Here is a 137672-nt window from a genome sequence, read left to right on the forward strand (position 1 = left end):
GGGGCGGCCCGGGCCGGGCGCGGGGCGGCGGGAGGCGGCGGCGGCGGGCGGGGCCCGGCGCTTCCCGCGGGAGTGCTGCGAGGGGCTGGGCGGCCTGGACTACGGCCAGGTACCGGCGGGCCGGGCGCGGGCGGGAGGGCGGCCCCGGGGAGGGCCCGGCCTGGGGCAGCGAGGGGAGCCCGGGGATGGATCCCCCGCCCCCCCGGTGCCGCCGCAGGGCTCGGCAGATCCGCTGGGAATCGCCCCCGGGTTGTGCCCGCAGGTGCAGCAGGCCTCGGGATGCTCGGTCCCCGGTTCCCCAGGTGCACCCAGCGCCCTCCCTCCCAGCCCGGTTCCACCCCAGCCGGGACGGCACGGTCTGACCGGGAAGCAGGGGCTGCTCTGGCACTGCGCGGGAGGCCCGGGGGTGCTGCCACCGGCTCACCCAGGTGCCCCTGCAGCTCTTGTGGAGGTGCCCGTGCAGCTCTCACGCAGGTATCCATTTATCTCTCACTCAGGTGCCGATACAGCTGTCACCCAAGAGAGAGCTGCTCATGCAGCTCTCATCTAGGTGCCTGTATTGCTGTCCCCCAAGTGCCTGTATGGCTCTCACCCGTGTGCCCGTTTATGTCTCACCAAGGTGCCCATGCAGCTGTCACCTGGGTGCCCGTACAGCTCCCACCCAGCTGCCCATGCTGTTCCCACCCTCCCTGACTTTGGGGCTGTGATCACGCGGGCAGCGCTTGCCACGGTCATTGATCCCCCACCGTGGAGGAGAGGGCAAAGTTGAATGTTCTATGCCTGTTACGTGGCTGTCCCAGCAGCTCGAAGAGACAGCTCATCCCATTAGGGCTCCCCTTTTATCCCGAAAAGCACACGCCGGGCACAGGCCAATCTGCCTCCCCTGGCAGCTGTGAATTTGGTTGTTGAGCAGGAGAAAAGAAGGTGAGTGCAATGTTAACGATGTTGCCTGCCAGGAGTTAGTAGGTCAAGAAGCTTTTGTTCAGCCCGTGCTAGCATACTGTGCTCAGCACCGTACAAAACGAGAGGAAAGAAGCTGTCCTGGTCCCACGGGATTGCAATTGAAGCCGGATTAGACAGTTCGGCCCCAGTGCCAGCAGCTGCTTGTGTTATGCCTTGACAGTGTGAAGGGACGAGGTCTGATGGGGAAGAGCTGCTTGGGAGTGAAGGGAGGGGAGGAGAGGCTGTGGACGATGGGAGTAGGGGGAGACCAGTCTGGATCAGGCCGTGGGGCTGCTCCCATTGTTCTGTGCCAGCACCTGTGTCCCCAGGGCTCAGATGTAGGAGCATGGGGGATCTGGGGCAGTGGTGGTTTAAAGGCAGCTGTGGACCCCCGTGAGGATCCCCCCTTTCCCCAGGGCTGTACGGTCTTTACTCCTGCACTTTGCACTGTGGGCAGTCATGGCTGGGCAGGAGGTGCTTGGAGCGACTGGATGTGCCCTGGGCTAGCACGGGAGCTATTCCCATGGCCTTTTCTCTGGGCTAGGAGAGGTGCTGGGTTTACAGCCCCTTTCCATGGTGACACTGTGGCTCTGGTTTTTTCCAAGAGCATGTGAGGAGCCAGTGGGAATTTATCTCCCGTACGAGTGAGCCGGAACTGATACCTTTTTGAGCCATTCTTGTCCCCTGGCATCTAAAGGACTTGCAAACACAGCTGTGTTGGGGAAGCAAAAACCTTCCATGTCTCAATGTTGTCTTGGTTTTGCTTCAAGTGAGGGAAGGGCTTGGGCTGGGCTATTTTGTTGTTTGCTTTCAAAGGTTTTGACCAAAAGAAAAAAAAAGACACTGGCTGTTTTTCATCCAAATACCAGGGAGAGGGAGTGAGGAGGGAGAAGTAGCATGGCTTACTGCACGTAAAAATGCTGACAATGTCAGGGAGCCGTCTTGGGAAAAATATCTCTCTCTTAAAAGGAGAACATCAAGTTTTAAGAAGTTTTTATTGTTGTCATTAAGACAGGAAATTCTTTTGCAGCTCCTTACAGTGCAAAAAAAAAAAAAAAAAAAACCAACAAAACCCCTTGCAATGGAGGGAGTTTGCATCTCTCTTACTTTATGGGAGACAAGTTTGAAGCTGACACAGTTCATTGCTAGGGAGTTCCGTGCAGACCAGCGTCCCTGGGACTGTCCTCTGTCTCCAGGGACGCTGAGATGCTGTGGAATGGTGCTGCCTGTCCTAAAACACTCATGAGTTGGAAACTGAGGACTGCTGCTCGTCCTCAGAGCAGCAGTGTCACCTCAGTGCCTGTGTCCTTCTGGGCACTGCTGTGAGCGTGGGGCTCCCAGAGAGCCCAGTGCTCCTGAGGTTTGGGGAGACAGCTTGGAGAAGCTGCCATCCTTCTTCTGGGCTTTGCACCCTGACATAGCACTTTGCAAGCTGTGACAACACATTCCTTGGGGCTATTAAAAGGTTCATCTCCCCTTGGGGCAGCTGATGGGTTTGGTTTGAGGTGAAGTGTCCCTGTGGGATCCTGCACTCCATCCCTTCCTCCACAGGTGGATGTGGCAGCCATGGTGCGGCTCTTTGGCTACGTGGATGTGACTGACACTGACTTCATAGTGGCCGTCCTCTCAATCGCCTTCAACCCTCTCTTCTGGAATGTGGTAAGAGCTGCCTGTGTGCCAGCTGCTCCTTTACTTTCAGCCTTCCTTTCCCAGCTTCCTTTGGGAGGAAAAACCTCTTTTGGGAAGTCTGCTGGGCTGAGTGGGGGGAACTGTGCTCAGTTAGCCTTTAGGAGTGGGTGAGCAGGGAGCTGTGCTGCAGCTCCTGGGGCTGGGAATTACCCTGAGGGCTGTCACATAGGACGTGAAGGTGGGAACCAGCACAGGATACAGAAAGAATTGGGTGCTGAGCTTGGGAGAGGGAGCAGAGCAATCAAACCCATCCTTCAGCCACGTGTCCCACCCAGCAGCCAGGCACTGCTCACTACTGGGACTGAGCATGAATGGCATTAATCCCCATCAGGGTGGCTGCACTGGATATGTTGCCTGCTGCTTCTCCTTGAAATATGTTGGCAGCTGTTTGTGTGGATGGCAGGAAGCAAAAACAGTCAGCCAAAAGTTGGCCTGAAAAAACTGGTCCTCCATCATGCTGCAAAGCCTGACAGAGAGCTGCAGGGTTGGCAGCAAGCCAGCCCTAGGAGCCAGGATACCTGTGCATGGGTGATGTTTGCTATGGCTGTGGGTGCCACAGTGCTTTGGGAGCCAAGGCTGGAGCAACCTCCACTGCCTGTTACTGCTGTGGTTTGCTGCCTCCTTAAGAAACCAGCAGAAATCATTGCTGGCCCAGTTTTGGAGCATTCCAGAGCCCATGTGACAAGCAGGAAGCCCAAGTTGGCTGCAGGACGAGGTGACTCCCACCCTGCAGCACCCTCAGCAGCACAGCTGAGGTGTGGGTGAAATGTCCCTGCGGGCACTCCTGGGAATGGGATGCCATCTCAGCCATGATTCCCAAATCTGCCCGCCAAACCTCCCTGCAGGGATTCTCTCCCTGGAGAATACTCTTCAAAGAGGCCTTATTTTTTCAGAGGGGGAGAACTCCTCTCTCTCTGAGTGCGGGGGCTCTTGAGATTGTCTCACGCTGGGCTTTGGAAAAGCGAGGCTCTGCTGGCTGTGAGTCACTTTGGAAACCTCTGTCGGAGCTCTTTGTTGCAGCCTCCCTAATTTTTCATGCAACTCGTTATTAAAAAGTCTCACGGTGTCTGAAATGCGAGCTGGAATATGCCACATTATTTCGACTGCGGAGTCATCATTTAGCATAAAGAATCAATGAACAAGAAGATTCAGGATGTGGTCTCTTGGGGGAGAGGCTGGCTCCAGCGAGAAACTGCATGAAAGGCAAAGAAAAAAGTACTTTATTAGCATCTGCTGCTATGCCTGGGACTCGTGGGACGCCTGCAGCTTGGGAAATAGCGTTGCTTTTTGGATCAGGAGTTTGGCTGCTGTTAAAGGACGGGGAAAGCTGATGTAAGAGCAGGAAGTTTGTTGCTGTGTGCTGCTGTTGTCCCCTGGCAGGGACTGGGGAGCGGCGCCGTTGGCAGCAGGTGGCACTCCAAGCCAGACGTGCAGGGCTGCGCCTGGGAGCAGGAGGTTTGAGTAAGCAGCCTGAGCTGGGTATTGGGGAAAGCTCTGAGCGTGGTATTCCGTGTTTTCCCGGCTGGAATGGGCCGGGTGGATCTTGCAGTCCGTATGCCTCCGTCCTCGCTCTGCCCAGGCCCCCAAGCATCTCCCTGGTGTTTTCAGTCCTGGTGTGTGGCTCACACCAGGCAATGCTGGAAGGCTCTTGCAGGGGGCCTGTGGGCCCTGCAGCCCTATGCAAGCCCCCACTGTTGGATACATTTCAGCAAGAGTGGCCCTGGCTATCCTTGGATTTTTCCTGACCTGGTTCCTTTACCTCCTCCCCATCCTTTTATCCGTGGGATCATTGTCGCCTCCCTGCATCCAGCCAGCAGCTCTTCTTTCTTTCCCTATATCCCTGCACAGACTCTCTCTGTCCTTGGCTATTTGAGTTCCTTCCCAGCAGCTGAGATTGCTTCTGCATCTGAATTGCTCTGGGTTTCCAAGAGCTTCAGTGCAAAGACTGGAATTCTGCACAGTGCCAAAGCACTCTTTGCTCTCTCTGCTCAATAAGTAATGTGGGACGCTGGTCAAAATCCCTCCTGTGCATGAAATTCCTGATTTGGATAGAGATTGGGTGGGGATGCATTGATTTAGTTCAGTGTCTTAATTCCCTGTTTCTGCTGAACTCCAGCCAGTTCTGCCTCTTCCAAAGTTTGGCATTGGGTTGTCCTTGCTGTGCAGTGCCTCTGAATAAATATGTGGTGGGGAAACCCCGGCTCCATGCAGTGCTTGGATCATGGAGAGGTATATCCCAAGGCCTTGATCATAGCAAGGTGCCCTGGTGAGCACTGGGCATGTTTCTCTGGGACAAAACCTGTGGAGTTTGGGGACGAAGCACAGACTCTGGAGGCTGCAGAGGAGTGTGTCCTCCAGAGAAAAACGTGATGCTTGTCAGGTTGATGGATGTACTTTGGGTAAGAGCAATTTTGAGGACCAGAGCCTAAGTGGGGCAATTTGCAGACTCCAGCTGGGCTGTGCTGATGTTCCCTCCTGTTCTCCACAGGGGAGAAAAGCTCTTCCAGAAAGGCCTCACGACTTTCAATTCCCATCTTCCTCCCTGCAGGCATGTGCAGGGGGGTACCAGGAATGTCTCCCCAGGGCCACCTGCTGCATTTCCTCACCAAACCGTGGGCTTGCACCTCCTCTTCTGCTTCCACCCCCTTCGTGCCAGTTAGAATCCCTCCTGTCCCTGGACAGCCCTCAGGTCATGTTGTCCATGGCACAGCTTGAATGTGTTCCTGCATTATTCTCTAGTTTTTCCCATATTTTTTCCTCTCTCCTGATCATGCTGTCTTTGCTTTCCCACCCACTGTGTCTGTTATGAGAGGAGCTGCTGGGAGCTGTGGTCCCACAGGAGGCAGGGTGCAGGTGAGGTCCCAAAAGGAAGCTGCGGAGCTGTTTTGGGAATGAAATCACTTTAAACTCCCCAAGGATGTTCAATGCAGCCAGGAGACCTGAGCCACCATGGGGCTGTAGAGGGGCACCTGGCAAGGAGCAGGCACATCTCTGGAGCTGTGCCATAAAATGTTAATGAGGCCAGAGCAGCAGGAGCTTCAATAAATCCCATCTGTGTTTGGAAAGCCGCAGAACGATGGGAGAAACTTCTCATCCCTTGGTAACTAAGGAAGGCATTAAATAAAAACTCCTCAGGGACAAACATTTTCAAGCCAAGAGAGGTAGATAACCTGCATGCAGGAGGCTCTAAAGAGCTGGCTGAGCCTTGGCACATGAGGACTTTCTAGAAAGCTGGAAGGTTTCTGTCACTCTGAGTTGCAACCAGGCATAGCCGTGAGGCCAGTAGTCTGACGTCCATCACCACGCAAGTGAGTTTTAAGTGGGGAGTGCATCCATCAGCAATCTTTTCTTGATTTGAGCCTCTTAAAAATTTAGGTCTGGCGTCATGGACTGATTTAGAAATGGCTCATCTTCAGCTGGCGCCCCAGAGCTCACTCCTCCCATCACCTCGGTCACCCCCTCGAGACACCCGTGTGTCTCACAGGAATCTGCAGGGTGAAACCTCAAATGTCAGAGCTGGGAACAGGCTTGGCGTAATTTAGCGTGATTTTAAAGGAAATAGACCCCATCAGACAGTGATTTTATTCTTCAAGGTTGCAGCTTTTCCTGTTCAGGGTAACGTCTCTGTTCTAGACTTCTGTCAAGTGTTTAAGCTGCATGAGGTTTTGATTAAAGAAGTAGTTGCACAGGGACCTGGGCTGACAATGCCTGGCTCCTGATGGATGTGTATCTCTTGGTTCATTTATTTTTAATTTCCCATCCTTTTCTCCTTCTTTGGAGACTGGAGGAATCTGCCAAGTGGGTAAGAAGTGCTTGCACTGGAAGGGAGGGGGAAGATTGCAGGCACTGGCAGCCCGATTTCACCTACATCTGACCACTTCTTGCTAAACTCGGAGGAAGGTGCCTGGCCTAAAACACCCCCACGCTGCTGGGAAGCAGATGGAAGCTTGGGAGTTGTCAGGATTCAGACCTCAGTGAGCCAAAGTCCAAGAAACCTTTTGGGGACAGGAGAAAAAAGCCTGATGCTGGGATATTTCAACAGCTCTCACTGCCTGTCTTAGAGAAGGAAAGGACTGAGCCATGGCTTGATGGTGTTGTGTCAGCACCTCGCTGGGGAAAGGAAATTGTAGGGTATAAAATAGCTGTGTGAGGGCTGGGATGGCAGCAGAGCCTTGCAGGGAGTGCACCTCAGTTACCTGAAGTTTACAGGACTGGGAGATGAATGAGTCAGGGTGATTCAATATTTTTTTCTGGCCTTCAGATTCTGTCAAGCTGCAAGACTTTTGTAGGCTCCCCCACAAACCTCTGCCTGCCTGCAGCCACGGGGGAGAGAAGAAAACAGCCCTCAACCAGCTTCTGGAAAGTGCTTTTAGACCCCATCATAGAAGCCATGGCACAGTGGCGATGATTATCTGCTTATAACAGATGCTAGATCAATAGCGGGGCTTCAAGCTACGCTGCAAGGCAATTGACTGCAGAAAGTGTTTCTTTATTGGGGTAAAGCTGGGCTTGCAATGAGGCTCAGATCCGCTCTTACATCTCCGGTCTTAAAATGTCACCACCAGCTCTGATGCCTTTCATCCTTTGTGCAGGGAGAGAACGCACATTATTCATAATTGGACTCTCTACCAGGCAGCAATAGCCGTTTTCATTTCCTACAATAGCTGAGAAAGAGTGAGGATTTGCCTTTTTTTTTTTCCCCCATCTCCCAAATAGCATTTAGTGGCAATTTTATTCCAAGTGACTTGGTAACGCTTTCACTCCGGCAGCGGGGGCTTTGCAGCGCCACTGTAGCGTGTGGAAGCGGAGGGCATCGATTCTCCAGCTCTCATAACAGAGCCAGTCCTGCCCAGGTGTGTAACACCAGGCTTGTTTGTCTCCTAAATTTAGCTTTTCCAGCGTGTCGGCACCACTGCGAGCCACATAACAAGCACCAAAACTGGGTCGTACCCTCTGGCGTGCCGGCTGGAGTGGCACAATTAGGAGCACTGTCACCTTGAGGGAGAGCCACATCCTTTGTCCCAGCACTGCTTCCCACAGCCTCACAGCTGGAGGTGGTGGTGTTTTCATCTAAATCCTCTTGAAGAAGCTGTGCAATATATTTTTATGGTGTGTTTGCAGGCTGAGCTGCCTGTGGTGGGGGGATTGTGGAGCCTCAGCTGTGAGCTGAGATGCTTTGTCTGTGTGTCGAGCTGGGCACGGTCTCAGTGCTCAGGGCTCCGGGCGAGGTGGTGACAGTCATTCCAGCAGCTGCTCACCCACCGTGCATGGGTACCTGCCAAGGCAGGCTGTGCTTGGGAAGCTGAGCCATTTCTGTGCCTTTTCTGAGAGTGAATTTGGGATCCAGCTGGTGTGTGACGTGCCTGCTCAGCGTTTCTCAAAACCAAGGTCAGAATCTGCCTCTCCCCTCACAGCTGACCCGAAAAGCAACCTCCTTTTTTTAGCATCTGCAGAGTGCTTCTCTGAAAACCCAGGGTCTTTGTTGTATATACTGGACTTCTCTTGTTTAGTGTTTTAGAAATAAACTGCAGGCTGCTGGCAGCCCTGATGGAGTAAGTCAGCACACACACAAAAGATGAAAAAAATTATATTTAAGCCAAGAGTCTTGTTTCCATATGGATCAGAGGATTATCTGTAGACCCTGGAAGCTGGAAGAGGCTCTTTCTTCTCCATCCCACTCCATCCCTCTCCTGCCATCCTGCTGCTAAACCCTCTCACGTGCTGATGAGGTGCTGCTCATGAAATGGCAAGTCTGTGACCACCTGTGTCTCACAGGACAAGGGAAAAAGTGCAGCTGGAAACAAAAAAGAAAGTGGTTTTATCTACCCAGACTGGAAGGTGTGGAAGAGGTGGCTCCTCCTTCATGGCCCTGGGCTTTGGCAGTGTTTGTGCATAGCCTGGGGACTGGGAGCTGCTGGACCCCTGAGGGGAGAAACCCACTGCCACCCCCGGAATATCAGTGATCCAGGGGCTGGACGGGACCTTCTCGTGCTGTGTGCCTGCCACAGTCACAGACATGAGCCAGGTGTATTCCAGCTGTGCTGTGGCACAGACTGTTTAGGAGAAGCCTGCCCAGTCCTCAGAAGGATGGGATTTCCCAAAATAGGCTGTTTTGATGGAGAAATGCAGACACACAGTGTGCTGGGTACTCTTGGGAGGTTATTTCCGTAAGCCCTGCTGCCACACTTCCATCACGATGCAGTTGCATCTTCTGTGTGTCTGGAGACTCGTGGTGGGGAGGGAGGCCTTGGGGTTTCATGGTGGGGGTGCTGAATCTGGCTTGTGGCAGGCTGGTAGCACCCCAAAGAAAGTGCCACCTTATTTTCCCTATTTTTTTCCCCCTGGATGAACTCCAAGGGGACATTTATCTCCAGTTGCTCACGTGGCAGCAGCACATGGATGGGAAAGTAGATTAGTAAATCAAGAAAGCAAAACCCGCCATGTGTTTTCCACCTGTATAATGACCCCAGTGACATGTGCAAGAAATGGTTCTTGGCAGGAGCATCCCACATCCCTGCTCTCCTGAGGGTGGCACCAGATAGTTCAGCAGCCCAATCACAGCAGTGCTTGTCGGACATTGGTTCCTTGTAAATACTAGGATCCTCATCTTAGTTAGAGCAAGCAACTGTGTGCAGCCTGCCAGGCTGCCTGCCTGCATCAGGTCCCTGTCATTCCCCTTCCTAAGGAATCCTGACAAAGCTTTAACTCCCCTGTAACTCAAAGCCAGGGAGAAGCAGTTGACTTTTGGAAGCTGGTGCTGATGTGTTTTGTTGATGGAGGACATGAGCTGTGGACACAAGAGTGGGCCTGCACCGTGCTGTTGGTTGATATGTGGCAGAGGGATGGGAGCAGCAGTGCACTGACTGTACAGAACAAGGGGTTTTCATTTTGGAGGGTGACCCCAAGCCAGGGGAAGGGCTGTGGAGCTGCTGCCTAAATTTTCCTTTTCCCTACCAAGCCACCTGAACTTCTGTGCTTGCTCCCATGCAGGAATGAGGGGCAACCTTCTTAGGAAATTAAAAACTTGGTTTCCAGAAAAGCTGGATGCCCCAGGCTTTTACACCTGCACATGGCTTCATCAAGCTGTCTTGCTCTCCCAGTGGATCTTGAGGTCAAGGAGAGGAAGACTGGTGGGAGCTCTTGATTTTCCTGTGTGTCACTGAAATCATGAACCTCTGTGGTGAAGTACAAACTCACCTGGATTGGACAATATCTTACTTGGTTTTTTTCTTTGTGAAATCTTTTTTTGTTCCCTCTCTTTACTTCCCCAGACCAGGGATGATGCAGCCATGGGCTCGTTCTGCAGGTCAGCATGTGCAAGCTCTGCTTTGTCCGGCTGAAAGGTTTTCGCTTGCTATCTGTGTAGGCACAATCATTTTTGGTGTGATCCTTTTTGTACTTTGGGGAAGAAAAAGGCTATGAACAGCTCACAGCCTTGAGGAGGGTGAAATGGAGATGGGTTTTAGCAATTTTCTGTGCTTTTGGCTGTTGCGGGGAAGCCTGTCCGTCAGGGCTCCCAGAACGCCTTCGTCACCTCCTTTGTGCGGTGGGAGGTTTGCTCATTATCTGGTTTCTGCTTCGCTTATAAAAGAAGCTGTAATTGTAGCAGCTCCTTGCCATAAAAGCACAAAGACATTTTCTGTGAAGGAAAGTGTACATGCAGCTTTTATGATCCTTTACAGTACTTCTTCTGCCCACTTTTCTCGCCTCCTGCCCTTTATCCAGCATCATCTCTGTGCCTGCATAGTCTGCAGCATGACCACCTTTGCACCTTTTAGATAGAAGAAGTGGGCATCCTCCTTGTCAGTCTTGTTGAGAGAAAAGAAGACAGACCCCAAATCCCCCCGTGTAGTCAGGTGTTCAGATTCCTGCCTCTTCCCTCAGAGCTGTTGGCCCAATAGCAGATGCTCAATCTGCATCATCCCGGGAAGGATTTTGGACTGGGGAAAAGAACCTTGTCTATCTGTCTGTGACTGAGGTGTACATCCATAACAGGAAGTAATAACAAATCTGATCACTTTGAGGCATGCATGCCTGTTCCTATAAAAAACGGAATGACCTCAGACGAGATACTGTATTTTTAACTATGAAGCAATCCTACTAAGTGCCCTTTCCTGTTTATTTTTACCAGGACATTGTTGTAATGACTGCAGACTTACTCATTTCATTCCCAAGGCTGGAGAGCAGCAATGAATTAGTTTCATTTTGAGATTTTGTTGTACAGTCATTTTCCAGAGACTGATGTACTTGGAAGCCAAAGCGAGTGCATTGCCCAACAGAGGAACATTACTTTTCTTCCTGTATCCATTAAGCTTTGGTCACCAGTGTGAATGTGAGTAGATCCATGTCTGGAAGGACTTTCTCAGCCTCCCTCCTCTACCTCTGTGCAGGCCTGTAGTAGAAATTTGTGGAGCAAAAGGCTGTGAGAATCTTTGAGCACTGGATGCAGGGCTGGTATCTGTATCCCAGCACTGGGCTTTGAGGCTGCAGGATGGGGAAGGACCTCCCCTGGGATGTAGATCCCAGGATCTGAGGATAACTGAGTGTTCACTTGGCTTTTGGGTTACATTTCTTGCATTGAACAGATGAAGAAATACTGTGGGGCACGTGGTTACACCTGTCCACACCCAGAGGAACCCCAGTGCTGACACCAGCAGGGCCGAGGGGTCTGGTGGTTGTGTTTAACCCTTCGGGTTGTTATTACCTGTTGTGCCCATGTGTTGAACATCTCATCCCCAGGCAGAGGGGAACAGAGCCCGTGTTACATAAAGATCACACTGTCCCTCTCTATTGCTGCTGCCACGACGGCAGCATCACAAACATGCGTGTCCTCAGTGCCATGGGAAATGTTCCCAGGAGAGGCTTAACACAGAGCCTGGAACATGATCTGTCCAGCAGGGAGAGGACAGGAGGCCCTCCCAGACGAAATTGGTGCTTTGCTGAGCATGGCCAGTGCAACCAGTACCTCTATTCCAACGACCTCTCACTCCTCTGTGAAGGAGTATTGAATTTCTCCTGCATTTTGTGCTCTCTGAGGTGGATTTATTTTTTTCTCCCCCCTTCCCTGTCCCCCTCCCATCACAGCTCCTGGGGGAACGATGAGCGGGTACATACTGTCCAGAGGATGGGTGTGTTGGGAGTCCTTATTAGCAGACTTATTCCAGAGAATTAAACCCTAATTTCACAAAAGGGCAGCAAGAAAGTGGCTGCAGCTCTGGGAGAAGCTGAGTTGGCTTTGTGTGTTGTTTGTAAATGGCACAAGAAGTCCTGGTCTGAGCCTGCTGGTCCTGGTCACTGGGGTATTGTGACCAAAAGAGTAATTGTTGTGTTTCTTTTCTATTTAAAACAAAAATTACAAAGTTGTGTACAAGGAAACCAGCCTTGGCTCCTCTACCATGCTGTCACTTCTGCCTCCACTTGTTTTTGGTTTCAGGCAGGGCTTTAAAATGTTCCTATTCCTCTTCCACTTCATCATTTTACCACCCCGCTGCCAGTGTTCCTCTGCGATGCCTGTCATTGTTTCTCCCTGAATTAATTGTTGTGTGTAATTGTGACCTGCTGCAGGATGCTGCCTTGCTCTTATTAAAGACAGGTACTAATGAAGAACATTGGGTACCACATTACAGGAGAGCAAGACTTGACTCTCCGGGATGTGTACTTGCTGTACTGTTTCTGCCAGCCCGGGCAGAAATGGTGTTTCTGTCTTTCATCACTCACTGCCTAATGATTGTAATTTTTACTTGCTGAGAAACTCTCGATATTATGGACTTCGTTAACAGATACATGAGATGCTACCAGACCTGCATTAGGGGGAGAGAGGAAGAAAACAACCCCTGCGTGGAGGCAATTTTATTATTTATCTGTAGCAGTAGAAGGGATGCAGAATTAGTGTGGGATTCGGCGGTGTGGCTAATGAGCTGGGCTGAGCTGGAATCCAAGCAAACCTATTAACGAGAGCAAACTGCAAAGATGATGCCCAGGCCTGAAAACCTGCACATCAAACACAGAATCCAGGCAGTGCTGGGATGTCTCGGCTCCTTTATCTTCCTCTGCATGGGGCCGGGTGCTTGTGTACTGATGTGCTTGTGTCTCGAGAGGTTGCTGCTTGATGTCACCCACAGCATTTCTCCATCCGTTTCTCTCTTGCCAGCTCCTTCTTACTCATACATTGGGTGAATTGGAGCTTCTGACTTAGTCTTTAAGACAGCAGAGCCAGAGTATTTTTCACTCCCATGGGCCACAGCTCCTGGAGTAATTGCTTGAATTGAAATATTGCAGCATCCAGCCCCAGTTTTCGGTTGCAGGCAGTGTCACATCTGCAAGTTGGGCTGGCTGGGGACACTGGCTGCTCACAGTGGTACCTGAACCTGTATCTGCAATTGAATACAGGTCATACAGGAGAGAAAAAAGCACCTGATGCAACTGACATCTCTGGTATAGCTTTACATGGTCTCTGCAATGAATCAGAGGCTGCAAGTAATGTCAGGTGTTAGGTGACCTCAATCCCCTTTTACTTGGAGCTTGTGAAGGCTTGTTTCAGTTCAGGAACAGGATATTTCTTATATAGCATGCACTGGCTGAAGACTGACCATTTTCATTCCACCTAGAATAACTGTTTTTTAATCAGGCTGACCTTATTTGCAACAGCAATAGCAATTGGAACTAGAGGTTTGCAGCAGCGTTGGAAAGCTTTGAAGAGCAGAATAGACGCTTCGTGACGCAGATAAAGCTTTATCCCCACATTTAAAACCAAACCCAAGGCGCTGAAGCGAATTCAGAGGGACTTGACCTCAGCACTGTGATTCGTTGGGATCCAGGGCCTCATTTGGAAATAACGCAACCGAACAGAGGCGCGAAAATAAAAGGGGAGTCTTAAAAAAAAAAAGGAGAGATGTTTATCATGTAACGTGGCATTTGTACTGAGTGCTTGCTGACAGTGTGGTGCAGCAAAGAGCTTGTCTTCCTAAATCTGTGCCAGTTCAAACATCGTCAGTGCTATTGTTGGATCGCTTTGTTTGAAAATGGGTCTGTTGGGTAGACGGCTTGTTCGATGAAAGCAGCTGTGTAGAACACTTCAGGCACTTCCTCAGCTTTGCTTTATTTAGGGCTGTATGAGTACGAGCAGCAGGAAAAAAACCCAAGCAAACACAGGACGTGAGGTGGGCAGAATGTTCTCAGTCACTCAAGAGACTGGCACACACCTTTGCTTCTGGTTTGTTTGTGAAAGTGCCTGCTATGGGCTGCCTGAGCAAAATCCAATCTGTTTGCCCCAAGGAAAACACTCATATTCAGAGAAATGTGTGAAAATACGAGGCTTGTGGTTTTCTGGATGGGAGCTCTGTGCAGTGGGAAGCTGAGTGTGGGCCAAGTCATCTGGGCATGGAAGATGAAAAGAAATCCAGCAAAATGCTTCACCGTCCTGCTCACGAGATACTCATCTGGTAGTACTTACCTTCCCTCTGAGCTCCAGCAGAGCCCCACGTATTTGCGTGGAGGCAGCTTTTGCCTTTCCCTAATCTCAGAAGATTATTTTATTTGGTTGTATTCATGGTTTAGAGGAGCTGGGTGTGTCCCAGCTGCTCCCCATTCCCTCAAGCAGCCCATGTCCCTCCCACTGTTTGGCCATCCCTTCCACGTCCCAGGCTGGGACTGGAAAGGTCCTTCCCCATCCTGTGCTGCATTCTGGAGAAATCATTATTTCACAGATACTTTTTCCATGGGATTTGCTGGCTGGGAAAGTCGGGTTGGGCTGTGCAGCCTGATTCCCTGTGGCAGGAGCACATAGCCCTTCCCTTTCACTCTCGGGGAGCTGCTCATAAGGGCTCCCCATGCCCACTCTCAAAATTAATTAACGCAGCTCGTTCTGAGTTATTGAAATCACCTGCCTTCAGCTTCCAGCTCTTTGGACATAAATCATGAGCTCTTTGCTTTGAGGAGAAACTGTTCGGATTTTGTGTTGGAAATTGCTAGCAAATACAGCCTATGTTCTGTGTCATTTTTGTTTTTATTGAAGAGGAGAGGATGTGGCTCATGGAACATCGATGAACCCAGGCTGCCTTGGTGTACACTAAGCAAGGGCTTGTTTTCATTGCAGCCAGCTAATGAGATCCCACTTTGACAAATCACATAAACACTATTAGAGAAATGAAATTTTTTATCTCACTGTTTATCATGAGTGGATTCAAGGTAACAGCTCATATGGAGGTAATCTCGAGGGATAACTTTGAGGTAAAGCATACCCAGTCTTTATGAAACCCTTATCTGTTTAGCTGCAGGCTTATTTTGTTTCCCCAGCTCAAGGCTGTTAGCTGAGGTGACCTGTGCTGTTTCAGTCCAGTTACTTTCACTAGACATGGGTGCAGGGAAGGTTATTTTTTAGGCTAAACGTGGTGGAGGCAGGCTGGGTTTCTTTAATATCCTTCCATTTCTAAAGAAGTGGAGTCACTTTACTCTTCTCCCTATGTCAAAGTGCTCAGACTGGACCCTGTTGACCTCCTCACTGGCAGCATTCATGAGGAAAGATTCACTAGAAGAGGCACTCCAGCTTGTGTTTCATCCTCTTGCTGGTTTGGGTGATGGGCCCTGTAGGCAGCGAGGTTTGTCACACTGTCTCGTCTCACTGCAGCTTTTTGGTTTTGGAGAGCAGCCCACCCTCCTCTTTGCCTGTAGGTAGTTCTCTTCTTCAGCCCCTTGGATGTTCTCCTTTTTTTTGAAGCCCTTTGTGTGTTCCAAACCTCCTGTTCCACTCTGAGAGCCTGCAAACGTGGTTTTTCCCTCTGTGCAGCTCTTTGTCAGCTGGGTGTGCAGCCCCAGTGTTCCAGCTGGCTGTTCCACACCTCAGTGTCCTTGTAAAGCCAGTCCACACATCACCTTGTCTCTCCAAAATCCCGCTCCCGTTTCTTTTGGCTGGAATAAAAAACACCCCCCCCCCCCGTCCAGAGCCCATTAAAGGCAATGGAAAAATCTTCCTTGCGTCAAATTGACGCCTTCCTTTCCAAACTGAAAGCCCTTGGCAGCCATGGAGGAGCTGAGTTGTGCTGCTCCGCTGTGGCTTGCTGACAGCTGTTACTGCCATCACACCAGTGAGGGAATGGGAAAGGAGGAAAACTTAACTGGTATAGCTTGCTGGGGAGACCTGGATGAGCCAGTGCATCCCCATCTCTTGGGATACTTGCCAGCCCTCAAACCAGGGTGCTTGGAGCCTCCAGGCTCTGCCAGGAGTTGCTGCCATGCTCTGGCTCCATGTGCGTGGGCACGGACTGTCACCTGTTGTCCCCAGCACCTGCTGCTCACCATCAAACCATCTCTGGGTGCATCTTTTCTTGGGGCATTACCATGAAAAAGCCTTTACAAGCTCCATGGACACAGTCCCTGGCCTGCTTTGCCTCACAGCTCACATGAAACCATTAAGATGGTGCTTATCTCTTCTCATACCACTTCAGTGTTTTAATTGCAGGAACTGGAAGCTGCTGCTCCAGTACTTGGTGGGGGAACTTCACAAGGCTTTAATCGTTTGCTAAAAAGCTTTCAGGCTGCACTACCATCTCATGGCTCTCTGTAATGGAGAGACTGTGAGTTGAGAAACCTTCAGAGAAGTAACTCAGTCGCTGCATCATGGTTTTTCCCAGTGCAGGCAGGAAGCAGCTAAGCAAAGCGGAGCCCACTGGGATGCTGGCAGGAGCTTGGCACCTGTGACCAGCTCCCACAAGGCACTGTGCTGGCAGGAGGGGCTCAGAGCCTCATGGTGGTCTCCTGGTCACCCCAAGTGCTGGCTTCTCCTTCTGGAGAGTGTCCAGTGGGGATGGCTCAGCCTCCAGCTGTGCAATGTCAGCTTTCCATGGTTTAGAGCTTGCAGAGGTGTGGGATGATGCTCCCACCCTACCAAAGGGACAGCAAGTGATGGCATGTGGGATAAAGGCTGCTGGATGATCTGCTGGCCCCAGTGACGGAGCACAGCTGAGAACTGATGGTTCATAGCACAGAAAAGGTGGTGGATGGGGAGTGCCTGAGGGACTGGCCTGCTAAAGGCTGGAAGAGGGAAGACACCCGTTGTCTGCCCTGTGTTGGGAATCACCCACCAGCGATAGGCACTGGAGTGGGCACACGGGAGTCCCCACAGCCCAGCTCACCCCTGCCTGTTTGCCAGGCCCTGCCCACGGGGTGGCTTTGGAGCCCTCGTGGGTTTAGGACCCCTTCCCAGGGCCATGTGCCCACCCGGGGCTGGCCTGGTGCTCACACCAGCACATGGGGAAGGAGTTCTGTGCTTCATATTGGCAGCACCGCTGTGCTGGGAACGTGACTGCAGGGAGGTGACGGCTAATTGCTGCAGCGAGTCAAGGACTGTTTAAGCAGCTAATTAATTCCTCCTAATCAGCCCTTGATCTGTTGAAAACTGCATGGCATTATCTCCTCTGCTGCAACACCTTGATAATTCCTGTCTGAATGGCCTTCACGGAGAACATATTTAAATAAACTCAATAGAGATTTCAGACAGATAGCAACTATAATTACCAGCTTGTACAAATTAAAACTGTGGTTTGTTCTGTTCTTTTTCTCCTGCCTTCACTGCCCAGAGCTCCTGCTAATCATGTTCCCGCTGCCAGTGGCACGCAGGTCCCCGGGGCATTTTCTGCACATGCCTTTGGAAAGCCTGTGCCTGGTGCTGGGGTGGGCTGATGTGGCTGCACATGGGCACATGCCAGCCTCAGGTGGTGTCATTCCCGTGCCAGGGGCTCAATGCTGTCCTGGTGAGCTGCAGGAACAGCCACCACACATCCCTTGGGGCTACCATGCATGATCCTCCCCAGGACCAGCCCTGCAGTTTCCCCTCCTGTCTTTCCTAAGGTTTGCAGCCTCCTGGAAACACAGAATTTTTCTCACCTGGGAGGGACACACTCAGACAAAGTGATGCAGGCTTTCAGCCTGGCCACAATGTTCACCTGGTGCCTTTGGTGCTTCCCTTTGGCACTGGACTGTCTGCACTGAGTGCTGCTGGCTGCAGCAGGGCTCGAGCATTGTTAGGATGGATAAGGTCAGGCCATACTCATTTCCTCCACAGCCACTTGGGACAGCCAGAAAGACTGGCTCCTCTGGCATTTGGCAAAGGTCAGCCAGCCCCAGTGCTCGCATTTCCATTCCAGCCAGCTCTGCTTCCCTGCCTGCTCCTGGGAGTACCACAACCAAGGTCTGGGTGCTCAGGTCTATCTTCTTCCTCCCTGTCTTTAGGTAACTGTAATGGCTGTGAGCAGGGTCGTTTTCCAGCATTCAGTGACAGAGAGCAGGGAATGTCCTTATGCTTTAATGAGGGATTACAGGGAATCAGAAAGGAAAAATGGATTTTTCATAACAGGAACAGGTCGATACCTCTGGTCTCTGTGGGTGAAATAAGGGTAATATCAGGTTTCCTGCTCTTTCAGCAGGTCATGAACCAGCTGGGGCACGTCTTTCCCAGTGGGAGATGTTCACGTGGAGCCACCTAAGCCCAGAGTCAGGGATTCTCTTTCTGTAGCATCCCATGGGAGAACTTACCCCATGGCTGGCCTAGGAGAGGTCAGACTGAAGGAGAAATTTATTCTGTTGGAAGAAACTCCTTACTATAAGGATGGTGAGGCCATGGCACAGGTTGACCAGAGAAGATGTGGCTGCCCCATCCCTGGGAGTGTCCAGGGCCAGATTGGATGGGGCTTGGAGCAACCTGGTTAAGTGGAAGATGTCTGTGCACATGGCAGGGGATGGAATGAGCCAAGTTTAAGGTCCCTTCCAACGCAAACCACTCCCTGACTCTATGAAAAGAAATTTGCTCAGTTTGGTTTTGTCTGAAGGTTTTTATTGAGTTGGGACTGGATCATCCATATATCCAGGGCTCTCCCTATGCACTTGCATCCTCCTGGGACTGGGGCTCAAATGTACCCTGGAGAGCTGATTGTTCTTCCTCTGGACTTTTCATGGAATTTCTGACTTTGGGACCCCTCAGCAGGCTTCCTAGACCCCATGGGATGGGGAAAAATTCTTCATGCTGTCAAATACTGTGAGGTGGGTATATGAAGGGAGGACATCCTGTTCTTTGTCATCTTTTCTCCAGCCCAGACTTGGACACTGGATATTTTCATGCCAACAGTTTGTCAAGGGCAAGGGCATCCCCAGAAATGTGCAGAGCATCTCCCCAGGTCGATGATGGGTCCAGGATTTTGCAGGATGTGGATCCAGCCCCTCTGCCCTGCTCCCTGGAGAGCTGGGAAACAGCCACTCACTTCAACCCTCCAGTGCCTCAGTTTCCCTTGGTTTGAGGGGAGCTGCTAATCCATCCCAGCCTTCCAGGAGTGCTACAAGACTAAATGCACCAGTTCCTGAATGTTTTTCTTTGGGTACCATGGTGATGGGGCAATGTGAGGACATAAAATTACTGATTTGCATCGAGATGCAAGGTGTCCCTTTGTCCTGAGCCTTTGGGCTATCTGGTTTCATTGTCCATCTCTGGGGCGAGCCAGATACAGCAATGGAGTCACATGAAACAGCACAAAGGCTCTAATTCAGAGCTGGGACTGAGCAATTAAAATGTAGCATGTTCAGAAGGCAGCTTCCCTGGATGGCAGACAAAAAGAATCCATTTCCTTCAAACAAATACTAAATATTAATGAAAGGCCATGGTCTGCCATGCACACAGAGCTGGAAAGAGCATTTCCCGTTGATGACTGCAGAGGCAGGTTCGTGAGATGAAATTGCTTTTTGAATGGTTATTTGTGGCCTTTCTCGAGGTGGCTCATGGTTTGCCTGCCCAAAAAAAGAAAAGGAAACTGAGAGCATTTCCATTTTCCATCAGGGCAGGCACTGGGGATGTGTGCCGGTGCTTTCATTTTTGTTTACGCAATTGCCCGGGTGGTTGGGGAAATGTCTTGGATCGGTTACGTAGAAATCAGCCCCAAATTTACGTCGAGAAGGAAGCAATTCCCTGGGAACATCAGCCAGCTGAGCCTGCCCCTGGAACGGCCTGCCAAAGGCAGAACATGGGACCCAAGAGCATCCCTGGCTTTGCAGCCACATCCGCTTGTTGATTTATTTCAATAACGAGCATTGGGAGAAACATTAAAAAAAATACTTGCAAGTAATTACCTCACCAAGTATCCTAAAGTGAAAGCAGAGTGCTGGGAGCTTTGGAAAAGGAATTTTTTCTATTGCTTTGACCCTTGGGTAAGTCAGGAAACTTTGTATTAACTCCATTTCCAAGCTTGGAACTGGAAGAAAAATAAAAATGATCCTCTTGCTCCCTTTCCAGGACACACAGCCCTGACATGAAGCTTTTCTCCCTGATGCTGCCCGTGGTCAGCACACTGCCAGCTTCAGCTGGGAGGGCAAACAGTGCACCAGGAATGGGTGCAGCCTCCTGGGAAGCTGCTGGTGTCCCACACACGGCCATTGAGGATGCTGGAAGCATCTTGCATCCATCACACAGTAAACAATAACGCGTCGGCTCACGATTTTATAAAACTATTAAGGCAGCTGCTTAGCTGTGGGTCGATCGAGTGCTAATATTAGCTCAAAATGACTAAAATTAGAAAATTAGAACCAAGCCAGAACTAATTAGTTGTTCAAGGAATAGAACCAGAACCGGAACTAATTAATTGTTACTGAAATATCGCCGCGGGGCCCGGTGGGTGCCGCTGCTTCCAGCCCCGTGCCGGCTCCTGCTCCGCTTTGCTCGGAATGGCTCCTGTGTGGGCTTGAAAAGGAGCCTGGGGTCCTATCTGAAGGCTGTGACAGCTAAATAAGAGTTGGCATCTCAGTCCCAGCTGTGTGATGCAGCACGAACTGGGCTGTGCTGGGAGTGATCCCATCGCAGCCGTGGCAGCTGCTGCCTGAAGGGCTCAGAAACGCAGCCCCTCATCCCGGCCTCGCTGCCCAAATGTGCCTTTCTAAAGGTGAGGGTAGTTACAGTGACTGCCTCCATGGCTCCCAGCAGCACACCAGCTCTTCCCTCTGATCCCAGTGGCTCTGCCTTCTCCTTCAGCTCTGCCGCCACTGAGATGCTCTTCAAAGCTCCCTGAGTGAGCCAGGAGCTGCCATCCATGCAAACGCTGCCAGAATAATTTCCAGGGAATTAGGAAGCTGGTACAGATAACTGGCACTTGGCTGCATTTTTCCATCTGTGACTCAGTCACCTGTATGGTCACTTCTTTTTACTTTCCAAAGGTGGTAATACACCTTATATTTCTTTTTCCACTCTCTCAGCACTCAAACAGCAGCTCCGATTTTAGCAGCAGTGTGACGCACGGTGTTTTAAATTCAATTTAGAATACAAACTATTTATACCAGCCAGAAAAAGGCAGTGAAGCAGCTCTCTCTGTCATGAGTGGATTTGTAATTTCAGAGCAATCATTGCATAACTAATTGAATCAGCTCTCAGCATGTGAAATCAGTGCCCCTGCTTATCAGAGGTTTTCATCGTTCCCCCCTCCTGAAGCCAGCAGTCCCCCTCCACCAGCAGCACTTTGTGCTCCTGCATCAGCCTGGGAAGAAAGCGAGACCTGCAAAGCTGCCTTTTTCTGCTCAAATTGAGCCAATAAATTACCAGATACATTCAGAGTAGATGAAGAGCTGAGTTGCAGGTGCCCCCAAAAGCTGCCCAGGCTCTGTGCGAGGGAGTGAAGTGCATTTGAAGCTAATCAAGTGCCAGCCATGTCTGAGAAGCAAATTGGTGCCGAGATGTTCTGCTGACTCCCACTTCCTGCTTCATTGCCCAGGTGTGCTCTCTCTCCTTGGCTGGAATTTCAGGTCTGATGTCTGATCCAAACCTCCAGCTTGGCACTTGAAAATGGAGCCTAAGAGGGGCGATAAATATAGCGACAGCTTTCCGAGGGATGCAGGAAAGGTAGAGAGTAAAGTAGCTGTAAGGATTTTTATCACCTGGGAGTGCCGGGCCTGGATTTGGTGACTGGGGTGGATCTGGTCCTGCTCTTTGGGAGCAGCTCCAACCACCTGCGTGCAGCAGCCTCCCAGAGTGAGAGGGCACCTCCTCATCCATGAGGCGGTTTGGGCAGGGGCTCATCAGCATCTGCAGAACAGGGAGCTGAACATGGGAGCCAGTGAAAAGTGTGCTGTGAAGGATGCTAACGCCTCCCCAGGGATGGTGCATGTGGATGTGTGAGTCCTGGGCTGGGATGGGTGAGGAGGGCAGACTAAACCTTACTGGCTACAATTGCTGAGTGCTGATGAAGGCTAAGCTGGTTCAGCTGGTACAAGTGGAAGCACTTCTCTGGGCAAGGCTGGCAGATCTTGTCTTGGGGAAGCTTGAGGGAGGGCTTGCAAACTTTCCTGGATGTGTGCAGGGAGGGGTTGTTCCTGGCAGGTGTGATCCCTGTGATTGGATGTGGGAGATGCCACAGACCAGAAAATGAGAGTTGAGCGTCCCTGTGTTGCATCCCCTGCTCAGGGATCTGTTTTCCTTTCAGGAGAGCAATATTAGGATCCGTGGCAGGGGCCTCTTGTTTTTGGTGGCCAGGAGACAGCCTTAGCAATGCTCTCAGCCTTGTTGGACACATGCCCAAGCCTCATATTCCCCAAAACTGATGTGTAGGGTATTTTTTGGTTTGGTGGTTTTTTTTTTCATGAGCCTGTGCCTTGTTGCTGCTGGCTGTCCTTGTGTGCAAGGGCATATGCAATACAAGCAGGGTCTGGCATGGATGGGAGAAGGAGCTTCCATCCCCAGGCTTGGTTCAGCCATGTCTCATCAGTGGCCTCCGCTTGTTTCTTGCACAAAGCCACATAGACAAAGTGTCCTGAACATGTGAGGCCAAGGCTGTGGGATTTGTGCTCCTGGGGCAGCCTGTTCCAAGCACCCGAACCACCCACTTTGTTTTCCCTTGTCTCTCCAGGTAGCCAGATGGGAGCACAAAACACGAGCGCTCAGCCAAGTCTTCGGCTCTCCACATGCTGCCTGTTACTGCCTGGGTGCTGTGATCCTGGTGCTGAACTGTGTGCGGAGCCACTGGTAAGGAGCTCATCCTGCTGCTATATATCCATGGAAAGAAATGCCCCTGTAGAGTGGGGGGAAAGAGGGACATTTGCTCAGCAGTGTTAAATCCAGCCCCAGCGTATTGCTTTTCCATGGCTAGATAACTTCAGCCAGCAGCAGATTTATTCCAAGGTTTGTAATAAAGATGAGGGATGCAGCATCATGGCCAAACCCATCAGTTTGACCAGTTGTTAAGTGTCACAGGTTACCTTGCTCTGCTCCCTGGGGATGTTTCCCCTCTCCTGTGAGCAGCCCAGGTGGCAGGAGGGCTGTTTACCCAGGATGGATCATATGTAACAGCAGAATTTTTTAATTTTCTTGTAAAAATCATAAACAAAATTAAAGCTGCTTTTAAGAAGCCACAGTTTCCTGTGCAGAAGAGCAGGATTACCTGTGCACTTCACAAACAGTCTCTTGAAATTCTTATCTGCTATCTCTAAACACTACCTGTGCTAGCTAATAGTATTGCATGACTGATACACCAAACTCCATGGGAATATGTCCTTTAACATTCCCAGTGCAGCAGAGAGGTTTTACTGCAGAAGATTTCCTCAATGCCAGCAATTTATCTGCGATCTGGTAGGCTTTATCTCCACTGCAGTTAGGAGAGACAGACTCACTAAATTCCCAGATTCAATTATACCAGGGTCAGAGCTAATGGGTTGTTTAGTACTCTGGGTAATTTCCCAGGCGAAGAGTTCTCAGGTCGGAATTTGCACATGTATTTAAGAGCTCTGCTTTCCTGGAAATGACACCAGGACCTGCCCTTGCCCCTCTGTGTTTGTCCCAGCTACTGCTGATGGCAAAAACAGAAAGAAAGCTTGCAGTGAACAAGGCTATAATCGAATGCAGAGGGCATGTGTGTGTGCTGCTGATGTCTTAGTGACACAGCGGGCTTGGATTTTGCTGGGGAATGTCTCGACAGTCTCTTGCACAAATTACACAGTTACTTGTTGTCTGGGAAGCAATGCAAAGCCTTGTCCTTGCCTTTAATTAAAAACATGGCTGGTGGAGGGACAATCTCCATTCCCAGCGGTCCTGCTGGCTCCTGGGTCAGCGAGGCTCGCGGGTCACAGCGAGGTGCTGAGGGGGAACTGCTGGGAGAGCCAAAGTGGCCTCGTGTGTCCTGGCACTGCTTCACGCTTTGCCCCTGCAGAGCCCTCAGAGCCCTACCAGGGCTGGCTCTGCTCTGTGTCATGAGGGCTGTGGGACTCACTGAGTTTGGCTGTGCCTGTGCAGCCCAGCAGTCAGGCCCTGAAGGAAACAGCAAGGTCGATCCAGGGGGCTGGAAAAGCCCCATCAGGACCTTGGGTTTGGAGGAGAGGCTCTAGAAGACGGGGCAGCTCAGCCCCACCAGAACACAGACGAGATGCCAGCCCGTCCCGATGGGCCAAAGCCTTCAAATTACTGCAATGGGAAGTTTATTTTGCCCAGATGTTTCCAGGTGTTTGGTTTATTCCCTCCCCTTTCCTTGGTGCTGAAGTTGGCCTGAGTGATGGCTAGCAGGCTTTGGAGGCTCTTCAGGCAAGGCAAGCCTTTAACTGTGGGAGGGATGGGATGGCTCCAGGGTGATCATCAGAGCAGCAACTGCTGGAGTTATCCCAAAACACACCTGGGAGACTCACTGCCTCCATTCCCAGCTCAGTGAGCCCTCCAGGGTTGCCCAAGGCTTATTGCTCCAGCCTGGAGAGCTTTTGCTGCTTGGGAAGGATTCATCCTGCCCCTTACCCTTTGCATGATGATACCAGCCAGGTCCAGCCTGAGGTTCCACTGACCAGAGGGGCTTCATATGACACAGTCCCTGTCATCTCAGTGGCCAGTGATGCTGGGAGAGACACTTCTCACCTGCTCTTGCTATTTTGCTTTTTCCTTTATTTTATTCTCTGAGTCACTTGTACTGGAGCAGGTTTTCTGCTCCTCAGCCCCTCAGAGACAGTCGCTTGGCTCGGGCTGTGCCTGACACAGTGGCCAGGGTTGCTTGTGCAGAGCGTGAGAGCTGCTGATAGTGAGCAAAAAGGCAGCCTCAGGGGTCCCTCCACCCCCAGTGCTGTAATCCAGCCTTTAAAACTCCTCTCTTCCTGCTCTGGGGACTTGTTATGTGGGTGGGGGCTGCCAGGGAGCGATGAGGAGCCATGGGGATGTTTCTTTTGGTTTTAAAAGCCTGCTTCCTTTTTCCAGCTGAATTTTTGAAAGGCTCCGAGCTGGGGGCGGAGGAGGGGAGGGCAGAGCAGACAGAACTTTGGGAGTGGGTTGGCATTTTGGCTGACAGCAGCTGGGAGCCAGGATGTGTGGCTGCTTCACCACGCAGGGTCTGTGCTGTGGTCCTTCCTCAGCCCAGCACCCTGATGCTATTGTGCCAGTTTGGCTCCAAAAGGATACCTTGCGTGTAAGAAGAGGGATGTCTTTGTGCTCAATTAAGCAATTAGATGCTTCCCAGCTCTCAGCTTCATTATCAGCCTTGGCTCGCAATCCAGACTGACCTGTGACCAGGGGGGACCTGCTTAGTCAAGTGCACAAGACAAGCATCCTTAATTGCTTTGGTGCAATGATTATTTTCGTTACAGCAGTTTCTTTCTGAGAGAAACAAGAAGGAAGGAACTTCCATCACCGAGGCTCCTATCTGTGAAAACAATTCCTGAACTTTTGAACTATCTGCACTGTGTGCAGTTTGTGACTGTTATCTGTGTGACAGGGGACGTGACAACCTTCACTGTCCTCCAGACTCACATCCGGTGTCGCTCTCTCCTCCCTCACCACGTTGTTGGCATCTTTCCCCTCATGAGTTTATTCACAATTAGCCACTAGCACTGCCTCCAAACCCTCCTGCACTGCCTTTGGCACACCCTGGCACACTCCCCACCCCTGAGCAGGTACACAGGGAGCTTCTGAGCCTCCTACCTGACAGGTGTCAGGATGTTTGACTCAGCTTAAATGCAACACCCACGTGCACACCTTGACTGGGGGCACTGCAGGTCATCCACTGGGGTACCCGTGTTGTCTCCGTGTGAGTGAGTCCTGCAGAGGCTGTGCCAGGCAGTGCCATTGGCAATGGCTCAGTGGCATCGTGCTGCAGGCTGGCATCAAGTCCTGCATTGATGCCACACTCTGGGTATTGCCTCCAGTGTGGATTTCTCACTTGGAGCTGATTTATTTTCCAGGAAAATAAATCTATCCTGGGACAGGATTTTGCACGGAAAAGGGGTTGTTTGTCATTGCCAGGTAGTGCCTCTCACCTTATGCTCAGTCCTGTTTAATTTTGTGAGCTGGCACCCTAAATGAGTGTGCTGTAAATGGCATCGATCCCAGAACCACATGGCCCTGTGTGCAGAAGTGACCGAGTTTGATGATGGGAATTGAGCGTGGCCTGATGGAGCTGATGCCCCCTCTGAGCCACAGTGCCAGAAATATCTGATGGCTGTTCAGGAAAAGCCCCAGGGAGCCAACAGCACCTCCTGCCCACGGCATCCAGATGAGGAAACCTCACAGCACAGATGTGGGGCAGGGGGAGAAGCTGCCACAGCCCCCAGCTGACCTAAATAACACACACACCCCAGTGCTGTCTGAAAAGCAGAGTCATTATTGGCAAAAGAAGCTGTGAGGATGATGACAGGACTGACAATTGCCAGTGGTATCGGCAGGACGATTTCAGTGTCGTTGAGGTTGCTGTTTTCAAATTAACAAGATCTTTTGTTGCATCGTGTGCTGCTGGGCACCACCGGATGGTTTTTATCCCCATGGCTTCCTTTAGCCAAAAGGAACAAAACCTCAGGCATAGGGCACGGACTGACATCCCACACAGTGACTGTGGCACCTTGCAGTGGTGGCTGTTGTCACCAAAACCCTGGTTGCCTGTACCGCTGCTGCTTCCTTGCTGCCTGCTGGCCCCTGTCCCAATTCTGCTCCAATTGTGCTTATCAGCCCCAGTTTCCAGGCTGGTTTTTGGGATCATTCAAAGGGAGCACTGCTGGGCTGCTCCCTGCAGCGACCCAGTTTGCTGGACGAGGTCTTTGTCCTCCTTTGGAGGAGAGGGATGACAAAATACACTTGGTGGGGACTACTGAGAGATGCCCCCAGCAAGACCTAGAAAGCTCAACTTTTCTTTTAGTACAATATTTCCAGGTTTTCTTCCTGCTCCACGTGGCCTTTGGGGATGCATTTCGGGCTGTGACTTGTTAAGTTTTCTGGTTGAATAAATCAGCACCTGATGTGTAAACCTGGCTGCATGTCCTGTCCATGTCCCAACCAGAGGATCTGCTGCCGATTTCCCTTACTCCCACTTTTTTCCTGTGAACCCACTGGTGTGACATGTCCATCCCCATAGTGCAGAACCACTTTGAGTGGTTTTCCAGTTCATGTGGTTTATTATGTGGTAGATGGAAAGAGGAGAGATTCAGACTAGATACAAGGAAGAAATTTTTTATGAGAAAATTTTTTATGTGGAAACACAGGTTGCCCAGAGAAGCTGTGGCTGCCCCATCCCTGGAAGTGTCCGAGGCCAGGTTGGATGGGACTTGGAGCAACCTGGGATAGTGGAAGGTGTCCCTGCCCATGACAGGGGCTGGAACTAGATGAGCTTTAAGGTCCCTTCCAACCCAAGCCATTCTGGGATTCCCATGGAGCACTGATAAGACTTCTGAGTGTCTGAGCAAGTGCCTCTCTGTTTTTGGGAAGGGTGGGCAGAACAGTGCCTGCTGCCTTGGCTGCTCCATCCTGACAGGAATTAGCCAAATCTGCCAGTTTGGCCAGAGCAGAGTTGAAGGATTTGGGCTTTTCCCAGCTGATGGAGAATGTGTGCCTCTGGCATCATGCTTCAAACTGGCAAATATGGGGAGATTTCAGGGGAAGCCCCATTTTCCCTTTGCCAAAGCTGGGGGCACCTTCCAAGCCCCGCTATGGGGACAGCCCTCCTCATGACAGCAGCCAGGGATGTGATCAAAGTAGGTCGCAGCCTCCCCACCCTCCCCTGTGCTGGAAAAGGGATGGATGCTGCTCACCATGGCAATCGCTCCGCTCAGCACAGAAGGCAATTCCAGGTACTGGGACAAAGCCTGGCTCTAATTGATGTCCTCTTGGGTGCTGAGCTGCGCCACTGCCTTGTCACGAGCCTGAAATAAACGCTGTCACCAACGTGACTCAGAGGCGCGTGAAGGAAGGGACTGGTTTCATGACAGACTGAAATATGTGGTATTTCGGGAGACTGGCTCACTAGCAAGGGAAATGCCCAAAACCTTGTCCTTCCCTGCCAGGGAGGGCAAAACACGGCCAGGGAGGCTCCCTCACCATCGTGGATGCTGAAATAATTGATGGCTCCATGCTGCTTGTCATGGCCCAGTGTCATAAATGCTTAAAAGGTTTATTTACCAATTCTGAAAACTCCTGAGCGCATCATGTTTAATGCAAATAGAGAGTGTGTTTAGGAAGATATAAACCATTCCTAGAGGGAAAGGCAGTCCATTATCTCTGTGCAAACACCTCCCTCTCTAGCTGTAAGCCAAACAGCAGGGAACTGAGCAAGACATGCTGATGAGAATAACTAATGCAGGCCTATCCGACCATGGAAAGGAGGGATGGGATCATCTGGAGCAGGACAGACAGCTTTGCCAAAACAAACCATACCATGTGCTGGTAGCAAAACTTGCTGTGCTGATTCTCAGCCAGCCAGTTCGTGCACCTTTGTTCCATGTTCCAAGACCAGGTCGGATCACCAGCATCGGATAGAGGAGCCCCAAGGATGTGGGAGAGTGTGGATCCAGCTTATCCAGAGCAAGAAGCAGGCTCTGAGGGCTTTGGTCTTGCTGTGCCTCTTTCTGCTTTGCCATCTCTTTGCCAAGGCCTGAGATCCAAGTGGGTTCCAGCTCAGTGCTGCTGTCCCAGATTTGCCTCCCTGGGGATCAGCAAATTCCTGTAAAATCCTTCCTGGTGCTGGTGCCCTCTGGATAGATCCTGGCCAGATGTGGAGCCAAACCCTAATGCTGTGAAAGGCACATCCTGCTCTGTGTGAGTAAAGAGCTCCAGAGCATCCCCAGGGATGTCAGGGTGTGTTCTGAGTGCACAGCCAGGCCAGAATTCCTCAGACAGAAAGGCACATCCCTGCAGGGAGATTGCTTTCCTCCCAAACCCAGGTAGTGCTGGTAGCAGGAACGTGGATTTTTTGGCTTCCTCGTAGAGGAGACTTGTGTCATTTAAAAATAAACGCCACGGAGATGATGCAAAGGGTTGTGCAGCTGCTGCTGCTTCACAGTGCAGCCAGATTTGCGTCTTCCCATCGGAAATGACTTTAAGCTAAGCCAGTGTGTGCCTGGTGAGCACAGGGAGCTGTGCTGGGCACTGGAGGAGGGCCAGCCCTGGGGACTGTGCTTACATCGCCTGGGGCCACGCCGTTGTTCCTCTGTCTGTGCTTGGCTCCCAGGAAAAGGAATTTCCCTGTAATTTCCAGAGTGTAAATCACTCAGATGCTGTGTTCCTGCTCACTTCTGAGCGTGTTACATTTATTCCGTGTTTTATTTCCTTGCTCCAGTCCAAACTAATGGTTAAATGTCTTGCTCTGAGGTCCTAAAAACTCCTCAACAATAGAAAACCTAGTGGGAGCAAGCTCCAAAGTGAACAAAAGATATCAGCCAGATTCCTAAACCATGGAGTTTAAGTATTATCCTGGACTTGCTTGATGCATGAACTTGCCATCAAGCCTTTGAAAGGTGTGTTTCCAGCTTCCTGGCCTTCAGCCATGCAGGCAGGACTTTCTGTCTCAGCCTTTATTTGGGCAACAGAGAAAATCCAGGGGTTTGCAGGGCTTAGGGAAGATGGACACCAGGGGAAGAAACTATCCCAAGCCCTGCACTAAGGAAGGACTTTCCAGCTGAGGAGCCCAGGACTGTGAGCAGGAATAACTCTCCTGGCCCTGACAGACAGTGGTGGCTGGAGGTGCAGGAGAGCTGTTATTCTACTTGAATTTTAGCCTCCAGGGTGCTCATTAAAAAAAGGCTCAAAGTTTCCTACCTCATGTGTCAACAACATGTGGGGAAACACTGTGTAGAGCTCTGTAGGTCTGTTATCTCCTCTTGTGTTATTAATGGTGTTTTTTTAATCACAGCGTTGTCTCTTTTGTCACCATGCGTTTGTGTCGGAGCCGTGTGCGATGCTGAGCCTGCCAAGCCCTGGCTCTGGGCAGAGTTCAGGGGGCTGAAGGGAGTGGTCAGCATTATTCCGATCACAAACGAGTATTTGGAAGGTCAGACCTGAAATGCCTGACCCAGCCTGGAATGGAGGAGCTGTGTTCACACTCCCTCTTCTCTCGTATTTTCCTTTTGCCGTTCCAATCCTCCCCCTGACTGTCAGGCTCCAGCCGTGAATCACTCCTGGGCACGTGGCTAACGCATGAATGCTGCAAAATATTTTGATGGAGGGAAACGGGGGTGGGAGCACGAGATAATCCAGCCAGTTGTTCCCAGCTCTTCGAGTCCTGTGCCGAGGCATCGCAGCCTCCAGCATTTGCAAGGGTGTTTGTCCCAGAGCTCTCAGTAATGGTGAAAACTGGGATTTGGTCAATAAGGCAAAGCTTTTGATATCACAAGTCAGTGGGGCTGGTATTTCCAGGAGCTAGCAAGGGTTGTGGGTAGAAATACCAGCCCCCAGTCAAGCCGTGGCTGCTCACAGCCTTCAGCTGATTGCTTTTCCCATTGGGTGGTTGAGTAGGCCTGGGTGGAAAAGGGATCTGGAGAAGGGACTTCCTCAGCAGCTTCCACTCCCAAAGCTCCACATCTCCCAGGGAGACATGGGTGATGTTAATAATGAGTTGCTGTTTTTAACAGCCCTTGTTGTCTCCTTGACAGCTTCACAGAAGCCATGAAGAGCCAGCCGAAGCTGGAGGGCTGGGACTTACACTGGACCTACTACTCAGGCTTGGCCATCTCGGCTGTAGGGACCTTGTTTGTCATCTCCAGCTTCTTAGCACTGGGTTTCACTGGGACGTTCCTAGGTAAGCACTGAAAATCCAACAGCTTTACCAGAAAGTGCATTTAATCCTTGCAGGGATCTCTTGCTAGGGCAGAGTCCTGTGGGAATTTCCTCGTCCTTGCTTTCAGGGCTGTTAGCTTTGTCATTATGATACCAAAGCATGGTCCAACCCTGCTGTTACCTCAGTTACCTCGCACTGAGAGGACAGCACAGTGGTTTTATACAGCAAATCCCATCACCTCCAGCATCAAGCCTGGAGGTTTGGAGCACAGCTGCTCATCTGCCAGCCCAAACACCCTCCAGAAAAGGGACTCCAAGTTCAAGACCCCACAAGTGGCACCGGCGCAGCGGTTGTGAGCTGTCCAGCAGCCCTGCTCCGAGCACCCACCTGCTCGTCACACGTGCTGAGGCAGGATGTTGTTTGCTCTCCCCTCTGCAATAAACCTGATGTTCGTTGACAGATCCTTTTATCTGCCGCTTTATGGCAGAAGGCATTTTCCACTGCGCCTGCTTTAACATTTAGAGCGTAATTCTGTTGGCATTGTTGACTTTAAAAACATGCCAGTATGTGTGGAATTCATAAAAATAAAGTAGAGACAGGAACAATAAATATCCAAGGAAAGGGGCAGCTCCTGCTGGCTGAAATAATCACAGCCCCAGCTTTGACACCTCATTTAGGCTGTGCTTTTGCAAGTGCTTTACAAACCAAATTCAATTAGCTCCTGTGGCGTCGCTAGGAAGAAGAGAGGGACGTAATAAGCCTTCCTGGTTTCAAGTGGAGTTGCAAAGAAATGTGTTGAGTTGGCCAAAATCCTGCTGCCAGAAATAGAGCTCAGCACTCCTGAACATGTGCCTGCACCCTCCATGTGCAGCCTCACTCCTGGCCCCCTGTCACACCCCTGTTCCTCAGCTACCGGGCACCAGCATCCTCCAAAATCACCAGTAGCCCCCTGGAGTGATGCTGTGCCTGTGGAGACATGTCCAGAAAGGCCAGGCACAGGAGTACCCGTCAGCAAGAACTGCTTGAACGCTCCTGAAGTTCAGCCAGATCTGGAGTTGTTTACGTAAAGCCTGATTCATCCGACCAGGAGGATCCACTGGACTTGAACCGCTGGGAAAAAGCAAACAAGTGAGTCAGGCTCAGCATAAGGGGTGAGGGGGCCCTGTCCCTCGGATCTGTATCCCCCGAGGCTGGGAAGAGGTGGGTGTCAGTGGTCCATATAAGGCATTTCTGCGCCATCCTCTCTGCTGGGGAGGCTCTCCCTGCCACCACTGCCCTGGACTGACACAGCAGGACCAGCTCTCTCTGCTAGCGGGGCATGAGGGGCACCAGGGCGGAGCTGAGTCAGGCCGGGGACATGCCAGGAGCCCGTGCTAATGCAGCCAGGCTGGCTCAGGACCTCTGCAGCACTGAGGCATGGCCCAGCTGGAGCCCCACGGAGGATCCATCCTTGGACTGGTAAGAGCTTTTCCGCTTCACATAAGCCCCGTGAGTCCAAGTCAGCAAACTCTTAATGGAGAATGCCCCTCAGTGTGGTTTGTTACCCAGCCATGGAAAAGACACTGAGTCTGCAGGTCTCTGAGGATCTCTTGCTCAAGACTCTCTCAGGATGGGTACTTCCAACATCCGTGCAGGATTTTCATGCTGCACTGGCACTGCTGGAGGAGCAAGGACTTCAGGTAGCAAAGGGTGCACTGCTTGGGCGTCCAGCTTCTTCTCACTGTTGGCATCTGAGCTCAAGAGAAGTTTTGAGAGAGCCTCTGACACACAGGCGCTTCAAAAATTACTGGAGCTGGATGTGACCCTTCCTTTGTGGGTTTTCCTACAGCAGTGAGGGCTGAACTAGGCAGGGCACAGGGCTGCCTGTTGAATTCCTTCCTTACAGCACATTTAGGCTCTGGAGCAGCTGCAGAACACTTTGTGTCTCTAGTGTGGGCTAAACAGTGCAGTGGGAGCCGTGTGAGTCACCCTTCTCCAGCAAGCCTGGCTGTGCCACCCCATCTCCAGCACAGCAGCACCAGCTCCAGATGCTGTTTGCAGCAGCTGGATGTGGCCCCTCTCCCTGGCAGAGCCGTCCCTAGTGCCCTGTCTCCATGCTGTGCCCTCACTGGGATTCAGGCATCACTTCAGCACCCTCACTGTTTCCCCTGCTTCCCAAAAAACACAGTGATGAGGGCTTGGCTTCCCGAGGCTGAGGACATGGAGAGGCTGCTTTGCCTGTCTGAGCCCATCTGCCTCATACCCCAGTGACATTTCTTCCAGCACTGACCAAGATTTCAAGTCAATCTGACTTGACCGAAGTCTGTTGCTGGGCCTGGAGAAGGCAGCAACTCTCCAGGGTGAAGCAGAGGTGGTGCTTCAGCCCAGGTCAGGCTCCAGGGATTCTGGGGAGCCTTGCAGAGTGCACTGAATGGCTTTTTGGTGATCCCACTGTGTGCAGTGAGATGGCTGCACAGACCTCCAGCAAAAACCAGCTCAAATTAGATGCCAAAGCCCCTCAGCTTGGCAAGGAGCTGATTCCTGATTTGAGGGCTCAGTGAAGGCACAGGAGATGCCCAGGGTGATGCTGTGCAACACAACACACAGTCCTTTCCCTAAGCACCTCTCTGAACATAAAACACATATAAACCACCTCTCTGGTGCTCATGTTCATTGACCTGTGCAGGTTTAGAGGCAGAGATTACGTTGGAAAAGCTCCTGGGGAGCTGCCTGTGTGCTCCTGCTCGTGGGGAGCCTGCCTGGAGGGTTCCACAGCCCCACCAGTGCTGGGTACAGATAAGCCCCTGCCAGCCCCACAAACCCAGGGCTTTGTGTCAACCTCCTCAGCGCCAGTGCCATTTGGGGAGTGAGGCGTTCAGCTCAAAGGCGAGGGCGGGCAGGGGATAATGAAGCATTTTGACACATAAGAAAGCACAGAAACGGGCTGTGGCAGGGGGTGATGTGTTCTTTCTACCAGAACAATCTCAGAGATGTATTGCCAAGTAACTGTGAGAACATATAGTATGAATACGAAGCAATTATCTCACTTAGTGGCCTGTAGTTAAAGCCCAAAAGCATTGTGTAATTGGGCAGGGGCTGTTTATCCTTAGAAATAAATGTTTTAGCACCATGTGAGGTCAAAGAAATTACACTACGATCCAGGTAATAATAATAACCTTGAATAGTTTGCACTCCTGTAATGCCTTTCATCTGGATTTGTGAGCACTTTCTCACCATACATTAGTCCTCACCACCCGCTGTGCTCTAAGAAAGACTGATGTTATGATCGGTGCACAATAGCACCGGGAGGGACGGAGGAGACTTGCCCAAGGTCAGGGAAGGGGCTGGCAGCAAAGCTGGGGACACAGCCTGAGGTGGTGGCAGTGCTCTGGGCTGAGGGACCGGCTGCTCCTCACGGATCCATGCTTGTCTTGTGCAGTGGACATGGAGCATGGATGGTACAGTGGACAGAAGGGAACAGAGCTGGGGAAGGGTCTGGAGCACCTGGAGAAGCTGAAGGAGCTGTGGGGGGCTCAGCCTGGAGAAAAGGAGGCTCAGGGGGAACCTTTTGGGTCTCCACAACTCCCTGACAGGAGGGGGCAGCCGGGGTGGGGGGTCAGGCTCTGCTCCCAGGGAACAAGGGGCAGGACAAGAGGAGATGACCTCAAGTTGCACCATGGGAGGTTTAGTTTGGATATTGGGAAAATTTCTTCCCCAGAAGGGTTGTCAAGCCCTGGCACAGGCTGCCCAGGGCAGTGGTGGAGTCACCATCCCAGGAGGGATTTAAAAGCTGTGTAGATGTGGCCCTTTTTGGTCTCACTTGTAAGACCAGCAGAATCAGAGATCTGCATCCTGGCCCTTTACCCCCCCCCCGAAATGTTGCTCACGAGCTGCACACCTCCTTGTCATTTCTTTTCCAAGCTCCTTTCAGGAGGGTGGAAGGATTACTCCGAGGTAGATGGGAAGCTGGTTGGATACTGACAGTTCTGAAAGCTTTCCTCATTACAGATGACAATCACCCATTATCATCATCATCATTGTGCCAATAACTGCGTGTTTTGTAGGCAGAGGTGCTATTTTCTGAAATTCTGAGAAATTCTCTGAACTATGAGATAAGGGTGACATTATGGATGAGGGCATTTGGTCGTGGTGGTCATGATTATAACAGCTCCAAACGCCATTACACGGCACTGGGCTTATTTTCACATTAAATGGATTTGCTCCTGTGCACTTGCTTCCTTGTGGAGTGGCATCTGACAGGCAATTTTACAAGTGAGAAAACCAGAATTAACCAGTTGGGACCTCGAGAGCTGCGTCCTGATGAGGGACATGGCTGCCATAACCTCATTGCAATGCAGGAATCTTCCTCGTGGGCAAAGAGCCATTCCTGGAAAAGCTGATAGACACAAAGTAAACAAACAACTTATTTGTTGCTGTTTTCTCAGCCTGGAAGTCAGTGCTAAAATCCTTTGCTGTGTATCCCTGGCAGGGATGCCCTGTGGCACAGGGAGGGTATCAGTGTGCCAAAGCCCCCCATGACTCCCAGTTTCATGGAGCCTAACCAGAAGCTCTCTGCTTGCTCTTAGGTGATTACTTTGGCATCCTGATGGAGGAAAAAGTGACCAGCTTCCCCTTCAGCGTCCTGGATAATCCCATGTACTGGGGCAGCACAGCCATCTACCTGGGCTGGTCCCTCATGTGAGTACGTGCCCCTACAAACACCTCTGGTTGTAGGGCGAGTGTGGGGTTTCTTGGCAGGGCATGAGGTGCCAGGCTGCATTGGGGGCCAAAAAAACATGCTGTGATGGCAGAGAAAGTGCAGCATCCCCTGACTTCTGTCTCCCTGGCTATTTTTGTGCGTGGAAAATCTTGTGCTGTCTCAAAACACTCGCAGCATTTGTTGTAGAAAAATAAATAGCAGCCAAGTGCTGGGGGAGAGGAGGCATCAGCAAATGCTCTGCAGCTGAATGAGGTCCTTGGCAGACTCTGCACGTGGAAAAATCAACAGTCAGGGCCAAATTCATGCAGGGTGTCACTCGGCAGGGGCAGGGCACTGGGACTGGGGAGCAGTGTGACCCTGCAATTACTCTGACAAAAACAAAACAAGCCAAGCCACCCTTTCCCCCAGCCCACAGTGATAACACTTCCGAAACACTCCTTGTGTGATACAACACAGCTTAATAGCCTGCCTAGGAGGAAATGAATAGGCTGTAATTTAGCAGCAAATGAGCAATATACTCTATTCAGTGTAACAAGTTTGATGTGGTTTTCATTTAATATCACATTTTATTTATTTGCCCAGGAGAAAAAAAAAACCCTGGCTGTGTTACTTCAGGAACCCGTGGAGTGTTGCAGGCCATTACCACTGGGTATTTTGCACTGGTGCTCCTGACTGTGACCACTTCTCCTCTGCTTGGGTGGAAAAATGAAGTGCTTTGCCACTTTCTGGTCATTTTTTCAGCCATGTGTGCAGGCCCTGGTAATAAGTAAAGCTGATGGTTTCTCTCCTGTCTCCACTGAGCCTTGTTGCTGTTAGTTCTGCACTTGAAATCCCCCCCCGGTGCTGTCAGGGTTGGCTGCGTGAGGCTGTTTCCCTTCCTGGCACAGCCACGGCACTGGATGGGGTTTAAATCCTGGGAAATGGCGCAGGAGAGCCAGAGGGAGGCAATGCTGGACACGAGAGTTGGCCACAGGGTCTGCAGCAGCACCATGGAAACATGGATATTGCTGTGGGAAGTGGGGCGGAGCTGGGGCAGGATGAGTCCCCCCACAGCAGCACAGAAGGAGGAATTTGACCAGGAGGAATTGTAAGGAGATCTTAATTTGTTTTAAAATTAGCATCAAACTACTTCCTAAAACCTTTGCAGAATCCACTGAACTCTCCTGAGCTGTTTCTGTCACAGAATCCCTTCATCACCCCTCTCATTGTGGTCTTCCACCACAATTCCGAGCAAGAGCAGCTCGAAGCAGCTCAGGATAGCAGGGATTGCCTGCTTTTTCTCGTTAAAAGGCTGCCACCATTAAGGCCAGCGAGGCGTGACAAATAATTGCTGTGAACAAATGGCTGGAGCTGTGCAAAGTGGCACCAAGACACCGCCCACCTGCCTGGGGGGAGCTCAGCACAACCCTTCTCTCGGTGGTTTTGGCTGTTTGTCTTCCCTGGGATCTCGGTTCATATAATCACACAGTCATTTAGGTTGGAAAAGGATTCTAAAGTCATCGAGTCCAAGCATTAACCCAGCACTGCCATGATCACCACTAAAACATGTCCCCAAATGCCACATTTACCTGGCTTTAAATCCCTCCAGGGATGGTGACTCCACCACTGCCCTGGGCAGCCTGTGCCAGGGCTTGACAACCCTTCTGGGGAAGAAATTTTCCCAATATCCAACCTAAACCTCCTGTGGGGCCTCCTGAGGCCATTCCCTCTTTTCCTGTCACTTGTATCCCTGGCTCCACCCTTCTGTCTGGGAGTTGGAGAGAGTGAGAAAGTTCCCCGAGCCTGCTTTTCTCCAGGTTGAGCCCCCCCAGCCTCCTCAGCTGCTCCTGATGCTCCAGACCCATCTCCAGCTCCATTCCCTTCTCTGGACACCCTCCACTGGCTGAATTTTTGTGGGGGTCCACGCTGTCTCCTGAGGTCCCAGGGCTTTCAGAAGATGTCAGGTGTCTGCCCGCAGAGGCCAGAGCTGATGTCCCATCTCTGTGGCAGCGGGAAGGATGCTGGAGGAATGTGTTTGCTGTCTGGTTCTGGCCAGACCTGGAACACAAAGCACATTTGTCCTCCATTGGTGATGCATCACTCCTTATCCTGGTATCAGAACCCAAAGGATTGATCCATTTTCATCCATAAGGGGTGAAAACACATCACATAAATCATTCTGTCCTCTGACTCCAGTCCAGCCTTAAAAGCATCAAATGGGGTGACAACCCACAGCCATGGGGAGCTGCAGCAAGGCTGGGGACAGACAGACTTTCTACCCAAAGAAAAAGTCCTTCTAGGACAACAAAACCTTCCTGACTGATTCATCATCACTGCTACAATCAGATGTGGCCTAATATGTAGGTCAAACTCATAAGAGGACAGGAACAGTTCACCCAAATTCTGGTCATCACCTGTGTCGAGCAGCCTCGTTTCTCCTGCGAGACAAATGGAGCATTCACTGTGTGGGGACAGTTTTGTGTGCCTCTGGTAGGGAAGTGTTCTAACTCACAGCAGCAGACTGTGTAAATCAGAGCTGGAGCTGCAGCCAAATGATGCAATTAGAGGTCTTGCTGTCAACAAACAATCATGTAAATTTGTTCTCTCTGATAGGAATCAAGAAGGAGACATGACTAAGCATGTAATAGCAGGGGGTTGGGAGAGAAAGAAGTTGCCCGAAGCTTCCTAATGAGGGAAAAAGTTATTATAGAATGAAAACAGTGAAAAGGTGGAGATTTGTGGGTGCCTCTTCAGGAACTGAGGAGGCTGGGTGGTACCTGAAAGTGGCTCCAGTACAAGGTTTAGGTAGTTCAGTCTCTCTCTGCAGGTGTGTTTTCCCAGCAGCACAAGTCACCTTGTACCAGGCTTGTGGGATGTTTGTCCTCATAAAATCACAGAATGGTTTGGGTTGGAAGAAACTTTAAAGCTTATCTTAATTATCCCCCTTAATTAGGACTCTGGTGATTGCCTTTAACTGCTGGTGGCAGCTCAGCTCTGAGGGGGACGCTGTCAGCAAATAAAGTATTTATCTGGCCCTTGGTGAGGAAATGTGCGAGGCCAGGCTGGACAGGGTTTGGAGCAGGCTGGGATTGTGGAAGGTGTCCCTGCCTATGGCAGGGGGCGGGATGAGATGACCTTTGAGATCCTTTCCAATCAAAACCATTCTGTGATTCTATGACGTCTCTCTTTAGAGCAGGAGGTGATGAGGATTTTTGGTCCCAAAGCTTTGGCCCCTGCTAAAAGGAACAGCCATCTCCATTGTATCCACAGTTCTTGATCATCTCTCCCCATAACCAGACAGTGAGGAGCGGTGGGTGGCATTGGTCCCCCATGCTGTGCCTGGTGACATCTCGCTGGAGGACACATTCCTGAAACACCTTGAAATGGGTTTAAAAGTGAACCAGGCCCCAGTGCAGCACCCAGCCCTGATGCAGCACCCAGCCCAGCACCCTTCCCAGGGCAGGAATGGACCTTCCCATCCCTTTCCATTCCCATTCCCATCCCTGCACTGCCTGAGGCGCCACTTGGATGTGTGCGGTGCCATACGCTGCTCTGTCTGCCTGGTGTCCCCTGTGCCCTGGGTGGCCCATCTTTTTGGGACATCAGGCATTTCCCTCAGAGCATGGGCTGGGAGCTGCAGCCGTATGTCAGCAGCTGCTCAGCCCTTAAACATCCCTATAATCTCAGGATTTAGCATCAAAGCAGGAGCTCTCATAGCAGGGATCAGACTTAAAAGAAGTCGCTGAAGTAGGCTGGGGAAGTCTTTGCCAAGGAACATCTGTCTAAGACAGTTAACATTACGCACAGAAAAAACCCCAACCCTTTTGTTCGCTTCTGTTTAATGAGCGAGCGAGAGCTCTGTGCAGCCCAGTGTCTCATTTCACTTTCTCAACCAGGTCTTGCATAAGCCCATGTACTTACCTGATCCTTCCCTTCTCTTTCAAAACAGGCATGCCAGCCCAGCTGGCCTTTTGCTGACAGCTGTAGTGGCAATTTCCTACACAATCGCTGTGCTGTACGAGGGGTGAGTAGCTGTGCAGAACTGGAGAGCTTCTAATTATTTCTACCAGCTTTAACTCCCGAGGTTTCAGAGAACTGCACAAGTAGAGATGTTTTTTTCCAATTAATTCAGCAGGGAAGAAGGAAAACAGAGGATTATTTTTCAATTGTTTTGATAATGGGCAGATTCCACTCTGAAACTATTTGCTGAGTTCTATGAACGTTTGTGCATATTTTATTTTTAGCAAAATGAGACCTTTTTTTCCTTTTGGGTGCCAGATTCTGTTTATAGAAGAACAATAAGGAAGGCAGTGAGAGGACTCATTGTGTCTTCAGAAGAGCCTCTACAAGAAGCACTTGCATTTCGTAGTTCCTTGGATGGGCTTCTCTGCTGTTTTGCACCACAATAGCCCAGCCAGCAGCACAGGATGGAGCAGCACACAGTAATTCCCAGAAGTAGCAGTTGTACTGGTGAAAGGTCTTTTGTATTTGCAAGGGAGGAGGAGATGCAGAGAGCCACGGTCTGCATGAGGGGGAGTCTGGGTGTGTGCTGAGCCTCATTCTGCTCCGCACGGGGATGGTCCTGTAGCTGCTCCACAATCCAGGGATGGTCCTGTAGCTGCTCCACAACCCAGAGAGGCTGAGACCAGGATTGCCACGGCACAGGAATAGCCAGGCTGTGCCAACCCATGAAGGACAGATTTTGTAGGCCCAAAGGAGAGCGCTCACTAGTCTTGATTTTAATTCTTCCTCCCTTCTTTTGCCCCTGTCTTTTGTCTCTGCCCCCTCTCTCCCATCCTCCCAACTACAGGCCTTTCACAGAGGAAATCTATCGGCGGAAGCAGAAGGGAGTGAAGAGCAGCTAGCCCCAGGTACGTTTGCTGATGGGCATTTCAGGGGCTGCTTTGCTGGGCTCCCCCACCAACGAGCACCCCTGCCCAGTCCTGCCTTCCCCAGCTCCTCCAGAGTCCTTTCCACACTTCTCAAAGCATTTGAGCTTCAAGCTTCTGCAAAATCCCAGGCAGAGAGGCTTTTCACAGCAGCAGTTGTGTCCGCCTCTTGGCACCCGACCAGCAGCCCCCAAATTGTTTTGATTATACACTTGAGAATCAGTGTGAGGGAAAATTGCTGGGAAGCTTCAAGGCTCCAGGCTTAATCTGAATCAGGCAGAAAAAAACAGCTATTGGCCGTGGCAGGTGCTCCAGAGAGTGGCAAGGATGGTGTGAGAGGGCATGTGTGCCTCCTCATCCCTCAGGGAAATCAGGCATCTCTGATCCAGCTGCTCCTTGCCTGAGCCAGGAACATTTCTGCCGGTGGGCTCACCCTAAAACCTCAGCCCAGGCTTGTTTGGGGGATCAAAGGCTTCTGCAAAAGCACAAGCTCCTGGCCAGGCTCCTTTCCTGGGGGTTCATTGCCATCCTGGAACTCCCAGTGCATTTGCCTGCTGGTTGTTGGAGAGTTGGGATGATCCCACAGCACTGCTGAGGTTTTGGCAGCACCATAACTGCTGCTGACAGAGCTGCTGTGGCACCAGTGAGGTCCCCAATGGACTCTTGTCCCTTTGCCTTTTGCAGAGCACTCTCTCAGGTACCTCGTGCCTCTCCGGTCCCCACACTGTCTGATTTGCCCATTTTCCTACTGAGATGTATCCTAGTAATTAGCCCAGCAACCCTTAATGAGCTGACTGAGCTCCCTGCAGCACTGGAAGTGACCAGAGGAATAGCCTGAGTGTGGTGGCAACTCCTTGCCACAGCCCATGGGAGATGGAGGTCCCTCTCCCCAGGTCTCTGTCCAGGTCACTGAAGCTCCTGATGCTCTCCTGGGAGTGACACAGTGAGAGACCTCCCCACCTCTTCTCCCACACCGATTATTGGAGATCTGCAGGGAAAAAGGAATTTCCTTTGGACTGGAGGGAAAGCAGAGTAATGATGGAGACACTGGGGGCCTTTCATAAGTGAGCTCTGAACATATGGAAGCACCAGCTCCAGCTGACCCTGAAGATCATCTGAAGATGCTGCCTAAGAGCTATGAGAAGCAGACAAAGCTCGGGTGCAGCAATGGAGAGGGCTCGGGAGCCCCTGAGGATTCAAATGCAGCTGGGGAGGGAACAGAGGAATCTGGTGTGAGCTCAACAACAGCAAAACCTGCTGCAAACCCAACAACCAAGCCCCTCTTTTTTGGGAAAGGAACCTCCCCGTCCAGATCTGCAGTTTCCCACCCGTGCAGAGCCCTGCAGCGTCTCTGCACTATTGCAAAGGCTCCGAGAAAAGTGATTGAAAAGCACAGGGATGTGAATGTATGACCTAAACCACAGCCCAGGGTGATGGAGGGATGGCAGCTGTCCCATGGGGAAATCCCAGCACGGAGAAGACCCAGGGGAAGTCAATCCATATCTGCACCTCACAGATATCCCACCCCTGGCCATGTTGATGCCCTGGCCCCTCCTTTTCCCTGGGTCCACATGAGGGTCCTGCTGCCTTTCCCACCACCCAGTGCCTTCCAGCTGTTTTTCACTGCCTTGCAGGGGCAGTGGGTGGGAGGGAGGGAGGAAGGGAAAGGTTTGTTTCTGCCTTCCACACCATGCAGCAGCCGGGTACGGATGTGCCCCTCTGCCCCTGCTACCAGCCTCGGCACATCCCAGAATTTCCCCCCACTGGATCCTGCCTTGAACAGAAAGACTCCAGAGGTGATGCTGCAGCCTCAGGCTCTGTTTTTACAGATTCCCAGAACAGTTTGAGAAATAAACTGTAAATGACCAAGCGAGCAGGTGCTGGAGAAGGGAGCTGTGCTGCTGCCGGCTCCCACACGGGCACTGGAGCGCGGGGCCACATCTCAGCATCACATCATCCCCTCCACAGAGGGTCCTCCCTCTTCTCAGTGTCACCTCCATGAAACGGTTCCATTTCCTTTTGCTTTGCACATTGTAATTAATTCACCCTCTGGGCATTGCTCAGCAGAATTAAAAGTGTTGGTCTCTTTTCAGTCCAGCCTCCATTTCCTCCGGAAGGGCTCACAAATGCTGTGTTTGTGTTTCATCACTTCAGAACCATTACACATAGATTTCTTTTTTTATTGCCATCTCCACAACCTTCCTCTCAAAGATTTGGGCATAGTATTTTATTTTTAGATAAGTTTCCACATCCCCTTCACAGTTAATGTTTATAGACGGAGGCTAAACTGGCCCAGTACCCATAGCAACCATCGAGGAGAGGATACATTGCATTATTCAGACAATTTATGTCAGAGTTGCCAGTCCTGGCTCAAAGTCTCTGATGTCAATAAACTTGGATTTGTTGATAAGTGAAATCAGTATTTACTGAAGAAGCACGTGCTCATACGGGAAGAATTACTCCTAATGAGAACACAGCAAGGGCTGTATTTGTGCTGTCTTATTCCCGGTCTGGGGACCATGTGTGCTGTTCCCAGTCCCTTCTGCAAGGCCAGAGGGGACCCCAGTTGTACCATTCCCCTCCCCAGCCAATATCAGCCTCCTAAAATGTGTGTCTGTCACTGTAAACCCCAGTGGTGGAGCTGTTTGCCATCCCATGCCCACAGCATCCCATGAGCACAGGGATTTGTGCTGTGCTGGGACTGGCTTCATGGACTCCTTCGCCCTTCTGCCATTTCCAGCCCTTCCCACTTCCCAGACATTCTGTGGCAGTTTCGCATTGCATTGCACAAGGGTTTTTTTCTGGGGTTATGCCAGACACATCCCTGGTTTTAGTAGTTCTTCCCACAGCAGCCAGAATGGATTAAATGTCTCTGCCTTCACAGAACTGGTTCTGGCTGCCATAAAGTTGGAGTTTGACATTTTAGAGGCGTCTGCTCTCTCCCTGAAGAGGGAATGTGAGGAGCTGGAAGGTGATGTTCCAGCCCATCTCAAGGGGTCTGAGCCCACGTTTCTCCCTGGGGCAGGGGGTGGCCCTCGCCAGGACCAGTCCCAGGTGGTGCTGTGCTATTCCCCGGGGCTGCAGGGAGGGAAACACAGAGACACCATTATTGGTGTTGTTTTACAGTGTTTAACAACAAGGGATTAGGGGACTCTCCTTGGTTATAAGGAAAAAAAATGTGATTCCTCTCCAATTGCCTAATATTTCCAAGAATTTGAGATTACACAGGGAGAGGGTGAAACCTTCAGGCTGAGCATGAAGTGCTAGTGGTGTTGCAGCTGTTTCTCCTCTTCCTGGCTGCAGCTGGGACATATCCTGCATGAATGCAGGGATGGATCTCATGGCCCCTGGGTCAGAACATGAATCCTGCTGCTTCCAAAGGCAGGACCTTTGGACACTGTGGGACCCCCAGGACCAGCCCCAGCAGCCCCAGCTCCACGCTGCCACAGGCAGGCACATCCCTCTGGCTTTTACAGAGACATCAAGGACCAAATGGGGTCCCTGGAAATGGGGTCATGGGGCCATTTTCGTAACTTCATGCCTTCAAAATCCAGCGTGGAGCTTTCTGGGCCCACTGGAGCTTGGCAGGGGGGTTGTTTGCAGCCTTGGGAATTGTCTCACGTGATGCTGTGTGCTGACACCAAAGATAACACTTCCTTTGAAGTTTGAGATATTTCTCCAGAGCAAACACCAGGAAAGGAGAAACTAGTTAAATCTCAACTCCTACCTGGCAGGGACAGCTGGGTCACCGAGGCCATTGCTTTGTGCTGCCTCAGGTCCCCCATCCCACCACACAACCTCTGTGCCCACCCTCACAGAGGGTTTCTCTGCATGGTTGCTTGCATGGCTCCCCCCACACATCTCCCTTCCATGGAACTGCACATGGTAATTCCTTGGGATGAGGGGATCATCTGTGCAATAAACGCCCCAGCAAAGGGGATGTGCCAGCTCCACGCTCACAGGATGCTTCATCCAGGAGCACTTCAGGAGATGGAGGCTGCATCCTGTGGTCCTTTCCCTGATGGGGTGACATGCAGAAGCAGGGACACATTCCAAAGGCCCTTCCCTCCGTTATGACTGCCCATAACCCTGTGCCCGTGTTTGCTTTCGTCCAGGGAAGCTGCGCTGCCTTGCTCCAGGGGAGGGACGGCCACCAGCCCTTACGTGGCAAACAAACACAGAGAGTAAACACGTGGCACAATCCAGGCAGCACGTTCGGCACTGGCGGCATTGGGAATTCGCCATTCCCGCCGGGCTCCTGCTGGCTGAGTCTGCCCTTTGGCTGCTTGGGAAGATGGCAGGAAATGGGGTGCTCAGGGCTCTGGTGGGGGCTCCCAAACCCATCCCAAAGCTGAGGCAGAACCTTGGCTTTTTTGCCAGCAGTTGGGATTTGATGTAAAAGCCAAGATGAGCTTTGAGCTTTGGGGGCAGTTTGGGCACTGCTTTATTGGGAGTCCCTTAATCCAGAGAAGGTGGACAGGGGACATGACAGAATTTATCTTTACAGGGGAATAAACCAGTCTGTTCTATCCCTGTTGTGTAGGGAAAAAATGGTCACAAAGAAATGGGAAGAACACCGTGGTGGGAAGCTATTCCCATGTGGGAAACTCCCAGTGCTGGAGCCCAAACAAATCCCAGGGCTGAGCCACATGGGCACTCTGGCAGGCCCATGCTCGGGATCTGGGATACAGGCAGTTCCCAACTCATGGGTGTCCAGGGAAAGCTTTGAAATTTCCTGCAGTGCCCAGAGAGCAGCAGCAGCAGCACCCCATGCCCATTGTCCCCCTGCCCACGGCATCACCCCCATCGAGGACAGAGTGGAGAAGACTCCATCTAACCCAGCCCAGCCCATTTCCACCCTCACTCGGGGGTCCTTACGCACGGAGCTCCCGCCATGAGGCAGAGGACAAGTTACGAGGCTGTTTTCTTTAATTTTCACACTCCAAAGCCACCCCGAGACAGCCCGGTGAGCCACATCCTCCTTGGCTCCTATTTCAAAGGGAAAAAATGGTAGGAATGTGCTGCTTTTTCCATGTTGCCTTTTCTTCGTGGAGGAACTGTTTACGGAGCGCGGCTCCTTTCCCAGCCTGGGTCGCAGGAGGGCTCAGAGCCGCCAGAGTCCTGGGAAGATGCCGGGGCTGGGCTCTGCCTGCTGGGATGGGAGCCTCAAGGGTCTTGGATTTGGGCACTGGCTCAGCCTTTGCCCAGCTCAACTCCCCCAAATCCCAACCTCTCCACCCCTGCTCTGGCCTCAGCCCCTCTGGACCCACCCGAGCAGATGTGGGACCTGACAGGAAGCATCTCCAGGCTCTGAGCCCTCAGCATCACTACCCTTCCCTCTGCCAGCTCCTGCCTGGCACTGCCCACCTGGCTCCCTGCCTCCTCCTGGGCTTTAATTTCTGTCCTACCAACCCTGCCAACCATCGCTATTTCCATGGGAACCTGCCTGAAATCCACAGCAATGCATCCACTGGGGTCACCAAGCCTCCCTCTCCCCTGTGCCTTGTACTCCAAGCCCAGTTGCTGCCTATCTCCAGTTACAGGTGACATTTCTCTCTAATCTCAGAGAAGCTGAAGGAAACTCTGCTCTTTGGAAGGGAGCAGAAGAGGCTGGAGTTTGGGGACACATCCAAAACATGGAGACACCTTTGTTCAGGCTGGCAGGATGCTGCTGCATTTCAGTGAACTGTGGGTGAGAGGATGGGATGAAAGGAGATGGAAACTGGGAGTGGGGGATTTCCTGGCTCGGAGCTGCATCACGCCGGGCGGAGGGATGTTGTCTCCAAGGGACCTCTTGCCACCCCTTGCCTGGATAACTCCAGGGGATCTGGGGATTTGGAACATGTCTCAGGCTTTCAGATTCTCTCTTAATCAAATCCCAAGTGTTAAAAGGAATCAAGAGACATGAGAAGTGTTGCTAAAGAAGCAGGGGTTGGGGGAAGGAAACAAATAAAGCCACCCCCCGGTCCCCAGAGAAGGAGCAGCTTCTGCATCATATCTCATCTGGGAAAAATTATATGGTGGGAATTACGTGCTTCTTCTGAAAAGCCTTAAAGAGATTTAATAAAATGAGACAAGCTAATAATATAGGGAATGAATAGCAACCCTGGATGCTGCATCTTGATTTAATCAGATGCTTTTCCTCAGGGGGACAAGCAAGAACTATGGCTAAAGCCTCCCTCCCCTTCCCTACCCAGCTGCTCCCCTCTTCCTCTGGCCATTCACTTCATCTCCCACCCCAGGGGAGCAGCCAGGGCAGGATTTGGGGTCCCACAAGTCCCTGCTGTTCACCAGCAGCTGCTGGGAAATGTACAGCCCACACTGGTTCTTTGGGAGCGAGGTAAGGAGCTGGACATTGGCTTGCTGTAGGCCCCGCCCCCCCCCCCGGGAGAGGGACCCTGTCAAAAGGACAGTCCTGAGGGAGAAAAGCAAGAACTGGGGAGCCAGGAGAGCCGGGCTGGGCAGCGGGCTTGGCTCCGTGTGTGGTTGCTCCAGAGCCAGGGAATGCTGTGTGCTGCTGCAGAGGGGATGAGCCCTTGGTAGGATGTGAAGCATCTTAAGGGCAATGACAAGGAGCTCATGCGGGATGTGCTCCTCTCCATGGCCTGGGAGAGCTGCAGGGTCTGCATGTGCCAGCTGGGAACGGCACAAATGGCTCTTCCAGTCCTGTTTCACTGCTTGGACCCGCAGGATCCGGCCGTGAACCGAGGCCAGCCCTGCCCCGGGGGGATGATCCTTCCCAGCTCTGCAGCACACTCAGAAACCAAACTCATGTTCTGATGTAATTGTCCTTTTCCGAGTATCCCCTGCTCTCCTGTCCCTGTGCTGAGCACCCCGCTGCCGCTCCTGCTTTCTGGAACATTTTGCTTCCTACATTTTTGCCGTGGTGCTGCTGCTGTGAGCTCTGTTTTGCTGCTGCACAGTTCGTCCAAGCCAGGCCCTTGGGAGCCACATGTTCTGTCGCTGGGATGTTTGTGTGACTTTTGTGGAATTTCCTTTCCTCAGCCACTTGCTCGCAGACACAGGGTAGGTTTTGCTGGTTGGCAGGTGGCTGGTAAACCAAGGAGGGTGAAAATAGGGAGGGAAATAGCAAGGAAACAAGGATTGATCTGTGTTGAAGGTGATTCCATTAAAGGTGTCACTGGGATTTGTGCAGAGCATCCTGCCTGCGGCTCTGGCTGTGCTGAGCTGATGCATGAAAGAGCCTCTATCCTCCAAAACCAGGCAAGGAGCCAAACATCCCACAAATAGCAGGGGTGAACTCTGGCAGCCATGGGGGAAATGCCCTTTTACCTGCCTCTGCTTAAGCCTTGGGCTATTTGCAGTCAGGTCAGAAATAGGTGGTGATTTGTAAAAGAGTCATAACCGTGGGAAGGCTTTGCCTCGCAGCAAGGTGGATCCTTTATCATCAATCACTGGCAGCGGCTCCCAGCAAATGTGCTTTGCTCCTACAGGAGATGAGTTTCTAGATGAGCCTGGGAGGACTCAGCTAATGCTGTGTAATGCTCCCTGCTTGGGCTCTGCGTGACTCCGTGAGGAGCTGCGCTCTGGGATGGCACAGAAAGTGCCCCCATCCTCTTTCCTGGGAGTTCCAACCACCACTGGCTCTCCTCCACCCGCCCTGGGTCCCTGATGTCCTGCCCTCGCTGTCAGGGGGTCCCTGGCTCTGGTCCCACTCCACCAAACCCACAGGATCCCAGTGCACATCTGTCTCCTGGCATGCTCTGCCCAAAGAACTGTTTAGAAGGCGCAAATGGATTTTTTTCCTGTCAGCCAGGAGCAGGTTTCGAGTGGGCTATTTTTACCTGTTCCTGACTCTATTAATAGTTGTACGGCCAACAATAAATGCTGATTGAGATATTTGATTTGTCTGTCCTCCAGAGGTTGCCATTTCCTATTCTCCCTGTTGTTTTCCATCAACCGCTTCAATTAAATGATCTTTTTGTTATTTGGGGTGATACATTTGGGTTTTGTGTTAGGCTATTAAACTTCTTTGCTGTCTCGCACACAGATGAATAAACACAGGAAACTGTCCCACTTTCTCTCCTCCAAGTGTCCTTGTGCCTCTGGGCAGGATGTTTCCCTGCGGGCAGGGATGGGGCTGTACTGGGCTGTTTAAATTGCTGCTCCCTTCCACCCCACAGACAACCACAATTCCTCTGTAAGCCTTCCAAGAGTGTTTAAATTAATATCCAAGCATGAGACCACACTCAGGGGAAAGGAGAAGCTCAGCACCATCCATTTCCTAAGTGGTGCTGATGAAAGGCACCACTCTGCCCCAGTCTGTGTGTTCTGGCTGTCCCTGAGGTCCCTCTCTGTGTTATAGGGAGGCTTCTGCTGCCCCGAACCTTATTAAAGCATCACCTTTTGCTAAGTCTTTTTTTGGTTGGTGGGGTTTTTTAACATCTATTTTTAAAAAATTTATTTTTATCATAGAACAGTCTGGGTTGGAAGGACCTTAAAGCTCATCTTGTTCCACCCCCTGCCATGGGCAGGGACACCTTCCACTCGACCAGGTTGCTCCACAACCCATCCAACTTGGCCTTGGACACTTCCAGCGATGGGTGCAGCCACTCTGGGCAAACTGTTCCAGTACCTCACCACTCTCAGAGGGAAGAATTTTTTCCCAGTATACCCATCTAGTTCTGCCATCTGTTAGTGTGAAGTCATTCCCTCTTGTCCTGTCACTCCAGCCCTCGCCCAAAGTCCCTCTCCATCTCTCTTGTAGCTCCTTTAGGCACTGGAAGGGGCTCTAAGGTCTTCCTGGAGCCTTCTCTTCCCCAGGCTAACCATTCCCAGTTCTCCCAGTTCTCCCAGTACGGCACCGTCCACGTTCCCATTACCCTTCCCGGCCCTGTGCGCGCTGCCGCCGGCCGGACTCTCGCCTGTCCCCTAGCGGGGAGAACCGGCGCTGCAGCGGCAGCGCTCGGCGCCCCGGCACCGGGACAGGGACCGGGATCAGGGTCCGGGATCAGGGCCGAGGTCGGGGTCAAGGGAAAGCCGCCCTCCTAAGAGCCTCCGCCAAGGGGGCAGCCCCCAGCCCGCGCCGCAGCCCCCGGTAGGACCGAGACTTCGCTCTGCTCCCGGCCCCGCGCACTGGAGCTGGCACGGAACGGGGTCTTTTCTCCTGTGTTTCGGGCATTTGCACCTGGCAAGTGTAAACCGGAGCAAAAACACCTCAGGGAGCGGCTTGGGACCCTCTGCACCCCCGTCCCCGGTTCCTGCATCTCGGGGTGACCCCACTCCCCGAGCCCCGAGAGCCCCGAGCCGGCTGCGGGGCGCCGGGAGCCCGCACCGGGCTGAGAACGGGACGGATACAAAGCACAGGGACCCCGTGCTGAGATGCAAAGAGATCTGTTTACAAACGGGACTGTGAAAGGGACCGGGAGTGTGAGCAGGTCTGCGAGCGGGACTTCGAAGCACCGGCAGTTCCAGTCGGGCTGCGAGCTGGACCGGGCTGTGCAACTCCGGGAGCGCGAACCGGGATGGAAACGGGATCTGGCCGTGCATCTCCGGGAGTGACAACCGGGGTGGGAACGGGACCGGGCTGGGCAGCACCGGGAGTGCGAACTGGGATGGGAACGGGACCGGGCTGCGCAGCAGCCGGACTGGGAACGGGACTGCGAACGGGACAGGGGTGTCAAACACCCGGAGTCCCAACCGGGCTGTGAACGGGGCCAGGCAACCGAGCCCCGGGAGCGCGAACGAGGCTGCGGACGGGAGCGGAGCGCGCAGCCCGGAGCCCGGCGGGGGGCGCGGGCCGAGCCGGGCGCGGAGCCGGGCGCTGACTCAGCCGCCGCCGCCCCGGGCCGTGACGCGCCGAGGGGCGGTCGCTGCCGGCTCCATATAACGTGGCGGCCGCCGTGCAGAGCTCACACCGACCCTTCCTGAGAGGGAAGAGGGGCTGAGCAGCCGGGCAGGCAGCGCCTTCCTCCTTCTTCACCTCTCCTTTTCGGCGCAAGCTGCACTTTTGCCGGCGTCAATGAAACTGGCAGCGATGATCAAGAAGATGTGTCCCAGCGAGGCCGAGCTGAGCATCCCCGCCAAGAACTGCTACCGCATGGTCATCCTGGGCTCCTCCAAGGTGGGCAAGACGGCCATCGTCTCGCGCTTCCTCACCGGCCGCTTCGAGGAGCAATACACGCCCACCATCGAGGATTTCCACCGCAAGTTCTACAGCATCCGCGGTGAGGTGTACCAGCTCGACATCCTGGACACGTCGGGCAACCACCCCTTCCCAGCCATGCGCCGCCTCTCCATCCTCACAGGTACTTGTCAGAGGGTCCCTCTGCCAGACTCCTGCTCAGTTTGGGGATGTTTTTCCAGTCCTGGGAGGAGGGAGATAGGATTTTGTGTTTTCAAGTGGATGGGCAGCTCTTCTTGGTGGACTGGAGGATGCAGGACCCAGGTGCTGCCTGGTCCTTCCTTCTCCAAGTCTGTTTGGCTTAGGAGTGGGTCTCTGTGTGTCCCTATCCCTGGAACGATCTCATGTTCCCTCTTTGTCCCCAGGAGATGTGTTCATCCTCGTGTTCAGCCTGGACAACCGTGACTCCTTTGAGGAGGTGCAGCGCCTGAAGCAGCAAATCCTGGAGACTAAGTCGTGCCTGAAGAATAAAACCAAGGAGAACATAGAGGTGCCCCTGGTCATCTGCGGCAACAAGGGCGACCGGGACTTTTACCGGGAGGTGCAGCCCCGGGAGATCGAGCAGCTGGTGGGAGGGGACCCCAAAAAATGTGCCTACTTCGAGATCTCGGCCAAGAGGAACAGCAGCCTGGACCAGATGTTCCAGGCGCTCTTCGCCATGGCCAAGCTGCCGAGCGAGATGAGCCCTGACCTGCACCGCAAGGTCTCGGTGCAGTACTGCGACATCCTGCACAAGAAAGCGCTGAAAGGCAAAAAGCTGCTGAAGGAGGGGGGCCGGGGCAGCACGGAGGAGGCGTACGGCATCGTGGCCCCCTTCGCCCGGCGGCCCAGCGTGCACAGCGACCTCATGTACATCCGGGAGAAAGCCATCGGCGGCGGGCACGGCAAGGAGAAGGATCGCTGCGTGATCAGCTAGGAGCCCCCGCTTGCCACGGGAAGGAAGGAAGGAAAGAAAGAAGGAAAGGAGGGGGAAAGATGCTCGTTTCCGAATTGACTTTGGGCAGGTGCCCACCCGGGCAGAGAGGGTGTCGCCTCTCCCCCAGCTTCCCTCCTCCCGCTTTCATCATGTCCCTCCCTGGGGGTGCATTTTGGGAGCGAGGGATGCGAAGGGGGAGGCTTTGGAGGGCAGGAGGGGATGTCACTGGGAACAGCCTCCTCCTCTGGGCAAAGAGACGGGGAAAGGGTGAGCTGCTGGGCAGCCAGGTGGGAGGATGAGTGTGGAGGGCACAGACCTTGGTGTTTCTTTCCCTCCCAAACCACCCAGCCTCGGGCACTGTCCTCAGGAGGGAGGGCAGGGGCCTGCCAGCACCTGCCTGGGGCTTTGGGGTTGGTTCTTGTTTTTTTTTTTTTTTCAACTTGAGAAGCTGTGCACGGACTCTGACTCTGTGTTGTGTGTTCATCTGTGTCTGCAAAACACATGCAGAAGACACTCCTAAGCTGTTGCAAAGACATTGCAGAGTTGCAGCCCCGATGGACCAAAAAACTGACTCTTGTTTACATTTGTCTTGTTTGATTTGCAAGATTTGGGGAGGGTGGGGGGAGAGGGAAGGGTTTTACAAGAAAAAAAATAATAATAGGCACTTTATGTAGGTATTGTTTGTCATTGACATGAACAAAACAAAGAATCTTCAAGTGTTTATACCGTGGGTGAAACTTGATGTTTTATTTTTTCTACAAATTAATAAAATATTTTAAAAAATGACACTTGTGGGTTTGTCTTTGCTTCCTTGCCCTATTCCATAGCAAAGCCTGCTAAACAAAAGGCCTGAGCTGTGAGGTGGCAACACCAGCCTCTCACTCAAGCCCTGTATTACCCCATTTTCTCCGTCTCCCAGTGCAAAGGTTCCCGCCTCTGCAAGCCGCTGGGTTTTTGCCACCCAGGGTAACGAGGGGCCACGCAGGGAGTTACTCACTCCAAAGGGTCACTGAGCCAGCACTCTTTCCTCACTCCACTACACTGAGTGACGGTGCTGCCAGCCCCGTGACACGCGGGGCAGTGGGATGTCACTGCCTGCAGTCACCCAGCAAACTGACATCACTTGGTTATAAAGAGCTGATTGTGTTTCACGCTCTTTCCCGATTAACTAAGCACATTTTAATGATGTCAACACAGACTGATTCATTGGCACCCCAGCTGGGATATTGTTTTTACTTTGCAATATGAGTAAAGGAAGTACTTTGCTCAAAAGGTCACCTTTACATCTGATGGTTTTTAATCTCTTCCCAATAGCAAGTTGCAGTAATCATTGCTAGAAGCGAAACAGGATCATTCTTCAAAGAAAGCTTTTCCCAGCTCCAGCTTCTCCTCCAGCTCATTTTCAACCCCCGCTCCCCCCTCATGCAGCAGCACAAACCTGTGTTTAGCACATATTAATGGCAAAAAAAATCATATTGAAGCCACGAAACAATGGTGAGGGAGTGAGACTGCAAAGCAAACCACCTCAGTTTCGCTTGAAACTTGGATTCAAGCTGACAGAGTTAACTTGCTCCTGAACTAAGTGCCAGACATTTCTTTGGCAACAAGTTGTTTCTTCCAGCTCTGCCTATGTCTGATTTCACAGGAACAGCCACTGGCAAAAGAATGGAAAACATCGTCCAGGCATGAGACACAGGAATTTATTGAGCTGGGACAGGCAATGGCTGGTGGAAAGGCAATTTCAGCAATAAAAAATGTGTACATTGTGCTTTGTTTATCTCAGTGTTCTGCTTTACTCAGAGTTTACACACTGGCACCTTCCCAAAGAAAGTACTAGTACAGTGTCCCAGTGGGGACAGAGTAAATCTCTGAGCTACAGGTGAGTTGCAACCATCCCAACTCCCACTGAGCAGAATTAACCTGTTCAAGCTGCTCAAATGTTTGTGGTTGTGGGAAGCCCCAGGATGTGGAACTCACCTGTCCTGTTGAGCCTGACTTTAGCATGGGAAAACTAAAAGCTTTTCTCACTTATGCCCTTTGTTTTGATTCTTGCCCTTCCTCTGTTTTAAGAGGGAAAGACATTGGAGCTGGGCCCAGGATCCCACATGCTGCCAACATCCTGCCCCTGCTCTGCCCACAACCACTCAGCGAACACACAAGAGGGGCAGTTCAGAATTTATAAATCTTTATTTGACTCATCTCAGACACAACCACCAATTGTTTATAAAGAAAAATACAGAAGTAATTGAAAGCAATCATTCCTCTTCCAACACACAGGGAATGGAAAGTGTACCAGAGACTCTTTCCAGGACCAGCGCCAAACAGTTCATGCTTCCCTCTTATGTTCCCTTCTGATGTGTGGCCATTTTTAAGTACAAAAAAAAAAATTGCAGAAATGCCCCCTTTTTCACCAGCAGGTACTTTGACCCTAAGTGAGGAGAAAGCAAAATGTCTCCTACTCGTTTGAACATAAAAAAGAAGAACCCCACCCCATGAGAAAACAGGAGATGGGATATATAAGTGCAGAGTCCTGCAGCAGATCAAGGGAATGTGCCACTGCCATTGTCCCAGGAGAGCACACGGTCCTGGCTCAGTGTCACACACCCACGGTCCACGCAGGCACAACGCCACAGCACCGTAACCAAAACCTAAGAAAAGTCAACTTCTGCCACCCTGTTCAGCCTGAAGAGGAGGTATCTCAGACCCGGAGAGTGGAGCTGTGCCTTTCCTACTCCTTGGGGATTTCAAACATGCAAAGGCTCTTGTACTTCTGCAGCAGCTCGTTTTTGGTCCGGACCTGCTCCCGCAGGTTCTGCAGCTGCTGCTGCTGCTGCTCTGGGCTCACCCCGATGCCAGGCATGGAGCTGATCAGCTTCCTCATCTCCTGGAACTTGTTCTTGAGCTCATTCAGTACCTGGTGAACATCCTGGCTGTCCTTGTCCATGCTGCAGAGGAGAGAAAATCAAGACACTGTGAATTCTCCTACTGAAAATGCTGCAATTTCCAATACAGCCAGGGTTTAAACTGGAATTCACTAGGAAAATTGCTCTTGGTATCTAGCTGCACACACCTGATTCACCTATCCCAATAAAAGGACACAGATGGATATACAGACTGGGTAGCTTATGGGCAAACTGGTTTCCTGCAAATTTCCAGCACACAAGCCTGTCATCTCAGGATGCATTAAACAGGTTAGGAGCTGCTCTGCAGCTTTCAAACATCACCCTGGAGCAGGCTAAATTCTTCCTCTGAACTCCTGTACCTCTCTTTGGGGAAGGTAAGATTGCATGTGTGTCGTGTGTAGTCACCTGGAAAAAAAGATCTCAGTCTCACCCGTGACCTGTTGCTGTTCCACACTGTAATACAAAAAAATCAATGCAGTCAAACAGCTTGACAGCAAAAAACAGAAACTGTTCCCCAAAGTGTCAGAGAGTGTCCAAAGGCAGAGAAAATGGTACTTTGGAACTTTAAAACGAGTCCTTGGAGATTTATACTTAATAAAAGAGAAGCGGTGGGGGGTTTTTCGGTTGGTCTGGGTTTTTTTTTTTAAGAGCAGCAGAATTGGCTCTGCAGCCAGCTCTGTGCTTTTCAAGGCTCAGTGTTGTCTGAGGCAGCGTCTGCCCTTGAACCCTCATTAGTATCTGACTCAGCTTTGTTAGCACCAGCAAGAACTTTTACTGATTCCAGGCAAAAGCAAGTCCCCGCTTCCAGGCCGCCTGTTAATAGGGAGAGTGGGATTCTAATGGTCTTTGAAAAACTGGGAGCCTGTTCAATAGCCAGACCTAAAAATAAATCTGCTTGGCATGACCAGGGCAGAGAGGTGCTCGATTATAACTTTGGGGAATCGTGACATGGCTGAGAGCAAAACTTTTAAGCAGATGGCTGCCGCTTGTTTCAAAAGCCTGTTGGAACAAAATATTCATTACTCCCTTCTAAATAAAACTGCAGCTGGTACCATAATGTCTCCCCATTATGCAGGCACTCAGGGCCAGGTCGGCAGTGGAAAAATACAGGCACACACACACAACCAGCCCCACGACACATCTGGGGAAGGATGGGGTGACACTGCCTTTAATCCACCACAGCTGCAGGCTGGCTTTGACAGGGATGTCCTCCCCACATCTCATTCCCTTCTCCATGCAAAGAGAACTGACAGGTGCCTGTTGCCTGGTTGATCCAAAGGCATAAATATTTTAGGCTTGGTGGGGTTTTTTTCCTGATGGGTGGTTTTCCTGCTGGATCAATCAATGAAGCAATTCCCTGTTTGGTGGCATGGAGAGGTGGGAGTGATGAGGTGTGGGAAGAGCCTGCGGCTGCCTGCACTAACACAGGATTCAACACAACATCCAACCACAGACTGGGCACAAAACCTGCCTTAAGGCACAGTGCTCTTCACCACACCAGCACAAACCACCATCGGTGGAGCCATGCAGTGAGACCTCAACAGTGATGCCATTAACTGTACAAGGCTGAAAATATCAGCAGACCCTGTTTAGGAAAACTTTCTCCAGACCGAAACAACAGGAAACAGCACCCGTCCTTGAATGTCAGCAAATTTACGCGATACATCCTCGCTCTGGAGCACAGAGTCACCTTGGAGATGTGTCTTCATGGCTGAGTCAGTGTCAGAGCGGCAGGGCTGGGCTCTGCCACTTGAGGCAGTGTTAGAGGACAGCCCGTTTGCCATCTGTCAGGGACAGGAGGCACAACATCCCACCGCTGGCCGCTGTGGTGCCACCCTTCTGCCACATCGTTCAGCACCTATGTTGGCTCGAGCTGCCAGGGAAATGCCACACATGAAGCCAAGGGAGGTAGCTCGGCAGCAGGAGTGGGTGGCTTGGTGGGACGGGGCTCAAGATATCCCTGGGACTGTCATTTGTGAATCACTATGACCTGATCAGTGACACACCAGAATCTGCGAGGTCTCAGCCCATGGCTACTGCCCACTTTGCTGATTTACACACACGCACCTGCCAGGGGATTTAGCCTCACTCTGTGGTCTGCACACATCAGCAGAATCAAGGTCAGGGGGCAACTTGATGGCCCTCACCTAGCACAATGGGGAAACTGAATGAAATCACAGGGTTTGTGTTCTCATGCCCATTCTGGACTGGTGTGTCAAGGGTGTTCATTCCCATGGACTGGGCTGCAGAGCCATTAAAGATGAACCTCCCTCACCTTTCAGACATGCTTGGTCCAAGTGAAACATCAGCAGGACACAAAGCGGCTCCTAAATGAGTGCCCAGGGAAAAGGGTAGGATGAAGGCAATTCATGCTTCCCATGCTCACTGCCTCACCCTGCAGAGTGCCCAGGTGAGTCTGCCTGGATGAATTTCCATGGCAGAGCCATTCCCTTTCTGGGAACTCAGATGAGCATCTCTGGAGGGGTTATCCTGGGCCAGAAACACATCAGTTCTCAGGATACTTGTACAGCACCTTTCACCGGTACAGGGCTTATCTCGAGTTGGGAAGAAAACAGTGTACGTCCCACTGGGGAAGCTGTCCTCCTTTTTAAAACTGCCCAGAAATGGGCTGCATTCCTGACGCACAGCCTGTACTTTCTGAGGCTGTTATCAGTCAAAGAGTACAATTCTCTGGAGCAATAACCCAGCGGACAAACAGTGCTCCTGCTCCAGACACACACTGTACAGGGCAGTGTACCTGGGCCATGGGAGCACCGGCACTGCTCAGGTGACCCCAACACCACCCAGGTACTGGCACAACTCAGAGCACAGATGCACTTGGGGCTGTGCCAGCTCTCTCCAACACTCTTCCCAGGAACTCCAATTGAGATAAAAAGGGCAAAGGAGATTCTGGGAGGTTGGAGAGCATTGCCAGAAGGGTGACCCCATTGCCCTGCTTCCTGTTCAGGACATCCTGGGGAAGTGGGAGCTGGGAGAGCATCACTCGAGGGAGGATCCAATAGCCCAGCTCCCTGTTCAAGGCATGATGAAGATGCTGAGAATGTTAAGGATGTGAAAACAAGTTAAAGAGGGAAACCCATAACTCTGCTCCCTGTCCAGGGCATCCTACGGATGCTGCGGCTGGCAGAACATCACTGGGGGGGGGAACCCCATTGTCCTGCTCCCCATTCAGAGCATCCTGGGGATGCTGGCAGCCGGGTGAGCATCACTAGAGAGGGCATCCCATTGCCTCACTCCCTATGCAGGGCATCCCCGAGGATGCTGTGACTTGGAGAACATCACTGGCGAGGGGACCCCTTAGCCCTGCTCCTCCCGAGGGCTCTGGTGTGAGGCAGCACCGTCCGAGTGGGGCGGCTGCGGCAGGGCCGCGGTGCCCGTCGGGGCGGGGGGTGGCGGTGCCCGCCGTTACCATTTGATGATGTCGTGGACGAGCGGCAGGAAGGAGAACTCCTCCTGCGCGGGCGGCAGCGGCGGCGACTTCTGCTCGGCGGGCGGCTCTGGCGGCGGCGGCTCCTCGGCGGCGCGGCCCGCGGGCCCGGACGCCATGGCGGGCCCGGCAGTGACGGAGCGGGGCGGGCCCGGCCTGGCTCCGCCTCACGGCCGCCCGAGCCCGCAGCAGCGGCGCTCACCGAGCCGGGAGCCGGCTGGGCGGCGGTCGGGGCTGGGGAGTGGGGCAGTGCCCTGCACCCGCACTGTGATCCCGCTGACACCCCCAGTGATCCCGCTGAAACTTCCAGTGATCCCCCCAAATGCCCTCCGCAGTGATCCCGCCCGTGGCCGCAGTGATCCCCCTGCACCCCGCCAGTGATCCTCCCTGACACCCCCGGTGTTCCCTCCCCATGCCCCCCTACTGATTCCCTCTACACCGCCTCAGTGATCCCCCTGCACCCCTCAGTGATCTGCCTGCGATCCCCAGGGATCCTCCCCTTACACCCCCCAGTGATCCCCCCTGTGATTCCACCTCCCATCCGAGCCCCACACAGGAGGTGGGGGTTGGAGGAAGGAGAGATCGTGGGGTCCCGCACCCCAAGGACAGGGTGAGGAGAAGGGGTGCCAGGAAGCATCCAGGGACCATACGAACCACCCAGAAGTCCCAGTAACCATCCAGGGATCACAGGAGCCATCCAGGGATCCCAGGAACCACCCAGGGGTCCCAGGAGCCATCTGTGGGCTGGCCGTGGCTCCCAGCCCCTCAGCACACTTGAATTGGTGTCCCAACTCTCTATACATCCTTCTCTTTCAAGCCAAATCTGAGGGGGAAATTGCATTATTCTGTGTAAAAAACCACAGCAGGGTTTCGCTGTCTCATATCCCAGCTTCCCACTATGTTGTTTTGTTATTTGGTGTCTTCAGTTTGACTTTAATGCAAATAGGGACGATATGGGCTGGATGATGCGGATGTGGTCCTTGAAATGCCATAGGGACGGATGTTTACGTGGGACCAGACTTTCTGCTCAAGGGAGGAAGCATGGCCAGCATCAGTTGGAGGGAAAGCAAGCTGGAGTGTTGGATGGGAGTCTGGGCTGGAGACTGGAGGAATTCGTAGGAAGAACAGAAGTGTGATGTCAGGGCTGGGACTGCTGTGGAGCTGGGAGAGGGAGAAGAAGGGGGGAAAAGGCTGAGAGAGCAGGGGATGTTCACCTGGAGAGGAGAAGGTGACAGGGAGATCTTAGAGCCCCTTCCACTGCCTAAAGGGGCTCCAAGAGAGCCGGAGATGGACTTTGGACAAGGGCCTGGAGTGACAGGACAAGGGGGAATGGCTTCCCACTGACAGAGGGCAGGGTTAGATGGGATATTGAGAAAGAATTCTTCCCTCTGAGGGTGAGGCCCTGGCACAGGTTGCCCAGAGAAGCTGTGGCTGCCCCATCCCTGGAAGTGTCCAAGGCCAAGTTAGACAAGGTTTGAAGCAACCTAGTCTAGCAGACGGTGTCCCTGCTCATGGCAGGGGGGTTGGAAGCAGGTGATCTTTACAGTCCTTTCCAACCCAAACCATTCTATGATTCTGTGAAGAAATGGAGCTCTGGTGTGACTTACCTGCAGGGGGAAGAGGTGACTCAGGATGGTGACTGGTCAAGACTGGGAGAGGGACGGTGATGCCCCTCAGCACCAAGCAGCTTCAGTTTGCTTCAGTGAAGTGCTGCCCCTGTGCTCAAACCACTGTACCCACACAAAGCATCGCAGCATGGATAATACCAGCCACAGTTGAGAGCTTTTATTCCTGATTTGGCTTAGACAAAATGTGTAATTTAATTTTTCATTTGAAATAGGCCTCCCTGCTCAACAGTTATAGGCTGAGGAGGACTGGGAAGGCAATTTCCTTTTTTAAACCAATTTCTTTCTGAAAACAAACAGAGGCTATTTATACATCTAATGAGAACGCTGGTAACCATTTAAATGGGGGGTATTGGCTGTTTGCTCTAAATATAGCAGATGCAATCGCTCACTTTGTTCCTACTGTCAGGAATAGATTCAGGAACTGATGCTGGAATGTGCAAAGGAGCCTGGGGGAGCCCAGGTTCCGCTGAACAGATCCCTGTGGGAAGGCTGGTGGTATTTATGGCCCTTGACTGAGTCAAGCAGGAGGCACAGGATGCTGTGTCCTTCAGATGGGGCTGAGCCAAGAGGTTAATTTCTGCCTCTTTTTAAGGGCTGTTTCTAAAGCAAGAGTTGATTCAGGCTCCATGGGGCTCATTTCCCTCAGTATTGTGCTGGTTTTATTCTCCCCTTGGCTTTCTGGAGGAGGGCAGCAATAATTGCTGGGCTGCTGGATGCCTGCCTGTGATGGTTGAGTCAGGCAGTCGTTCCAGCCGGTGACAACATGCAGACATCATTCAGTACCTAAAGTGCTGTCAATCAGCATTTCTTTTTGCCTTTCCATTCCCATTTGGAGTCTCATGTTCCCAAAGCACTGGGACACAGCTTTATCTAGTTGGGGTGTGTCCCTGCCTCTTGCCTTATCTTCCTTGTGGTAACAGCTCCTCCAGCTCCCCTAGGTGACCCACCTCTGTCCTTTGGGGCTTGTTGTGTCTCGTGGCAAGTCCAGGGGAGAGCAAAGGTGTTTTGCCATCTGGGTGGGGTTCAACAGGCTCCTACACCACTGGAGATGCTGCTGGTCGGATGAGACTGTGTGATCACCATGTGAGTATCAGCCTGGACTAGGTCACAGTAGAACCGTGGTCTGTGGCATGACAGTGTGTTCATATCCCTGGTGAGGGCTGTGGGGAGAGGTGAGAGCAGCTGACAGGTCTGGCAGGGAAGAGAAGGTTTTTGGTGTTGTGGGTGTGCAGAGAGTGTTGACCTCAGGTGAGGGGCAGTGGTGGTGTGCCCAAATCTTCACCAGTCCTTATGGAGCTCCGAGCTGTGAGACCTTTGTCCCAAGGGGGTGACTTTGGTGACCTTTGTTATGTCCTTGTAGCGCAGTTCCTTCCAAATCCCTTTGCAGTTGTGTTGGGGTCTCCATCTTGGATGGGAAGGCTGTGTCAGCCCATCCACTGTTCTCAGGAGGAGCTGGTGGTGGGTTGCAGTTCTCCCTAATTTTCATTCTGGATTCTTTCACCCACTATCAGTTCCTCAGCAGAAGGGTTTGAATGAGCAACCTGTGAAAACTGCATGTGAGGCAGCTAAAGCATGAACAAAGACACTTAGTGATGAATGAAATGAATAATTTCCCCCTGGATTTGGTAATAAACTTGAAGTGCAAATGATCGACCTGTTCCTCAATTTAATTGTGGCTTTTTGTATAATTCACTTGCTGGACAGGCAGTTTCTGAAATGTGTAAATGTTTCCAAACCATCTGATTTTCTGTGTACATTCATTGCTCACCCAGACATTTCATTAACGCATTATCCTAAAACCCAGCTGATCAAATAATCCATATCCAGGTTCGCTTTTGTTATTGCCTGTTTCTTTATGATACCAATGTTATTCTTTCTTCTCCTGTCATTTCTGTACAGATTGTACCTCTTGTCCTCTTCCAAAGGGAACTTTTGAGGTATTTACCACCAGTTATTTAATTCAGCACCAGGTGACTCTGTGCCTTTCACTATTTCCTTACAATGACTTGATGTTTTTATATTGATGGTCTGACATTTCACTGGGCTCCGCTTTTTGCTGTTGGACCATCTGGAGCTTGTTGTGCTGTTGCCACCAGCTCTGTTATCGTTTTTTACTATGTGGCTATCACCAGGTTGAACTTTATCTCTTCCTCCTGCTCCTGCACTGCATCATCAACTGAATTTTCTATTTCAGTCTTGCTAAGCTGCTGTGGTGGGATAAGTGTGTATTGCTCAGTCAGGGAGGTGTTGTCAGGGTTGTGACCACCTGGGAGGGGGTGATAGGAACAAGAAGTTACAGCTCCAGCCTTGGCCAGGGCTGGTGGTCAGGGCACCTTTTTGTTAGGTCATTACTATGATCATGCAACTGCTCAGGTTCGTGGCCAAGATCTCCCTAATTTTGACCAGATGGGAATTCAGTCTCGGACTCTGCCTTGTTTTCACTCCTGGGGGTGCTGATGGGAGTGGGGGGTCATTAGCCACGCTTCATTCTTTGAAACTGTGTTTTACTAGAGGGATTTAGGCCCTGCAGATCTGTCTGCCCCAAACACTCAGCCCTTCACCCCCACATGCTCCCAGAGCTGCTGGTGCCCCAGGTGCCATTGAGATTTAAGATCCAAACAAGCACCACCAAAGACATCCACAGCACCTCAGTGCCTCCTGGAGCAGCTGGCTGCTGGGGAAACTGGGCTGCCGTGGGAAGAGGGCTGTCATCCCATGGCCCAGGAGATGCCACCCTCAGGGAGAGCCCAGCATGGAGGACGGAGCTTGGGACAAGAGGTGGCACAGCAGGCTTGGCCAGGCTGCCTGTAGCACCAGGTTGGGTGTCACTGCAGGGCATTGGCCTAGCCATGAAGGGCAGTGCTTCGGTGCTCCAAGCCTCAGGAGGTGAGTGGGGATGATTCAAGGGCACAGGGAGTGTCCAGTGACCTCACCGTGTTCTCCAATGCCACCCCACTGCTGAGCAAACACGGAGGCTGGCCCAGGCCACCCCGGGGGAGGCACCCTGACCACTGCGTGGGCAAAGGGAGCACCGAGGGCTTCTTGCACAAGATCATCTACGCAGAAGCATGGATCCAGGAAAACACACAGCCGGAGAGGCCGCAGCCCCCAGCCTGGCCCAGCTCCAGGTGCAGGTGGCTCTGGAGCTCACTGTCTCCGTTGGGCAGCTCTGTGCCTGTGGGGCATTCCGGTGATGAGTCCTGGGAGCTGCCAGTCCCTGCAGAATCCCACAAGATCATTTCACAGCCAGGCTTGAACACTCCAGGCTGTTTTCCACCCAGGGCAAAGGGGCAAAAGTCACCTAGCAGGAGCAAGACAGGAATATGGAGTGTGAATTTGGGGTGTCCCTGAGGAAACCTTTGCCTGCAGAGGAAGGTGCCCTTGTTACCACTGGGCAAAAGCAGCCCTGGATCCCTGCTGGCTCCCGCCGTAGTGTGGTGAGTCAGCAACGTCCCTGCCATTATTTACAAATAATGAGTGAGGCTCCGAACACGTGCCACCAAAAACATGAGGCAGCAGCAGTTTCACTCTCAATATGCAATCATGGCCTTGAAGCAATGCTGCAGGAGCCTGCACGGGAGGCCAGGGCTCAGCTCAGGTGAGGATTTCTGTCCTGACCTCCTGGATGCATACCCAGCATGTTGGGAAGGTGTTGGAGTGGGACAGCACATATGTGTGCCTCCCTGTGCACACACATCCCTGTGTGTTTGTACATTCCTGGGTACATCCCTGGGTGCATCCTTGTGCTCTTGTATCCCTGTGCTTGTGCATCCATGGATCCCAGTGCACCACTGTCCTGCACATGCACACAGCGTGGGTGTCACAGAGGACAGATAAATTTACCTGGATGCACGTAGCAGACGCTCACTGATGGGGACACATTAAGGACATAAATGAAATCCCAGCTCCCTTTCTTGGAGCCAGTCCTAATTCCCCGAAAGTGGGTCAGGCTTTGTTTGTGTGTTTATCTGGGCCCCTTCAAGTGTGGCAGAAAAAGCCATTACCTGATGCTGGAGCCCTTCAAAATGCTTTTCTTGGTTTACTTAACACAGAGGGAGAGGAAAGGAGCTTTGTTCAGACTTTGTTTTGGCACCCCAGAAAAAGCATCTGGTTAAGATTTTAGGCCATCCTTCACTTGAATTGCAAACACCATTTTGCTGTAATTGGCCTAATTACTGAAATGAGACAAAATTTATATGAGCTTTGCAAGATCAGTCAGGTGTCCTTAAAGAATAATTTTACATGGCAGAACAGTGGGTTTCTGGGGCAGCACTGACACTGTGGGAGACACATCTTGGGAAGTGGAGAAGTTTTCCTCCAGCTCCAGTGAGAAACCATTTAATCCTTCTCCTGACCTGGGGAATGGTGCATCTCTGCAGGGCTGTGGCAGGAGCAGTGTTTTAGTGAGCCTTCCTCCTCCTGACCCTGAGCTCCCTGGGCCCTGGGCATCCCCAGGATGCTGCCATCCCCCACCTGGAGCAGCCTGTGCCCCTCCTCAGCCACACCAGCAGCTCCCACCCAGTTCTGACACTGGCACCCATGGGTGGCTTGTCATAGTCACGTGTCCCTGGCCTCAAGGATCCCTGTTTGCCAAGGGCTTAATGTTTAGCTGCTAATAAACAAGGCATATCGGGGAGGTTTTGATGACCAGCTAGCTAAACTTTCCTGGGACGTTTGCTGGCTCTTGTGCCACAAACAAGGCCAGGATGTGGTGACATTCTTGTTTCAGATAAAGTTTTCATTAGAAGTTTCCCAGAGCAGGCTTCCAGCATTGCTCCAGCTCCTACTCCCTTGCTCCTGGGCATTCCTTGAGTTGGTGATCCAATGCTCAGCCATGTCCCATCCTGCCCAAAAGCTTTCTCTCCATTCTGGCTGCACACTGATTTGTCCAAGGAGGAGTTGTTTATCAGGGTTGGATTGGTTTGGGGGTTTGGCTTCAAGCACCTGTAGGGGAATCAAATAAGGTTTTCAAACAATGTCAAGGGGGAAAAGAAAAATCCTCCTTCTTGTTCTGACTTGAGAAATGAATGAACTTGTCCTTCCTGCCTTTACCCCATGGGCATTTCTCAGCAAAAACCCTGACTTTTTCCCCCAAAGGAATATGCCCTAAAGCCCAGCTCAGCAGCTGCTGCCCAGCTCAGTGACCATCAGGTGCCTATGGCTCTATCCAGCCTGGAGCCAGCTTTTGACCATTTCTACTTTGTGGATTAGCTGAGCCCATCCTGGCTTCTCTTGTGAGGGCATCCAGCAGAGAGAGAGGCCAGAGAATCACTCAAAGCATTTCAATCCCTAACACCATCCTCTAACCCCACTGTGGCTCAGCCCATTCATCATTGATCCAAATGCAAACAAATGTCATTAGAGAGGGACATTTGGCACTTAGATAAACACTGACCTATCCTTGCCCTCACTCCCGTGCAAAACCAGCCCTCCTGGCACTGCAGGAAGCTCTTGGGATGCTCCCACTGCCCTCCACAGCAATGGCAGCTCCTGGCAAGGCTGGGGACCGCATCTCTCCCACTCAGGGATTACACTGGGACCTGGCTGCTGGCTGGCCCGTTCCAGCATCTCTCAGCAACTGCAGAGATAATTGCAATAAGTCTAATTGTTCCTGCTGGATAACGAGTATTTTGCATCATCATCCCCAGCTGCTGAGAGCACCATCTAAGTTGCTATTTCAGGGCCGGAAAGCAGCTCCTCTGAGCCAGGAAAGGCTGAACCAGGCTGGATCTGGGCACCTGAAGCAAAGCCCCCACGCTGAGGCTCTGCTGACCACAGTGCTGGTTTGCCACCCTGCTTTGGGACAAGGTGTGAGACAGGGACTGTTCCCAAGAGGCAATCTGGATACAAAGACATGAAAACATAGGATATTCAGTGTGCTGATGAAACAGGCAAATCCCCAGGGAGTTTTGTCTCTAAATGGGCTTCTTCCAGCTGGACATGCCATTGTCCCTGTGGATGCAGAGGGCTGGAAAGGTGTGTGCACATGCATGGATGTGTATGCACACGGATGCACACAAACATACACACATGCAGGCATGCACATCCACATGAACACTTGTGTGTACACAGAGTTATTCCATGAAAACCCATGGGCCTGTTTCCCTGCCAACCCGGTGGGCTCCTGCTCCAGCCTTTCCCCAGACAGAGGAATCCAGAGAGGCTTGAACCACTCCTTTGCCCAGGCGGTCCATGTGCCCCAGAGGATGGGGGATCTCTGAGGTGCCTCTTTTGTTCCTTTTGCTAAGTTTTGTAATGTTTTAAGCTCTGTAACAGGGTTGTAAAACAGGCAGTCACAAGGTGGAGTGGGAAGATGAGCAGACAGAAACCTCTTCCCCTCAGAACCCAAGGAATCACTGGTACTGTGCAGTCACTACTCAGTGTGTGATGAGCTCTGTGTGTCCTGGTAGTGCCCCTGGTTTTGGGCAATGCCATTGCAGACAGCAGAGCTTGTCACAGCCTCCCCACGCCGTTCCATCAGGCAGACCTGCTTCGTGCTGCCAGCACACGCAGCCAGCCAGGACCACAGCAAATGTCACCCTCTCCCCCCACGATGGGTTAGATAAAGCATGTGGCAGGAACTCCTGACTGGGCATTGATTTCTCCTCCACCAACAAGCACTCTGCAAGACCTGAGGATCCACCACCTCTGGTCAGGGCTGCTCGAGTGCACAAGGCCGGCCTTGCAGCAGGGACAGCATTTGAACAAGGCAGGAGTGCAGTGCTTCTCTCCCTGCACCCCATCCGGCACCTGGAACGGCTGCTGGTAATTGCTCAGTGCTGCAGGATGTATTGAGCAGCCAGCTGCAGCATTCCTGCTCTGCTCATGCTCCCAAACATGTGGGTTTGAGGCAGCATCAGCAGAGGTTGTGCATTCCATCCATCCCATCCCACCACTCCCAGCTCAACCCTGGACTCTGCACCTCACTTGCTTTTCCTTTCTTCTCCACAAACCGGCTGCAGCCGGCTGTCAGGTGCAAACCTTGTTCTCAGAGCAGCACCCCTTCAATTAACTCACCTGCCTTGGTGGCTGGAAAGGGTTTGAGGACATCCATGTGGCATAAAGATGTCAGGCAAAAGGATTTGGCTGCCAGGTTGTCACTTATGCCCCTCATGTAATACACAACCCCCTAGAAATGGGTTTGCAAAAGATGGTGCTGAGTTTACCTTGGGAAAGGGTGGTTTGGGGATTGAGATAAGAGTTCTACGAGCTGGCTGGGAAAGGAGAGAGAGGAAGAAATGCGTCAGGGCAAGAAAGGGGAGAGGTAAGTGACTCATCTGGGCTGGGAGCATGAAGCCAATGGCCTTCCTGGTGCCATGGGGCTGCAGGGTGGCTGAATCTGGGCTGTGACAGCCTTGGATGGAGCCAGCCCTGTGGCAAGGCCTGCTTGTTGGCCAAGCTTGGGAGCCCTATGCCAAAACTGCAGAGGGCAGGGAAGAGGCAGCCCCAGCCAGGGACTGGCTCCAGCTCCTAAAGGCTGTGCAGGGAAGGGGTGAGGGGGATGATGCCCCCCAAATTCATTCACCTCCACACCACTCTCTGCTCCATTCCATGCCAGTGCTGCCATCCCAGGGCACAGGATGTGGTCTATGCCAGGGCATGGGTTAGATGTTAATTTTTCACCTTTGGGAGCACGCTGCCTGTCATATACGAGCTCGAGCTTATGGGGCTGGGGTAGGTTTTGTACTGAAACAGCTTCTGCTGCTGCCCAGAGGGGGATTTGGGTGGCCAAGAGCACCCAAAGCAGTGTCCTTGGGAGCCAGCTGGGTGCTCGTGGCCGATTTTACATGTTGTCTCCTAATCACAGTTCTTCATGTTCCCTCAAAGCAAAAGGCGTAATTAGTTGGAGAACGGGAAGTGCGGGGATCCGGCAGCAGTCGGGAGCTGGTGGCGAGGGGGTGGCTCCTGCTTTTGCAGGATCCCTTCTCCCCCACCAAACCAGCTGCTGGCATTTCTCCTGCCACCATCACCATCCTCCTCCTGTGGTGCCACATCCACTTGGGCATCCTGGGAGGAAAACCAAGCACTGGCAGCAGCTCCCTGTCCTCATCTGAGCACCGCTGCACCCCTGTGAGCACACAAACGCTTCTCTTTTGCCAGCTCCCTATTTGCAGCACTGTATATACAGTATAATCCACCCACGGGGTATCCAGGCTGTACTTGGCTGGGAAGGACAGAACATCCTTGTGATTCAAAAGGTCAAAATGAATGTCAATATGCTGTGAGCAAGAATGCCAAATCTGCCTTGGGGACACAGGGTGCTCGGAGGGACCCGGCTGTCAGGTGTGCTGCTCCCTAACAACAGACATGGGGTGCCTGAAAACCCTCTGCTTGCTGCAGGGTCAGGCAGGGCAACTATCCCTAAAAATAAGAATTCCATGGTGTGCAAACAGCTTTGCCTGCTCAGCCTGCAGTTCCCCATACCCCCTTTCCACTCCTGGAAAGTGAGGGGGTGAACAGGTCACAATGCCCCTTCAAAATGTCCTCCCAGTCTCCTCCAGTTTCTGGCTCTAAAGCCCAAAATTCTGCCTCCTCCACAGGGCTCTGATGCAGAATTTTCTTCCCAGGGCTCAGCTGTGGATGCTGGGTGAGTCCATGGGCAAAACACAGCTGTAAGGCAGCTCCAGAAGGCAGCACGTCCCACTGAGCGCTGGACCGGGAGAAACCACCCCTCCTCCTCTTCCCAGATGGAGTGAAACTGCTGTCATTTCAAGCTGGGCTGGAGGAAGCTCAGCTTGGGCGGATGGCTGGGATTGATTTCCAAGTGACAGAGGCACTCGCGTGTCCCTTGAGCTCCCAGCCCTGTGCCTAATGATTTTCTCTGCTAATAATCTCCGCTGAGCAGGCAGCAGTGGTGCAGGCACAGGGCACAGGGATGAGTGGGATCATTCAGAGCCTGACATGGCAATGGCAGGTCCATGCTGCTCTTCCTGACATATGGATCCTTTTCATTCCTCTCCCCAGCCCATCCCAGCAGGAGGGCTGCCCACAGAACCCTCAACACCAGCAGCACCAGCCCCTCTAATGATGGCCTCATCTAACGAGAACAAAGCCTTCTCAGGGCTTGGGGAATTTGGAGGTGAATTAGAAACTCCCTTCACAGTGGCAGGGAAACTCCCAGGAGCTGACAGTGTTTTGCTGGAGGGCTTTGAAGGCTTTGGAGCTGTGCTAAGTGCAGGGGTTCCATAGTGTGATCCTCCTGGACACAGCGTTCCCACACACAGAACTATGGAATGGCCTGGATTAGAAAGGACTTTAAAGGTCATCCAGTTCCAACCCCCTGCCATGGGCAGGGACACCTTCCACTAGACCAGGTTGGTCCAAGCCCTGTGCAACCTTGCCTTGGACACTTCCAGGGATGGAGCAGCCACAGCTTCTCTGGGCAACCTGTGCCAGGGCCTCAGCACCCTCACAGGGAAGAATTTCTTCCCAATATCCCATTTAACCCTGCCCTCTGTCAGTGGGAAGCCATTTCCCCTTGTCCTGTCACTCCAGGCCCTTGTCCAAAGTCCCTCTCCATCTCTTTTGGAGCCTCTTTAGGCACTGGAAGGGGTTTGAAGATCTCCCTGTCACCTTCTCTTCTCCAGGCTGAACACCCCCAGCTCTCTCTCAGCCTGAGCTGTCCCCATAGCAGAGCTGCTCCAGCCCTTGGAGCATCTTTGTGGCCTTCTCTGGACCTGCTCCAGTAGCTCCACATCTTTCTTCCCTTCCCTCTCCTGGTGCAGTGCAGGGAGCAGGAACAAGAACATGACCGTGGGTGCAAGATTCTCCAAACACAGACTTTTGGGGACATCCCCATTGTCGCCATCCCAGCGCTGCCGACGAGAGGCTGTGTCCAGGAGGAGCAGTGGGACACGTCTGTCCCTGCCGGAGCCGAGGTCGGGGCAGGTGACGGGAGCTGGCAGTGCTGCCCAGCCTGGCAGGGCTCTCGCAGCCCCGACCTTTCTGGCTTTGAAAACAGGATGGGAACAAGACGCACTTTTGTTTTCAGTTTGGGAGCTGGAACGGGACCTTCTGGCTGTTCCTGGGATGTTACGGCCTCCCGGCTGCTGCGGGGGCAGGGACCACGCTCTGGTACCCTGGGCAGCCTCATTGCTCCTTTGCATTTTGTCTTTCGTCAGCAGATCCCAAAGCTCTCCCCATCCTCTCCTGCAGCCAGGCTGGCTGGGGAAGCTCCCCTGGGAGCACCAGCAGGGATGAGCGGCTCTCACTCAGCCTTCAGCTGGAAACACCCCTGGCTCTCACCATGGCTCACGTGCTGGGGAGCCCAGGGAGGTCGGGGAGTTTGTGGTGCTGCTCCATGAAAAATGTGACTGTTGCCCTGGGTAGCACTGGGCACTGAACTAGAAAACCAGCATACAAGGAATCCAGGTGCCTGCACTTTGTGTCACCTCTAAAACCCAGCTCATGGCCACCAAGGAGCTGCTGGCAGCGACTCTGGACTGTGCTGTGGGTCCAAGGATGGGGACAGGAGGGCAGGGAGCAGCAGGGGCTTGCAGCAAGGCCATGCTTATGCTCACAAAATGGAGGGAAATGGGGTTGAATCCCACATCCCGCCATGAGCAGGGTCAGCTGATCCTTACTCAGGGACCAGAGGACTCTGAGTCACAGAAATAAGGGACAATGTGACCCTGTACCAAAATTAGGAAGAACTCTGGGCAGTCTCCCCCTGCGCAGGGTTGGCAGTGGTTCACTGCTCGATATATCAGCCATGAGGTGGGCAGGCAACAGATGATAAGGATATTTTGTTCCTCTGGTGTGGAAACGGAAATTTCTAAAAGAAAAAGTGAAGCACTACAACCCCCGATGGCAGGTGGGGATCTGGCACTTTGTTGTCACTGACCACCTGCCCTGGGACAACTCCAAGGACAAAAACCTCAGTCTCTCTGCTTCCTGGCCGCGCTCCTTATCAACCTCCCACACCCACAAATGGAGAAATAATCTACCCGGTTCCTGTGGAAGAGATTGTGAGCGGCCAATGATGGGAAATCGCATGGGTCCTGCCACGTTGGTGCACGTGTGGGTGCACAGAGGCTCCTGCAGCATTTCCCGGCAAATCCCTGGATTGTGCCAGTAACTCCTGTGAGCCACTCATGCTCGCCCTCCATGGTCTTCTGCCCCTTTTGTGTGCTGAGATCCCATTTAATCTCTTCAGTGACAAATTCATACCACCTTTTGCAGTAGCAGTTGTCACAGCAGGGAAATAGGGTTTTTTTTTTAAGAAAATCAAGATTCCCATGTAATTTCTGCTGTGGGGACCTCAGGAGTTTACTAGGAAAATTAAACCTCATCTCAACTTCCTGTAGAATGGAAAGCAAGGCTGAGGCTGTTTGTGTGTCCTGTGGTGTTTGGTCCGAAATGTCCCCAAATCTCCCCAAATCCTTCTCCTGGCTGAACTCAGCCAAGGCTGGGTGAAGACAGGTCTCCACAGGCCAGGAGCTGCTATGGGGCTGGGAACAGTGGGGTTGGTGAAGCACAGGGCTGGGAAAGGGGCTAGGGAAGGAGTAGGGAGACCCAGGGCAGCTCCATCCCTGTCCCCTTTGGCCACAGTCCCTCTGCAGGGCAGGAATACCCAGCATTTCCTTGAACCCCCTAACGCTACGTATTCCTGCCCTGTGTCCCCATTGCCCTGCTCAGTCCATTTTCCTTGTGCTGACATGAGGATTCATGCAGAAGTCAGGTCAGGGACCAAATTCAGCTGGGAATATCTGCCCTGCCAAAGGTTTGTGCCCTGAGTTGTCCCTGCACGGGTCTGGCTGGATCGGTGCTGCCCCGAGGTGCTGCAGGGCCAGAACCCCCTGCTCCAGGGTCTGGTTTGTGCCTCTGGGTGATATTGTTCCTGTGAAAAACATGATCCTTGTTTTTGCTGCCTCAGGGCTGAACCATTGCCCTCCCCGGGGACGGGTCCCTGAGTGCTGGCAGGGATTTATAGCCTGCCATGATTTATGGTGGAGGTAGAGCAGGACAGAGCTGTCACAGCCAGCACCAAAGGAACCCTGGCATTAGGACTGTCCCAGCATGACCTTACCTGGCCATGCAGGACAAAGCTCTGAGGTCAGAGAAGTGTCCCCTGAGGACAGCGGTGGCATCCACAGGACGGGTGACAGTGTGCATGTGTTCAGTCACCTGTTTCCCTCATGGAAAAAAAACAGACATGAGAATTTAAAATGCAAATTTTTGCCTCCAGTTCAGAGGCTTGCTCATCTGCCACATCCAGAAGGGACATGGTAGGAGCTGGCACTGCCAGCGGGGGACACCAGCTGACCCAAAGACAGAGCAAATCATGGGGAGTGGCAGCAGATGTGGTGTTGGACTCAGAGAAGTCACCGAGCAATAACACAAAGCAGAGGAGCTGTGGAAATACAGAGCTCCCGAGTAACTGGGATCTGGCACACCCCCGGCCCCCCAGGCACCTCTTCTCCTTACACCACTACCCTCCTCTGCAGGGAGGCAGGGAGGGGAGAGGGGAAAGCCAGAACCAAGTGCCAACCCCAAATCCCAACCTCTTCTCCTCATCCTTTGACTGTCACTGCTCCCTTCCCATCCAGCTCCTCCTTATCCATGCAGGGCTCTGTGGCCGGACCAAACAGCTGCTCCCACCGCATGCAGGGCTGTGACCCAGACAATTAAATACATTCAATACAAGCATCTTGTCTTCTGCAGTGTTGAAATCCAACCCTGGGTGCTCCCAGGCTGTCCCTGCCCTCCTCCTCCTCTCCTGGGTGAGAGGTCTGTGGTTGCTCAGCTCTGTTTATTAACCAGGAATTTTTCCCCTCCAGCAGTTTCTTTATTTTCACTGCAAAGCGATGCAGAACCACCTTGACTGAGAGCAAGTGAAAGCCCAGTGCTGATGCCTGCACCAGTTCAGACCAGCAAGGAGCTGGGCATTCTCCTGGGGGATGGGATCAACATGAAGGGACTTGGAGAGGTCCCAGCAGTGGGATCAGGTGTGCAAATTTGGGGTTTGCCATGAGCTGAGTGACACTGAAGTGCTGGGACATGTGGGGTCACACCAAAGCCAGCGCTGCCTGGAGGACTGGTGGGGATCCCTTTCCTCGTGGGACTCCAGGTGGGTTCTGGGGCTGTCAGGATGGAGTTGTCTCCCTTCTAAACCTGGGACAGCATCACCAGCATGCCTCCTGGGACAGTTTGAGACAGTGGCTGGCCTTCCAGACAAAGAGCCTTTGGTGATGAAATGCCTCTTGAGCAGCTCCATAGCAGACTGACAACCAGCCTGTGCTGAGGTCATGCTCTTCCATCTGGGTTTCCACCAGCCAGTGAGTTATTGTAGGAGGACAGAGAGGATTTATCCTTAGTTTATCCTTGCTGTAAAAAGCTGGGTGTCTCTCCCCCAGCCCTGAGCATGGATCTGAGGCTGTGAGACCCTCACCCTGCTCCCTCTATGGCTCCCATGCATCCCTCACTGCCCTGTTCCTGCAAGGTCCCCACTGCCAACCCCGTGTGTGTGAGCTCACGGGAACTCCCTGCGCAATGCAAACGTCTTCCAACACACTTCCCACTCACCAGAGTTTGGGCAGATCCTGTATCATCCCTATTTTGGGTCCTCCTCAGGTCCCCAGGATGGCCTTGCTGCCCAGCCTGACCGAGCAGAGGAATGGCAAAGAGTTCCAGCACACATGGGCTGTGCCAGCCCCGTCCCGGCCACCAGTTCTGGGAAATACCCTGTGAGCCTGCAGGGCTGTACTGGCAGGAGTAATACCCGATCCCCGTGGCTGATAGCAGCCTTTCACGGCTCTTAGCCAGGCTCTCTGGGAGAGGTGAAGCAGTTCAGCCTCCCACAGCCCTAAGGAGAGGGAAGGTAGGTGCAAACAGCTAAAAATTAGTTTGGGGAGAGCCAGGGCCATGCTGTGCCAAGCCCTGCTGCATTCACAGTGGGTATCAAAGCCGGCACCGCACCCCAGGAGAGCCCTTTTTCGTGCCACGTACCCCCCACTAACACTTTCCAACTCCTGTGCTCATTTTCACCCAAATTACACTAGAGGTAGAAGTCAAAAGGCAATTTCTATGCACATCAGGAGAACTGCTGATGGAGGATACAGAGGAGAGAAAACTCCTGCTGAGAAAAATGCTGCAGCGTGAGCCCAGCCCTCTACCAGACACCGGAGCAGCCACCCGGAGGCCAAACTTCCTGGGAAATCTGGCTTCCTTGGGCTGGCCGCTCATGGCATCACAGGGTTTGTTTTGTTCTGGGCTTGAGATACCGGTGAGATGAAAAAAATGCTTTGTGAGTGTTGAATTAAAAGGATGATGCAAAAGCTGCAGGGTGCTTTGGCTGGGAAACGTGAGCGGCTCACAGTTGGCCCCGACAGGGCTCAGGCTGTTTGGAGAACATGGGGTTTCTGCGATTAGGCTGCTCATATGACTCAATATATAACCACCAGTTACACACTAGATTTAATCTTGGGTCAAAAGTCATGGATAATTCAAACCACACAGAAAATGTTGATCGCCTGCTTGCCGGAGCTGTTTTTCTCTGTGATTCTTTGTTTGGGCTAAACAACCTCCGCAAAGCAAATGCAGCCTGGCCCAGGGCAAGAGGGGGGCCAGTCCTGGCTGGAGTGATCCCTGTTCCCGCTCCAGGAGCTGTCTGCTCTGCCTGAATCCCACATCCAGTTTTCTGAGTCTCGTTCCATCTCATGCATTTGCCATGGGGGAAATTGAAGGATGATTCACACCCTAAACTTCCCGTTGGAAGCATCGCATCAGTCCTGGGTCAAGTTGTCTCACTGTTTGGGCAGTGAGGGTGCCTTCCTCACCCTGAGGGAGCAAGGCTGGGAATGCTGCCTGCCTTGTAGCATTTTGGATACTTGGCTCCCTGCATCCTGTATTTCATTTGGTTCCTCTCAGGGACTCCCCCAGTTTCTTGTTTTGGGCAGTTTCTTTCCTGACCAAGTCACAAAAAACTCTCCGGTATCTGGAAGATGCCAGTGGGGATGGACAGGAATGTTCTGCCTGGTCAGGTTAATTGAGCAAAGGATTTCAAAGCAGGGTCTTGGAAACATTGATCAGGTCAAAGATCTGTGCCTGGGGTGGTGAGGGACTGGAACTGGAACAGCCCAGAGCAGCTGTGGCTGCCCCATCCCTGGGAGTGTCCAAGGCCAGGTTGAACAGGGCTTGGAGCATCCTGGTCTAGTGCAAGGTGCCCCTGCCATGGCAGGGGATTGGAACTCCATGACCTTTAAGGTCCCTTCCAACCCAGGCCATTCCATGATTCCATGATTTTGAGCTCTGAGGTTTCAGTGTGTCTGTGGGGAGTGTTTGCTGCTCCGTGCACCCATGAGCAGATGGTTGCCCTTTCACTGCTTTCCAGAGGCAGCATCCATGATTTCTGGTGATTTGCTTCTCTGCTAAAAGCTTCACTGGGCACGAAAGGGAGAAGCCATCCTTCAGCTGTGCAGAACAGTGTCTTGCAGGATGGTTATTTGTAGGGAATGCAGTGTCCCTTCTGCCCAGTCTGTGGCAGCAGACGTCACTGCTCAGTTACTGCACAGGGACAAGCGCCTGTCGTGGAGCATGGCTGAGCTCATCCATCACTGAGCTTCTCTGCTCCTCAGTCTCCTCTCAGGTCATTAGGAAGGATGAGTGATCCCTCCCTTCCCCTACAAAACCCTTTGCCATGCAGTGACAGAGAAGGATGCAAAGAGCCCCTAAGAGCACAAAAAAGCTTTTCCCTGCAGGGGCACGAAGGAGGCAGGGAAGCAACATCCCATCCATTTTGCAATCAGGAGGGGCACTGAGACAATCACCTCAGCCAGGGCTGGGCAGGATGACACTAAACCCCATCTCTGGGCAGAACCTCCTGGTCCCTGGCTGCTCCTGCCCTCACCATGGAGCCGGTGCTGTGAGCACAGCCAGAGGGTTTTGCCTGAAAACCAGGGATCTCAGTCTGGGGTAGAGCCAGCCAGAGCCTGAGAGGGCTGATTCCTCTTCCCATACATCTGCACAGGAAAGAGGCAAAGCCCTTGGGGATGAGGAGAGAAAGCACTGGAACAGGCATAAACAGCTTAGTAATAATACTAATGATAGCAGTTAGCACATCAGCAGTGGTTTGCAGCGCAGAGCACTGTACAAACATTAATTAGTGCAGGCAGACAATTCAGCGATATGGTTCCCATTTTGCCAACTACGATGAGGAGAGAACCGACCATCTGCTTAAATCCTCTTTAATTTAATCCCGGGGCCTTCACAGGAAAATCCTGAGCCCATTTCAGCCTCAGATGAAACCGCCTGAGAGTGGATGGGCCCTTCAGACTCTCCTGGATCCCACCATGGGATGTTTGAAGGGTGTTGGTGGCTGTGGGCTGAGCCTGGAGCTGGAAAACACACCGTGGCTGTTTTCTATGTCAATACATACACGTGGTGTAGCCAGAGCACCGCTGGTTTTCCTTTAGACACGTGTTGCTGGAGTCTTTGGGGTTTTCCAGTTGGAGATATAGAGCTAGTTTGGGCTATTCTCATCCTCTGCTGCTCTACCTGTGGCAGTTTTATGACCTGTTGGGACAGCTGGCTCATTCATAAAAATTAAAGCAGATGTCAAGAATGACTGGGATGAGTCAGATGGGATAAGCTATAACTGGGGTTCAGCCCTTTGGGGTGGCTCTGCTGGCTCCAGGGACATGTGTGGCTGAGACTGAGACACCATGAGGCACTGGACACCAGGATAAGCTAAAACTGCTGCAATTAGGGTACCCAGGGCTTTTTCTCTTTAAGGATACTGTTCTGTATTGCACAGCAAGCACATACTGCAGTGCGGTTTGGCCAAGAATGGGGGTCAGCACTCGGGGCTTGGCCATGGGGCTGGAAGTTGAACCCCAGTATGAGCCAGACACAGGAGCAGCACCCCAAAAATCCCCCCCAGAATGGGGGAACAGCAGATACTGCAGGAGGGTGAGCTGGGAGGGCGAGCAGCTGGAAGCAGAGCTGTGATCATGCCTCAGCACAGCAGCGCAGCGGTGCTGGGGGTGCAGCCATGCCTGGGGCTTTCTGCAGCCCTCCCTTGCTCCACGGATAATGCCTAGGCAGGAAAAGAGGCAGATGGAACCACAGGGGATGGGAAAGGCCAACACTTCCACAAGGAGATCCCCTTCTCCTTCAGTAGCAGGAAAACATGTTTGCCTACTCTTAAGCTAATATTGAAACCACGGTCCCTTCCCAAACACTGCGTCTGAATTTCCCACTGCACGTGAACTCATCAGCCCTACACATGGAAGAACGTGCTCAGCTCCAGCACAGGCTGGTTTTCCTAGGCTGATTTATTAGGATTAGTGGCTTTTTTCACTAGGTATAGATTCGAAAGTCTATAATGGTGGAATTTTCCCTCTTCTCAGGGCAGATGGGTTCTAACACAGAGCCAAGAAGGGTTTGCAAAGAACTTTATTTTTTCTTTAGACAAAAGAGCTCCTGGATCACTTTGTCCCTGACTGAGCACACCTCGTATTTCATTTAAATCCTGCACTGAGCTGAGCTGGACCTGCAGCTACATCTCAAATTTGCAGATGCTGAAATGCTTGGCTAGATCAGGGCCTTCCTCTTCTCACCATCTCCCAGGGCCTTTTCAAATTAGCCCCCAGCCCAGCCATGTTTTGAAGTCCAGGATGGTGCAAATGGTGCAGATAATGCTGATTTCAGCAAGATCCTCTAAGCTTGGGCTCTCTCTCAGTTTTGTCTTGTGGATGGCATCCCCAGGCAGCTCCTGCATTCCGTCTCCACACCAGGTTGCCTTGTTAAGTGCCTGATTTTAATTTCTCTCAATCAGAAGCTGGGCCCGAGCAATTACGTCGTAACGAGCAATTCATCCAGGGGGAGAGTGTGGATCTAGGTTAATTGGTCTGACAACTGAACCCAATCCTTTCCGGTTTTGCCCAGTTTTCCTTATTTTTCTCTCCCTCTGCACAATCTCTGCAAAGCTCTCAGCCTTGTTAATTAAGAAGGTAACTTCACCCCAAGGGCTGTTTTGTTCTCCCCTCCCTCCTTCAAACACAAGAGAGAAAAAAGCAGCAAGAATTAGCTAGTTTGGGATGAAACAACCACCTTGGAGCAGGACAGAGCCGGCTGGGTCTGACAGCAGTCAGACTGTGTGGAGCTGCTGCTGTTCTCCTGGGCTTTGGGGAAACAATGCTGCGTGATGAAAGCAGGTGCAGGGCCAGAAACACTCCTCCAGGCACGTTTGATATGTTCCACAGGCACACTGCAAAGCGGGGCAGGGTGGAAAACAGGGGGGTCCCTAGGGCTGGGTGGGTTCTGGGTCATGGCTGGGGCTGCAGTGCTGCAAATTTGGGGGACAGATGCAGGAGGGTTTATGGCTTCTTGGGAACACACAGTCCTAATGGTCTGGGCATTTCTGAAACCCTTTTTGCTAAAAAAGACTGTGGCAAAAGCCCCGTGCATCGGGGTCTCTGCCCTGTGGCCATACCAGGAGGAGTAGAAATGAAGCTTTGCCCTTTTTTGTGGGCTCTTTGTGGTCTCTTTTTATGAATTCCCATCAAAAAGCTGGGCTCTGCCCATGCCAGGCAGGGTGGGACACCCTGTTTTCTGGTCTCCCATGGGTGTGGGCAGCCCCAACCCCACTGTATGGGAAGGAACTAGAACATGTTCTGTGCCTCCATTTTCATAATTGGAAGGTTCGTGGGTAACCCAGAGATCAATTTTGGAGTGAGGAGATGCCAGTGATGTTTACAGTCAGACATGTTTCCCTGCAGACTGGTATGTCCTGCAGAGAATAAACTGGCCTCAGTGCAGGGAATCAGTCCCAAAACACATCCCCTGTGCTCCAAGATGCACTGAGGGGATCTGGCTGGGCAGCTGAGGCTGCCACTGGCACCAGTGCCTGTCCCCAGCAGCCACTCAGGAGCACTTTCTCTGGGATAAAAAGGATGTGCACAAGATGAATGAGCAGGAAGCACAGCTGTGAGAGTGCTCTGCTAGACTGGGAAAGGAAAATCTGTTATAAAACAGGCACCCGAGGCATGAGTTTGCTTTTCCAGAGGCTGTGGGAGCCCGAGGGTCTGGGACTGAGAGCAAAGGAGATGCCTGCAATGGGAGGGGTGGTAACACTTGGAAAGCTTCAGAGATGGTTCCTCAGGGCTCATGGAGTCATTACCTGGCACGGCTGTGACTGGGAGGGGAAGGAAGCAGGGCAGGGGCATTGAGCCAGGGGGTTCCCAGCTGGCACCTGGCCAAAAGCCTCATGCAGGTGGGCACAGAAAGGGTAACACAGGCACCAGGGATCCCAATCCCACTGAGATGGAGAGCTGTGACCATCTGCTGCCCACTCCTGGATGGTGCCTTCAGCAGTGATATCACAAAATGGTCTGGGTTGGAACTTTAAAGACCACCCAGTTCCAGCTGGTGACAGCACTGAGCCTTGCCTGGGTGGCAGCAGTGCTGTGTGCAGGCTCTTTGCAGCACCAAGTGCAGCAGCTCCCTGCCTTTCCCATCCCTTTTCCCGGGAAGGGCTCAACCCGTGCAGCAGGAGCTGCTCCTCGTCCTCACACGTCCCCTGGCACTCACAATGGAGCCCTCTTGCCTGACTTTTACTAAACAGAAGCCAACTCCCAGCCTCCATAGCTGCTTCTAGTGCACCTCCCAGCACTTTTGGGAGTTTCCCTGAGCCCTCTGGTGTTTTGAAGCCATCCCCAGGAGCTGTTGGGTGACTCACCAGACAGATGTGAAGGCAGCACAGGTGCTGCCCAGCTGGGGCTCCCATTGGGATGGCACAAAGGAAAAATGCCATGGGCACACAAGGCTCACAGGCTTGGTTACATCTTCATAGACCCTCAAGAGCTCTCACCCAGTACGTGAACTACAGCCCTTCAGTAACTGCTGTTCATCTCCCTCCCCTGGATCTCAGGAAAACAGACCCAGCTCCAGCCCTGGTTACCTGGAGATGCTGAATGCAGATTCTGGGGCATGGGGTATAAGACCCAGACACAGCCAAGGCAAGTTCACCCCAAATCTGGCAAGTTAGAGTTTAAAATAATATATAGGGTGGGTCTGTTCTGGGAGAGGAGCAGCACCAGGATCACTGCTGGCACCCTCCAGCCCAGGAGGACTGGGCAGGTGAGGGATGGGGATGGGCTCAGACCTGCTGAGGGTGGTTGTGGGGTGTGCAAGCTCAGCTCCACTGGTCTCTGCCCATGGTGTGGCCTGACACCAGTGCCCTCCCCTATGACGGGTGTTTACAGAGCTGGACAGGATCCCTGGAGCCCTTGTGTCCATGTCCCTCTGGCTGCAGGACACCAGGGTTCTATGAGGTCGTGGTCAGACCCTTCCTGCAGCTGCATCCAAGAGCTGGGGATCTCCAGGAAAAAGCCATGAGCTGGGAACCTCCAGGAAAAAGGCACTGGTGGGATGTTGCTGGCACGTTTGGTGGTTGGTGGAAACAGCAGGCGAAGTGGCCTCGTGCTCGGGGTTGCTGGTCCCGGCGGTGCTCTGAGTGCAGCATCAGCTGGATTTTGGCAGCTGTGAGCCCTGGCCCCTCACTGCCCACAGTCCTGGCCCCAAGGAGGGAGGGAGAAGGTGGCATGCTCACGTCTGAATACAACATGTTCCCCAAACATGTTTGTTAACATAGTCACAAATAAACATTTTGCAAGATTTTTGCCAGGAGGACGGGCTTAATGTGTGTGGAGCCCTGAAGGACAGGAGAAAGCCAGTGCAGCCTATCATGTGGGCTCTGGTCTGGCCTCCCCAGCACTGCTGGGGCAAGGGAAGTTGATTCCTCTCTGGGGAGTGCATTACTCAAGTCCCTGTGCACAAATTGAGAAGCAAATCCCATTAATCCAACCAGGAGGGAAACACTATTGTGGTGCTGGAGGAGAAGGGAAGGGCAAGCAATACCCACCAGGAACCACCCCAGTTCCTCTGTCCTCCCCACCAGCAGCTGTGCCCCCACTCTACTCCCCAAAATGGGCTCCGGCTTCAGAGTGAGCAAAAGGAAAAAGCAAAGTCATGTCCCAGCTCCTTGGGGGATTTCAGGCTTTCAGGGGCAGGTTGAGCAATCTCAGTCCTGGGAGGGCTGTGGGGTCCCATGGGGAAGCAGGGGCACAGCCAAGCAGGGAGGCATGGAGGGGGACAGGGGATGCCCTGGGCTGTCAGAAGTCTTCAGCCTGAGATTTTTCCAGGGATATTTTCTATATGGACCCTATAGATGCCTAGTTCATCTTCTAACCCACAAATCATTCATGTTTTTGCCCATCCCATTCTCTGCCCCATCCAGCTGGAGAGAGAACAAGTGGCTGGGAGGGGGCTCAGCACCTGGTGGGGGCCAGCCCAGCTCATTTCCTCATCTCTGGAAGTGTCCAAGGCCAGGTTGGACAGGGCTTGGAGCAACCTGGTCTAGTGCAAGGTGTCCCTGCCCATGGCAGGGGGTTGCAATGAGATGATCTTTAAGATCCCTTCCAGCCCAAACCATTCTATGATTCTGGGATTTTCCTGGCACCTGCAGCTGCGGCTGCCCCTCGGTACCCCCAGGTGGTCCGGCTGGTCCCGGTAAGCTGTGCCTCCGGGCTGCAGTTCCCAGCGGGAGGGATGCAGAGGGCATTGGAGCCTGGGCTGGGATAACCGGGAGGGCTGAGGGGCTGGAAGGAGGGCTGGCACACCGTGCTGAGCGCAGGCTGGCAGCAGCGCGCTCCCACACGCGATCACACAGTCCCCTCTAGTGGATATTCCTCTTCCATCCACATGGATGTCCTGCCCACGCTGCGTTGGCACCACCGGGCTCCGAAGCCTGGCCCCAGCAGTGACCCTGGGGCACCATCCTGCTCCTCTCCTGAAACGGGGCACGGTGGCAGGAGCAAAGCCCCATCCAGCTGCCTCCAGCTGGTCCATCCCTTCCTCCGCTCCTTCCCGTCCTGCGTATTTGGGTGACTCATCCTTCCCCCGCCCCGTCCCCTGCCCTGGCTTTGTCCCACACCACCCGCTGCCCTTGCGTCAGGGCTGGCCCTGGTTGGCCCCTGCATTCCTGGTTCCCCCTCTCCGCTGGGATTTCACACTGCTCGGAGTTATTTGGGCAGTGGCCAACATGAGAACGAGCTAATGAGCACCCGCGTGGCAACTGCTTCCAGGGATCCAGGGGTGAGCACCACTTGCTCCCGCCCTGCTAGGGCCTGCTACCTTGGTCCAGCTTGGACTCTGGAGAAGTGGGATGCTCTCAGATGGGAATCCCCTGAGGGGGATGGGTGTTTGCACCTTTGTCCAGCAGCTCCTGCCCCTGGCAAGGGTGCAAAGGCTCCCACTTGCACAGGCCTGGAGCACTGCCCTGTGCTCAGGGCCAGGGCCGGGGCACTGCCACCTCCTTACCCCTCCTCTCTGCCTCTGCCTGCTTTGGAAACTGCTTATCACCTGGAATAAATGTGATAATCTGCAACCTGAGGCTTTTCAAGGGAAAAAAGCCATGTAGGAGAGCGTGGAAGAACAGACACAGCTGCAGACCAGGAGTTCATCATGCTCCATCAGGATGCAGTCCCTCCCACTTGTTCCATCTTCTACTGCAAACACGTGCCCCTGGTCCCAGTGCCACCATCCAACAGCCCCAGCTCAGGGCAGAGCTGATGTCAAACCCTCTGCCTCCATCCCTGGGCCAGGGAAGGATGGTGTCTCCTCTGGGGAGCTGGGACTTCCAGTGCAGGGCGAGGGCAGTGGGGATGGAGAAGGAGCTGTGGCCCAGCACTTGCTGCCCAGAAGCCCCAAAAAGCAGCAGGAAGGTCAGAGAGGTGCCTGTTGCTCAAACCAGCCCTGGGACAGCTTTGTGGGCCTCGCAGGAGCATCCTGGGGAGATGTACACCCAGTTCAGGCCATGCTGTTTGAGCAGGCAGCTGAATCACCTTGACCCCATGCTGGCCAGGAGGCCTTTGGTGTCCCAGCTCCAGCAGAACTGCATCTCCAGCTCACAGATGTGATTCTGGTAACACCTTGTGTCATGTCCTGGAGTCACACCAGTGCAAGGAGCACACGATCCGCTTCTGTCCTTTGATTCTGATTTTCCCAGCCCTCCTGGGATGGTCCCACAGTCCTTCTTCCCTGCCTCTGGTCCTGTGTGTCCAGCTGGGCTATGGCATTGCTCACAGCATGCAGTTTCTGGTCATGCACAAGGATTCTCATGGCACAGCCCCACAGCAAGCAGGGGAGTCCACAGACACCTCACAGGCTGGGTGTGTGGATGTGGAGCAGCCAGCAGTGATGGATAAGGCATAAAATCCCGGAGAGAGCCAGGCAGTGACAGTCCCAGCCCCTTTTATAGCTTCTGCTCTGTGGCCCAACAGGACACACACTTCACAGCTTTATTTATTATAAAAGATCTTTAGGAAGATGAACTCTACCCCAAACCACCCCTTGGCTTTATTTCTGCCCACAGGGACTGTGTCTAACAGCGTGATGGCACTGCCAGGGCAGCAGGGCTGGTTCCAGGTTTTCTGGACAAGAGGACATTCCCAAACCTGGAGGTGAACCCCCTATCCCCACACAGAGCGACAGCTGGGAAACTGCAAACCCCAAACTCCATTTCTAGGCAGCTGGATGCCAAACAACCCAGTGTTTATTGCAGTGCTCCTCATTTGCCTCGAGTTTATAGATGTACATTCAAAAATAAAAGCTCTGTGTATCTCAGCTGGACACAGACAGGCTTGAACAATGAATAGGCCAATCCGTCGACGATGGAGTCACCTCCCAGTCCCAAGCGTGGGAGCAAACAGTCCAGCTACCAGCTCAGGATCTCTGTGCATCGAGTTGGAGCCTCAGGCATGAGAAACTCCAGCTCTGCTTTCAAGTATATTTGGTGTGCACACACGTGGTTTCTCTGGCATCACATCTCACCACGAGGAAAAGACCTGCTGGCCCCAGAGAGCCACATCCCTCGGGTCTGCCCCAGCTTCAGGGGAAGATGACAGGTTTGGGCAGCTGCTGGAGCGATGTGCCAGCTTGTTTTGGCTCAATGAGCAGGGAGAAGACTCTGGGGAGCTCAGGCAGCTCGTATTTACATGGTACCATTGGGAAAATACCAGCAGGGACCTCATGAAGTCACCCCAGCTGCACACAGGGGCCAACAGGCAGGGGGGGTCTGGTGGAGCCAAGGGGTTCCTGATGTTCAGCAGCTGCTGCTCATGGTGCTCCTGTGCTGTCCCAGTTCCCAGCTTGCAAACCCTCCAGCTGAGACAGCTCTTGGCCAGAAGCCTGCACCTCAGGCAGCTGCACATCCCAAACAGACCCCCCCCAAACCAAACCCACCACCCACAGAAGCACACAGTGGTTTAAACAGGAAAGAAAAATGAAAAAAAGAAACAAAAAAAGATGATTGTGGTATGTAAGTCCCACTGCCCTGGGCCAACCATGCCAGCTTTTACGCTCCCCCCATCCCAAAAAACAGGGCAAGCCCCACATCGACACAGGCCCCATCCCTGGCCCTGCAGCACCCAGGGAAGGCACAGGTTCCAAAGCACCAACTCCAGAACCCCTCCAGGTCCTGCATACGGGAGGGGTCTGGCTGCCACTGCTGAATTAGGTTATTTGTTGGTTATGTAGCTTTAAGTTCATGTACTTTTGCTCACAGAGGCCCACAGGAGAGGGGAGAGACAAACCAAAGGTGTGAGCAAGGAGCACAGGGTGGCAAAGCCCAGCCAAGCCCTGGCTACTTCCTCTGCCTGTAGGGTTATGTGTCCAGGTGGGGAATTTTACTCCTGCAACCAGCAAGTCCTTGGGCCAGGAGGGCAGTGGGATCCTGGACAGCGTGGGGACACACAGCAGCAGGGGCCAATGGCCTCTGTGGTGTCAGCAGTGATGCACCCGGATCATCCCTGGGGCTTTGCCTGGCGTGGGCCAGCACCAGCTCCCACTCGGGACAGCCGGGCTGTGGCTGCCCTGCGGCAGTGCCACAGGAAGGGAGGGGATACCAGCCAGCTGCTGGCTTTCCCATCAGCTGGGATATCTCTCTGAGGCCGGGTGGAGAACCAGCAGCAGCAGCAGCTGCTTTCTCGTGCCAGACAGGTTGCTGAAGTTCAAGACTGGACTGGTGCGGGCTCGGCAAAGCAGGGATGAGACAAACAAGAGAGGAAGAGGCTGTGGGCACAGCTATGCCAAAAGCATCCCTCCTGGAGCTGCCCCTTGGTCCAAACCCTCCCTTTTTGGTGGCCAGCTGAAGCTTCCCAGCAGCGCTGGCTGCTCCCAGAGCTCAGCAGCGCCGGCACTGTCCCCTGGCAGAGGTGGCTGGTACAGCTGCGTGTGCTGTGAGCCCTTTGCACCAGCCAGGCACTGAACACCTCTCTGCAGCAGCCCAGAACCAGGGGAGTGGGGCTGGCAGCATGCTCTGTCCCCAGACATCCAGCACTGGGACTGTGGTGGAGCTGCAGAACAAACTGACGCTGTGATACAGCTCGTGGGCACCTCTCATGGGCTCCTGTGCTGGTTTCGACCAGGGCAGAGTTAATTTTGTTCACAGTGGCTTGTATGGGGCTATATTTTCTGTGAAGAAAATTAACTCTACCCTGGCTGAAACCAGCACAGCTCCCCAGCCTTTAACAGAACATCCCTCCAACATCTTCCCCTGCAGAGTGTGAGAACTGCAAACAGCATCCATGGATGTGCTTGTGACAATCCTCCACCACCACAACCCCAGTGCAGGGAGCCTGGACAGCATCTGCCTGCTCTCCCTGCCCTCCCAGCCACCCCTCTCCCCAGATCCAGGCACTGCCAGGCAGAAAGACCTCCCGAGGCAGCCCCCTGGGATGAAACCCTGCAAGGACTAAACAAACCCCACGCATGATCCCTGACCATAACGCAGAGGGGAGGATGGAGAGCTGGTCTGTGCCACGCAGTGCACCAGGCAAGGGCAGTGACACGCTGAGGGTGACCTTGTCCATCAGAAGCACCAGGCTGGGCTCATGGGGGGTGCAGATGCAGCACAGAGACCCAGGAGCCAGTGGGAAATGCTCCCCACCCAGGCTGTCAGGTCCACAGGCACAATCCTGCTCTTGGTCCCTTGTGGCACGGCTGGGCTGGGGTCTTTTTTTCAAGTCCAGGTGACTGTGGCACTTCAGCTCACCCTCCTCTTCCTCTCTGCAGCAGGGACAGCGTCTGTCTGCCTGTCCATCAGTGGTTCTGGCTTTCAGCAGGACTCCACAGGAACACAGGCAGGTGGCTGCAGCCCCAGGTGGCCGTAGTGGCCAGTGTTTAGGTGGCGTGGCCAGGCAGGAGGCGTTTGCTGTCCAGAATGGCCTTCCAGTCGTCGGCCCAGGAGTGCAGCCGGCGGCTGGGGGGCTTCAGCTGCAGGTGTTTGTTGTGGCAGGCAGTGAAGAGCACGTGCTCCCAAGTGGGGTTCTGCTCGGCCCCTGCAAAGGAAGGAGAGAGGTCAGTGCTCTGGACAACTCTACGAAACACTGAAGATGATTCTACTCCAACATGAAGAGCCCGAAGTTACAAAACTGCAACAGCATGGAAAGACCAACACCCATCCCTGGCTGCCTCCAGTCACTCCTGCACCCCTCACCTCTTACCTGTTATATCAGGTCTGTCATCTATAAGCAGGTCAGCAGAAACCACTGTCTTATCTCGTGTCAAAACAATCTGCTCAAGAAACTCAGGGCCAAAGTGCTTCTCCACCCAGGCATACTGGAAGGCAAGAGATGGCTGGTGAGCTCAGGGAAGGCTGATGGATGGGGCAGGGGGTGCTTGGTGGAGTGGAAGCAGCCCTGGCCCCCACAAAGGGAAGATATCTCTCTTAATAAGTTCATTAGTGGGATGGATTTGGATGCTGCTGGAGCAAAAGTTCTTTTAAACCCAAGCAGCTTTTGATGTCATGATGAAAGACTAAGACCAAGAGCCTCAATTCATGCAAATGGATGGAAGAGGGAAATTTTACAGCCAGAGGCATGGAGGAATCAGACACCTTTCACTGGGCAGTGTGGATAGGAGGGGGAGCTGAGATTTGGGCCTGCTCACCTTTTCGTAAGGGCAGTACCGGTACTTCTTGATGGGGCTAGTGCAGATGAACACGTCAGTGCTGCCACGAGGAGAAAGACGGGCAGAGTGTCATTCTGGGCCAGAGCAGGCAGCAGCCCAAAGCCAACCTCCCACCACACACAGATCAAACAGATTTAAGACATTAATCCCCCATCTCACAGAATCCCACAGCACAATTGTGTTCCCCTTTTCACAACCTCTGCTGGGAGCAGAGAGCTGAAAGGAAGGGGCTGCACATGGCTGATGTTCTAGGTGACTGCTCCAGGAGTCAAAGCCCTTTCTCCCCTCCCTTGCCTGATGGCCTGAATGGCCATGGGGAACCAGTGTCCACACCCACACACCATGGGCAGGTTCCTACTCACTCTGCCAAATTTGCCATTTGCTTCACAGCTTCCACAGCCCCAGGGAGAGGGTCCAGCTCGATGAAGAAGTTCTTGGATTCCCAGATGCTGATGGCTTTCTCCTGTGAGGGGAAAGAGACCAGTTACTGCACTTCTTGCTATTCTTCCTGCATGTGCATCCTCCTCACCCTTTGCTAGGACAGAGGACGGGACACGGAGAACAGCGGGAGCACCAGCTCCAGTCCCCTCTTGCTCACCCCCTTTGCCTCTGTGGGTGCATCTGCTCCCCACATGCCAACTTGCACCCATCCCAAACAATTCAGATTGGAAATGCTCTGGAACAGGCTTGGTTTGCCCCTGCAGCCCCAGACACAAAGGGAGCAGCACGTTCCTGTAAGGCCAAACACCAGAGATTATCCAGATCCAAACCAAACCCATCCAGAGGGACGGATCCATGGTGTGGTAGCCCTGCTGTACCATGATGCTGTTCAGGCACAGATGCTGTCTGGCCTATTTGTCTCCATGAGATCACTTAAAATAGCAGCCAGGCTACTCTCCCAGGAGAAAGTACATTACAGGATGAACCACATGTCAGGATGAATGCAGAGGCTCTCCCTCAGGGAAGCCTGGACAAGGTCTAGCAGGCAAATAGAGCATCTCCAGGCAAGGATTTGAAGCACAACATCTAGGACAGCAGCCTGGGTGCACTGTTATGGCACAGGGAGAACAGAGAGGAGACCAGAGAGCAAAACCTTGGGGTGAGGGCAGAGTCCAGGGGCTGCCTGCAATGGGTTCAGCACAGCTCTAAGGAACAGCAGCCCCTGCACTGCCTCAAACACGTTAACAGCTTGTCAGGTGCCAAGGAAAGCAATTATTTTGCACAAACACTGTGTCCTCAGGGAGGAGAGCCGGGAAGAAACAGAAGCAACCCAGCCCCAGTGCTGTGATGCAGCTGAGGAGCTGCAGATGCAGCCAGGAAGAGTTTTGAAGGAAGCTCAGCCCTGAAGGATTGATTTTCATTTTTGAGCATCTCTGTTTCTAAATTTGAGATAAGGGGAATAAGAACAAAAGGGACTTTAGGCCCATCCCAGCCTTCTTGTATTGTATATATAAATACGTATGTGTGTGAGAACAGCTTATAGCAATAAATAGGCTGGTTGGACACAGCAGCAGCTGGCCGCTCCCTGCTGCCCGATGAGCAGGAATCTAATGGGCAACCAACACATTTTGCCTTTACACCTCTACTGGGGGAAAACAACAGCAGTTGGCAACAGTGAGCAACTGGGCCTTTACTGGGAACTCCAGAGCCCAGGGCAGCAGCACCGCAGGGAAAACACAGGTCCACGTGGGGAGTCACACCCTGCTTCATGCAGGATGTTGTCTGCACACCTCACCTGCCCTCAGGGAGGTGAATGCATCACCCATTACAAATTTGGGCACTGAGCTTTTAACATGACATGCCAGAATCAAACCCTGTATTTCTCAAAAAAATCACAGTTAACATGAGACCAGACACTCAATTTAAAAGGAGAGAATGTTGCATTCTTCCCTTCTGCCCGAGCAGCAGAAGACATCAGTGGTTCAGAGGAGGGAAGAAAAGCCTTCTTCACACCTGTCCAAAACTGAACGCACTAGTTTGGCTCAGAGCAGAAATGCCTCCAGGCTCCATGGCAAGAACAACCAGCCAAAAAGCATGCCAGGGAGCCATGCAAACATTCAAACTCCAGTTGCTCTGCCTCAGACTGGGGAGCAGCGATGTTCTATTTATAAGATATTGTCTGTAGTTGCACAAGAGACACCTGAGAAATGCAGGGTGATGCAGCAGAGCACTTCAAACTGCACTGAAGTGTTTTCTTACAGCAGCACTTCCGCAGCTATCCCACTTCCAATTATGTCAAAAAGCATTTTGCAATCAGACTTGAGAAGGGAAGAACTAAGCTTACCTTGAGGAAAGACCCACTCCACTTCCAGAGCCAGAATAATTCCCTGTGACACCACGACCAGCATGCTGCCCAGCAGATGGAAAAGTCCCCTGGGCTGGGAATCCCAACATGTGCCAGGACAGACCCTCAATCCCCATAAGGAATTTCCCTGCCTGTCCAGGGCTCCCCATCCTTCCAGGTCTGTGTGCTTGGTGCATTCCTGAGCTTTCTCCCATTCAGAGCTGGAACCTGGAGCTCGTTGGACACTTTGGCTCCTATTTTCTGGTCCCTGCAGCAGGTCAGTGGTGCTCTCTGATCAGAGACTGGAATGGCCCATGTGTCTGTAGCCATAGAGCAGCTCCTACTCACTTCAGCCCTGCTTTGAAACCACAGGGAAAACCAGGGCTGCCGTGAGGTCGGTCTGTGCAAGTTTTGCTACTTGTTCAGCCCAAGGTTTTGGTGGTTTTACATGATCACAGCAGACACAAGATGAGCTCACTTCATTTAACACATCCAAAGTAGTCACAGTCAAGAAAGAAAAAAACTGTTATCACATGTCACCCCTGCCAAACTTTGAACAGCTGCTTTACTGCACGAATGACATCCTGCACTTCCCTTTCACTGCTCCCAGCCAGAAAGGACACTTTATTCCTTCAGCTCATCAACCTTTTTAGGACTTTGCCCATGGGAGAGCCCTGGACCTTATTCCCATTCCTTTCCCTGTAACCATCATACTCCTAACAACAGGAACACTTTTGTTTACCATAACACGTTTCAACCAGTGCAACTGCAATCCATGGATGAGACCACAGATATCCACTGGGATGGGAAACTTGTAGAGGCAGAAACCAACTCTCTGCAGCAGTCAGCCTGTTGCTGAATGATAAATTACAATGTAGAGAGAGCTTCTGCTTTTAAGCTTTAATTACAAATTGAATATAATTATTCTGGCATGGGAGGGCTTGGGTTGTTTTAATTTTAAGTAAGCCCTCGAATGAAGCGTCAATTGCATGGCTGGCTCTGAACTTCTCTGCTGCATCCCACCCCTCACATTGCTCTTGAGGAGCTAAATAATCCATTTAGGAATGCTACCAATCCACATGGCCAAATCAGAGCTAGAAAACCCGAGCTATACAATCTGGGGTATTTTAAGACAGATGTTCTGAAATACCCCCTTTCCTTGCACCTGTCTCTATCAAGACATGCAGGGAAAAAGCCCACTAGACCATCTGATCAGCCTGGTCTAGTGGAAGATGTCCCTCCCATGGCAGGGGGTTGGAACGAGGCGGTCTTTAAGATCCCTTCCATCCCAAACCATTCTGGGATTCCACGAAAGACACAGATGTGCACGAAAAAAGATTTCTGGGGAAAAAAAGGCACTGCTAGAAGCCTTCCTGTGTTCCTGTGTTTTGCCGGGAGCTCTGTGGTGGCCTCCACAGCCCTCCCAAGCACTGCACCCACAACCTGGGGGTCAGAGGGTCCCTCAGGGCCAAGCTCTGGCCACAAGTAACCCACACGCGGAGCCGGGGGAAGCACAACTCACACTCAGCTCGGGTTCCAGGCGCCCGTACTGCTCCGACACCCAGAAGCCCCTCCGGTCCTCCAGGGCAATGTAGGGCTTGTCGGGGTACCTGGCCCTGAATTTCTTGAGGAAGCCTCCCTCGAAGTCGGCCAGCACCCCGTCCATGTCCACCAGCACCCGCAGAGCCCTGCGGGACCCCGCCGTGGGGCCGAGCCCCCTGCCCAGCCCGGCCAAGGGGCCGCAGCGCCGGGGCCGCAGGTGCAGGAAGCAGCTCAGCAAAATCATGGTGGAGGGGGCTCGGGGCAGGGAATGGGGGCTCGGGGAAGGGGCTTTGGGGCAGGGGTTGAGGAGAGGCTTGAGAAAGGGAGTGGGGAGCTTGAGGAAGCAGATGGGAGTTAGAGGAAAGGAATAGGGGGCTTGAAGAAGGGGATGGGGGGCTCAGAGAAAGGGGCTCAGGGAAGGGGATGGGGGCTTGAGGCAGGGGATGGGAGGCTTGAGGCAGGGGATAGGGGGCTCAGAGCAGGGGATGGGGGGCTCTCCAAGCAAAGGGGGGGGGCCGCTATTTCAAGCCCGCACCAAGCCAGCGGGCAGCCCTGTCAAGAGCATCCCTTTGCAGCAGGAGCAAGGAGCGGCGGAGGGGTGCAAGGGGGAGCAGAGGGGATATCGGGGGGCGCGGGGGGAATGCAAAGGCCCGTCCTGGCCCCCAGCGCGTCCTCTCCCTCCCCGCCCCATCCCTCCCTGGCAGCGAGCGTGGAGCGGCGGCGGCGGCGGGAGGGGAGCGGCGGCAGCGGGGCCGGTGCCCGGTGCCCGGCGCCCGGCGCGGAGCTCGCCCCGACCCGGCAGTGCAAAGCCCAGTTCCTCTTCCCAGTGCTTGCCGAGCCCGGAGCGCCGGCACCGCCTTAAAGCGGCACAAGCGCCCTGCGACAGCGCGGTGGCTCCGCGCCGCCCGGCCGCCTTAAGGCTGCCCCAGCCCCGCCGCTCTTCCCCTGCGTCCCTCCCTGCCTCAGTTTCCTTCGCCCTCAGTCTTCGGGATGCCCAGTCCCCCTCCCACTCCCTCCCCATGCCCGTCCCTGCCTGCAGGGGTGGTGGGTACATTTGGAGGCACACGTAAGGTGGTGGGTTTTTTGCATAGAATGCAGCCGTTTCTGCTAGTTCTTGCTCCGTGTGACAACTCTGTCCCCACGCGTGACAGGAACCCTTAAAAGCCAACCTCAGGACCCCAAAGAAGCACCCACTGCACCACGAAGGGCTCGATGTTCTGACCAGAGAGACCAAAGATCTGTTCAAAAAACACTTTGGGAGTTAAGACTGATGAAGAAGAGGGAGTTCTCCGAGTGGTATTGACAGGATTAGGCAACCACTGAGCTGGGAAATAAAAGATTTCCCTCGACAGCAATAACACGGTTCCAAAATACTTAATTTTTCAAGTCCAGAATGTTTCCCAGTGGAATGCAGTGTCCTTGTGTCCTAGAAAGGGCAAATTCACTGCTGGGATCCGGTGACCTGGGGAAGGTCACGGAGGGAAGGAAGGAAGAACTGGCGGGACACGATGGTGATCTCAGCTGAGGCTGGGAGAGGAATGTGTGAAGTTCAGGTCTGTGTTGTGCTTTCACTTGTACCGAAGGCGTTTTGCTTCCTGCAAGGAATGGGATTTCAACACAGCTGGATGTTCCTGACTAAGCAGGGAGGGAATACATGCAAATTTATGGCTCTCCAGGGCAGTGGTCAGGGCACCGAGCCTGACAAGAGTTCAAGGAGCATTGGGATAACGCTCGCAGGCACACGGTGGGATTTCGGAGCTGTCCTGTGCAGGGCCAGGAGTTGGACTGGATGATCCCTGTGGGTCCCTTTCAGCTCTGGATATTTTACGATTCTGTGATCTCCACTCAGGCTTCCATCATCTTCATGGATACTGAACGACAGACACATTCCCTGCTTGCAACAGCTTAGGGACACGTTGCTTCAGCTCCCCACGGATGGAAAATAGACATCCATGTATTAACCTGAGGCATTCAAACCCTATTCCCTGATACCAAGGCGAATATTGCACGCAATCAGACGACAAGCACCACATTCGGTCTCCGTCAGAGGGGACAAAAGGGATTAAACCTCTGCTGGTGCAGTGCAGCCATTCGGGTGGGCTTCATTCCCCGCCCCGCGGGCAGCGGGAGGGACCGGCCACCCGTGTCGGGGAGGGCCCGCTGTCACGGATGGCGCGGTGCGGCTGGGGTCTCCATGTCGCAGGGGTCCCTTATCACGTGGGCCCCGTGTCGCGGGGGCCCCGGTGTCGCGGAACACCTCATGTCGCGGAGTGGTGACGCGCCATGACGTCACAACTGCCCCCCCCAGCGCTGCTGAGTCACGGCCCCTCCCGCGCGCCTGACGCGGGGCCGGCGGTTGCCATAGCGACCGCGCTTCTCGCGAGAGGCGGCGGAAGTGGCGCGCGGCGGCGGGCGTCGCGCGGACCCCGCGGTGGCCCCTCATTGGCGGACGGCGGGCGGCGGCTCCCGGCGCGCGCCGTTCCCCCGCCCCGCCCCTCAGCGCGCGCGGCCGCGGCGCGAGCCGCCAAGATGGCGTCAGCCCTGGAGCAGTTCGTCAACAGCGTCCGGCAGCTCTCGGCCCAGGGTGAGGGGGACGGGGCCGGCCGGGGCGACCGGGAGGACGGGGCGAGCCCGCGGGGCCGAGGGAGGACGGCGAATACCGAAGGAGTTCGTCAAACCGCGCGGGTGACGGGGGGGCGGGCCGGGGCCTGCCCGTTCGCACGGCGCTCCCTCAGGCGCGGGTCCGGGCTGCTGCACCCCCGGGGCTGCGGGGCCCAACCCGGGTTAATTCGGGGGCTGCGGGCCCCGTGCCGGGGTCAATTTGGGGCGGCCCCGGCGGGATCCCGGCGGTGTGACAGGGCACGAGGGGCCGGCGGTGCTCTCACGGAGCTCCGTGATTCTCCCATGGGGTGGTTTCGGTAGCGGAGCCCGCACCAGTGATCCTGACAAAATATGAGCCTTTGAAATAGAGGGAGGAGCGAGCATCGCTAGGGCTTTAACTGGGATTGTGTGGTCCAGCCTGTCACTTCTGTAATGAACGGGCCGGTTGTGATAAGTGTGGTTTAAAATATATTTCTGAACTGTCCAAGTTTCCGTGCTCTACATTTCCAAGCAGAGCATGGACAGAGGGTCAGAGAGTCCTGCCCTGCCACCGAACTCTGTGACAGATCTGAGACTGTAACCACGTGTTCACAAAGGGTTTTAATAATCACAGTTCGAATTTCTTAGTTTCCCTGCCAAACTCCTAATTTTATTGTGTGTGGGCGCAGCGTTTCCTGGTTCTTGAACTTTCCCTCTGTGTTGATGCTCTGTGAAATGTGTTCTGACTGGTCTCTGCCTAAGATGTTTCCTCCAGAAGCTGATCAAAAATTGGTGCTTCCCAACGTGGCCCCAGGTTTTATCTCTGGCAGTCCTTGGGTTGAGCTCCAGCTTTCTCTTACTCTGGTTTCGCTTATTAAACACAAAGTATTTTTACTCTAGAGACAATTTATACCTGCAAGGTGTGGGTGCAAACCAGATAGAAGATGGATCTTTGTTCTCCTGTAGTTGAGCTGGAAAACTTTCTATCACAAGTTTTTGGGGGTGCAGAAGGCTCAAGGGGGAGACTGGTTGGCTTTATGGAAGTTCTCCATGAGGCATGAGCTAGGGAGATGTTCTCTGTGAGAAAGTACCCAGAACAATAAGGACATGGACCTGTTGGAGCAAGTCCGGATGAGGCCACCAAGATCATTGGAGGGATGGAGCTATGAGGAAAGGCTGAGATGATCTGATTGTTCTGAAAAAGGGAAGGTTCTGGGGTGGCTTAATTGTGGCCTTCCAGTATCTGAAGGGAGCTGCAAAAAAGATGGAAGAGAGACTATTTTTAAGGGCCTGGAGGGACAGGAAAAGGGGAATAGCTTCAAACTGACAAGAGGGTAGGGCTAGATTGGATATTAGGAAAGAATTCTTCCCTGTGAGGGTGCTGAGGCCCTGGCACAGGTTGCCCAGGGAAGCTGTGGCTGCTCCATCCCTGGAAGTGTTCAAGCTGGGTTGGACAGGGCTTGGAGCACCCTGGGATAGTGGAAGGTGTCCCTGCCCATGGCCGAGGTTTGGGATGTGATGATCCTTAAAGTCCCTTCTAATCCAAACCATTCTGGGATTCTGTGAAAGTTAATCCAGAGCCAGACGGGCAGCTGGACGTGAGAGCACTCAGGAGAAATGGGTGTACTTCTGGTGGTTTCTGACTGTCATTTGGCTGCCTGGGAGGTGACATAAAGGGACATTTAGCTGGGCCTGGTATGGGAGTTTCTACTTAGATTATAAATTGTTCAGTGTATGGGTGTGGGTAGAGGGTTAGATCACAGAATCCCAGAATGGTTTGGGTTGGAAGGAACCTTAAAGGTCATCTCTTTCCAGCCTGTGCCATGGGCAGGGGCACCCTCCACTAGACCACTTTGCTCAGAGTCTGTTTGGGGAGTTGGCTTTGTTTTTTCAGGGGAATGCTAAGTGATAGAACTGTAGAAGGGGTGGATTTCTGGAATAAGGAGGACACCAGAACTAGGGTTTTGCAGTGCCTGAACTCCATTATCAAAACACAGAGAGTTTTACAAGCCCATTCCTTCCCATGTTTATATCTTTTTTTAACTCCATATGGAGGAGAGCAGTTTTGGAGGAGAGTTTCTGGAGTTTCTGGGCTCTGGTCCCCCATCTGGAATTTTTGATCCCTCTGTCACTTCAAAACTAACATTTCATTGCTAGAACTTCCCAAGTTTTCCTTTCTCAAAGGAAAAGGCCAGAGACCTGAGGGTAGTGTAAATCTCTCTGAATGGAGGCACTATTCCTCATTTTATGGAGACTTTTGTTAAGGGTGAGAGAACCTCTGTTTTTTCTCTCTAATCTGCAAGGATTGAACATTGAAACAATACTCTGCTTCAGAAGGGCGTAGTTTTAATTAATTCTATTAATTGTGGGGGAGGAAGAGCTTGAAAGCAGTTCATGGGAATGGATCTGCTTTCTTTATAAGGGTTTTGGGGCTTACCGTACCTTCCTAAATCAAAGGAGTCACTTTTCATGCTGTGTTCATAGCTCACACCATATAGAATAACATTGTCGTTTTAATTGTACAAAGTAAATTTAAGGACAGGTTTTTAAATACTTTTGTTGTAGGTACTTAGTTGTAACTTTAATGTCTACTTCAAAAAAATGCTTATGAGCAGACCTGAAGGGTGGGTAGGGCTTGAGGACCAGCAAGGAAGAAGCTCTGGTATTTGTTTTATAAAAAAAAAAAAACATGTGGTGGGTAGAAAATGAATGCCTATTTTATTAAAGAAAATTAAAACTTGGGGTGATACTACTATTTCCTGAGGTTACATAGGGAAGCAGGTTATAATGAGGTATGGGAATGGGTGAATGTTCTCTAATTAGGTTTTGACAACAATGCTTTTTGTTTTTCAGGGCAAATGACCCAGCTTTGTGAACTGATCAATAAAAGTGGAGAGCTGCTAGCAAAAAATCTTTCCCATCTGGATACAGTGCTCGGTGCCCTGGATGTACAGGAACACTCACTAGGTGTTCTTGCTGTCTTGTAAGTGTTGCTTGCTTTTAACTAAATATTAAAACTTCAGGCAATGAGCCGAACTGTCAGCCAAGAAACGTGTTTTGTTCTGGCACTGGCACAAGTTGCCTGAAGAATCTGTGTCTGCCCCATCCCTGGAAGTGTCCAAGCCCAGGTTGGACAGGGCTTGGAGCAACCTGGGATAGTGGAAGGTGTCCCTGCACGTGGCAGGGATTGGAACTGGATGGGCTTGAAGGTCCCTTCCAACCCAGCCCATTCTGGGATTCCATGATAAGTGTTTTTCCATATGTGTTCAGCAAAAAGATATAAAATGAACTTTTAAAACTTTATTTTCAGGCCGTTAATGCACTGAACTGTAAGCATGGAGCAAGACGTTTTGTTCCACTAAAAAATGGGCTTTTATCGTGGGTCTTGGGTGTTTGTCTTTAGACAGCACTGAGGCTCTTGCTGCTGTCTGGAGTTTAAGATAAAACCTGAGTTGCCTTGGGGATGCTGAACTAAGGTTAAGATACTTAGTCTTGAAGTTCAAACTGGCTGTATCTGATTTCAAGGGAACTATCTGCAGGTTCCACAGCTATTATAAAATTATCTTTTAAGGGAAAGACCAGAATTCTAGTGCTGATTCTACTACACTTTTGAAACAAAATACTGATAGTACTGAAAATGATACTTGTTTGCCATTGTAGTTTGCACTAAATTGAGAATTACGTTGTGCAGAGAAAGGTATTTTCAAATGTTGTTGTGCAGCTACTGGGGAAATCCTATGCCATGTCTCATAAACACTCTGGATTTGTTTGCAAGCACCTGCATGTAAAGACTTACGAGTGAAGATTAATCTTTTTTATGAACCTCCAAGCAATAAATGCTAAACCTTTTGTTTCTTTGTTTCAGGTTTGTGAAGTTTTCTATGCCCAGCATCCCTGACTTCGAAACGTTATTCTCACAGGTGCAGCTTTTTATCAGCACTTGTAATGGAGAACACATTAGATATGCAACAGACACTTGTAAGTTAAGCTTAATTTCAGACTTGATATATTTTTGGATAGTTTGGTAATACTGCTTTTTCACTGGGGTGTTTTTTTGTTTGTTTTTTACTATGTTTAGTTGCTGGCCTGTGCCACCAGTTAACAAATGCCCTTGTGGAGAGAAAACAGGTGAGCAAGTATCATCTAGTACAAATAAGCCACTACATACCCAAGGCTTAAAGGGGATGTTACCAGCCTCTTACTCCATAAAGATTTGCCACTAACTTCACATGCGGTGTTTCTGTGCAGCTCCTTAGTTGTTAAGCTTACTGAAAGGTAATGAACCAAATTCAAAATCCTAAGATTTCTTTAGGGAAAACCTAAGGAAGATAATTTTTTGGGGAAAAGAGTCACCTAAAAACATGCTCTCCCACACAAAGTAGGAAATATGCAGTACCAAGAATGTTCTTCAGACAATGTGTACATGAATAGAGGAGAGAGCTGCAAAGGTTATTAGCACTGCTGAGCCAGTGATTTTAGTTTCAGTGTTATTCTCACTGGTGTTATATCATGTTCTTATATGAAATGCCTTACAATGTGCAGGAAACTTGATTAAGAAATATTTGACCAGTGGTTTTGTTGCTAAAATCCTGACTTTTCAGGCCACTTTGGTGAAATCTAGCTTGAGATAGACAAGATTTGATCTCTACTTCAAAGTGGAGTGAAGTGAGAGCCTTGTCTTTAGTATTTGGTGGGAGTTTAGATGGAGTCATGCAGTCAAGAACAGTTTTCTTATTGATAGAGATTACTGTATTCCTGATGAGCTTGGCTTTGTGGAGCAGAATTGATGACTTTATCAGGAGAAGTTGTGTAGCCAAGGTTAATTTTATTTTCCAAGAGACTGCGATATCCTACAAAAAGGGAACCTCAAGTTAACTATTACTTAATGGAACCTGTCAATTAGTGTTATTTTTCATTTGTAAGTGTCAACATAAGATCCAATGTGCTGCCATCTATGAGAAATTATCTGAAAGAGATGTAATTTCTGACAGCCCCTGCGAGGAATTAGCATTCTCAGACAAGCCATAGACAAGATGCAGATGAACACAAACCAGCTGACCTCAATACACGCAGATCTCTGCCAGGTAAGGGGGTCAGAAGGGCTTTTTTTGTGAGAATAAAAGCTTATAAAATACCTATAAACCTTCAAGGAAATGCGTGTTCACATATTGCAGTGTAAGAATGGATTTGCAATTGGTTTTTTGTTTTGTTTGGTTTTTTTCCCAGTAGTAAATAAGATGATATACTGAAATAAAATCTGAATCTGATATACAGATTAATTACTAATTTTAAATGTTCAGTGCATGTCCTCAGGTCTTTGATTTTGTTTATGACTTCAGAAAGTCCTTTGACATCCCTTCTCTGTGGGCTGAAAGTCACACAAAGCTTATCTGGGGTGATATCAGTGTAATATCCAGCTACTGTCTGCTCAAGTCTGACAAAAGACATGTTTGTCTCAGTGTCTTTGGCCTGGGTTTGTGCTTCTGTCTCATGGCTCCTGGGATTTAGTTGACAGGAACGTTCAGAGGAATATTTAGTGCTGACAGGCCTGGAGTTTCAAACAGCTTTGTCAAAGTTTAATTTCTACGAGTCAGATAATTTTATAACAGTTCATAATCTCTGTTAAGGGTTTTCAGCCTGTGTTACTCCACTACTGACATGCTCTGGTTTTTTTACTTGTGGGAGAGTGATATTTATGCAGTAGTATTAATTAATGTAGTTTTAATTCCTTCTCATGGAAATTTGAATGGAAATGGCTAATTTATGAAAACTTGATTTATTTTCTTGTAGCTCTGTTTGTTAGCAAAATGCTTTAAACCTGCCCTCCCGTATCTAGATGTGGACATGATGGATATTTGTAAAGAGAATGGGGCATATGATGCGAAGCACTTTTTATGTTACTACTACTATGGTGGGATGATATACACTGGGCTAAAGAACTTTGAAAGAGCACTCTACTTTTATGAACAGGTAACATGAAATGAAATTATAAGTCCGTAGTGTGATCTCTGGAAAGGCAAAAGTAGATGTGTAACAGTGCTGAGAAAACACAGCACCTTTGAACTGTCACAAGCAAACTGTCTTTGGAGGTGTTTTCCTTTAAGAAAGTCTCTTACAGCCTTATTGCACTGTAAAGCTGTGCAGCTCAAAGGGTGATGTTAAATTTATCTCACTATAAATATTTTTCAGTTGCCTGCTTGAAACTGCAGCACAGAAACAGGTCACAGGCTGACACACGGTTGTGCGTCCTTAATAAATAGGCCAGTGATTTTGCTAAGGCCTTGGCTACTTTTATGAGAGGAGTTATGCTTCTTCAAGGCTGTTACAATATTTTCTGGTTTTGCTTTATCTGGGAAAGAAAAGGAAATAGCAAAACTGGGAAAACTTTGTATGTGAGGGAAATGCTGTGAAATGTGCCAAACAAATTGGTGCGGCATTTTTCCTTTTTGTAAACAAGGGTCAGCTCTTGAGTAATTCCAGTATCACAGTAAACTAAATTCCTTTTTCCCTATTCTGCAGACATCTGATAATGTAACAGCTTTATAAAACCTCTTTGAGGGTCCGTGTAAATCCAGGTTCACAAGTAGCTACAGGTGACTTCTGATACTTTAGATATATTCCAAGGAAGGAAGTTCTGATTGTATCTGAGCAGGGCTGTTTTAAGACAGGCACTGCTGTAACGTGATATGTTTTGAGTAGCTTGTATAAAATTTCCTTTTTCCTTGTATTTCTGGATAATTAATTTTGACAGAAGTTAGTTAAGCTTCAGCGCTCAAAGGAGAATTTCATATGTCACTGTATCCTTTTTGCATGCAGCTGGAAATTGAGTTTTTTGTTCATGGAGTAGCTACCAGGATCTACCCGTAAGCAGACTAAATTTCTGTTCCATTTCTTTCTCTCTTGCTTAGGCAATAACTACTCCAGCCATGGCAGTCAGTCATATTATGTTGGAATCATATAAAAAGTATATCCTAGTTTCTTTGATACTACTTGGCAAAGTTCAGCAGCTACCAAAATACACTTCCCAGATAGTTGGTAGATTCATTAAGGTAAGTATTGCAAATACATCTAAATAATAGATCAACAAATCTGAATTTGTAAATGTGTAAAAATGGAAGGTGTCCCTGTACATGGCAGGGGTTTGGAGTGAGATGAAGGTCCTTTCCAACCCAAACCATTCTATGATTGTATGATATTGGTGATAAAGGTTTTTAAAATTTGGGAAAACTTCAGGGTTGAGTAATACCAATCAATATTCCTTTTGCTGATACTGCACATTCTTTTACAGCTTTTTATGTTAGAATTTAAAAAATATTCAGATTTCACTTGGCTTTCAAGCTGCAGTGTCCTTGTGAAAAGATTTGACCTGTAACTTCATCTGATTGAAGTACAAAATGCTAAACAGTTTATTCCCAAACCCCAGGGTTTTTTAAGAATAAAAGCTTCTGAAAAAAAGGCCAAGTTTGGAGTCTGTAAGCATTCAGATAGGAGGTGTAGGGTGGGAGACAAAACTGCTGCTGAGAGAGGTCTGATGCTAAGTAACATAATTTTAAAGGTTAGTTCCTATTTAACACCAAGTTTGTTGATTTGTGACCAGAGAGTTCCAAAATTCTTCTAGCTTCAGAGACTAATAAACAAGCTCAAAACACGTTAAGGTAATTTAGGTGAACTGATTTCCCCCTCTGAGTCTCTGCTGTTGATGCTGTGACCCGATGTGGTCAGGGATGGCTGTCTTAGAGGGCAGAACAAATACAATGACCAGGCAATACCCTACTTACCCTACTTACCTCCAACTCAGCTGGTCAACTGAGAGAGTTTTTTCACACTGCTGTAAGTAAAACTGTCACACAGAGGTCCTGGAATGATGTTGATTAAATGTTACACTGCAGTAACACAGATTTAGTGTATGAGGGTCTGTCCTTGCCATAAAGCCATGTTTGGGTATCTTGTCCTTTTATGAGAAACGCCTGAGCTACTTAAATTTACTTCCATGCCTGCATGGCTTCTAATGTTGGAGCACTGAACAGATTTTGTGAGGCTGGTTGAACACTGTGTTCTTTAAGAAGGGTTCTCATTTTTCTAATTGCAGCCTCTTAGCAATGCTTACCATGAATTAGCACAAGTTTATTCAACCAATAAACCCTCGGAGCTTCGTAATCTGGTGAACAAACACAGTGAAACTTTCACAAGGGATAACAATATGGGGCTGGTTAAGCAGTGCTTGTCATCTCTCTACAAAAAGAATATTCAGAGGCTAACCAAGGTAAGAGAAACTGTGAGCAGTTTTCCTCTAAGAGTGTATTTCTGAAATATATTCAATTTAGAGCTAAATGATAACACAGTGATGTGACAGAAATTACTATAACTGAGATTGGTGTCTGAAACAAAGGAGACTAAAATGCCCTGTATAGGAAAACAATTCAGTTGCCTGCTTATGCATTACTTAAAAGGTGATTCAGTCTGTCTGTCAAGGGGGTTTGCCCACAAGGTTTTCGTAGATAATCAAAAAAGTGAGCACTTTAACCCAGTGACCTTCATCCCTATTCAAAAAATAGAAAAACTGAACTTTACAGGCCACTTCATTAGAAAAGAGTTAGTGAATAGGACAGATTTTGGAAGTGCTTGAAATAAAAGGAAAAACAGAAGCACTGAAGTGATTTACCCCATCAGCTGAGAGATCAGATTAATTCTGAAAGGTGATTGGGGAAAGCTGGTTTTTGGCAAGCTTATATGATATTTGTTGCAGTAGAAAAGAAATCTCATAATGAGGTTTTTATATTAATCTCTTGAAGGAAATTCAAGGGATGGAGAGTCATGTTTTTTGGGTAGAAAGGTGAAAGAAGAGGTTGGACATGATCAGGACTGTCTGGTATAAAATGAAATTGCAGGAATGAGTAATGACTCCATACGTGCTCAGTGTAACAAATTAATGTCAGGAGAAAGAACTGATTCACTCTCATGATCCCTTTAATAACTGTGTGTTCCACTTGTTTCTTCCCATCAGACTTCCACAGTCAGGTTACACAGGCCATGAAGCATCAACAGGGAAAATCCTTAACATCCAGTTTTAACACTTTGATACTTTCTAAATTTCAGACGTTTTTAACATTGTCATTACAAGACATGGCAAGTCGAGTGCAGCTGTCAGGGCCCCAAGAAGCAGAAAAATACGTCCTCCACATGGTAAGACCTCTGACTTGGTTAAACTATCCCATAATTAGTGTTTAGATTGGCAGTGCACATTCTGAACAGTTCTTTTTCGTGGTGGAGGAAATGCTGTCAGTCTGCTGTGGTGTTTAGACTGTTCTCAAAAAATGTCAAAAGCTGTTCTCCACGTAGGATAAGGCAGGAATCATGTGTTTTTGGGAACCTGTGGGAAATAAAAGCAACCAAGTTAAGACAATTCCACAAAGAGTCTGTGTGTTGCAGTTACCTGAAATTCTGTTCTTGGTGGTAACTTCTATTAAACCCTCTGTCATTTCAGATAGAAGATGGTGAAATCTTTGCAAGTATTAATCAGAAAGATGGTATGGTCTGTTTCCATGATAATCCGGAAAAATATAACAATCCAGCTATGCTTCATAACATTGATCAGGAGGTAAATCTCAACTGCTTTTGGAATTCTTACCAAAGAACCTTAGTCTGTAATCAGAGAGCTGCTGGCAGAGGCCAGTGTAGTAACTTAGATACAGAGAGTGAGGACTGTGAATCATTATTTGACTGCTTTACAGTATTTTCACAGATTTTAGATTAATACTCTCTGTCAACGTGTTCCCCATTGTGTCCTGCACAGCTTGAGCTGTTTCAGGAGACTGACTGCTTGCTGTTGGTGATGGGAAGATTCTTGAATGGATTAGAAAGATTGTTTTTAGAGTTTTAATCTTCAAGGATCACTTCCATTGGCTCTCAATAACCTGCCTGTAGGTTAAGGTGTTTGACCCTTATGGGACTGTCTTATCAATGGCCTTAAAAAGGGCTGTTAGGAAGACATGGATCAAATGAAGGGAATAAAAAATGGTCTGACACTTCTGTTTGGGAGGTGAGGGATGAGAACAATTTGATGTGGAACTTCAGTGATGGCAAAAGTTATTGGTTCTACATGGCACAGCCATGAAATGTCTTGAAGATCAGGTGCAAGCTGGTCAAAGTAATCAATTTCATACATATTTTTAAGATGCTGAAATGTATAGAGCTTGATGAACGACTGAAAGCCATGGATCAAGAGATCACTGTGAACCCTCAGTTTGTGCAGAAGGTAATTGATATAATGTCTAGTAAGGGTATGTGAGAGATTCATTCAGTGCAGTGACTGTGTTGTACTGAATGTCAGTATTTACAGTGTTGTTATTATACTTTATTAATAATATGTGCATAAACATCATGACACATCAGAAAGATAATTTATTATTTTTGAAGGTGTTTTTTTCTAATTAATCCTGTAGTGATTTCAACCAGAAAATGAAGTGCATGTTATTTCATAGGCACTTTATTTTCCTGCCTGTTCACTTCAAAGAACTGTCTTTCTCAAGCCTGCAGACCTGTTTCTGAACAGAACTAACTCTCTCCCTTTCAGAGTATGGGCTCTCAAGAAGATGACTCAGGGACCAAACCATCCAGTTATTCTTGAAATTAATGTTGCTCACCACTCCGCTTTCAAGTAAAAGCTTATGAAAGAATCACGCCTGGAACAGGGCATTGAGGAGTTCCACAAAGAGAGCAGAGAGAACTGAGCTTTGCTTTTCACCTGGACATTAAGAAAATAAAAGAACACCCTCTCAGTACTGTATAATATCAGAAATATTCTCTGCAAAGAAAAAGGAAATCTCAAAAGAAACTTAAAAGTCTGTTGTGGATTTATTTATCTTCAGATTAACATCGTTAATGCATTAAATAATCTACCTTTTGTTTTAAAGGGTTTGAATGTTGCCGTGTTTCTGTAGCAGTCCTCTTCTGCAAAAAAAAAAAAGTGTTATTCAGGGAAGAATACAAACTAGTGTTGGTTCACTAACAAGATAATTACTGGTTCATTATTCTGTATTTAAAGTTGGCTCGAAGTGCAGATTTATCGTATGTGTGGTGGGGGCAGAGGGGTGGAGTTCAAGCAAATCATAATGTAGAGAATTTGCATATGCCCAATGTAGCTGGTGCTGTCTGTAAAGGAGGAAATGAGAACTGTTCTTCCCCAAAGGATGAGGATGTCAACGTGTCCTTGTAAGGAAGTTTGCTGCAAAGTAGGAATCATATATGGAAAACATACATGACAGCTGTTTATGATTTTAAGTTTCTGGTACAAAATATCTGCTAATATTATTTGCTCTTAGATTAAACTTACTAGACCTAAACAAAAGGATATTTGGAAAACGTTGGTGTCCTGGAGGATTCTAGGTAGGAAGTTGTTTACACTGAAAGAAATTTAAATGTTTGTTCCTGTGCAACTGGCATGAAGGTTTTCAACAGGCTGATAGTTTCTTTGGTGGAAACCAGTATTTCTGCATGGAATATAAATAGAATTCTATACAGCTCTCAAAATGCAGGATTTTTTCTGAGATAACATGTTGGAATGATACCTGGTTTTTAATTTACTATTTTAGACTTTAAAACTTTGTTACTGGATTCTTTAGTGCTTCACCCCTTAAATCATTGAGCTGTTTAATTTTCTGTTGTTCTCGTGTATCTGAAGATTCTCACTGTTCCAGCACCTTCCTGTCAGGCAGATATAAACCTGTCATCAAGTCAGAAAATGAGAAGCCACTGCTTCCTACTGAAACACCTGACCAGGAGCTGCTTGCTCCTGCTACCCTGCCAGCTTGTTTCCAGGCAGGAGCTGAGCATTCCTGGCTCTTGCTGTGTGAAGTTTGTATGTATTGAGGTCACCTGTGGTTGAAAATACTCCATTTGTGCTTCCAGTGCTGATACAGAAGTGTTGGGGTTTTCACTTAAAACTGGTGTCCCATGTCTAGCAGAGCCTCTGTGACAGCAGGGTGCTGCTTTCTGGTGAAGAGGTGTCCCAGATTGTGGTTGGTGGTGAAGGATGTTTCTGAAAGTATAAAATAGCAGTTCACTATTGAACACAGTGGAGGTCCACAGTGTGAGCAGCTCATCACTTCCTAACAGAGAGAATTCCATTGGGACAACTTTTATACCTGATCTTTAAGCAGAATCCTGGGTTTTTTCATAACTTGCATTACCAACCTTGGAACTAGAAGAGATTTATGATTTTGAAGGTTTTTATCCTAATTAATCCTGCAGTCATTTCAATGCTGAACATACACCATTTTCCTCTCTGGTCCCATGGAAGTGTTAAATGAGTCATTAGTGATGCTGGAGCCCAAAGCAGGGTGATTGTTACAACCACGGGTGGCACTCCCAGAAGGGGCTGCAAACAACTGACCCCAAACCCCACCCATCCAGAAATGTGCCTGGCTCAACTCTCCTTGCCAGTGGCTCCCTTGTCAGAGGAGAATGTATTCAGGATGCTGTCATAGAGTTGGAGAAAAAACGAATATCCACTTTTACACTACTAGTTCCTAGTAATGAGCGTGGATTTACCTGCTGAGAGCTGCAGGATGGTTTCCCAGCTGTGAAATTGGAAGCAAACTAATCTATGCAGCTGGCAAATAGCTCTAGATTTTTCTGTTTTTTCTTGCCTAAAGTAGATAAAACAAATCCATGCTCACATCAACAGGATGGCAAAAATAGCTGTGTAATAGTTTGAAGTGATATATTCCATTATATATCTGATTTTTAAGAGGGCAAATGCTTTTAAAGTTAGAAAATGGCTGAGGTTCCTTTTCTGGCGTGGATAGTTGTGCTGTTAATGTCTGAATTCTGTTAGAAATTCAAAGTCAGGTCTCACCTGTAGTATCAGTAGATAAAGCATTCACCAAAAGTGCTCCAGGGAAGGGCTTTTAAGTCCTAGTTTGATAAACACACATGGTCTGGCATCTGCATGTCTTGAGATAGCACTGAAATTAAGTCAGATTTTTAATGAAGCAGCTCCTTCCAAGTCTTGGAACTAATGGCATGGGCTGTGGTCAACCGAGAGGCTTTGAGAACACTTGGGCTTTCTGGTTTTAATTTGTATTTACTGCAAGGAAGGACTTCTGCTCAAATCTAGGAACACTGCGTGCTGTGCTGCTCCCAACTTGGACTCTCAGAGGTCCCGTGGCTGTTTCTTCCCATCGTGCATGGTCACAAGATGTGTCCAGGGAATACTGAGTGCATGCTTTGATATCTGACTCTGATTTTGATACATTTTAATTAGCAAAGATGCAAAATACACTTCTGAAGGCAGCGTTAGATGTGCAACTGCAGTTCATAGCCACAGGAGGGGTCTCTAGGCCAGTTACTGTGAGATTTTGAAATGTTTCTAAGAAGGAATGTTTGGAAGCTGTTTGTGTACAACCCCCACTCCTGTTTTTGTGCCACCAAGGAGCCCCAGTGTGTGACCTCCGCTGAACCATCGCTCCACTGAGTAACTCCAGCTGCCTCCTCTCCACAACTTCCCTCTGTGTCCCACAGCACAGCCACAGCGCCGTGTTTGTGTTGTCATAGGCAATCTGTATAACCTAGGAAATGTTCTCTGCGTGGCCCTGCTGGCCCAGGAGGTTAGTCCTGAGAAGTTGTTTAAATGTACTATTGGAAAATAAAGATAACAAACGAGGCATTCTTAGTTTGTCTTAAATGAGATTGTAGGTCTTCTGTATTTGGGTTTTCCTTAGATTTTTGGGGGGGGATCTCTTGTTCTGGTTGCTTTTCAGGAGATGATTTGGCTGACTGGGGAGGCTGCTGGTTGCCTGCTCTGTGTGGCAGTGCCCTCTGCTCCGGAGGTGTTCAAGCCCTGCTGGTGACTCCTCAGTGCTCTCCTGAGCAATTCTGAGTAGAAATAGTCTTTCTTTTGTGTCTTTCTTGAGAAGTGCTGCTGCAGGTCCTTGTCTAGATGGGCTTTGGGATTTTGGATGGAACACTTACTCTGAGCAATCTGGTCTAGTGAAGATGTCCCTGCCCATGGCAGGGGGTTGGAATGGGATGGTCCATAAGGTCTTTCCAACCCAAACCATTCTGGGATTCATGTCTGACCTCTGTGTTTCTGTAATAATCCATCTTGCAGGCCATCTGGGTATTGTTTTTATCAGAGCCGTAATTATTAGTCCATGTGTGGCTGCTTGGATCCAGAGGCATGTCTTATAGTGGTATCAGCTGCTCTTTTCTTGGGATTGAAGTACAAGTTTTACTCAGTTAAATAATCTATGCTGTTATATTCTTGAAAATTTACTATTTTCATTCAGATTCGGGTATTTAAAACTCTGTAAGGGGCAACTCCAAGGGGCAGGGAAGAATCCGGTACTTTGTTATTTTGAAGCCTAATAGTTCACATGGAATTTGGTTTAGCTTTCTGTCATAGATTCCTAGAGGTATATAATCTTTTAATACTTAAACTTGATATCCTGAAGAGAAACTGTAGTAGTTTAATGGAAATGAAGAGCCTGAACAGATTTAACTTTGGCATTTGCTCCCTGGTCTTCCCGGGCTGTACCTGAGTAAACACCATACAGCTGCTTTATAAATCGGGAAACGACAATACTTCGAAGCCTTCATCTGCCATAATCTTACATTCTAAGCACTTTAAAGAATTAAGACAGACAGTGGGTGCTGAGTCTCCAGTGGAGAAGTCGCGCCGAGCCTGCGGAGAACACGGCACCGCCCTGAGGCGGGGGGCAGTGCCGGGAAGAGGCCCTGCGGCAGCCGATGGCGAAGCTCGCTAACGCGGCAGCCTCTGCCCCCGGCCCCGGCCCCGGCCCCGGCCCCGCCGCGTCCCCCCGCTCCCGGTTCCCGTCCCGGCTCCTTCGGGGACTCCGCCCGCGGCCGCCCGGGGTTCCCTCCCAGCGCCCGCTGCTCACGTGACCCACAGTGAGGACCGTACCACCCCGCGGGGGGAGCGCGGCCCGCTCCCGGGGCGGCCCCCGCGGGTCGCAGGCTGCCGCTCGTCCCTTCTCGTGTTCCCGGTGATCAAACACCACTGTTCCCACTCTGCGCTGTGACAGCTGGACGGGTGTAGCGGCGCGAGGGGAGGAGGCGCCTTCTATGCCTCCTCATGTCCCCTCTCCCTTGAGGTAATGGCTCCGCCCGGCCCATGTGGGCAGTGCGGCCCTGGGCCGAGCCACTGCTGCAGCCGGGGAGGTAGCTGTTCCCCAGGAGAACGGCGGGACGGCCAGCTCAGTCCCACGGTACGAACGGGCTTCTCATCTCTCTCTCTCCTACTTTTTTCTCCATCTTCGCGCTTCTCCGCGGCGTCGACGGGCGCGCGGGCGAGGAGCTGTCTGCCCCTGTCCCCCCCCCCCAGCTGGCAGTGAGGGTGGTACGGCCGGTGGGTCAGTCGGTGTCAGGCGCCCGCGGACACGGGCCGGGCCGGGGGAGCCGCGGTGAGCGGGGTCTCCGGGCACGGGGAGCCGGGACTGGGCCGGGGGTGACCGGGCACGGGGAACCGGACACGGGGCCCGGCAGGATAGGCCGGCCCGGGTCCGGCAGGGCCTGAGGCGTTCGGATCCGCGGGCGCTCAGCAGGGCCGGACCGTTCCTGAGGCTCCGGGCACGGGGGTCGGGTCTGTGTGACCTCAGCCTTGATCCAGAGGAGGCCACCAAGTTGGTCAGAGGAGAGGAGCACCTCTCCTTTGAGGAAAGGCTGGAAGAATAGGGATTGTTCAGCCTAGAAAACAGAAGCCTTGGGGGTGACCTAACTGTGGCCTTCCAGTACCTAAAGGAACTTACAGGAAAAATGGGGCAAGACTTTACAGGGGTCTGGAGTGACAGGACAAGCTTCAAACTGACAGCGGGGCTAGATGGGATATTGGGAAGAAATTTGCGCTGTGAGGGTGGTGAGGCCCTGGCAGAGGTTGGCCGGAGAAGCTGTGGCTACCCCATCCCTGGAAGTGTTCAAGCCAGGTTGGACAGGGCTTGGAGCAACCTGGGATAATGGAACGTGTCCCTGCCCATGGCAGGAGGTTGTACTGGATGATTTTCAAGGTCCCTTCCAACCCAAACCATTCCGGGACTCCCTGAACCTGTCCCTGTAAGACTGGAGGTGTCTGGGCATGAGGGGTTGGTCCAGCCTCATTCACCCCCGTGGGGCTTGAGGTGTCCTGGCTCAGTGTCCAGGATATGGGCACAGCAGGTTGGGTTGCTCGAGCCCGTCCCATCAGTACACAGAAGGTTGGTCCTGGATCAGTGGAATGCCCAGGAGGGTGTTGGAGTCACCATCCCTGGAGGGGTTTAAGGAAAGACTGGATGTGGCACTCAGTGTTCTGGTCTGGGTGTCAAGGTGGGGATCTCAAGTTGGACTCGATGGTCTTGGAGTTCCCAGGCTCAGGCTGAGCTTAAGGCCAGCTGTTCCTGGAGGGATGCAGAACAGGACTGGCACCAGTGAGGCCTGAGAGATGCTATGATACCCCGTGTGCTGACCGTGTGCTCTCTCCCTGGCTGCAGGAGGTCTGGCAGGTGTGCTGAGCCCTCACTATGAACGCTATCGTTGCTCTGTGCCATTTCTGTGAGCTCCACGGCCCTCGCACCCTGTTCTGCACCGAGGTCCTGCATTCACCACTCCCGCAGGGCGCCGGCAGCGGGGACATCTCCGGGCAGAATGAACAGGCAGAAGAGGAGGAAGGTGGGATTCAGATGAGCAGCCGGATCCGCTCACACAGCCCGGCTGAAGGGGCCAGCGCCGACTCCAGCAGCCCAGGGCCAAAGAAATCAGACATGTGTGAGGCAAGTGTGAAAATCTGTGTATGGGCATTGGTGTCCTTGGCTTGGCTAAAGGGCTCTGGGATTCTCTGATGTAAATTCAATTGTTTAGAGAGAAAAAAATGTGAACAGAACTTGTTTTGTATGTGTCAGTGCCAGAAGATCTCCAAGTCCTCATGAACTGCAAGCTAGCCCTAAGTCTAATCCTAATGATCCATCACAAGAGGATGGAGGAGCTGTTGTTGAATACATACACCTTGACAGGACCTTGAGGTCTTTAAGCTCTGTGATTCTGTGATTCTCTTGTGGATAAGAAATACTTTCCTAATCCTCAAAGAGCATTTACTTTGTTAGATTAGGTCAGATCATTTATTAATAATAATTTTAAGAGCAGTATTGGTTAGGAAACATATAAAAAGCAAAATCAATTAAAACAATAGGAAAAATGTATATTCTCAGTCGTTCAGGGCTGTTCAGCCTGGAGAACAGAACTTTGTGTGGAGACCTCACAGCAACCTTCCAGTGTCTGAATGGGCCTGTAGGGAATCCAGAGAGGGACTCTTCATCAGAAACTGCAGTGATAGGACAAGGAGCAGTGTGTTGAAACTGAAAGAGGGGGAATTTAGGTTGGATATACTAAAGAAATTTTTCCCTGTCAGGGTGGTGAGGCCCTGGCACAGGTTGCCCCATCCCTGGAAGTGTCCAAGGCCAGGTTGGACCGGGCTTAGGGCAACCTGGGACAGTGGGAGGTGTCCCTGCCCATGGCAGGGGGTGGAACGAGGTGATCTTTAAGGTCCCTTCCAACCCAAACCATTCCATGATTCCATGATTCTCATACTTGTCTTCTATCAGTACTTGCTCTGACATATTTATTATTTACTTTCCCTTCAGCTGTAGAGCCAGTTTTGTTTGGCCAGTTGGTTTCACAGCTGCTGTAACTGAACTTTACCAGCTGTAGAGCCAGCACCAAGTTCACAATGAAATTAAATAGTGGAAAATGAGCATAAGAACAGAGGAAGTATATCAGAGTTTTGTGTGAGGAGCTGAGCTCAAATCCTGACCCTGATTCACATTCCTTGTGTTCTGAGTCTTTGTGTTCCTGTCTGTGTGTGTGAATAACATTTTACGGTGTTTTGGAGGGAACAAAGCTTCAGAACTCTTTGGAAACCCGAGATAACTGCACTCTCATTTATGGCTGGATGTGCTTTTCTGCCTTCAGGGCTGCCGCTCTCTTGCAGGAGGACACCCGGGGTACGTCAGCCACGACAAAGAGACCTCGATCAAGTACGTCAGCCACCAGCACCCAAACCACCCCCAGCTGTTCAGCATCGTGCGCCAGGCCTGCGTCCGCAGCCTCAGCTGTGAGGTACCTGCCTTGGAGGACAGGGAAACACTATTTATGGCTCCTGTATCACTTCAGATCCAAGATATTTCTTAGCTGATCCTGGCTGCTCTGTGCGGACTGAAACACTGAGGGAACGAGGTGGAAAGACAGGCGCAGAAGTCTGTTTATTCCAGAATTGGTGGTATTTTTTAAGCTTGATCTTTGATAAGCTTGAGGGTTCCTTCCTCTCATGTTGTGAGGCTAAAAATATCCCCTTCTTGGTTTCATTCCTTGTGCTTATTAATTTTCATTGTAAGATAACCTATTCTTGTAAAAACCTCCGAATCTGTTGTTGAGTGCCCTTTGTAGACCATTAATATTCATCCTCTAACAGATATGAAGGAAAAACCTTACAGATTAATGAGCAGTTGTGTGTCAGGATCAGCAAAATTCCTTCTGGATTCTCAGTATTGTAGTTGAATGGAGCTGAATTCTTAAAATACAGTTAAATGTAAGGATTTGGAGTGTTTGTAGGATACCTCTGGAGGGCTGTTGGACCACACTTTTGGGGTAGTAGTGTAAAAAGGCTTCATTTATTTACCAAGTGGGTGTTAAAGTGCAGGAAGCTGTTTAGTTGGTTACTCTGTGATGTATTTAATGACTTTGGTGTGTGTCCCTTCCCTTCAGGTCTGCCCAGGACGTGAAGGCCCAATTTTTTTTGGAGATGAACAGCATGGTTTTGTGTTCAGCCACACCTTCTTTATCAAAGACAGCCTGGCTCGAGGTTTCCAGCGCTGGTACAGCATCATCACCATCATGATGGACCGGATTTACCTCATCAACTCCTGGCCTTTCTTGCTGGGAAAAATCAGAGGCATCATTGATGAGCTCCAGGGCAAAGCGCTGAAGGTGGGTCAGTGCAGAGTTCCTGTGACTCAATGTTAGTGCAGCATCACGGTCCCTGATTGACAGCTGAGTCAAAAAGCTGATCCAGCTCATGCCAGGGTAATTGTTAAGATTGACACAAGGAGAATGGTGTGTATCCCCATCCCTGGAAGTCTTCACAGCCAGGTTGGACAGGGCTTGGAGCAACCTGGTCTAGTGGAAGATGTCCCTGCATGTGGCAGGGTGGTTGGAACAAGTTGAATTTTAAGGTCCTTTCCAACCCAAACCATTCCAGGATTCTGTGTTTGGCATGTAGGAGGGAAGGAACAGGGTATTTTTGTCACTTGAAACACTTGATGCTTTTTACAGGCCTGGTAGACAACAGCTCTGTTACAAATGCAAGTAAGTAAATCTGGGGAGGACAGTGATTTTGGAGCACAGATGTTACCTAGTGATAATTTTAGTCCATCTAAGAATAAGATGTCCCTTCTCTCTGTTTTCCTGTAACTGGATAGGTCTGTGTGACGCACCCTTTTCACTTGGTATTTTTGTTGTGACTTTTTGGCTGAGCTCTGTGCAAACACTGAATCTCTTTCAGTCTGTGACGCTGCCCTTGTTGTGTGTGCAGGTGTTTGAAGCAGAGCAGTTTGGGTGCCCCCAGCGTGCCCAGCGCATGAACACAGCCTTCACCCCCTTCCTGCACCAGCGCAACGGGAACGCCGCCCGCTCCCTGACATCCCTGACCAATGACGAGAACCTCTGGGCCTGTCTGCACACCTCCTTTGCTTGGTAATGCGCTGCTGTTCTCAGCTTGTACACCTCCTTCCTGAGGAGGATATTGCCATATCCTGAAAGACTGGGAATGTGATTTGAGTGTTTGGGTATTTTTTTTTTTTTTTGAGGTAATACTTAGACTTTGCTGAGTAGCATCTGAACTGGAAAGAGCCAACACTGATGCCTTTAGGACAAATAAATGTCTTTTTACTGTGAAGTAAAACTAATGTGGCAGCTAATAGAGGCCATGGCTGTGCAGATGGAAAGGTTTTGCAGTGTGGAAGTGTGGAAGGATAAAAGATGCTCCTACCCCCAGTGTGTTGCACCCCGAATTCACATGTGACAGACCGTGGTGGTTCACCTCGGAGTGCCTCTGTGTTGGGATCAGCAGCGTGGGACATGCAGCCATTGGGCTCTGAGAGAGTCCAGTTGCTCCAGTGCCTGACTGGTTCATTAAACTTCCCTGGAAAGATGCCACAGGGAGGGTTGCAACACTGGCATGTGATTTGGATGGGGGATAAGCATGCTGCACTAAGAAATTGCAGAGCAATGGGATGTGGGTGACTTTGCATGGCAGGGATTGTAAGATGGGCCGATAGTCCCACACTGATGAAAGCACAGGGATGTGCTGGTTAGTGCTGGAGTTTTTATTGACATCATGGCACCAAGTGTCTTACTTGGCAAGCTGCATGAACCCTGCTACTCTTCCTTTCAATGTCTCCAGGCTTCTGAAAGCTTGTGGTAGCCGGCTTACAGAGAAGCTTCTGGAGGGAGCACCCACAGAAGACACCCTTGTTCAGATGGAGAAACTTGCAGGTGAGCTAGAAGTTTCCAGAGCTGCAAAGACCCTCTGAGAATGCTTTAGATGGTGAAACCCTGGGTCCTTTGATCAGCATCTTAAGCACAAACATTGCTCATCTCCTTTACCTTCATGGTAGTCCCTGAAGCAGCTGATCCACTCTCCCATCTGGAGATGGCTCTGACAGGAATGTGAAATCCAGGCACCTCAAAGGCTCTCTGCACGTGGTGTTTGTCACTTGAGTAGCAGTGTTGCATCATCAAGATTGTTCTCTCTGGCTGGGCTGGCCCTCCCAACGAATCTCTATAGCCAGGAGGATTTGCAGTCACAACATATGCATTTCTTGCTTCTTTTTCTACAAACTTTCTAAAAGTAAAGGATCATAGTTTTTTTTTTCCTGCATTGAATTATTTTATCAACCCATTTAGACTAGAGTCTACAAAGCTTTGGCTATAACTTTTAAAACAAGAATAGAGAACATAGCTGATAAAAAAATATGACTTTCTGTTCTGTAGAAGATGAAAAATTCCTTCTTGACCCTTGAGTAGTTATTTTTATCTGAATTAACACGTCATTAACACTTTGGTGTGTCTGTGCTGCTGCCAGTACTTTCAGTTACTGTGTTCTGAGCTCTCTCTTCCCACATACACCCATGTGGGCACTTTCCAGTTTCCATTCCTAGACAGCAGCAATTTTTATGACCACTCTGGCTTTTTTTTTTTTTCGCTAGATCTGAAAGAAGAGTCAGAAGGCTGGGATGGTTCTGAGGAAGAAGAGAAGCCTTCTTCCCAGCCAGATGTTGTGGAAGGGCAGGAGCTGTCCAAAAGCTCCCCTGAAACATCTCTGATGCCAGATTGCAACAGCTGGAACATAGCTCACAGAAGGTTGTCTGTCTTTCGCTCTCTCAGGCACATGAGACAGGTAAGAAAGGGTGCTGAGTCCACAAGCTCTTTTCTCCTGATAATGCCTTTTTTTTTAAAAGATACATTTATTTCCTGCAATCTGCACATGTCCTGGTGCTGTGTTCAGCACAGTGCCTGCCCAGCCAGGAACATGATGTGAACTGCATCTCCAGGCATGCTCCCTTCCTCATGTGGGCCTCTGGTGATCATCAGTCATGTGGGGTGGAGTCAGATGATTTCTCTCAAATTCTGCACTTCTCTTCTTCCCAAGAGCAGTAATTTAATACAGAGGTTGTGCAGCATCTTTAAAGCCAAGTAATATTTGCCTTTAAAAAAAGTGTTTCAGAGAGGAAAAATAATTTACAAATAGAATAAATTATTCTGTGCAGATCTTGCTTTTCTCCAGTGCTCCCAGTGACCTGGCTGAGGGGGAAGGTTCATGTGCTAAATTTCCATGTTTGTTCCTGCTGTTCAGTTCTAGCCATTTTCCTACCTGTCACTCATGTTTTTAACGGGGCAAACTGGACATTTCACTCATTTTTGTAACCAATGCAGAATGCTTTGGGTTTTTTTTTTCCAGGTTCTTGGGGCATCAGCATTCCGAATGCTAGCTTGGCATGTTCTGATGGGGAACCAGGTCATCTGGAAAGCTCGAGATATGGATCTTGTCCAGTCTGCCTTTGATGTGCTACGGGTAGAAACATTTATTTCTTGGCTGCATATTTTTACATGTATTTCTCTACTGCTCCAGCCTTTATAATGATCTGCCCCGATATGTAATCTTGTGAAGAGTGTGTTCTAAATTATGTGGTTTTTGAGAAAAACAACAATTAAAAGGCCCAAAAAAACATGCACAACCTTTGGGTGTCTTGCTTGTCCTCAGCGACTGCATGGGCTCTCAAGCTGAGTAGGTTACTTCGATCCTCCAAATCAGGAGCATCTGCCTAAGCAGTGCTCCAGCTCTTGGTCAGCCCTGAAGTCAGGGAGACAATTGTCCTTTAGTTTTACTTCCAGAGTTTCTCTTGACTGGTTTCCTTCCCCCTGCAGACGATGCTGCCCATCGGGTGTGTGCGGATCATCCCCTACAGTGACCAGTATGAGGAGGCCTATCGGTGCAACTTCCTAGGCCTGAGCCCACATGTCCAAATCCCACCCCACATCCTGTCATCTGGTAAGAACCTCTTGCAGAACCTTCTCCTCTTGCTGTCATCTCATGTTAAAGGACACCAGATTTTTAATTTTTTTTAAATAAGTATTGCCTGCATGAAATAAAGCCTGAACTGCTTCATTTTGTTTTCCCCATGTCTTTGCCTGGTCAGTGACTAAAAGATGTGACACCTTCTCTAGGCACTGCCCATAGCAGGGTCTGTAGCTGTGTTTTGGAATCTGCCCTAGCACAGCTCACGTTCTTTTGGACTCTTGTTGCTCCAGAGTTTGCTGTCCTCGTGGAAGTCCGCACTGCCACCCGCTCCAGCCTCTACCCAACCCTGTTTGATGATGAGCAGTCCCTCAACAAGTATGAGTTCATTGTCACCAGTGGGAGCCCTGTTGCAGCAGATCGAGGTGGGTGCTTTGAAAGCAGAAAGAACCTCTGTCACTGAGATTCAAAGAGCATCTTGATCTTTAACTGGTTTTCATGTACTGGCCCTTAAGGAGGTTGGAGTAGAAGCTGGGTCAATATTCAGCTGGGGTTTAGCTGTTTGAGGTGAGGTTCACCACAGATTGTTCAATTATAAAAGATTTGTTCTCCCAGATCAGCATTTTGCCTATTAATTTTCATAAATGAGAAATGGATTCTGTAACATACGTGTAAGAAAAATTGTAGGGAAATTCTGTAGCCTACACTTTCAATCCTGGAATACTTGAGTATTTATTTTGAGTAAGACTAACTTGTAAGGACCACAACATCACTAATTTTCCACATTCCACTTGATAGCCAAATATGACTGATAGAGAAATACCCAGACTTTTTTATATAATTTTACCTACTTCCTTCCAGCAGTTGAACATGTGCACTTAAGGTGTGATTTGAGTAAGGTCCATCAGTCTCATGTTTTCTGTGAAGTCTTAATTTAGATGAATTGGCCTCACTGAGTGTCTCAAAAGACATGGCAGATGACTCATCCTTCCTCTCTGTCCCTGAAGGTAGAGAAGCAAAGCAGAGACTTCTCTCTACGTAGTGCTCTTCCTATTGCACATGTATGAATACACCAGTCTATTTTCCATCCAATCAGTGGCATGTCCAGAAACTTCTGGACAAAAATAATCACTGGAAGGTCTTTTCTCCACCACACCATCAAACTTACTAGGGAAAAAAGTCTCCTAGGGACTTCCAAAAAGTGGTCCAGGAATGCCTTGGGTTGGTTGCTGGTTTATTTTTTCTCTAAGTATCCTGGAACTGCCCTTAACAAGAGGAACATTAAATCAAGAGTAAGTTGAGGGTTCATATTTTTATATGTATGTACAAAGCATGAAGGCTTTTTCATAACCTTTTGTTTTTAAGGATCTTTTGATAAGGGCACAACAAAAGATAAGCAGCAGTTAAGAAGTGGGGCTGAAGAAAACAAAGGCCCCTGAACCTGTTTTGATGTCCCAGGGTCCTTCACTGAATTCCATGTTGCTTCTTGGATCAGATGGTTTTCTAATGGGATGATCTTCAGCTCCTCTTCCATGGAAATGAAATCCCAGCAGGCCACTGGGGGATATATTTAAGAAGTAGTAGTAAGGGTGTAAGCAGTAACCTTTGGCTTGTGTGTCCTCTTTCTCACCCTTTCCCCCTTTTTCTGCTCCTGCAGTTGGCCCAACAATCTTGAACAAGATCGAAGCTGCCCTGACCAACCAGAACCTCTCCGTGGATGTTGTGGATCAGTGCCTTGTTTGCCTGAAGGAGGAGTGGATGAAGTAAGTAGAGCTACCTTGCTTTCAGGGGAGCAGCTTTGGCACTGCTCCTAGAACAGTTACAGCAGAGTGCAGGACACACTTCAGTCCAGGTGACTTCTGCTGCAGTTCAGCAGTAGTTGGATTTACAGGAGCAAATTAAGTCAGGAGTTAAGAATTTTCTACTCTAGTCCTAAATCTCTTTTTGGCTTTAAGCAGTTCTTAACCTTTATGCTTCAGTACACACATCTGTAGGTTACCTGCATGACAACACCTGTCTGCCTCACCTTGGTTAGGAGGATTAAATATGCAAATCCCTCTCTGCCTGTCAGCGTGGCCATACCCCAGCACAGGTAACACCCAAACACATGCCCAGGTTCTGCCTTCAGGCACTGCATTTCAGAGATGCAGGTAGCTGTAAAGGAAGACCAGTCAGTCATGTGAAATAATTGATGGAATATCACGAGTTTGTGAATTTACCTGAAGGCCAGATGGGCCCTGGATTTGTCTCGCAGGGAAGATTCCCAGTTGTCACTATTAATTGTTCTACTTTCTGCTAGAGTGAAAAAACCAAACTAGAAATATGCCATTATTACTGCAAATGAGTCATCTCCCTAACTAATCCCCCTCCTTCATCAAAGCATGAGAATAGTTTCCATGAAACACTGGTTGAAGGATTTATTAACATTTAGTTGCAGTAGGTCCCAAGAGAAGCTCCAGTTCCTCCTTGTTCCCTGTTTGATGCGTGCGAGTCCATTTGATAATGACAGGAATCTCTTGTTCCTGCAGTAAAGTGAAAGTCCTCTTTAAATTCACTAAAGTGGACAGCAGACCCAAGGAGGATACCCAAAAACTGCTGAGCATTCTGGGAGCTGCAGAGGAGGACAATGTCAAGCTTCTCAAGTTCTGGATGACCGGCCTGAGCAAGACGTACAAGTCCCACCTGATGTCAACAGTTCGCAGCCCAACGTCCTCAGAGTCCCGGAATTAAAGGGTGCCCAACCTCCCCTGCTGCCTTCAGAGAAGAGCAGGGAACCCTGGTTACCTCTGCTGAGCCTGCAGCATGTGCTTTAGGTGGATAGTGAGGCTTCATCACTATTCTCCTCGTCCTCAAACCAACTTGAAGAGTGACTTGAGTCTTTTCTACTTGCTGTGAGACTGGACTAATAAGTGCTAATCCACAGTGCTTCTGTCTCTCCTGGAACTCAGCTCAATCTAGATGTGCACACTCGAGACTAAAACACAGCAATGCTCAAAGAACCAGCTAAATTAATTAAAATCCCATCCTGTCCTCATTAAGCCTCATGGTGTGGCAGCAGGCCTCACCTTTGGATTCCTTGGCAGGCCTGTGACAACATCCAGAACTCCTGGGAGTGCATATGGTTAATCTCACTGAAATCCCTCATAAATCTCCTAAATGCCTGAGAGAACAAGAACCAAAAATAAGAGACACGTCACAGGGTATGGATCACATGTAAATTATTTCAAACGACTTTGTGCTCAGATTTAAGAGACTATTTTCTGCTGTAGCATAAGTCAGGATATCCCACGGGAGTCCTGTCACTCCTCTTTATTTATTTATATCTTAACTTGAGACGGTTTTAGCATTTGCTTTGGAAATCTTGTCTGGGAGGGTGAATTGTAAAATAAGAAGTCTCAAAATGCAGCCTGCTTGCCTCTCAGAGGGGAAAATACTCGCCTTGTTTTGCCTGTGGTTGCAGAACTTCCAGGTAATTAAGATAACCTCGCCAGGATAAGGTTCTCTTCTGTCTTTTTTAGCTTCCTAATTAAGTTAAGCAGAAGAGATTCAACCTGTAGGTGCTCCCTTATATAACTCTATAGTAGCCATTTTTGCTTAATAGTTGATGAAAACCTTGGTGCATTTTTTAATTACCTAACCAGATATTCCTTATCTGTACTGTAAGGAATCACTGTTTCTGTTGTGAAGTCTGGGATTTATGTCTTTTTTTTGTTTTTCTGGATCATTATTGGGAACACTTGACATTACCACAGATATTTTGAACAAGCTAAAGGCAGGTTTTACCCAGGTGACCTTCTACACTCACTCAAGCTCAGAGAGGATGTTCCAGCTTGTCACAAGTTCTGTTCTTATATATAAAATATGCAGGTTGATTTTTGTCTGGAACATCTGTAAAATGGAGACAGGCATTAAATCTCATAAGAGCTATTTTTGTAAAATGAACAAAGCCTGGTTTTGTGTTCATTTTCAATGTGTGTGTGTGTTGTGGGGGGGGGAAGCAGCAATTGATCCACAAAATTCCTGCATCCATAGCCAAAATCTAATGTAGAGGATTTAATATAGTTCTTTTCTGCTTATCTTTGTATTAGTTTCTTGTAGACTGATCTAGTACTCTTTATTTTAAAACTATTCTGGTCCAGTCCAGAGCTGCGTAACAGAGCAGGTGAGTTTGGCATCATTTGACATTGAGACCTTTTTGATTGCTGAACTGGTTTTGTCTTTTGAAAAATTCAGCTCTCCCAAGCAATCCAACAAACCTACTCCAGTGGTTTGTTCCAAAACAACAAAAGGTTGGTTGGTCACGAGATCGAGCCCGAGGCTGCTGCTTCTCCCTTGCTCTTGGTGAGTCGTGCACGATGTTGATCCCTCTCCATCCTGACCTGAACCGAGGCCGTCATGGACAACCAGACTCAGTTTTGAGCCAGGGCAAGGAAACCACTAACTTAACACTTATAAAATGCCCACAGGAAAGAAGGGGGAGAGCTGCCAAGTGAGTGAACCTACACCCCAGCTGTGCTTGCCTGCCAAAACACATCTATATGTGGGATTACCAAATGATTGCCTGGGCAGGTTCCTGCAGCTCGCAGGTGAGGCCGCGGGTGCTCCCTTTGCCATCAACAAGAGCTGGAATGTGCACAACTTAATTAACAAAAGCATCATGTCTGCAGACATCTTTCACCACCCTCCTTCCCTCCAAATGATACGCCTTAGAGACAAACTGATTGATGCTGGATAAATATTCCAATGTGATTTCTGCCTGGCTGAGCAGCGTGTACCTGGGAGCGAGGTGGGAGCGGTGAGCGCTGCAGCTGCTGGGTGATGGACCCAGTGCTGGGTGACTGCTGGCTGCAGTTACAGACAAAGCCTTTTTGTACTGGTTCTGCCACCCCTGTCTCCTCAGCCAGGCAGGGTCCAGCAGGTCATTGTCCCCCTCTATTCTGCCCTCATGAGACTCCACCTGCAGAGCTGCCTCCAGCTCTGGGGCCAACAACATCACAAGGATGTGGAGCTGCTGGAGCAAGTCCTGAGGAGGCCACAAAGATGCTCCAAGGGATGGAGCCCCTCTGCTCTGGAGAGAGGCTGGGAGAGCTGGGGGTGTTCACTTGGAGAAGAGAAGGCTCCAGGGAGACCTAAGAGCCCCTTCCAGGGCCTAAAAGGGCTCCAGGAGAGCTGGAGAGGGACTGGGGTGACAGGACACAGGGTATGGCTTCCCAGTGCCAGAGGGCAGGGATGGATGGGATATTGGGAAGGAATTCCACCCTGAGGGTGCTGAGCCCCTGGCACAGGGTGCCCAGAGAAGCTGTGGCTGCCCCATCCCTGGAAGTGTGCAAGGCCAGGCCGGATGGGGCTTGGAGCACCCTGGGATAGTGGAAGGTGTCCCTGCCCATGGCAGGGGGTTGGAACTGGATGACCTTTGAGATCCCTTCGAACCCAAGCCATTCTCGGATTAAAGGATGTGTTGTGTGTCTGCAGCGTCCACGGTCGGTGTGTGGTGAAGGATTCGGTGTCAGAGTTTCGCTGCCTGGGAAGGGGTCGGCGTTTGGGGAAGGGAGGGCAGGCTCGGTGCCGGGATTTCGCAGCCCGGCCCAGCCCCTTGTGGCGGCCACTCCTCCCCACAGGCCGCTCCCGCCTCTGCCGCGGCTGCGCGGGCCGGGCCGGGCCGGGCCATGTGGGCTCTGGGGGCTGTGGGGGGTGCGCGGGGCGCGGCGCTGGCGGCGGCGGCGGTGACCGCGGTGGCGCTGGCGGTGTTGGCCTGGCGGCGGGCCCGGCCCGTGCGGGAGGTGCTGTTCTTCCCTTCGCGGCCCTGCTGCATCGAGGCGCTGCTGGCCGAGGCGGCCCAGCCCGGGGCGCCCGCCCGGCCCTGCCCGTGCCCGCTGCCGAGCGGCGACACCGCCCTGAGCCGCCTCGTGCGCCGCCTCCTCTCCGCCCGCCGCTCGCTCGACCTCTGCCTCTTCTGCTTCTCCTGCCCGCAGCTCGCCCGCGCCGTGCAGCTGCTGCACCGCCGCGGGGTCCGCGTCCGCCTCGTCACGGACGCGCAGTACATGGGGCTGCACGGCTCCCAGATCGGCCGCCTGCGCCACGCGGGTGAGCGCGGTGCAGCCGGGCATCGATCGCGGCACGGGCATGGAGCCCGGCACCCGGGGTGGCCGGGGCCCACTGCGGGGCTCGGTGACCCCTGAGAAGGTGTCTGTCTCTGCAGGGATCCAGGTGCGCCACGACCAGCACAGCGGGTACATGCACCACAAGTTCGCCATCGTGGACCGGAGGATGCTCATCACAGGCTCCCTCAACTGGACCACGCAGGCCATCCAGAGCAACCGGGAGAATGTGCTGGTCGTGGAGGACGCCGAGTATGTCAAGGCTTTTCAGGATGAGTTTGAAAGGATTTGGGAAGAATACAATCCCACCAATTACAGTTTTTTTCTCAAAGGCAATAAATGATTGAGCTGCCTTACAGGGCTAGTGGAGCATGGTAACACCCACAGATTTTATTATTATGTATAGACATCATTGTTTTGTCCATCTGGGTGTAACTTTGGTAAACATCTCCAGAGAAGTGTTCTCTGCCCTAAAATGCCACAGATCCCTTGCTGTGGGTCATTCCTGTGCTAGAGGGAATGACACAACTGTTTGGTTGTGAGGGTTACAGGCATAGAGCTGCATTCACAGGCATTAAAACTTTGGGCAGGCTCGTTGCTGAGTCCTGGTGCAGACCAGGTGTGTTCACACAGTGCTGGGCACGTGTTTCAGTGGTAAAAGGAAAGTTTTCCAGCGTGGGATATGGAATGGAATTGTAGCCAATGCCAAATGGAATTGTAGCCCAAGGGCTCCTCTACACCAGTAACTAAAGGAGAGATAAAAGGGCTACAGCAGTTACGAGCTTCTATAGATTAAGTGCCTCAGTTATATTCCCTGTTGGCATTAATTGTTGAAAGTTTGTCAAAGGAAATTTGTGGGAAATAGCAAAAATGTTAAAGTTTTGATTGTGCATGTTTCCTTTGGTTAAAGGCTAGCAGAGCTCCAGTGTAAAAGCATGAGCACAGATAGTAATGACAGCTTCTCTTCCAGCAAGGAAGTGTAGGGAAGTCTGGAAGGAAATGAGAGAAACGGTTCTTTGGGATAAGTGTTTGTCTGGAGAGCAGACATGGCTGCAGTTGGGTCATCCACTTCAGGAGAGGTCTGGAAACCCTGGTTCTTTCAGGTGTTGGGATGCCATGCCATGGTCTGTGCCCTCTCCTGGCAGCACCAGGCTGGGGACAGTGAGGGGAGGGAGGCGGCATCTCCATCCCTGCAACTCAGGGTGGAACAAAGATGATGTAAACCTGAGTATTTCAAACTCTAAATAATGTCTGTGTAATAATTGTTTTATACTAAATAGAAAGTGCCTTAATAGTTCTCCAAATTGATATTCTGTTACCAGTTTTGTTACTAGTAGTGCTGCGATTGGCACTGTTAAATAAAGCATTTTCACAGAAAACATCAATATCCTCATCTGACTTTGGCATTCCAATTCCTATAGATCCTTACTGAGATATTTATGATACACGGACATCCCCAGATTTTAGATTTGTTCAGTTCTGAGAAAGGTTGCATGGGGGAAAGAAAACTATATTGCCTCTGTGGAAGCACCTGGGGAAGGTCATTCTCCAGTAAATCCCATTCAGCAGCACTAGATTTAAACTACTTAAAATATATTATTGCTGTCAAAATGCTGCCTGTTGCATGTCCTTTGTGAAGTGAGACTAAAGGCAAACATCTCCCTTTTCAGGCTCTGACCTCTGCCCTGTTCTTCCTTCTTTTTAGAAGTAAACCTGTCACACACGGCATGCAAAGGGTGGTGCAAAAATAGTTTATTACTATATAGTTAATGTAAAGTTAGGTAATTATATTTACAAAGTAAAAATGATCAGCTACATCCAGGGGAGCCTAGCATGTCACACAAGGTTTGTAAGGAATCAATACAGTGAGAAAAAGTGACATTTCTATTACAGCGAGCAGTTGATGAGGAACGGCGGCTCTTAAAAAAGCACTGGAATAAACTGGGAGTGGAAGGGAGAAGGGAAGGAGACAGGAACTCACACACATGGAGAAACAGGAGCCTCCCACGCCCTTCCCCTTTGCAGGGGGAAAAAAATGATGTGTGAGAGACCTGAGGCTGCAGCATCCCAGCGCTGCCCGGGTCCCGCTGGCCCTGCTCCGATGCTGCTCGGCCACGCCACAGCTGGAGCTGAGGACTGGCTGCTGTGTCACATCATCACAGAAACGACCCTGGGAAATGACTCCTTCACCCTCAGTGCTCACAGTCCCCCATGGTTGTTCCCAGACACACGTGGCAGAGCACAGTGCCCAGATTTGACCCAGAACAAGTCCCCATCATTAGTCAGTCGGGTGAAGCTCTGCTCAGAGCCAAACCAAGGCCAAGCTGTTCTGAGGGCACTGGAGGAAGACTGGCCATTAACAATACCTGAACAGCCACATCAGACACCACCCACAGCCTCGCAGAGCTTCCTTCCCTCCCCCTAAACCAAACCTCCATCCTTCCAAATGATTCTTTAAACTCTCAAGTCATCCCAAACTCCAGGGGGGTGGTCACAGGCCAAGCCAGAGCGTTCCTGCTTTCTACTTACCACAGTCTCTAGTATTTTACATGCTTTGTGCTCTCTAGGTGAGAACAGTGAGTGTTCTTGTCCTGCACACAGGGTGAAGAAAGCATGAAGAAAATAATGCTAATTGCACCCATTATTTATGAGTTCAGGACCAGCTGGGTTAGTTCAATTGGTACCAACTTGTCAAGTTTCTCTAGTAAATCCCACACCCTGTTTCCTCAGCAGCCTCACACTGAGGTTGTTCCCAGCCTGGTGCTCCCTGTGCCTGCAGCAGTTCCTTGGATCTCCTTGTTGTAGTTACACTGCATTTGAAGTTACACAGTGAGTTACAGCTCGTGGCTGCGCTGCTGTGGGAGGGGTGTCTGTGCCGTGGGGGCTGTGGCTCCCTTGGGCAGCCCAAGAGCATCCCAAATGTGCTGCACAGCGTTCCTGGTGCCTCCCAAATCCGGGGGCTCGCTGTGCTCACTGCGACAGCCCCAGGTGGCTGTGCAAGGAGAGCTGTGGCTCAGCAGGGAGCTGTTGCTGTTCTCTGTAACAACAGGTCACAGTTTGCACATGCACAGCGTTGATGCCACTATCAAACACAAGATTATTGGGTCCTCTGACTGGAAAAAAATACCCCAAATTTATAGCAAAGTCGGTTACAGTGGTCAAACAGACTGTACACAATCTTTGGACAGGCACCTTCAAAGCTAAAGGCATAGATCAGCAGAAGAGGTTTGAAAAGATATTTGTAACAGTCCTCAAACCCCCAAAAAGCAGTTTATCAGGGCAGATGGGGTGGGTTGGACACATCACACTTGTTGCTCCTCTCCCAACCCACACGTGGGGCCTCTGTGCTACAATGAGACTTAAAAATCAAACCCACAACTCAGTCACAAAAGAGAACCCTCTGCAAAATACTGAGGAATAAATATTTACACTGCGTGCTTGGAATACTATACAGGCTTTAAATTACTTTTGTTTTTAAAAAAAAAGGAATAAGAAAGCTTTTTTACCTAAAAAAATGGAAAAAATTACAGAGCAAAGGCAAACCACAGCGAGTGTGTGTGTGCTTGAGTGTCCACAACAAACTGAGTATCCAAACCAGGACAAAAATGCAGAGATCATGTGGAAGTGCCATCAAATAGAGTTGGTACCAAAGTGACATATTTTGCAGTGTGAGCACTTTTTCTGCAGCCCAGTTCTCTGGTACCAAAAAAAAAAAGGAATTTTCTGGTTTGCAAGTCAGCACCAATTCTAAGCAATTGTATTTTTGAAGCAAATGAACACAATTTGCTTCTTTTTTTAATATGTGGGCAAAGAAAAGGTGACATTTAGAGAAGGATTCAGTCTGGCTCAGGGGAGATGGTGCAAATGGGAGGAAAATTTTACTCAGGAAAAATAAGATTACTTGGAGCCGACAAGAAGACACCTGTGCCTTCACTGCACTTGAGTTTTCCTAAACCTCCCTTTTTGGTTGCTATCAATAGTGTGGAGTGATGCAGAATGCAGCAGCTTGCCCACACACTTTCTAATTTAAATAGCCACTGATTAATCCCAAAAGGTGGATGAAGCCTGGAGCAGGAAGAAGCAGGAGGATAACTAAGGACCACTGCTATGAGTAAAAGGACTTCTCCCTTTATTCTCAAGCACTGTGCTCTGCAGGAATATTTCAGTTTGGGGCTGTTTATTGGTGCTGCAGGTTCTTTCTCTTTACTGTAAAGGCAGGTAAAGTGCTGCCTTCTTGCCTTGGAGAGATGCTCAGAGTCACCACAGTGAGCCCAGAACCCTCGGCAGTGGTTCAAGAACATGTGGCTGCATAAGGCACCTTCCCTCCTCCTCTTCCTCTTGGTGACCCCCAGAACCCAGAGCTCCCACCCTAAAGACACCCCAAAACATCCTTCCCACACACTGCCACAGAGGTTGCAGCTGATCCCAACAATGTCAAGGCCACTGCTCAGCCTGTCTGTACAGAAGACCAAGATCCTCCATTCATTTTTCCAGAGGAGCCCAACTTCCCCATGGAAAATGTCTGCTCCTACAAGCTAGAGCATATGAACAGGATTTGCTGGGGAATCTAAGAAAGGTAAGGTCCACATGGCAAGAAGGAGACCAGAACGTTCTGCTTGGTTGGCTAAAAAGAACAAAGTGCCATCATAAGTCTAAAGAGAAGAGGAGGAGGAGGGTGTTCTAGAGGCAGTGACATTTTGCAAGGGAAAAGCAATGACAATAAGGCCTACGTGCCATCCAAAATCCATGCTGCCTCCCATGGCCTCTGCCAGGAGATCAGAGCTCACCACGGACCTGGAGCAGCCAGGGAGGAACTGGTCGGAGAAGTGATCCAGGCAGGTCAGGGTAGGAAGGTTCCCAGGTTCTCCAGTGCCCAGATTATGGAAGTGCTGTGGTGAGCTTGGATGCAGTGACTGGCTGCACATCCACACATCCGAGGGCATGTGCTGCTGACGAGGGAAAGGCTTTGTATCCAACAGGTTGAGCCTCTTTCCTACCCTGCTCCCATCTCCAGGACTTCCATGCACACCAAGGCACGCAGAGCTTTCCAGCAGGAACAGGCGTTCTGCCCCCTGCAAGGTGCTGGCATCCTGGCTGGGGACAAGCGGGGCTCCTCTGGGCAGGACCGGCTGCCAAGTGCTGCCACGAGTGCCCCAGGAGGTGCCAAGCCGGACACTTGGCCACGGCAAGGCCACACAAGCTGGACGAGCTGATTCACACTGTGGTTCAATGACACCGTGTCCTGCTGAGGGTCTGGTGGCTGGAACAGAGATGCTGCTCCCAGGAGGATGAAGGTAACTCTGGCAGCTGCCATAGTCCAGCCTGGTACAACTGGCGGTGGCTTCACCAGCCCCGCAGGGCTCTGAGAGCTGCGCCTGTGCCACCCACCTGACCCAAAACCAGCAGGGAAGTACTGGGGGCTGCTGGCCTCAACCTCAGCTGAGTCCCCGAAGGAAGAGGAAGCTCTGCTCCACATGAAGGCCACGGTATCTTCCACATCCCAGCCTGAAGCCATGTGGTCACTCAGCACCCAACCAGACTGGGAAGCCAATGTGCCGGAGTCTCCTTCAGCCCTGGTGACTGGAGAGGCAGGACTTGGGATCTTTCCAAGTGGCATCTTGAGATTTAGCCTGGGATGAAGCCCACACCTGCAAAGCAGCACAGGCTTCTGCTAAGAAGCCTCTGCTCAGCTGGCTGTTACCATCTAAGTGCTACCAGCTCCTCATCCCTTCGTTTGTATCCATTTATCAGCCTCATGGTGCTCAACTGTATGTTTTAAATACAAAAGCTATTAGGACTGAGAAGGTCTGAAGCACATACTGGTTTTGAGATTTTTATTTCAGGAAAAGATTAAAGAATTAAAATAGGAGCTGCCCTGCTGACAAGAAGAGTTGAATTCAAGAAGCTGGTAAAAAAGGAGCATTATATGCATTGAGCACTGTGCATTTTCAGTCAATATTGGCTCTACTTTCTACTCTACTTTCCTTTGACTAGGAAAAGGGAGTTTCACATGCGCACAGACCCTGGGATACACGGGATTCAATGAGAGGAAGGGAGTAACAGCAAAAAAAAAAAGAGTGCTGGGCTTGATCTAACAGAGGCAAGAAAGTGATCTTACAGCTCGGCCCCTGGAACACCAACTCCGACCACCAGCGAGACGGGAGCGAGGACGCGCCGACAGGGCCGAGTCGATGGTGCACTTCAGTAGCTGCAGCTCCCCATCCATAACCACCTGGGCAGCCACCGAAGCCCAGTGAGCTTCAGTGGCACCTACATTCAGGATACGGCACAGTCACGGGGCAGGAGAATCACTTCTTGCATCCTTCTCCAGCGAGATGTCAGTGTTGTACCTCCAGGCTGCGGACGCTGGCACGGACTCACGCTCCCCAGCAGCTTCCCCCGGGCCTTCCCCCCTTGTAGGTGCAAGTAATGCAGTCGAGATCAATGGTTAGATCAGGCTCCTGGTGTGCTCTGAGCACGGGGTCTCTAGACAGCAGTAAGAGCTCGGTCTGGCTGACACCACCCAGGCCCTGCTCGCTCTTCCCGACAGAGCTATAGCTTATTAACAGGCTACTGAGCCTTAATACTGACACTTAGTGTAATGGTTTACAGTAAAGAAAGGATTCTCCTACAAAGCGCCAAAGAGAGGGGGGGAAAAACCCCACTCCAATCCCTTCCTCTCCCTCTCAGAGTCTCTGGAGCATCTCACAAGCAGGGAAAGGAGCCAGGGAGGCGAGGGGGGGGCACCGCCACCGCGGCGCTGGGTCCCGTTGGGGCATCAGGACGAACGACAGCGAGGACATCGTAAGGAACGAGAGACAAACGGTGCTGGTGCTGTGCTGCCTCAAGCTGGGAGGTGCGCGTGGTCAAGCGGAGCGGGGAGAACTAGTCTTTCTTCAAGTCCCTGGATTCAAAAAGCTTCAGGCGTTCTTGCACAGTCAGGCCTTCCTTCAGACTCTGGGAGAGACAAAAGACAGAGAGCGTTGGGGCACGGGCGGGCGCCTGGCGTGCGGAGAGGCAGCGATGCTCAGGCAAAGGAGACGTGGCAGCGAGGAATGGGCTCCTTGGCGGAGGATTAGTGGGACATGCTGAGAGAGAACACACGGTTATGGAGGGTGGTTACTGCCTTGAGACAGGGTGAGATTGCAATGAACCAGGCGACGAACCAGAAGCAAATGAGAGGCACATCATGCTGCAAGCGGGATTAGCTGACTTGGGAATGACCCCCGGAGCTCACAGGACACTGCTGGATGGGGCAATTCCAGCGGAGGGAGCCCTGGGCAGGCCAGCTCGGATCTGCTACGCTGAAGCCCCAGGATGCTGAGCAGGACCTGCAGGCTGGTCCCCCCCTGCCTCCTGCACAGCTGTGGCACCCATGGGGACAGTCCTGGCTCCACTCCATGCAGGATTTGCTCAAGAAACCCTGGAAAGTGGTGTGTGCTGCCAGCAACCATCACACCCCTTCTCTCACCCCACTCTGGGACTCTCCCAAACCAAAGCTGCCTCGACTGCCCACGGTTAGACAGAGGACTCCTAAATGCTGTTCAGGTCTGGCAGGCCCTGATGGCTGATCCATTTCAGATGCAGCATCCAGATTTCAAGGCACAACTCTCAGCTGGACAGCAGCCCCCTGGCATTTGGAATTGTGAAATCCATTACCTACACATGGGGACTCAGCAGCACAGCACTGAGAGGGGCAGAAACCCAGAAATAAATTGCCTGCCTCCTGCAGGACAGATTTAAACTGAAACCAGCCTGAGGGGATGCACTAGCCTAATGCCAGCCTCCCTCGTTCCTGCAGCCCCAAACCTGTGGTGTGAGAGACTGAGGAGAGCAAAGCATTGGGTGGTGAGTTGTCCCTGTGGATGAGGAGGCACAGCCACCTCCCAACCCTAAAACAGCCCCCATAGCCAGGGCTCTGCCCCTCTGTGCCCCACTGCCCATCCCCACCCCACAGCTCTGTCTGCCAGCCCACTCCTTGGAACTTGCAAGGAATTTATGCTGCAGCCGGAACATTATTTGCTTTACAAATAGCAACAAATGCTTTACAAATAAGACTTGGCACCTTCAAAGGCATAGACTGGAGGGATGGAAATCAGCTCCTGTGAGGAAAGTCTGAGGGAATTGGGATTCAGCCTGGAGAAGAGAAGGCTCAAGGAGACCTTAGAACACCTTCCAGTGCCTAAAGGGGCTCCAAGAGAGATGGAGAGGGACTTTGGACAAGGCATGGAGTGACAGGACAAGGGGGAATGGCTTCACACTGACAGAGAGCAGGGTTAGATGGGATACTGGGAAGAAATTCTTCCCTGTGAGGGTGGGGAGGCCCTGGCACAGGTGCCCAGAGCTGTGGCTGCCCCTTCCTTGGAAGTGTCCAAGGCCAGGCTGGATGGGGCTTGGAGCAACTTGATCCAGTGGAAGGTGTCCCTGCCCATGGCAGGGGGTTGGAAACAAGATGATTTTTAAGGTGCCTTCCAACCCAACCCAACCCATTCTTTGATTCCATGATCCTACTATCAGGCAGCCACCTCCCCTTTTCCTTTCCCTTCCCCAGCCATGGTGCCAGAGGACTGTTCTATCACAGCAGCAGGTTGGACTTCTGGGCTGAGTTTTCCTTCCCATGTGTTTATCAAGGCAGGACTCCATGATAAACTTGCCCCAAGGCTGTGCAGATTCCTATGGTTACTGTATTTCTGGAGATGTTTTTCCTCCCACAGGCCCACAAACACAGAAGGGCTTTGCTAGGCAGCACGGAAATGAAAGCACTAAATTGGATTGAATTTCCAAACGCCATGTGCTCTCCTTCCAACAGGCAGCAGAGTCACCTGGGATGTGAGTCTCTGAGCACACACTTCCTAAAGGAAGTTTACTTTGGGCCTCTTTAAATGGGAGCAGCTCGTGCATTCCAGTTCTCGCATCTGATTTCTCAGTGGATGGAAGGAGACACCAGGAATCATCAGACTGTTCTGCCTGATGGCACAAATTCCAGCAAAGTCAGCCCCAGGGCAGTCCCACAACCCATTTCAGTTGCTGATGAGGAGAGCCTGATGAAGTGAGACTAATGTAGGATGATATCTGTGATAAAGGGATCTTCCTACAGACTTCCTGGGGCTCTCCAGCCATCGTGCTGGGAGCTCCCCTCTCCTAATCTGCCTCTGCAGGTGCTCCCACCTCAGTCTTTGCCATGGGCCAGGAAATTCACTATTGCTCCAATTAATGGAGATACCTGGCTCATAGGGTCAGCCTCATTTCTCATCATCTCCCTCCTTTTGCTGGATGAGTTTGGAAGCCTTGGAGGCTCAGGGACGGAGAACAGGATGAGAAGGTTACTGGGCAGGGAAGACTCTTGCTCAGGCATGGATCAACCTGAAGAAGCAGCACTTGTGGATAAAGGAAATTAGGGCAGTCCAGGACATCCCCTCTGCAGCTGAGGTGGCTGAGACCATTTTCCATGCTCCAGGCTGTCATGGGAAGTATACTTAAAGGCATCTCTGACTATTCCTGCATCTGGCTAACAGCAAAACAGGTGTTTTCCTACGAGACCTGGACGGTGCTGAGTTTAGTCTGAGGCATGCAGAGTCATTCAGGCATGCACACTCAGTGTCCCACACTCCCAACACAGCAAACAGGAAAACATGCCCCACCACGTCCAAATCCTCTCCGTCACGATGAGCTGTGTTGGTGAGGGTGGGAAGAGCAGGAAAAAGCCATATTCCCCAGGGAAGAGGCAGAGAAACTGCGTTTCACACAGATCTTGGGTGCACCGACTTCTCCCCTTCCCTTCCCTTCCCCCAGGAAAAGAATTAGCAGTGAATAAACCCGTCAGTCAGTCATTAAGAGAAGGAGGGCTCTGGTTTGGCAGGGAGGTGTGAGCAGTGCATGCAGAGGTTGGGCCGCTCTGGAGGCGGCTGCGGTGCTGGGTGGGTGCCGATGTGTTTACCTATGTGGCAGGGAACCTGGACTCGGGTTCATTTCAGTTATCCCATGAGACCTGCTCAATAACGGACTGTTGAAGGAAAAAGCAAAATAAAACAAAAAAACAAAAACAAAAGAAGAAGCTCATAAATCCCAAATGAATTGGCGCTGGCGCCGCCCCAGCCCCCCGACCCACAGTGATGCACTGGCACAGCCCCTGCTTCCTCTCCTCTCCTTCCTCACCAAGCAACACACATGGGGACCACACAGAAAGTGATCTGAGTTGAAGTGGTGAAGGGAAACTCAACACTGGAGTGGCCCAGCAGGTCTGGGCTCTCTGTGTTCACTGGGTGCAGCGCAGACACCCCACGCTGAGGAGCTGCTGCTCGCAGAGCTCCGAGTGTTTCCCCACATGGGCAGCGAGCTCGAAGCATTCTGCCTGCCCTGCAAGGGCCCAACCACTTCAAACATCAGCATGAGACACCAGGTGAGAGGCAAAGCAGGTTTGCTCATGCTGAGCTTCCTCCCAACTGCCCTGTGTTTAATGCTGACTCCTAATCAGCAATATTTGCCCTTCCTTATCCCTGTGGTCACACGTGATGTAACTGGCTGCCAAGGAGAGCTTGGCACAGCATCACTGGGCTTTGGGATCAACAGCAAGCACAGAAGGACCACAGAAGCACAGGGCCATCTGCACCATGTTAACACACATGCAAAGTGTGTGTTAAATATGCCCAGGACTCAGGCACTGCTGATACACATGAAGACAAAAATCTTGCAGTGATGAACATTAAAACTAGAATGATGTGCACATTTCCACCTAAATTTCAGCTGAAAAGAGGGAGCAGATACTGGGATAGTCCTCCTGTGAAAGACCAAAGAACAGGGTAAACTCCAGCCTTTTTTCCAACCAGGGAGCAGCTTCATGCCTCCATCTGAGCAGGGTCAGAGTGAGGGAGTGGGCCCTGCCTGGCTGCACAGTCTGTCCTTTTGCAGTAAAAAGCCATCCAAGCTAGCACTAGTGGCTGGGAAATTCTTAGTTTTCTTCCCCTGCCCACTTCTTCCCACTTGGGATCCCCACCGAAGAGAAATGCTGGGCATTCCTCACTCCCATCCCACGGGGCAGGACATCTGAGCTCACCTTTGACCTGATATTCCTTAGTTGCCGGCTAACACTGGATCTGTCTTTCTTCAAGAAATCAGGGTTGCTTTTTGATTTCATAATATCTGGGAAGAAGCAAAAGAAGTGGGATTAGCCTGGTGCCCACTGCCTTCCTGCAAGGACAGGGCTGGGGCTCTGCCCTCCCAGCCCAGGAAAGTGCCCCGATGAGCCCGACTCTTAGTGCTGCCCTAAGGGCAGAGAGGGCTTTTGGGCATCCCTGCATCACAAGGTTTTCCTGATGCAAAATGCCAGAAGGCTTTCAAAGCCCATCAGCTTTGGGTTGGAAGGCCAAGTCCTACACTCAGACCCATTACTGCACAAGGGTTTGTACTCTGGGATTCCCTGTTAGCTCAGGACACCCAGGACTGCTTAGAGCTGCTGGAGGAGGACTGACCATATCCCGATACAGTGGTGTTCACAGGGGATTTCTCTCCCTGAGCTTCTGTGGCTGCTTTCAGCTGCTCTTTCAACCTGCTGATATCACAGTCTGCCTTGGCCTTCACGATGCTCAGCTCCGTGTAGATGTCTTTGTACTTGTCGCTGGCGTATTTCTTATCCTGGCAAGGGAACAAGAACAACCCGATGGAGCCAGACAGACAGCTGGAGCCGAGGGGTTTGTGGATGCACTGAAGAGGAGCTTGGCAAATGCCGGCGGAAGAAGAGCCGGCAGCAGGAGAAAGGCTTGGCCAGGGCAACACACACCCTCGGAGCTGCTTCCAACAGCGATATGGGACTGCGGGAACGGAGACAGGCGGAGAGCTGAGAGCCAAGGGCAAGCACACAGTGCTGCCCGTGCGTGCAGCCCCTCGGCTACAGGGCTGTTTGTGGCTTTTCGTTTTAGCCAAGACACAGAATTCAAGCAGAATTCCCAGAAATGGCCTTGGCTTGTCCAGAGCAAACCAGTTCCACTGCTGCGAGGCTGGGCAGATCTCTAACACTGATTGTTTGTGCCATTTAAATCTGATCTGATGTGACAGAAAATGGGGAAATCATGCTGAAAGGAATGTTTTCCCACACTGTGTCCTTTGTGGGGTAAGTCTTAAATTGATACATGGAGTGTTTTACTGATGACACCAAAATGGGTATTGAATTACATTCAGGGGAAAAATTAAATATGGTTTCATATCTGGGTGTAAATGGGCTGAAATCTAAGCACAGACACTCAGGAGCAGAGCACAGTAAGAGGATTTGCAGAACCACCCCTGGCATTACCCTTAGTGCTGTCTGCAGCTCGTCTTTGAGGGAGCTGATCTCCTGCTTCAGGTACTGGATTTCAGATTCTTTGACCCGGAGCAGGACCTGTGGGAACAAAAACCAGCATCTTTGCACCTGAGCAGACACAGTGTGACACCTGCTGTACCCAGTGACAATCAAGCCAAGGGCTAGAGACTCAGCCCCATGCCAGCACCACAAAGTCTCTGGTCCACCCGTCTTCTGCTTCTCCCAGGAAAAGTCCTCCTGAATCTCTTGGGAACTTGCCCAAGCTTGCAGTGCTGACGCGCTCCCTGCACACCCCAGTTTCTGTCCCCACTGCTCTGCATGGATTGGATCCTGGGGACAAGCAGGGACTGCAGAAGGAAGAGTTGAGTGTCTGGCTCGACATGGTGAGAAGGGAAGATTAGGACCCCAGAATCTCCTGGCCTCACGCAGCCCATGATGACAGCGCTGACCAGCCATGAGAGCTGACTGGGGGACAGATGGCTGTGACACCTCCCAGCTGTGACACACTCCTGGGGTACACAGCACTTGTGCCCACCCACATGCCCCTCTGCAGAACTCACCTCCAGCTCGTAGGCGTCCTTGCCCTGCGTGAGAGGCGACCCAGCAGCCTCTCCCCCGCCCTCCCCGGTCAGCAGGGTCCGCAATCGCGTGATCTCCGCAGCCAGGCGGTTATTCAGCTCCTGGGAAGAGGGGGAGAGCCGTTGTGGGAAGGGGGAGCACAGCCATGGCTCAGCACGGAGCCCACCGTCACCTGGGCAGGGACCCTCACCTGGTTGTGGGCGTTGAGCTCCTGGTTCTCCCGCTGGCACTGGCGGAGGGCCTGCCTCTCAGCCTCCAGCGCCTGCGCCAGGTGGGCATTCTCCAAACACTTCTGGGAATACTGCTCCGAAAGCACCTCCAGCTCCCGCTGCACCGACTGCAGCTCCTCCCTGCGGAACACACACCGGGGTAGTGCCCTCTCCACACACCCCCCCCCCCCATGCCCATCCTTCCTTCAGCATCCCAGGAAAACCCAACAGGGAGCTAAGGATGAGGATTGCATATTCCTTTTGGGGAAAAACTCAAGCCCAGAGCAAGTCAACTCTTCCCTCTCCTGGCAGAGCCAATGCTTGGGCACCAAAGGGGACAGGAGGCCATTCTCTCAGAGGTTAAGTAGCAGAACTTTCTCAGGTTTCCAAAAACTGAGCTGAGATCTATCAAAATCTACCTATGAGAAATTCTTCCCTGTGAGGGTGGTGAGGCTTTGGCACAGGTTTCCCAGGGAAGCTGTGGCTGCTCCACCCCTGGAAGTGTCCAGGGCCACGTTGGACAGGACTTGGGGCAACCTGGGATAGTGGAAGGTACCCTGGAATGAGGTGAGCTTTAAGGTCCCTTCCAACCAAACCATTCCAGGATTCTAAGTTTGCTCTGGGCACTCGGGACCAGGTGTATTTGCACACCTCCCCATCTTATATAGATGTATCAAGGTTGATAAAGCTGACAGGCAGCTCTGCTCAGTTCCCACAGGAGGACATGGAAAAAGCTCAGCGCTTCCTCCTCGCCTTTTGAACAACCCCGTTGCTGCAGCTGCATGAAAGGCAGCACTGGCTGCACATCTGCTACTTCTGGAGACCAAAAAGCAGCTATTTTGGGTAATGTGGGGACATTGACCTGGAGCCTGAAAGATTATGGGCAACCAGGAGGCTCTGATGGATGCAGCTGGGTCGGGACCAAGGGAAAAGGCCCCTGCAACAACAGGTTTGCCCCGAACTCAACGCCAAAATCAAATGGGAGAGAGGGGTCTCCCACACATGATTTCCCTGCAAGATGGCAGGAGACAGAGAATGGTAATGGTCTTACAGGTACTGCCTTCGGAGGGCCTCGATGTCGGCGTTGACGCTGCTGATCTGGGAGCGCTGGGACTTCTCCAGCTCCCGCTCCAGCTCCTCCCTGTGTGCGTTCTTCATGGCTTCGATGGCTGTGAGGGGCAGCACAGTGTTAGCACCCAGCATGCTCCACCCATGGGTGGTTCTTTTGAGTTTTTGTTCATTTCTTAAAGGAACAAAACCGAAGTCACCCCTGCAAACCTCACACTGCTTCACAGCCCCTTCAGTCTGTGCCCCAGCTGCAAAAGGGCTTCTGCAAATCCCGCTTTTTAACAAGTCCAAATGATTGTCCACTTCAAACATTGTTTCCTGGACTGTGAGACTCCTAAGGCAGAGCCCCTGAAGTGCAGTGTTTTAACATTTCCTGGAGCACTGAAGAATGAATTCAATGTGGAATTGACAATAATTTAACCACAGGAATGACTAATGCCTTTCTGACTTGGAATGGAAAACAAATCAAACTATGTAACACCCAAAGATAGGGGTACCAAGCCTGGAGAAAGACCAGGAGATGGGCACCAAACTTGGAGGACCAGATGGTCCTCCATCCAAAACATCTTTCCCAAAAGCCCTTTCCCATTCCCTGTGCAGCCTACCCAACCCTCATCCCATCCCTGCCCTGCTCCTCAATGAAGCCAACGCCACCCCCACATCCCCATCACCACAGAGCTGCCCCACCATGGGGGACCCCTCTGGTACCTGAGATGGTGGCAGCCGTCTCCTCTGCCAGCAGGCGATCCTTCTCCTCCCGCAGCTTTTCCAGCTCCCGCTGGTGCTGCCGCTGCAGGTCCTCGATCTTCTTCTGGTGCGTCTCCTCCATGGCTGCAAAGCCCCTCTCACATGTTGCCTGCGAAGGGAGGAGGGGAAAGGGTTGGCCCAGGAGCACAGGGCCGGTGCCACGGCAGTGGGGAGCCCACCAGGAGCCACACGCCAGCGGGCAGCTCAGCTCCCCAGGTCCAGCATGGATCTTCTGCTTCCCCAGCCATGGAGCAGGATGGACCTTGCAAAGGTCAAGGCTTGTCCTGCAGTCACTTGACCCCTGACAGCTCCAGGGAAAGGGACACACAGGAGCAGACCTGGTTTAGGGGCAGACCTGGTTTAGGGGCAGACCCGGTTGGGGAATGCAAATATATGTCAAAAAAATAACCAAAAAAACCCTTTTGTGCACCTTCTGCACCCCTCCTGCTCTTTTCAATGCCTGTTTTTTTCAGCCTCTGGGTGGAAGGAAGATGACGTGACAGCAAGAGGATCTTAATTCCCAACCGAGTATTGCTACAAATGCTGCAGGGACGATTACTTGCTAACTGAATTACTAGGAAAGAACTCCGGTCAGGACACAGGAGCAGCAATTTGGGGAGTTGGGATTCATCAGGGGTGAGGTCCTGAATTCCTGCCTGGTCCTTCTGCCCCTGGCACAGCCCCCACTCCTGCCTTTGCAGCAGACAAATGCAAACGCCTGTTCCCAGCTCAGCTGCCAGCCCAAGCACATTGGGATCCCGGATGGACATACGCCTGCGGGACACAGACAGGACCAGCAAAGCCACAGGCAGGCCCAAGCCACGAGGGAAGAAGGGGCACACACTGGGGACAAAGTGCTGAGCCCCGTCAGGCAGCTTGGGACAAACCTGATGCCAAGTACTGCACAGGGCTTTTCCTCTTAACGACACAGGCTGGCTTTATTCCCTGATTTCAGTGGAGCTCCCCTTGATTAACACCAGTGTTTTCTGTGGAAAGTGAGAACTGTCCCCTAGGGACCTCTGGGACCCCATGGGAAATTTTAGGGGGACAAATTCACTTCACCAGTGGCAAAAGTGCTCAGGACAGTCCAACACCACTGACCCTCACTAACATACACCCCTCAGCATCACTTTGTTGGCTAATGCTCTGTTACCTACGCCTAATCCTCATTTCCAATTTTCAGCTTTGGTGTTTTTTTTCCCTCCCATTTAATTTTTAATCCCAAGGCATTCTTCACTTTCCCAGCCTTGTTTGTTTGTTTGTTTGTTTGTTTTTAAACTCCTAACTCAGTGCCAGTACCTGCCTGGACTTGGCTGTGGCACAGAGCAGCCCTGCAGGATTCTTCATTACACCCAGAATCATAGAATATGCCGAGTTGGAAGGGATCCGCAAGGATCATCAAGTCCCACTCCTGAAACAACTCTAATTTTGGAATTACACTCCTCCGTGGGAGGCTGTAGATGCTCTATTTAATGTATTGTAAATGCATTGCCACAAATCCACGTGTACAAACCCGTATCTCACAGAATCCCAGAATGGTTTG

At 51.1% G+C, this 137672-nt stretch overlaps 8 protein-coding genes across 21 annotated transcripts in view; 5 read left to right on the forward strand and 3 right to left on the reverse strand.

Moving 5' to 3' along the window:
- Window positions 1–14: 14 nt before the first annotated feature.
- On the forward strand, window positions 15–42252 carry LOC121672967 (phosphatidylethanolamine N-methyltransferase-like). Of its 2 annotated transcripts, none has more exons than XM_042045926.1 (8): window positions 15–109; window positions 2494–2601; window positions 22500–22615; window positions 30469–30614; window positions 35159–35270; window positions 39221–39295; window positions 40082–40142; window positions 40845–42252. In XM_042045926.1, exons 2-7 carry the CDS (start codon window positions 2509–2511, stop codon window positions 40134–40136), a joined length of 597 nt encoding a protein of 198 aa, XP_041901860.1. In that variant the 5' UTR covers window positions 15–109; window positions 2494–2508; the 3' UTR covers window positions 40137–40142; window positions 40845–42252. The 2 variants fall into 2 exon arrangements, with proteins under 2 accessions (XP_041901860.1, XP_041901859.1); XM_042045925.1 differs by lacking the exon at window positions 15–109 and adding an exon at window positions 520–924.
- A 7768-nt stretch (window positions 42253–50020) lies between these two features.
- LOC121672972 (dexamethasone-induced Ras-related protein 1) lies at window positions 50021–51929 on the forward strand. The gene is made up of 2 exons (XM_042045943.1): window positions 50021–50428; window positions 50670–51929. Exons 1-2 carry the CDS (start codon window positions 50143–50145, stop codon window positions 51218–51220), a joined length of 837 nt encoding a protein of 278 aa, XP_041901877.1. The 5' UTR covers window positions 50021–50142; the 3' UTR covers window positions 51221–51929.
- Window positions 51930–53388: 1459 nt separating this feature from the next.
- On the reverse strand, window positions 53389–57702 carry LOC121672973 (mediator of RNA polymerase II transcription subunit 9-like). Its single transcript, XM_042045944.1, has 2 exons — window positions 57554–57702; window positions 53389–54165 (listed from the first exon to the last, which is right to left on the reverse strand). The coding sequence occupies exons 1-2, from the start codon at window positions 57688–57690 to the stop codon at window positions 53949–53951; spliced, it is 354 nt and encodes a 117-aa protein (XP_041901878.1). The 5' UTR covers window positions 57691–57702; the 3' UTR covers window positions 53389–53948.
- Window positions 57703–82731: 25029 nt separating this feature from the next.
- On the reverse strand, window positions 82732–90746 carry LOC121672970 (5'(3')-deoxyribonucleotidase, mitochondrial-like). The gene is made up of 5 exons (XM_042045940.1): window positions 89976–90746; window positions 86532–86632; window positions 86149–86209; window positions 85704–85818; window positions 82732–85538 (listed from the first exon to the last, which is right to left on the reverse strand). Exons 1-5 carry the CDS (start codon window positions 90237–90239, stop codon window positions 85381–85383), a joined length of 699 nt encoding a protein of 232 aa, XP_041901874.1. The 5' UTR covers window positions 90240–90746; the 3' UTR covers window positions 82732–85380.
- A 1726-nt stretch (window positions 90747–92472) lies between these two features.
- On the forward strand, window positions 92473–106239 carry LOC121672968 (COP9 signalosome complex subunit 3). Of its 3 annotated transcripts, none has more exons than XM_042045927.1 (12): window positions 92473–92579; window positions 95429–95558; window positions 96441–96553; window positions 96654–96703; window positions 97567–97659; window positions 98366–98545; window positions 99484–99624; window positions 100665–100838; window positions 101672–101758; window positions 102060–102173; window positions 102750–102830; window positions 103149–106239. In XM_042045927.1, exons 1-12 carry the CDS (start codon window positions 92525–92527, stop codon window positions 103200–103202), a joined length of 1272 nt encoding a protein of 423 aa, XP_041901861.1. In that variant the 5' UTR covers window positions 92473–92524; the 3' UTR covers window positions 103203–106239. The 3 variants fall into 3 exon arrangements, with proteins under 3 accessions (XP_041901861.1, XP_041901862.1, XP_041901863.1); XM_042045928.1 differs by lacking the exon at window positions 92473–92579 and adding an exon at window positions 92640–92662; XM_042045929.1 differs by lacking the exon at window positions 92473–92579 and having other exon boundaries at window positions 97499–97659.
- Window positions 106240–107542: 1303 nt separating this feature from the next.
- LOC121672971 (folliculin) lies at window positions 107543–119079 on the forward strand. Of its 2 annotated transcripts, none has more exons than XM_042045942.1 (12): window positions 107543–107802; window positions 109057–109335; window positions 110531–110677; window positions 111323–111544; window positions 112149–112309; window positions 113019–113110; window positions 113824–114014; window positions 114576–114689; window positions 115043–115166; window positions 115427–115558; window positions 116791–116896; window positions 117662–119079. In XM_042045942.1, exons 2-12 carry the CDS (start codon window positions 109087–109089, stop codon window positions 117861–117863), a joined length of 1740 nt encoding a protein of 579 aa, XP_041901876.1. In that variant the 5' UTR covers window positions 107543–107802; window positions 109057–109086; the 3' UTR covers window positions 117864–119079. The 2 variants fall into 2 exon arrangements, with proteins under 2 accessions (XP_041901876.1, XP_041901875.1); XM_042045941.1 differs by lacking the exon at window positions 107543–107802 and adding an exon at window positions 107903–107997.
- A 1720-nt stretch (window positions 119080–120799) lies between these two features.
- Window positions 120800–122616, forward strand: LOC121672974 (mitochondrial cardiolipin hydrolase-like). Its single transcript, XM_042045945.1, has 2 exons — window positions 120800–121217; window positions 121333–122616. The coding sequence occupies exons 1-2, from the start codon at window positions 120800–120802 to the stop codon at window positions 121572–121574; spliced, it is 660 nt and encodes a 219-aa protein (XP_041901879.1). The 3' UTR covers window positions 121575–122616.
- Window positions 122617–127051: 4435 nt separating this feature from the next.
- LOC121672969 (myosin phosphatase Rho-interacting protein-like) overlaps window positions 127052–137672 on the reverse strand; it is a 73979-nt gene continuing 63358 nt past the window's right edge. For 7 of the 10 annotated variants that reach the window (XM_042045937.1, XM_042045932.1, XM_042045931.1 and 4 more), the window contains 8 exons: window positions 136091–136238; window positions 135366–135483; window positions 134296–134455; window positions 134087–134206; window positions 133518–133604; window positions 132700–132862; window positions 132285–132370; window positions 127052–128188 (listed from right to left, as the gene is read on the reverse strand). In XM_042045937.1, the coding sequence (XP_041901871.1) occupies window positions 128117–128188; window positions 132285–132370; window positions 132700–132862; window positions 133518–133604; window positions 134087–134206; window positions 134296–134455; window positions 135366–135483; window positions 136091–136238 (954 nt within the window). In that variant the 3' untranslated portion in view covers window positions 127052–128116. Of the gene's footprint in view, window positions 128189–131168; window positions 131235–132284; window positions 132371–132699; window positions 132863–133517; window positions 133605–134086; window positions 134207–134295; window positions 134456–135365; window positions 135484–136090; window positions 136239–137672 lie in introns of all 10 variants that reach the window. The other 3 variants (XM_042045933.1, XM_042045939.1, XM_042045936.1) reach the window with 2 other exon arrangements.

Source organism: Corvus kubaryi, unplaced genomic scaffold, assembly GCF_017639235.1.
Source record: "Corvus kubaryi isolate FWS band 111438036 unplaced genomic scaffold, C.kubaryi_AGA036_p1.0 65066, whole genome shotgun sequence".
NCBI classification, from domain to species: Eukaryota; Metazoa; Chordata; class Aves; order Passeriformes; family Corvidae; genus Corvus; species Corvus kubaryi.

What these genes read in the sequence shown, in the direction of transcription:
- LOC121672973 (XM_042045944.1), bottom strand. Translation starts at nt 57,690, where the DNA reads ATGGCGTCCGGGCCCGCGGGCCGCGCCGCCGAGGAGCCGCCGCCGCCA. An exon ending in GTCCACGACATCATCAAATG is followed by an intron (nt 54,166 to 57,553) that starts GTAACGGCGGGC and finishes TCTCCTCTGCAG; the next exon opens with CATGGACAAGGACAGCCAGG.
- LOC121672968 (XM_042045927.1), top strand. Translation starts at nt 92,525, where the DNA reads ATGGCGTCAGCCCTGGAGCAGTTCGTCAACAGCGTCCGGCAGCTCTCG. An exon ending in TAGATATGCAACAGACACTT is followed by an intron (nt 96,554 to 96,653) that starts GTAAGTTAAGCT and finishes TACTATGTTTAG; the next exon opens with TTGCTGGCCTGTGCCACCAG. An exon ending in ATATTCAGAGGCTAACCAAG is followed by an intron (nt 100,839 to 101,671) that starts GTAAGAGAAACT and finishes TCTAAATTTCAG; the next exon opens with ACGTTTTTAACATTGTCATT.
- LOC121672972 (XM_042045943.1), top strand. Translation starts at nt 50,143, where the DNA reads ATGAAACTGGCAGCGATGATCAAGAAGATGTGTCCCAGCGAGGCCGAG. An exon ending in CCGCCTCTCCATCCTCACAG is followed by an intron (nt 50,429 to 50,669) that starts GTACTTGTCAGA and finishes CTTTGTCCCCAG; the next exon opens with GAGATGTGTTCATCCTCGTG.
- LOC121672967 (XM_042045926.1), top strand. Translation starts at nt 2,509, where the DNA reads ATGGTGCGGCTCTTTGGCTACGTGGATGTGACTGACACTGACTTCATA. An exon ending in TACCTGGGCTGGTCCCTCAT is followed by an intron (nt 35,271 to 39,220) that starts GTGAGTACGTGC and finishes CTTTCAAAACAG; the next exon opens with GCATGCCAGCCCAGCTGGCC. An exon ending in ATCGCTGTGCTGTACGAGGG is followed by an intron (nt 39,296 to 40,081) that starts GTGAGTAGCTGT and finishes TCCCAACTACAG; the next exon opens with GCCTTTCACAGAGGAAATCT.
- LOC121672974 (XM_042045945.1), top strand. Translation starts at nt 120,800, where the DNA reads ATGTGGGCTCTGGGGGCTGTGGGGGGTGCGCGGGGCGCGGCGCTGGCG. An exon ending in CGGCCGCCTGCGCCACGCGG is followed by an intron (nt 121,218 to 121,332) that starts GTGAGCGCGGTG and finishes CTGTCTCTGCAG; the next exon opens with GGATCCAGGTGCGCCACGAC.
- LOC121672970 (XM_042045940.1), bottom strand. Translation starts at nt 90,239, where the DNA reads ATGATTTTGCTGAGCTGCTTCCTGCACCTGCGGCCCCGGCGCTGCGGC. An exon ending in GCCTGGAACCCGAGCTGAGT is followed by an intron (nt 86,633 to 89,975) that starts GTGAGTTGTGCT and finishes TTCCCCTCACAG; the next exon opens with GAGAAAGCCATCAGCATCTG. An exon ending in GGTACTGCCCTTACGAAAAG is followed by an intron (nt 85,819 to 86,148) that starts GTGAGCAGGCCC and finishes CTTGCCTTCCAG; the next exon opens with TATGCCTGGGTGGAGAAGCA.
- LOC121672971 (XM_042045942.1), top strand. Translation starts at nt 109,087, where the DNA reads ATGAACGCTATCGTTGCTCTGTGCCATTTCTGTGAGCTCCACGGCCCT. An exon ending in AGAAATCAGACATGTGTGAG is followed by an intron (nt 109,336 to 110,530) that starts GCAAGTGTGAAA and finishes TTCTGCCTTCAG; the next exon opens with GGCTGCCGCTCTCTTGCAGG. An exon ending in ACCCCACATCCTGTCATCTG is followed by an intron (nt 115,167 to 115,426) that starts GTAAGAACCTCT and finishes TTGTTGCTCCAG; the next exon opens with AGTTTGCTGTCCTCGTGGAA.